This window comes from Myxocyprinus asiaticus, chromosome 17 (assembly GCF_019703515.2).
Source record: "Myxocyprinus asiaticus isolate MX2 ecotype Aquarium Trade chromosome 17, UBuf_Myxa_2, whole genome shotgun sequence".
Classification (NCBI taxonomy): domain Eukaryota; kingdom Metazoa; phylum Chordata; class Actinopteri; order Cypriniformes; family Catostomidae; genus Myxocyprinus; species Myxocyprinus asiaticus.
The window spans coordinates 45,783,385-45,927,563 of NC_059360.1; the positions used below are offsets into that span (position 1 = coordinate 45,783,385).

A 144,179-nucleotide genomic window follows, 5' to 3' on the forward strand; every position below is an offset into this window, starting at 1 on the left:
CTGTGGCAGCAGTGGAGTCATTCAGGTTCCTGGGCACTACCATCTCACATGACCTGAAGTGGGAGACCCACATTGACTCCATTGTGAAAAAGGCCCAGCAGAGGTTGTACTTCCTTCGCCAGCTGATGAAGTTCAACCTGCCACAGGTGCTGCTGATACAGTTCTACTCAGCAGTCATTGAGTCTGTCCTCTGCACTTCAGTTACTGTCTGGTTTGGTTCAGCGACGAAATCAGACATCAGAAAACTACAAACGACAGTTCGGACTCCCGAGAGGATTATTGGTTGCCCCCTGCCCCCCCCTTCAAGAACTATACACTTCCAAATTGAGGAAAATGGTTGGAAAAATCACTCTGATCCCCACTCACCCTGCCCATTTTGAACTGTTGCCTTCCTGCTGATGCTTCAGAGCACTGAGAACCAGAACAATCAGGCACAGGAACAGTTTTTCCCCCAGGCTATCCATTTCATGAACAGTTAAATTGCCCCATTGAGCAATAACTATGCGCAATACACAGCTTAGTCTTTTTTATGTTTATCCAACACTTCCAACCTCTTCTGCCATTTCATTCCTCTGGGGAAAAAAAAAACATTTGCAATGTACATAACAGATAACAGATTTGTATTAGGTTGCACTACGTATGTGTATGTGTGTATGTATGTATGTGTGTGTGTGTGTGTGTGTGTGTGTGTGTGTGTGTGTGTGTGTGTACGTATGTGTATAATTATTTTTTATTTTTTATTATTATCTATGTCTTGTTGCTGTTTTTGTATTGTTGTACATTGGAAGCTCCTGTCACCAAGACAAATTCCTTGTATGTGTAAGCATACTTGGCAATAAAGCTGATTCTGATTTCATAAAGCACTCACACAAGACAGCTTGAGGGTGTGTGTTCTCTCAACAGCAGCTCTGTTGAACTGACATGAAGTTTAAGGAAGTCAGAGGCACATGTGGGGTGTGTCCAAAACACACAATTGAGTAATGCACAGCTATCACTATCTTAGTTTGGAAGTGTTTGAATTAAACAATCACTGGACAAGAGAGAAAATGTTGGATTGAACAGCAGCTCTTGCTCAGGTCTGTAAATCATGCTAATTATCTTATTTAAATTAGAGGCTCTGACAGTATCAAACCTTAAAGTCACAGTGTACCGTTAAGAAGGAAGTTAAATGTGCTGATGTTACAAACATCATTAAACATTTCCATTCCCGGAAAGCGGGGCAACATTATTGCCACCAAGTGCATTAAACTTTTATTTTTGTGCTGGGGTAAAAAAACAACAACTTTGTTTTTGGCAGTAGTAGTAGTCAAAAAGTATTCTTTTAAAAAATATACTTTTTCCAAGCAGGTGATGTGTGTATCGTAGTGATGTTTTCGGATATTAGTTGTCATGAATGATAAATGAGTGATAAATATCTCTGGTAAAGCACAACATAGTCATACAAAATGTAAAAAACAACAAGTAAAACAAATGCCCAGGGACATTATAAATGTATTTTCTTTCTAAAAAGCTGTGCTGATCTACAACCACTGAACACTTAAGCATACTTATTTATGTCTACTTCAAATAATTGACAAGATGTTATATTTTAAAAGGCAAAATTCAGATTTCCATGTTCTGTCTTTGTGTTATAGTATATTCAGTACATATATACACATGAAAGTCACAGAGAAAGTGTGAATTTCCAACCCATATAAGATAAATTGAAGCCACGCAACAGGAAACCAGAGTTGTAGTAGATTATATTGATACATATTTATCATAATTTTGAGAATATAGCATAATAAGGGTTGTTAATTTAGTTTGAGAACTCCTCTGCGGACATGAAGACATTAAGAACAAAGTTTCTCAGGATTGGTACGCATCTTGTAGTACATATCTTCAAAAACCATAGTTTATATACCTCTCAGTAAAGCTTAACCATGCTAAATCTCACTTCCTAGTTTCCTCCTCCAAGATACTGAAAGAGGCCTGTCACTACTTTCCAGTACCTTCTTGACAACATTTACATTTATATTGTCATCATTTTGACCTGTTACTTTGTATTCTGACTCAGGGATCATAGTAATGCAGGAGTAAACTCGTTCACACATCAAAGACATGGAGCCCCTCAAGGTAGGAAATGTTGCTTTAGTAATGCATGTGCTGACACATTGAAATATAGTGTCAATGTTTTAATAATGAACTTAATGCTGTTTTTCTACTGTTGTACTGCTGGCGGTCTGCTGCAGTGGTTTTTAAGTATAAAATGCGTCAGGAATAAAATTTTGGGCAATAGCTGAACCAAACATTTCAAATAAAACAGCTATTAATATTAATGTATTATAAAAATGTCTGTTTACCAGCAGCTTTTTTTTAACACAGCTAAAGTTGCTTTCAGTCTTTGCTTTTCAGTTTTTAAGATTTATGTTAAATTTGTGTTATGTTTCATAAATTTTTAAGGGTGAATACGCTGTTTCATATAAATGTTTCTCCACTGGTGAAAATGCTTTTGCATGCAGTGTTGGGAAGTAGTTTACTAGAAGTAGTGATGCTACTAAATTAACTAAATATTCAGTAGCGTGACAGCAGCTCAGCTATTTTTACAATATTCACAATTTATACAGTTCACCTAAACTGTCCTCTCTCTTATATGTAGCGCTGGGGAATCCGAATCATTTATGTAAATCAGCTCTTTCGGACAGTTAATGTAATTGAACCAGTTAAAGATTCCTTACATTTAGCTTTCGAAAATTCGGCTTCATTTTTAGTGAGTCGGTTTTTTCGGACGGTCCAGGTTGATGAACTAGTTCACATAAATGATACACTGATTCACTTGAGCCCTGCGCAGCCATAAAGGGATGTTGCCTTCATTGTTAATGTGAAATATTTAGTTAATAGCTGCTGTTTATCTCTGTATTTTGATTCAGTTATATAAAACAGGGTGTTTTCTTGTTTTATTAGTGTATATTAAGTATAAATGTAATATTGCGTGCAGTGCAGCAAGCTCATCAGAAAAAGAACGGGTGAAAAGCAGCGCGAGACACACTGGTGCCCTAAAGATGTATTGGATAACTCACAAGATCATATCTGATGAAACCGCATATGAACGCACACAACCTGACTGTCGCCAATGGCAACTAGATTTTACTTTATTGTCGACTCACAATCAATCGTTTTAGTCACAGTCTGGAGCCCTACCTTTCTAGCTTTATGGAAAGCAACAATTCTTGATTGTAGGTCTTCAGAGATCTATTTTTGGCAAACAGATGCTTCTTGTGTATAGCAAAATCAAAATGTTTGGGTGCTTTTTATAAGTCAAAGTAGCTCTAACCCACACCTCCAATCTCGTGTCATTAATTGGATGCCAGGTTTGCCAACTCCTGACTCTAATTAGCTTTTGTTGACGTCATTAGCCGAGGGGTTCACACACATTCACATACATTCCAACTTACTCTGTGAATGTTTGAATGATGTATTGAATATGTACAAGAACAATAAAATCATTTGTGTGTTATTAGTTAAAACAGATTGTGTTTGTTCATTATTGTAACTTAGATGAAGATCAAACCAGATTTTAAGACAAATTTATACATAAATGCAGGTCATTCCAAAGGGTTCACTAACTTTTTTTTCCACTTGAACATATCAAGTAACATTGAATTTGGCAATTTCTTTAATTAAATAATATCATCTGATTGTTAAATATCTAAAAATATTTTCACCTTTAAATAGCTTTGATGTAGTTAGCTACTTTTTGTAAGTAGCTTGTAGCTTGTGAGGCTACAGTTTCAAAGTAGCTTCCATATCACTGTTGTCATGTTTTTAATTTAACATAAAATGTTTAATTTAAATTACATTAACAGCATAACAATTTAAAGGAAAGTGGAATTTTAAAAAATGTATATATTTAAGAACTATAAAGTATTTTGCCCTTTTGCTTTAATGACAGTATGCACTCGAGCTCAAGTTTTTGCAAAACCAGATGACAGGGATATATCTCTCGAATTTAACGTTTTTCCAGTTTGCTCATAGTTTATTATTGAGTCACACATTGAAGTCACATAGCTGTGTCATTCATTCCTGAACTTGATTGTATTATGTTGTCATCGCACCACAGAGCTGATATTCACTTAAGGATCTTGTTCATGACAGCCTATATAGAGATGTCGGGTGACACCAGTACGTTGTCATGGAAACCAACTCCAGCCGGCCTGCCACAGGAGTCAACTGTTGAGATGGAGAATAAATGCGGAGGGCGGGTGAAAATCCTCAAAGTGTGCTTCATAAGCAACAGCGCCAACCTGGGCAAGAACTTCAAACTGGTCAAATGTGAAAGTTCCTGGAATATCAGGGTGAGAACATGTGACCAAACATGTCACAGCCATGCTCTGTTACACATGAATGATAAACAGAAAAGCGTACATTAGTTCTCAATATCATTTCATTCTGCAGAAAATAATTCAGTCCATTCTGGACAGCGGGCGCCTTGGTCCCAACATCAAGTTTCCGGAATGCTACGGTCTGCTGCTCAAACATCTGAAATCAGACGAGGTTCACTGGCTTCACCCAAACCTGACCGTAGCAGACGTGGAGCAGAAATATGAACAACAACACGTCGAGGCAGAGTGGAGGTGTGTGTGGGTTTGCTTTGCTAAACTTTGTGAACAAAATTGTTCTGAGAGGTTAGGTAAATCTGACAAATCCTCCCCTTGAGGAAGCCTGGGGACTTCAGCAATCATTTGTCTTACAGAACTGAAAATTCAGTTTTTTTGTGCCAGTTTCAACATTCTTATTTACACTTTCATTACCAGATATGATTTAAGGATCCGATACATTTCTCCTGATTTCCTTGAGGAGTTAAAGGAAGACAAAACAACTATGCTCTACTTCTACCAGCAGGTTGGTAGGCTACATATCACACAGTTTAATAATACAAAAATCCTGAATTTGGGTAAGCTACTTTGAAATTATAAATAGCTTGCAGCATGGTTACAGTTACAGTCAAGCAAAAAGTAGTTTGCTATATTACAAGCTAAACCTCATTTTTTCAGGTGATCAGAGCTGTATGTTTATGGAATTAAAACACAAGGTTTTTAAATGGATAAATTATCTCTACTTGGGTGACATCAGACTAGATAAACAGAGATATTTACAGTAAATATAACAACACCAAAAAAAAACAACAAAATAAAACTAATATATGTAACTATGAGTCTACAACATAGTAATGAACAGCAGCATTTAAAGGAATAGTTCACCAAAAAATGTAAATTCCCAGATGTGTATGACTTACTTTCTTCTACAGAACACACACAGAAGATTTTTAAAAGAATATTTCAGCTTTGTAGGTCCATTCAATTCAAGTTAATGGGCACCAAACATTTTAAGCTCCAAAAAGCATATAAAGGCAACATAAAATAAATCCAACTCCAGTAGGTAAATCCATGTCTTCAGAAGTGATATGATATGTGTGGGTGAGAAACAGATCAATATTTAAGCCATTTTTAATATAAATTCTCCTCCAACTTGTATTGAATGTTCCTTTAAGTTAGTAGTTTTGTTACTTTTTAGTTAATTTCTCCTCACTAGACTTAAAACAGCATACGAGTGCAAATGTCAGTGAAATCAGTATTTTAGTAATCATGCCATTGTCACTGATGCATAATGAACGTGTCAAGTGGGTCTGAAGTGATGCCAGTTTCTGTAATGCTGGTTTGCAATTTTCAAAAAGCAATGAAGTTGAAATGTTGTCGTTCTGCAGGTTCGCAGTGACTACATGCAGCACAGCGCTAGCAGAGTCAGTGATGGGATGGCCTTACAGTTGGGCTGTCTTGAGATCAGGTACAGTATGATAAAAAAAAGCCGAGGTTAAAGGTGAAGTGTGTCAGTTTTTGTGAAATTAAAATACTTTTTCCTGTCTCAGTTTAATAAGCAAAAAGAACTACAAGGAAGTCATTCATAGGTTAATTTAGTTAAGACTGTTGCACTTTTGAAACAATGTTTGAAGCAACTAATGGCATGGGTTTTGGATGGGCTAACTGTTTATCTTACCAATGGCAGAAGGAAGCGTGTTGTGAAACCCGTTTAAAAATATTGATGATTTTGTCAATGATCAACACATTTTTATTTTTTTCCTGTCTAAACAGGAGATTTTATAAAGACATGAATGCCCACGGACTGGAGAAAAAATCAAATTTTGAGTTCCTTGAGTAAGTAGTTTGTCAAGTATCATAGTTAGCTCTACAACATGTAATTATCAAATCGTCTGATTGTATGTCTGTTCCTTTCAGGAAAGACGTTGGCCTGGAATTGTTTTTTCCTCAAGAATTAATTCACAGTATGAAGGTAAAATTATTTTTTGAATAAAGCACCAAGGACAGCTCAGTCTTTGTTCACGCATTAACAATGTTTGTGATGATTCATTATTAATGATGAGTTGCTGTTAAATGTCTGTATTCTCTTGTTTGGTGGGAAACAGCCGAAGCATCTGAGGAAACTGATCCAGCAAACGTTCCAACAGTTTGCTTTGCTAAAGGAGGAGCAGTGTATCATGAAGTTCTTTGAGACGTTATCTGTGTTTTCAAGTTTTGATGAGGAAGTATTTCCTTGTGAGCTGGTGGTAAATTGTCTGTTCTGTGTTTTTATAGATAGATAGATAGATAGATAGATAGATAGATAGATAGACAACAGACCGAGAGATAGATAGAAAGACAGACAGGCAGATAGATAGACAGACAGACTGAGATATAGATAGATATGTAGACAGACAGACAGACAGACAGATAGATAGACAGACAGACAGAAAGACAGATAGATAGACAGACAGGCAGATAGATAGATAGACAGACAGACTGAGATATAGATAAATATATAGATACAGTGTATAGATAGACAGACAGACAGACAACAGATCGAAAGATTGATAGAAAGACAGACAGACAGGCAGACAGATAGACAGACAGACTGAGATATAGATAGATATGTAGACAGACAGACAGACAGACAGATAGATAGACAGACAGACAGAAAGACAGATAGATAGACAGACAGGCAGATAGATAGATAGACAGACAGACTGAGATATAGATAAATATATAGATACAGTGTATAGATAGACAGACAGACAGACAACAGACCGAGAGATAGATAGAAAGACAGGCAGACAGATAGACAGACAGACTGAGATATAGATAGATATATAGACAGACAGACAGATAGATAGATAGATAGGCAGGCAGACAGACAGACAGACAGATAGGTAGACAGACAGGCAGATAGATAGACAGATAGATAGACAGACAGGCTGAGATATAGATAAATATATAGATACAGTTTATAGATAGATAGACAGACAGTCAGACAGACAACAGACCGAGAGATAGATAGAAATACAGACAGACAGACAGACAGACAGATAGATAGATAGATAGATAGATAGATAGATAGATAGATAGATAGATAGACAGACAGGCAGATAGACAGACAGACAGACTGAGATATAGATAGATATGTAGACATACAGACAGACAGACAGACAGACAGATAGATAGATAGATAGATAGATAGATAGATAGATAGATAGATAGATAGATAGATAGATAGATAGATAGACAGACAGGTAGATAGGTTGACAGACAGGCAGATAGATAGACAGAAAGATAGACAGACAGACTGAGATATAGATAGAAATACAGACAGGCAGACAGACAGACAGACAGATAGATAGATAGATAGATAGATAGATAGATAGATAGATAGATAGATAGATAGATAGATGATAGACAGACAGGCAGATAGATAGACAGACAGACTGGGATATAGATAGATAGATAGATAGATAGATAGATAGATAGATAGATAGATAGATAGACAGACAGACAGACAGGCAGGCAGGCAGGCAGACAGACAGACAGACAGACAGGCAGATAGATAGACAGAAAGATAGACAGACAGACTGAGATATAGATAGAAATACAGACAGGCAGACAGACAGACAGACAGATAGATAGATAGATAGATAGATAGATAGATAGATAGATAGATAGATAGATAGATAGATAGACAACAGACCGAGAGATAGATAGAAAGACCGACAGGCAGATAGACAGACAGACAGACTGAGATATAGATAGGTAGATAGATAGATAGACAGGCAGATAGGTAGACAGACAGGCAGATAGATAGACAGATAGATAGACAGACAGACAGACTGAGATATAGATAAATATATAGACACAGTTTATAGATAGATAGACAGACAGTCAGACAGACAACAGACCAAGAGATAGATAGAAATACAGACAGGCAGACAGATAGACAGACAGACTGAGATATAGATAGATATGTAGACAGACAGACAGACAGACAGACAGACAGATAAATAGATAGATAGATAGATAGATAGATAGATAGATAGATAGATAGATAGATAGATAGACAACAGACCGAGAGATAGATAGAAAGACCGACAGGCAGATAGACAGACAGACAGACTGAGATATAGATAGATAGATAGATAGATAGATAGATAGATAGATAGATAGATAGACAGACAGACAGACAGGCAGATAGGTAGACAGACAGGCAGTTAGATAGACAGATAGATAGACAGACAGGCTGAGATATAGATAAATATATAGATACAGTTTATAGATAGATAGACAGACAGTCAGACAGACAACAGACCAAGAGATAGATAGAAATACAGACAGGCAGACAGATAGACAGACAGACTGAGATATAGATAGATATGTAGACAGACAGACAGACAGACAGACAGATAGATAGATAGATAGATAGATAGATAGATAGATAGATAGATAGATAGATAGATAGATAGATAGATAGAAAACTGTATAACATAAATGTAACTTTCTCTTTAATTTGTAGCAAGGTTGGAGTGTGTCTGTGGATCTGGTTATCGGCCCTAAAGGTATTCGGCAACGCACAGACAAAAGCTGTGTGGTAAGAAGATATTCGCACACATATTTGTATTATACTACTGAAACATTTCTCTGAAATGCTTCACTTTCAACAAAGTGATAAGAACCACTTCTATTGACCACAATGGAAACATTTACTATGTTTCCTGCCAACATGCATATGTGGCAATATCCTATTTTGTAACAGATTGTTTAACATTCATTGGTTTCAAGTGCTTCAAAGCGAAATATCAAATAATATGTTTAAACCAATAATATGTTTTAATTTATTTAAGTGTAGTTAAAATACTCATGGGAAGTTCACAGGTCTTCCCTTTGTGACATGCTCCATCTAAAATGAAATTATTTTATAATTATTATGTATGCCGTAATCATTGTAATTATTATATTTGTGTTTCTAAAATGGTCCTGGTGGTGACAAATGAATTTTTTAAATATTAAAGGCAAAATGTTACAAATATAACATTTTTAGCCTAAAATCTTGATGTTGATGAAAGATAAAGCTCATGAACATGTTATGCATCTACTACCCATATGTTAAATATATATTCATATGTTTTTTCTTTGATATGTCCTCATTAGCCTGTCTGTCTAGCCACTTTTGCACAAATTCGAAGTATTAAATGCTCTCTTCAAAATGATGGCAAGGCGCTGTTAAATGTAGATATAGAAGGAGCTAAACAGGTAAAGACCCTTATCCACACATAATTGCTGACATAAATGCTTAATTTATATATATTTATATACTGAATATATTAACAATGATGCAAGACCTTCAAGTAAGTTTTGTATTGTTATATTTTCAGCCATTGTCCATCAGCACATCTTCTCTGGCTATTGCTGAGAACATGGCTGATTTAATCGACGGCTACTGTCGTTTAGAGCACGGCAAGGAGATGTCTTTAATAGTGCAGCCTAGTAAAGGTTTGTGGATTTATACTGAATTATCTCTTTGTGTGCTCACTGTAGAGTACACTTGTTTTGCTTAACCAAGTCATTATACCACCATGACAATGTGCACTAAATGAAACCAATGTTAAGGGTTCCGCAACTCAAAACACTTTTTAACCCTTTAAGTGCAGATGGGGGCCTGCTGAGAAAAACATATATGTTCCAAATATTAATAACTACAGCCTTGACCAACACAAAATAGGTATTGTGTTAAAGCTTAGAAGCTCTGCTTCACAATGCATGTAGGCATTATGACCAAAACAAGTGCCTTGAAATTTGCAGACAAATCAGAAGTGTTCCGTTTTGATAATTTATTAGTAATTTTGCACTGCACATATTTTTGTAATCGGTAAAAACATCAAATTGATCAAATAGCCATGTGTCATATGCCATGGGAAAGCTCTCAAAGAGTAGAGTACAACCAGCCAAAAATATAATAGCTAAGTATATGTCTTTGAAATACATGTTACATGTAAACAGGTTTGCTTATAAGCTGCGTTTTTGCATATAACTTAACATTTTTGTTCTAATATTTTATGCTATATGCTACCAGGATTGGGAGCAACCGTAGTATATATTTATACATTTTTATAAATTATTAGTTTATATTGCTTGATTTATATAGTTTTTAATGAAAAAAGTCTATCTAGGGACCTGAGATGGAAATGAGCATGTGCTATAATCTATGTACAATGCATCTTTTTTAGTTTTTGTAATGAAATCAGGTTTTTGTACTGTCCTTATACAAATAAACTAATAAATAAAAATAAATATGAACATAAAATAGCACACTATTACTTAGAGGAGGTAATTATCTTTAAAACGAACCCACACACAACATAATCAGATGCATAGATCATTAGATAATCCACACGAAGGACAATGTGCACACAGCACGTAATGTGCTATCTGGCTAAAAACACATTAGCTTTCCTGGACTTCATCGGAAATGATGTAGTACATTGTTCAGCATCATGGAATGCTAAACCAATCGTATTAGGATTCAAATCGCTGCAACCAGAGATGGAAGTCATCCAAATATGGGCAAAGAGGATCTTTCACTCTAATTACATATGGCCACCAGGAGATGGCACCAAGTACATGACACAGATTCAATGATGGCTCAAATGACACAGAATGAAACTCATTCTGTAAAATCTCATTACTATGTCTGCATGCTATGCAAACCTTTAGTCATTGTTGTGTTTGCTTGTATAATTAGTTCTTATGTACAGTTATTATTCTTTATTTGTTTGGAGAGTCGTTTAGTCACTTGAAGATGTTTCTGGACACTAGGATAAATTATGTTTGTAATGTTATAACTTTTGATTGCTTTGTCATATCAATACTAAATTTTACTCAGTTATAGCTTACATGATTGGGAACAAAACAAATCAGCTTTTGGAGCTACCTTATTTACATCCTGATATATATAATGTCAAATCAGAAAAATAAGAATTTGTGTGATTTTTCAGCAGTTTTTTAGGATGAGAGTCTCATTTATTTTATTATAATCTACTGCATATCATGACATTATTTTTTTAAGTTTTCTTTAAAATGATACAAACACTTGACCCTCCTTGTTTTTTGTTTGTTTGTTTGTTTTGTTTTTCAAGTTATAAGCCTTTAATTCTGGGTATGCCACTGAAACAGGAAATCTTTATCTTAACCTTTAAACAGCCTCAGTGTTTAAAGGGTTGAACTGCCTCGTTTGTGTTTTACTAGAATAGAAATTGAATAGAAGCACATATGTTGTGCTTGACATTGTTATTATGTCATTTCACCAATAAAAAGCTAACGCTTGTTTTGTTCAGACAGAGAAGCCAGAATCTTTCTACCTCCTTTACCCGGCGGGTGAGAAATGCCATTTTGATTTTCTTTATTTAGTTTTTGACACAAATATTTTATTTGAGGTGTTTTTTAATCTTATTTTATTTTATACTTTCATGATTCACAGATGTCTTATTTCTCTCCAGTGTCTTATTGCAGATTATTTTTATTTAAAAAAAAAGGCTTTTTATCATTTGCAGTGTCATATAATTTGAAATAAATGATTGAAATGTTATAATTAATGTAATGTAAAAAAATGTTGTATGAAGTTAAAAATGATAAAGCTACATTATTATTATAAATCATTGATTTGTCTCTTTGATTCTGTTTAATTGCTATACAGTAAGGAAAATAGCAGATCTGGCGGAGAAAGCACAAGTATGTAATGCAAAAGTATACGTAATGTCCATAGTTCACACAATATATATACAAGATAAATTGTGGGATCATTTTATTTTCTGTTCATTCAGATTCAGATATTTATGCAGAGATACCAGAAGATAAACCAGTTACAAGTAAGAACTGGAAAATATTTTACACTGTGTATTCCTTTGATAACAATTATGGATATTCAAACACCTAAGCAAACACCACTATGAATTATACTAAAAATAGTTTTCAGATATTGTTAAACAGTAGGACTCAAATCTAAATCATCTTCCATATTTCAGCAGGTAAATTCAGCCTCTCGCGGAATGATATTGTCCTCGGACGAATTCTGGGTGAAGGTTTCTTTGGTGAAGTTCATGATGGCATCTACAAAAGCAAGGTTAGTGCATCAATCATACTTACCTACAAGATCAAATGCAGTGCGCTGTGATCGGAATTACAAAGATACCTACAAAATAATTCAAGGTTAACATGTGGCTTTGAGGACAGAAACTGTTTGCAAAATGGCAGAAATCTTGTGTCTTTATTCAGTCAGGGGATAGAGTGAATGTGGCCGTAAAAACATGCAAAGACTGCACTGCTGACGTCAAGGAAAAATTCATGAGTGAAGCTTGTAAGACATTTCATTTTTGCCATCCATAGAACTGAATAGATGCCAGAATAGAACAATAATGGTCTTTTTTTATGCAGTGATCATGAAGAAATTGGACCATCCACACATCGTGAGACTCATAGGAATTATAGAAGAGGATCCAGTGTGGATTGTTATGGAGCTTTACCAGTATGGAGAGGTGAGATTCATTCATTTCGAAGTAGGAATTCAACGGTTTAAAATAGATGTTTTTCATAACATTGACATCTCTTTCAAGGTAGTGCTTGAATATGAAGTCTTTTTTTTCCTGAACTTTCATAAAACACAAATCACTTCAATTAAGACAGACTCGGCTACATTTACACAGCATTGTAAAAATTTGGTGTGATAAAATAAATCTCTAAATTGAGACTTCGTCCCTTTACAATTAACCATCACTCCATTTTAAAGGTGATACGTGTGTGTCGCGAGTGCAGCACACAAACTTGTCAGAGCTTGAACCAAAGTGTTTTATTTCTCCTACTAAAGCGGTTGAAATCCGCAGTGTGGGAATACTTTGGGTATGTTAAAGACCCACGATTCATCAGAGTTTCTCAGTGACCCAGTTTGTAAGCTTTGTCGTAAGAAAGGGTCACCTCAGACAGGACACGCTTAAAACCCTAAAGCACCATCTCCGCGAGCATCACCACGGAATTTGCGACGATGAATGTAATTGAAAATACAGTATATAGGATAATAAATTATAGACCCCCTTAAATTAAAAATTTAAAAACACCATATACAATACGGTTTTACATGATTTGTAATGACTCATTAAGTTTATAGGTAGACTATCGTTATGTTTGTGCTTTTTGTCACACTCACAAATGCAGCAAACGGATTTATGATGGGTCGACTGTTTGTTCATGCATTTATTTGCTTTAGTGAAGCACCTGCAGTAGGCCTACAATGTGTTTAATACAAAAAAAAAAAAATACTACATTAAGTATTATACAAAGAAAAAAAAAAAAAAGATTTAGGCATACAGGAAATGGACAGTGATACTGTAGCAGCAAATAGACAGTACTGGACAAAATACCAATAAACAAACTGCTAATGAACAACCATTTATTTTTCAGTAGGTATTGTTAAGAATCAAACAAAAATACAAAAGCAACCAATTATTGAATCAAATTTATATTTAAACTGTTAACCTGGGCAGTAATCGTTACACGTTTATTTTTTTAAATGACTATTCTTAAAATAATAATTATATTGGCTTGACAAATCCAACATACTGTTATTCTACAAACTTTTTTTTTTTTTAATCCCTAAATGAAGACCCAAATTCTGACCATGACTCCTCCCAGAGCTTTCAAACTACATCCACCAAACTTGGTACATACCTTCAAACTGTTCTGGAATAGTGTTCTTTGTCTTTTCTAACTGATCAGACTTACGGTTTTCGCACTGCGGACAATTAAAAATTGGAAAAATCCCATAGACTTGCATTGACGGAATGTTCAAATGGGCCAATGGAATGCTCGTTAATTCAAAATCCAAATGTCAAAAAATCAAATATAAACTGTAGCATCTGTAACGATGTTGCTGGCTGGCAATGACAAAGATGATGAAGTAAAGAACCCAAGTGCAAATTAATTCCATCTCGTGAAATCCAAAACCCTAACTACAAACATGAATGAAACATAAGCTTGACTTTGACATAAGCTTGATTCTGACAACCAAAGTTACATTCAACAATACCTGACAATGGACAATGGAAAACATGAGGGTTAAATACATGAATATGGGAGAACACATGTACAAAGATAACCAATAAACACAAAGAACTCTAAACAAGATAACAAGACAATAAACCAATGAAGACATGAACATGGAGGGAAACATGAAATCACGTGACAAGGGAACCACATGACATGAAACAGGAACTAGAATTTCAAAATAAAAGACATGAAAAACATGAACCAACAAAATACACGACACAAACCCACAAAAGGGCTTTAAAGGTGCTTTAAATCTCTCATCTGTATCTGACATTTAATCTGAATATCTATCTAGCTTGTTAGGTGTTTGTTTTGCTGTAATGTCTTTATAACTTTAAAACTTTTAAAACTTTTTTTAAACTATAAGACAAGGCTTTGTATAGCCAACATCAAAGTTTGTCTTGACAAACTTTACCTATCTAGTTAAAAAAATTATGTTTGACAGTTAAATTGCAGTAGGGAACATGTCTTTTTAAGGCTAAATGTAGCTATATATAAATATTAAACTTCTAAAATTAATAGCAATGCAACTTAATACGGTTTTTGTAATGTTAATCATACCGTGAACATCTCATACCGTTACTCACCCTATTTAAAAGGCTTGCTGATGTAATTGCTCTATCAGTGCATTATGCAATACTATTAAATGGACATTATTGTAATCTTGTTTCCTCTATGTTTTCTTCAGCTAGGAAATTACCTGATGGAGAATGAGCACAAACTGACTAATGTCACCCTGATGCTGTACAGTCTGCAGATCAGTAAAGCTCTGGCTTACCTAGAGGGCATCAATATGGTACACAGGTACGTCAATACACTTTTGTTATCTGTGTAAAGTTGTATCTAATACAGTACAGCTTTGTTTCATGACGATGTAACAGCAGTAAGTGATTTTATAACACTAAAATCATGTTAACATGTATAATATTTACATCTTGTGGCTATACTTTTGAATCGGTGGTTATTTGGATTTTACTGACTAGCCCCATTGACTTCTACTGTAAGTGCCTCACTGTAAACAAATTATTATTATTATTTTTTTAATAAAGCAGGGATGAGTTGAAACTTTATTACCATTAAGTTTAATGATATTAGTTGATATTTAATAGTTGTGTATTTGTGTATCCGTGACATTGTGCAGAGACATTGCTGTAAGAAACGTGCTAGTCGCTAAACCAGACTGCGTAAAGCTGGGAGACTTTGGCTTGTCCAGATATATAGAAGAAGAGGAGTATTATAAAGGCAAGAATTGAATCATAACTAACTGACTAATCTGCATTGCATTAATATGAGCTGTTTCTTTTTCAATCACATTTCTTACGGCTAGCATTTTTTTTAAATTGAGCGATCAAATTGTCAAATGACAATGTTTGTTGTCTCTCCAAAGCCTCTGTGACTCGATTACCCATCAAATGGATGGCTCCAGAGTCCATCAACTTCAGACGGTTTACCTCGGCGAGTGATGTCTGGATGTTCGGTTAGTCACTCTGATATGTAATGCAACACATTTCTGAGATTAGTTGGTTGATTTCACCTAAAAGTGGAACAACTCTTTGGTGCTTTCAAAACGTTCTTTTGTTCATTTGAGCGAACTGTCCAGCCCGACACAGCAACATTGACTCAACCAATGGCGTGATTTTGGGGCGGAACAGTCTGGGTAGATTCTGCAGTCATTGTTTTTTGGAATAGAGCACAACAGTGCCCTCCCACTTTTTTAGACATCTTGCTTCCGGAAGTATTTTTCCCATTCATTTTCTCCATAGGGATTTCACAAAATCCTTCATAAAAGAGTTTTAAACCATGAACCAAACCAACCAGCTCCGAGGTGAATAACAACATTACAAACTTTGATTTAAAACAAAAAATATTTTAAAATCGGACAAAAATACAAAGGACTTAACATCTTTAAAAAGGGAATGAACTACAATCCCATGAGGCATTGCGAATTACATAATCCAATTGAAAACATTGGAAAAATATAAAACTGTTAATTTAAAGTTGTTGATTATAAGTATATAAACAATATATTCCAAGATATTCAGTAGTTTGAGGACTAGTTGGTGTAGTTTTTCACCAGAAAGTTTGCTATGAAACATATATATATATATACACACACACCGATTAGCCACAACATTAAAACCACCTGCCGAATTTTGTGTAGGTCCCCCTTGTGCCACCAAAACAGCATCAACCCGCATCTCAGAATAGCATTCAGAGATGATATGCTTCTCACCACAATTGTACAGAGTGGTTATCTGAGTCACCATAGACTTTGTCAGTTCAAACCAGTCTGGCCATTCTCTCTTGACCTCTTACATCAACAAGGCGTTTTCGACCTACAAATTATTAAGCAGGTGGTTTTAATGTTGAGGCTGATCGGTGTATATATATATATATATATATATATATATATATATGTGTGTGTGTGTGTGTTTATTTTTTTTATATTATTATTTTATATATAAAGACGTTTTAAATCGCCTAATGAGAAAATGAATGGGACTGTTGCTCTCTGTTCTGTTCTGGAGACATTAGTGATGCAGAAATGACACAATTCAGCTTTAAAGATGTGATTTACTTGGCGACTTGTTGTGTCAAGTTTGCCGGGAGTTGTGCAAAGAGTCTCCCAAGTGCAACCTGGACTTTTCAAATCTGAATCACTTTGCTTTGATTACATGAGGCAATAAATCAATGTAACTTTGAGGATTGTTCAAACCTGTTGACATTCTATAAATTCCTGTTTCCTGTTGTCAAATAGCGTCAGTTTAGATTTGGTGACTCATTATGTGGTCATGAGTCTAATCAAAGGGATAGTTCATCCAAAAATGAAAATTTGGTCATTATCGTATGACTTCCTTTCTTGCGTGGAATAAAAATTTAGTTATATCACCAAATGTACAAACTTCTCCTTTCTATTTAATGTTAATGCCCATCCACTTTGTATGGAAAAAAAAGCAGTGTAAACATTCTCCAAAACATCTCCTTTTATGTTTCACAGACTGGGAAAAAAAGTAATTCGGGTTTGGTTTGTTTCATTTTTGGATAAACTATCCCTTCAAACAACCCAAAGTTTCTGTATATCTCTTGATTTTGAAATAAAATAATGTACATGTAGGTGTTAAAAACCACACATTGTAATTCCTAATTCACACTTCAGAGTGGTTTCCTGTGGTTCACCTTTCAGCAGTGTGTATGTGGGAGATCATGAGTCGAGGTCAGCAGCCGTTCTTCTGGCTGGAGAACAAGGACGTGATCAACCAGTTGGAGCAGGGGGTTCGTCTGCCCAAACCCGAGCAGTGCCCGCCCACCCTCTACTCTCTCATGACCCACTGCTGGGCCTACGTCCCTCGCGAGAGACCCAGTTTCACTGAACTTGTGTGCAAGCTGAGGTATGTGTTAAATTGAGTATTTAAATTAAGTAATTGCTATTGCAATCCAAACACGCCTCTTTTTTTAAGTAAATTAGGCTCATTGTACAGATTGCTCTTCATTCACAAAACTTTGTGCTATTTTCCCAGCACAATTAACATCACGCTATTACCGCCCGAGGAAAGCAGGCAGTAAACTGAATTTAAATTTCAGTGCATGCAAATAAATAGCACTTTGACTGGGCACAGATCATTTGTAGTGAAAAAATATTTTTAACATTTTTAATTGTTTAAATGTGGTCATCATTTACACACCCTCATTTCATTTCAAACTTGTATCACTTACGTTCTTCCGTGGAATATAAAAGGAGAAATGTACACAGAATTTTGTAACTTCTTTTTTTTACTGTGGACTGTCATGCACCAAAAAGTGAAAAACAACTTAAATTTCGGTCTGTTTCTCACACAAAGCTGTCAGATGACTAGTAGTGTAGACTTCTTTTACAATACTTTAACCTCCTGTGACCTGAGCGTGACTGCTGTGTGCATTTTCCATTTTTCATTTTGATTTGTAACTAGAAGCACCTAATACACATGCAAAAATGTGGACAGTGGGACAAAGTTGTGAAATTTTAAATAATACCAAGCTATATAAAGTCAGATTTCTTTTATCAAATTGTTTATGTTTCCAGGATTGTTGGTTATTCATGTTTTTGAGACATTACAGACATTATATCAGAAATTGTTTCAACATCAGAAATTATTCAAAGCATTGGCCAGCATCATCCATTCACTACCAACCATGTTAAAATAAAATTATACATTATAAATTGTGAATCTATGTACTGATTATCATTGTCTCATGTCTGCCAAACATGTTGAGTGATCCAAACATCATCTGCAGCCTGAAACTGAACTTTAAATAGGAAGTTTGATTTGAATGCACTTAGCTGAATAGAGATCTATAGGATGCTCCCTTGCTCCCTATTTAGGGAATGACCTAACCTCCAGTGTGCTGTCTATCTGCAAAGGTCTCAGAACAGTTGCACCTTATTTTCATCTTAACTCCATATAAAGCCTCTGAAAGCAACATTTTTCAGCTTTTGGATGATCCCATTGATTCTCAATGTGATAATGCACAGTAAATATAGGATTTCTGAGGAAAAATTTTTATAAAGTACACATTAGTGTATATTGTGTTTAGCAGCTCAAATTAAAAAAAATGGCATATTGAATGAAACTAGAGACTCTAATCTTTTGACTCAAAGTGGTTTCAATGTAAAAACTTAATTAGGTTTCTTACCAGATGCAGTTTTGTTGCCATTTCTCCCAAAGACAAATTCTGCTGTGGTTGGCGCCATGTTGTTTTGTCAGATGACGTCGAAAGTTTAACCCAGGGATGGGCAACTGGCGGCCCACGGGCTGTATACAGCTCGCAGTGTCGTTGAATACGGTCCATCGGACAAGACATTTTAGTTAATTGAAAAAGGGATCATGTAAAGATTGCATTCAGGCTATAATGTTTTTTCAACTATCCACCAGAAGAGGTCTTTTGTTCTTAGCAGACCTGCTGATCACTGTAGGATTCTAGCATGCAACATCTTACACTTGTTCATCATTTGTAAGGTAAATTGAGCCGAATTTTACCTCAGCTAGTCAGCGAGCTAATGCGCACTAATGCAGGGTAAACCCATGCCTATTGTTTGCCTGGATACAAAATCTGTCATTTAAGATTTCAGTTTGATTCACCATTACACTGATCAAAGAAACGTACAGTATGAAAGATACATACACCAGTGCTGCCAGAGCTGCTCTCTTCACAGATGTAAAGGTAAAATATATCGGCATCAAAACTTTTTACAAAATCTGTGAGAGTGCAAGGATCACCAAAGACATCTTATTCTTTTTCGCTCATGCTTGCGTAAACGAAGAAGTTGTTGTCAGACAGGGAGCCTAAAAAATTCGCTATTGAGATGCCTGTCTGATTGTTGAAAAGTCTTTCGGATAGTGAGAATGTTCTATGACGCATGGGACTGTTTGCTTCGTGCGTGTTGTGGGGCTGGTGTGGTGCTGAAATGTTTTGTATTAATGCACTGAAATGTTATGTTCTTGTATACAGAATTGTTATTGAAGATAAAATTTGGATTTTGGCAATAATATTACGATTTTAACTAAAACCCATAAGCTGTTTTATGAGGTGGGGTTGAAAATATTGAAAATACGATCCTTGTCTGTTTTCATTTGTGTGTTGCAAATGTACAGACAATGCAAATTAGATACATTTTCAAGAAATTTTCAAGTTTGAAATCTATTACTTGCCAATTGAACATAAATTGGTACATTTGAACGTTTGCAAGTTATAAAAAATATTATGTTTTTATAAATATTATTAAATAAAAAAACTTAATATAGTTAACAATATTTTTAAAAGCACATTGCATTAGTTTAGTGCATAGATTACCCAAAATTTGGAAATTGAGTAAGGGGGCTGAACATTGTGAGTGTGTATTTGTAATCCGGCCCCTTGGTAGAAAGGAGAAAAAATTTGGGCCTTCGCCACCTTAAATTATGCGTTGCGTATAGCGAAGCCGAAATACAATGTCCACTCATGTGTACGCGGGGTCGCACGAGGTTAAAGGAATATTTCAATAAAAGATACGCTAAATCGACAGCATTTGTAGCATAACGTTGCTTACAACAAAATTTATTTAGACTCGTCCCTCATTTTCTTTAAAAAAAAGCACAAATCGAAGCTGAAGTGAGGCACTTGAGGCCAATTTAATGAGGGTTTAAAGGCAGAAATGTGAAGCATATAATTTTATAAAAGCACTTCCATTTATTTTTCTGGTAAAGCTCATGTATGCATCTTGTGGCTATACTTTTGAAAGAGTAAGCATTTTAATGTTTATGGATTGGCCCCATTCACTTTCATTGTAAGTGTCTCACTGTTACCCAGATTTGTACTTGTTTTTTTTTTATATATATAGAAAAGGATTTACATTTTGTGATAATCAACATTATGCCAGACATCGTAGTCAACAAAGGGGTCTAAAATTATTCGTATTACAGTATATTAAAGCCAGCAGTATCAGTATCTCACAAGCCAGTTCAGAACAACCTGATTTTGGCCTAGGGTGTCACACACCTACCGAATGTTGTGCTTAAAGTCTCGCTCTCTTCAAATGGAGCTCTGTCTCACACACACACACACACACACACACACATACACACACACACACACACACATACATACACACACACACAAACACACACACACACACACACACACACACACACATACATACACACACACACACAAACACACACTGGTTTTCATGTTTTATGGGGACTTTCCATAGAAATAATTATTTTTATACTGTACGAACTATAGATTCTATCCCCTAACCCTAACCTACCCCTAAACCTAACCCTCACAAAAAACTTTCTGCATTTTTACATTTTCAAAAAAACATCGTTTAGTATGATTTATAAGCTGTTTTCCTCATGGGGACTGACAAAATATCCCGACAACATAAAAAAATGTCAGGTTTTACTATCCTTATGGGGACATTTGGTCCCCACAAAGTGATAAATACCCGCATACATACACACACACACACACACACACCGGTCCAGAATGGCAGTGCGGAGACATACCGGCTCATTCTGACTTTCTCTCCGCTTCCCTGTCACTACAGATCAGCAAAATAACAACAGGAGGACTGCTTGAACATAAACAATCATAACAGACTGAATAATGATGCGATTTATAAAGTGACTTTTCCCTGTGTATGTGTGTGATTTGTGTATTTATCCCCTCGGTTTTGCCGTAGAAAACGCTTATGTGAGCAAATGAGTTGCGTTCAATAAACATACTGTTCCGTCTGTGATTGCTCTGTTTTCTGCATTTTATTGTTAATTATCCTAATTTTAGTGTATTAATATCGCGGTGTCGCATCGCGCCTTGTGTGGACAGACAGATTGCTTGTCGCTGGAATCTTGTCGCGTCACATCTGGTTAGGACAAGGTGTTACGGAAAAGAGCAGCTTGTAAATTCTGCCCAAATATCTCATTTTGTGATCCACGGAAGAAATTCAAACAGGTTTGAAGAAACATGATTAAATTACGACATAATTTTAGTGTTTGGGTGAACTATTCTTTTACTTTGCTTCACAGTGATCTCCACAAAATAGAGACTCAAGAAGAGGTGGACCAGAAGCGATACAGAGCACGCTCCATGAATACACTCTCAAGTATACCTTTTACTGATGCTCCACCTAAGGTATCTGTCTTTTTTGTCTCACGGTTTCTCTCATACTGTTGTTCTTTTACTTTTTGTCATACTCACTGTTTTTCTGTTCTCCTCCAATTTTGTTTTGTGAAAGCCATCAAGAATAAAAGCATCAGGCTTTAACACTCTCGGTCCACGGCTACATTATCAGGTGATTTTTTTTTTTTTTCCTGCTATTATGTCTGTAGTTGCAACACAAGTACAAATTGAAGTCCTTTTGTTGTTATAAATAGTTTCCATTGAAATGTTTTGCAAGACAACATGTTGGGCCATAGAAAAGAAAAATCACAGTTGGGATGTCTCAAGAGAAACAAAATATGTCAGATTGCTCAATTGTTTATTCTAGACAACAGTGAGAATAAATGCAAAGCAAATGGAGAATTGGTCTCCTGCTTCTAACGTGTTTTTCTTTAGAAATTTGTCAAATTCAGGTGCTCATATTTACCAAGATACCAAATTTTGCTACCAAAAGTCTTAGGTCTCAATAGATCTCAAACATTTCTCATTCAATTCTTCCAAGACCAAGATCTGAGCTATGCTATCCACATTCATTTTATTGCACAATACTTTTACTGAATGTCGTCAATTGCTCATTTGTGTCTATTTTATTCCTCCTGAAGAGTTTTAGCAGAAACAGGGTGAAGTTGATAAATTAAATGAAACATTACATGAAAGAGTAATAGATTTAACTCTGCGGGTGATGTTCATACAATTATAGCAATGCATCACTTTGCTGTCTAATTTTAAAGTATAAACTTTCAAAAAGCTTTTTGTTGGTCATGGCCTATCTAGGTCAAGTCACACCATTTCCTGCATGTGTGGTTTTGGCCTGCCCTACCTCTACATTTTGTGCTCAGACCGCCATGTTACACATGTCATTGTGTGAATGTATTTTTGTGTGTGGTTTAGTTATTCTTGCTCGCACGACCAACCTTTTCAGCTCACGAGTCTCTTTGCGTTAGCTCGCCAGTTCTAACTTCCGCTCCGCGCTCATGTTCGGCAGCACGCTGACCCTTCAACTGTCGCCTCACTGTGGCAGTATGGGGGTAAGAGCGCCACTTGCCTTTATGTGAAATACATCTATTTATTACACATTCTGTCTACTTTATTTGACTGTACTCTCAGGAGACTGGGACTAGTTGTCACACTTGTTACTTCTGTAAATATTTCATTATATCTTTCATTAAATTACCCTGAATATTGCAGGGTAATTTCAGCATAGCCACATTCTTTAGTGTTGGCTACAAAAAAGCTAGTGAACATTTTCATAATTTTTGCCCAGGAAAGAAAACACTCAGTTCCCCTTCTGTCACTCACTTGACGTTGTGTCGATGTAGTGGCACTAGGGGTCGCCCTTGGGAGCCCCAAACACCTCAGATCTTTGAGAAAAGGCCAATGAGAATTGGCGAGTGGAATTTGCATGCCACTCCCCCGGACAAACGGGTATAAAAGGAGCTGGCTCGCAACCACTCATTCAGATTTTTATTTCTGAGCTGAGTGGTTGTACTATCAGCGAGCTGAATACTACTGCTGTTCCAGTCACCTCTTAAGAAGCGTATGCTATTGGATATATGGCGCATTTCCAGCGGCTTTCTCTCCTTCTGCACGATGAGTGCAGATTTCGCCCCTGGGCGCTTTGACAGCACTAAAAGTGTGTATATTCCTGCTAAAGGGAATATTTTCTCTATTAGAGCACACACATTGATGTTGGATGTCTTTTTAAAGTCACGTCTTTATAAAGATGCCTTTTCCTCTTTGTGTGATTCCTGGATGCGGTCGCTATCTCTGCTTCCGACGGCCACGGGCGCTGCCTCACGTGTCTGGGCAGCGATCACACTGAGTTTGTGGATGGTTCATGTTCTCATTGCGAGAATATGACCATGGCAACGTTGCGGTCGCAACTTTCCTTCTTCCGGGGGAAAGCCACTCTAGCCACCCCCCGTGCCTCACCTTTTACCTCCGGGTACGAGGCCAGCCCGGCTGGCGCTGGAGGCGATTTGGGGGCTTCAATGGCCATGGTAAATCCCCGTGGACCTCCCATTCCCCAGCATGCTCGTTTGCCCCCAGCGAGTTCCAAGAGGAGACCAGCTTGCACCAGGGCCAGCTTAGTGTCCCTTTCGGAGCTCCGGAGCGGGATGAGTGCTCGATCGCTGCATCGGAGTGCTTACTGGCAATGTCAGACATGAGGACTTGACTGGGCTGCCACCTTCGGGTCGGCCCACCCAGTCTGAGGTTGACGGCGAGATGACCGCCATGCTTACCCGGGCCGCCGCGTGTGTCAGGTTGGAGTGGAACCTTCCACCCTCCCCTGAGCCCTCGCAGCTAGATGATTGGTGCCTGGGTTCGGGTCGCCGCTCACAGACACGCACTCCCTTCCAAGGCCTGTAGGATGACGTCGTCTCTGACGGCCAAAGCCTACTGTGCCGCTGGTCAGGCCGCCTCTGCCCTGCAAGCGAGATGTCTGCTGCAAACCCGGAGCTGGTATCCAGGCCACTCCATCCCACGGTGGAGGGCCGGGAGGTAAATCCTTGGTTTCCTTTTCTTTTATGTTCACCACACACCGAATGGGCTGCGGTACCTACATTCTCAAAAGAGCAGTTTCCTCACTCCCTGGGTCACATAGCCAGTGTTTATGACCGCTGTTATCATGGGAACCGGGCACTGAGCACCTGCGATTTAGACGCCGCGGATGCGGCCCCCCACCTTCGCGTGTCCGGTCGCACCACACTCACACCCACGGCCAGGTGGTTGTGACGGACTACGAGGATAATCAAAAAGTCCCTTCTCCCCCATCGCAGACCCCCCTTTCCAACGCCGGGTACATGGAGCAAGGTAAGTGCTTCGAGGGTCCACTCAGCGCAGCCACAAGTTTGAGATGATGCGGATGAATTCAGCTCAATGAATAGAACCGCTCGGCTCCGTGGTTGCATACCAGCTCCTTTTATACCCGTACGTCCGGGGGAGTGGCATGCAAATTCCATTAGCCAATTCTCATTCGCCTTTTCTCAAAGATCTGAGGTGTTTGGGACTCCCAAGGGCGACCCCTAGTGTCACTACATTGACACAACGTCTCGTTCCCTCCATCAGGGAATGGAGGTTACGACAGTAACCAAGACGTTCGACTAACACATGTTGACCTTTTGTTTCAACCTGCCCCAATAGCAGGGTATGTTCTCACACTATATGGGGCAAGCTGCCATTAATACCAGTTGTGTAGGTTTTATGTGAACCTTTTCAGCAAAAGTTGAAATATAAAGCAATTATGAGGCACAAATTAATGAAATAACAAAAATGGAAGTTAATATACAAAATGATCAAAACATTGTTTTGGCCTACAAATATTGTAATTGATAAATTGTATACAAACACATATGAGGTTACCTAGCCCTAACCTAACCCTAACCCAAATAAAAAAATGTACAACATGCCCCATCCTGACTTTCATGATAAATACATTTGTCCTAAGAACACATTTAAACCTTTCATTAAAAATCTGCCTACATAATTTAGTTGAATCTTGCCTGAATGTACGACAGTGTGATTTAATTATGTTTCGTTTGTTTACCAAAGAGCTAAAACAAAAATATTATGATAGTGAAAATTAACTTTGGAAGATATAATTCACAAAAATTATTCCAATTTAAGAGGGTATTGAACTAGATGTTTGAAACCAACATGCAAAACCCACATTTGCGCATTTGGACTTTTGACTCCAAATCTTATTGTAACTGAAATATAGCCCCTGTGACAACTAGCCCTGGTCTCCCCTATTATGTTTTATTTATTTTTTTTCTCCCAATTTGGAATGCCCAATTCCCAATGTGCTTTTAAGTCCTCGTGGTCACGTAGTGATTCGCCTCAATCCGGGTGGCGGAGGACAAATCCCAGCTGCCTCCGTGTCTGAGACCGTAAACCTGCGCATCTTATCACGTGGCTTGTTGAGCGCGTTGTCATGGAGACATAGTGGAGGCTTCACACCATCCACCGCGGCATCCACGCTCAACTCACCACGCGCCCCACCGAGAATGAACCACATTATAGTGACCGCGAGGAGGTTACCCCATGTGACTCTACCCTCCCTAGCAACCGGGCCAATTTGGTTGCTTAGGAGACCTGGCTGGAGTCACCTATTATGTTTGTTTATTCATTATTCACGTTCATAAAATTCAGCCAGTGTACTCAAATCACCATGCTCTTCCCAAAATCCTCTCTTTAAAGGAATGTTCCAGGTTAATGAGCTGTCAGCTGCTAAAGAAAATTCTTTTATCTCATCAGCCAGTTTGTAAAAACAAGCAAAACATGTCTGTATAGTAATGCACAATAGAAGGCCATGGGGCAAGTGTACCGAAGGGTTTAAAAGCAGATGTGTAAAGCTCATATTTTTGTCAAAGCAATTGACTGAATTCTTCAGGTAAAACCTTTTTTTATATTTCATTTGAGGTGTAACTTCTTTTCTAGGCGGATGGACAAAAGTCAAGATAATCAGTGTAATAGAGCAGTCTGGTTCTAGAAGTAAAAATCCCATTTATTTTCTACATAGACTAATTGATTTTTAATGATGTCTTATAAACATTTAAAGACCAATCGTGAGCTCCAAGGTTGTTAATCGATGGTATATGCTTCTGTTAAAGCCATCAGTCTGCTCTATTTCATCTTTATTTTTTAAAAATCATGTTTAATTGTACATTTCTAAATGATGAACTGCACTACCCATGATCCTAAAAGGAAATGATCCACGAATTAGAGAACTGCGGCGAACAAATTGCACCAAAAGAGCTCTGCAGCAGCCGCCCGCTCTCATGACGCACTCTGAATGACACAATCGACTTGTGTATTTGAATACATCTTAATATTTTGCAATAAACTTTAAATATAAGTTTCTATACTATATTTTTTTCCATCATTTGTAATTCAGTTACACCTCTCGAAACGCTTCATGGGATTGTTGTTCATTCTGTCATTAAAAACATTAAGTGTATAAAAATATTTTTTTGCTTCAAATCAGAATTTTTAATGTTGTGATTCACCTTGGAGCTGGTTGGTTTGGTTCATGGCTTACAACACTTTTATGAAGGACTTTATGAAATCCCTATGGGAAAAATACTTCTGGAAACAAAATGGCTGAAAAAAGTGGGCAAGCACTTTATTTGAATGGAGTTGGCTTCATGTAAACACTGTATCCTTGTTTGGCTATCATGCAAAAGTTACTAGGTTTAACAGGTTTACAGAACGATTGGATGAAATATTTGCACAGACATGCTTGATAAGTGTTGTTTTTACAAACTGTGGTGCTAGTTGAAATACTTCTGTGGTAATCGATTACATGCTAGAAATACTGTCCATAGAGTTTAAGTTGTATGTAACTTGGAATATGGATTTAATGTCTCAGGTTGCTCACTTATCTTTCACTATACCCCAGGATTGCAGTCAATGAGTGTTTATATGTGTTTGTGTAGGAACGGGGGTTTTTGGAACCCAGCAGTAAGGAAGATGCCCAGCAACTGTGGGAATTGGAGCGACAGCATGTGCAGGAGACTTTAAAGAGACAGAAACAGGAAATGCTGGAGGACAACCAGTGGCTGGAGAAAGAAGAGAAGCTTCTGGTTAGTCTATAGTAGTGTATTTTCATAGTGCAGCATTAGCTCATGTGCTCTTGACACATGGAGCCTTGATGCTCTCAAGGGGATACAGGATCGAAAAAATATATTCCAGCAAAATGTAATCTTCTTTGGTGCAATTATGCAAGGTAAAACTTAAAACCACATGTAAAATGACAGGGCTATTTAAAGTCAAGGTTAAAATTAAATAGGACACTATTTAGTTTCTATATACACATTCTTGGGACCTCATGTATAAAACTTGGCATAGATTTCATGCTTAAAGTGTGCATATGCACGAAAGGCAGATTTTGCATATGCTTAAGATTTTTCAGTATTATAAAACCATGCTTATGCCAGAACCTGTGCAAAATTCACTTTATAAATCCCAGTTAGCGGAAGTCTTTATTCCCCACTTCAGGTCTCCTCCCTGAAATAAGTATATATGGAGATTACAACACCTGTTTTTACCATGCATAACCTCATCTACATATATTTTCCACATGCAAACTGTCACCAGGAGACATATAGATGCTGCTGCTAAAAATAATTTCTAAATCTTTGTCTTGTTTTAGAGTAGAAATATAATAATTATAATATAAATATAATATATTTTTCATTATTCTTACTTCATTACACAAAAAAAGAAAAAAAAGAAATAATATTTACACATTTCAGTTTCATAATAAAATTCCATCAGATTGAATTGAGTAATATTTAACAGAATAACATTTACAACATTTATATTTTAAGTTTTATTTTATGTAAAAAACTAAATTAAAAAATTTAAAAAAAAAATACACAATTCAATTTGATGAAATTATGTTTTGAAAATCTTTAAAAATAGGCTAAAATAGAAGGAAGGTTATTTCTTTTCTTAAGCGTAAGAAATATGATATAGTGTTTCTTCAAGAAACACATCTTTCCCCACAGGAAGCTGAAACATTTGGGAAGATATGGGGTGGACATGCAGGGGAGTCATTATATTGATAAGTAAACATCTCGGTGGGGCGTGTGGTGAGTTGAACGTGGATGCCACGGTGGATGGTGTGAAGCCTCCACATGCACTATGTCTCCGTGGCAACGTGCTCAACAAGCCACGTGATAAGATATGCGGGTTGGCGGTCTCAGACATGGAGGCAGCTGGGATTCGTCCTCCGCCACCCAGATTGAGGCGAATCATTACGCGAACACAAGGACTTAAAAGCGCATAGGGAATTGGGCATTCCAAATTGGGTAAAAAAGAAAAGCAAAAAAAAAAAAAGAAAGATAAATTAGGAAGAGTCATTGTTGTTCAACCTAAATTCAGGGGCAAAGGTTGATTTTTGGCTAATATTTATGCACCTAATATTAATGATCAGGGCTTTTTTTTATAGATCTTGAAGGGATGTTGCAAGCCGCTGGCACCATTAAAGACTGAAATCAATGTCTATATGGAGACCAACTGGTCCTCAGTATTCTCTGTGGGTGTGGCTTGGGAGGCACTTAAGGCGGTTCTTAGGGGCAGGACCATACATTATGCCTCATTCACCAACAAATCCAAAGCACGAGAACTAGTGGAGTTGGAACGGAATATTAAAAGTGCAGAGGCAGAGCTGAAGCACCGAATGTCGTCTAATGGCATCAGAGAATTGACCCGTTTGAAATACAGTTTGAAAGTGGAGTTTTGGTTATTCAGGGCAAGACAGTCATATTTTCAGTCAGGGGACAAAGCAGAGAAGCTTTTGGCTAGATATATATAGCAGAGAGAGTCTTTTTCTACCATTCCCTCAGTGAAATCTGGTGGTGGTGAAATTTTTACCTCGGCCACTGATATTAATAATGCTTTTACAGAATTCTATCTTGATCTTTATAGTTTCACATCTTCTTCTACTGATGAAGATATTAGAAATTTTGTGGAACCATTAGAACTCCCTAAATTGACGACTGAGCAAAAAAACTCTCTTGATTCTGAGATAACCTTGGAAGAGCTTGGTGAGGTAATTAAGGCCTTGCCTACAGGCAAGATGGTTTTGCTACTGAATTTTTGAGATCTTATGCTACGGAACTGGCTCCACTTTTGTTAGAAGTTTATTCAGAATCATTAAAGAATGGGAAGCTTCCGCCAACCATAACACAAGCCCAGATCAGTCTGATTCTTAAAAAAGACAAAGATCCAATCAAGTGTAAAAGTTACCGTCCAATTTCCCTGATCCAGCTAGATGTAAAAATTGTGGCTAAAATTTTGGCTAACCAATTAAGTAAAGTTATGACATCTCTTATACATATAGATCAGGTGGGGTTTATTCGGGGTCGTAGCTCCTCTGATAATATTAGGCGTTTCATCAATATCATGTGGTCAGTGGCGAATGATCAGACTCCGGTCGCAGCCATCTCACTTGATGCCGAAAAGGCGTTTGATATGGTAGAATGGGATTATCTTTTTAAGATTTTGGAAATGTATGGGTTCGGGAGTACATTTATTGGTTGGATCAAGTTACTTTATAGACACCCTGTAGCAGCGGTACAATCAAATGGATTAATTTCAGATTATTTTACTCTGGATAGGGGCACCCATCAGGGTTGCCCTCTTTCCCCATTATTGTTCTGTCTTGCCCTGGAACCATTAGCAGCTGCGATAAGAAGGGAAGATGATTTTCCAGGGGTGGTGGCGAGAGGCATGGCGCATAAGCTTCTGCTTTATGCAGATGATATTTTATTATTCATCTCTGACCCTACTAAATCTTTGCTTTGCCTCCACAGAATTATTAATTAATTTGCCAAATTCTCTGGATACAAAGTCAATTGGTCTAAATCCGAAGCTTTGGCTCTGACAGCCTACTGTCAAGTAACGGCCTTCCAGCCAGGCGCCTTCCAGTGGCCCAAACAGGGCATTATGTGTCCCAACAAATTTGTCTAATTTAGTTAGAGTTAATTTTGACCCTTTAATAAAAAGGTTTTCGAGCAATGTAGACAGGTGGGCTTCATTACATTTATCGATGATTGGGAAGGTTAATGTTATTAAAATGAACTGTATTCCAGAATTTATCTACCTGCTACAGTCTCTCCCGGTAGATGTCCCCCTCTCTTATTTCAAGCAATTTGAGAGCATAGCGAAGTCTTTCATTTGGAGCGGTAAGCGCCCCAGATTACATTTCAATAAGTTACATAGGCCGATTGACAAAGGTGGGCTAGGCCTACCCAAGATTTTGTTTTATTATTATGCATTCGGTCTCAGACATTTGGCTCATTGGTCGCTTCCACCTGAAAGAGCCCCTCCCTGGTTCTGCATTGAACAAGAAGTTCTTACCCCATTTTGCCATTGCAAAGCCTTTCTATCAATCTAACCAGAGAAGTGAAATCACACCCCGTTATTTCACATTTGCACTCAGTATGGACAAAAGTATCCGGAGTGTTTAATTCAGATATTTATCTAAATGTTGCCTCGAGCCTATGGCTAAACCCCAAACTATGCATTAATAAGTCCCCTTTTTGTTGGTCAGGGTGGATTGCGAGGGGGGTTAATACACTCGGTGATCTTTATGAGAGTGGTGTGATGAGATCCTTTGAAAATGTGGTTCAATATTTTGGGATCCCCAGATCTCAGTTTTTTAGGTATCTTCAGCTATGCCACTTGCTCTGTACTATTTTTGGGAGTAGCATACACCCCCTTAAAGCAGCAGATACTCTTGGAGAGGTGAGTTCTGCTTCTGTAAAAGGCCATGAGGCATCAGTGTATTACTCCTTATTAATTCAGAGTCTGGGGGACGGAGTCTCAACCACTCTCAAGAGATTATGGGAGAAAGATTTAAACTTGGAATTGGAGGAGGGAGAATGGGCTAGGATTTTAAAAAACATAAAAACTGCATCTAGAGATGCAAGGGTGCGCCTTATACAATTCAAGATTTTACATTGGTTCTACTGGACCACCTCTAAATTATATAGGCTTGATCTTAAAGACACACCCACCTGCTGGCGATGCCAATCAGAGGACGAAGATATAACCCATGTCTTTTGGGGGTGCGTTGAGATACAGAAGTTTTGGTTAAAGGTGCAGAGTCTGGTGTGCGATGTGTTAGGCATTCAGGTATCATTCTGCCCCAGACGCTGTATCTTGGGTGATGGGGCGGTCATTGACATTGAAAGTAGACACATAAAAAGTTGGGTCTTAACCAGTGTCATGATCACCAGGCAGATCATTTTGAGGGGCTGGAGGTTGGCTGGAGCGCCCTCTTTTCAGGAGTGGTGCTCGGAGATAGGAAGGGTGGTATAAAGTGTTTGTGGAGAAATGGGGCGGGTATTTGTCATTTGTGGATGTGTGATTATTGTTGTTGTGTTTTTTTATTTGTTTATTTATTTGTTTTTGTTTTTTGTGCATGTGTGTGTCTGTCATTTGGGACCACTGTTATGTTGTTGGGGTTAGGGTGGGATTGGGAATGGGGAGGGGTAATTCTATGTATCTATGTTTTGTTTTATGAGGTACATATATGTGAATCAATAAAAATTGTTAATCGGTAAAAAAATAGGCTAAAATATTTTTTGAGTGTGGTCAATTATTTTTTAATTGTTTTTAGCAACGTTTACTTCTCAGATAATTTAAAAAATTTGTTTTTAAGAAAGTTTAGATATGTTTACTTGAAACTAAACAAAAAGACACTGATTAAGAAATTATTTTTGCGGATCACAAAAATAATTTTTACAAAAGAAAGAAAAGTGCAATGTGTAAGCTTAACTTTAGTTTTATGTTCGACCAAAAACACTACTGCAAAGGCAATGGTATTCCTTATAAAGTTTTTCATTGGTTACTGATGTAACCTCTGTTCCCTGATGGAGGGAACGAGACGTTGTGTCGATGTAGTGACACTAGGAGTTCGATCTTGAGAGCCCCAATCATCTTTTCTTAAAATAGAAAAGGCAATTGAAAATTGGCGAGTGGAATTTGCATGCCACTGTCCGCCCAGGACATACTGGAATAAAAGGAGATGGCATGCATCACTCATTCAGATTTATGCTGAGGAGCCAATAGAGAGTCCCGGCCATGTCAGCGGCCGGTTCAGCGCCGCGGCAGGAGGGACACAACGTCTCGTTCCCTCCATCAGGGAACAGAGGTTACATCAGTAACCAAGATGTTCCCTGTCTGTCACTCACTCAACGTTGTGTCGATGTAGTGACACTAAGGGTTCCTATAGGAAATGCCACAGGTGCTGAACCATGTCATGAGGTATGGAAGAGTGGACATGGGCAAGCTGCTGCATGCCTCGCAGCAAGCACTCAACTACATCGTGACCTTACAGCGAGTTAGTTAAGGCGTCTCCCTAGTCCCGTTAAGGGGGAAGGAGGCACTTACCCAAGTAGGCTACTGGCGGTGCCTTTCTTAATTTGCTGTTAAGCAATCTCCCGCCGAGCACTTTCTAGAATAGTACTGGGAAGTGCTCTTCCCTCTCCAGGAAGGAGAGCACTACGGAGACCACATCCTGCCGGAGGGAGGTTAACATGTGGAGCATACCTCACATGGACTTACCAACGGGGAAGTTCACATATGGAATGATACCACAGGAGGGCCCTATCTACAGAGAGGGTATGCAGCATAGTGGCCGAGGCAGAGAAAGCTCTGACAAGGGGAAACACAGGGTTCACCAAAGGGGAAACCGAACAGTGGAAACTCATCATTCAGGATTACCAAGGGGGAAATCACCACACATGGAGCACTGAGCCCAGGCACACAGGTTCACCTGAAAAAGGGGAATACCACGTGTACTGGGCCTGGTGGCATTACTCCTCTGCCGAGTTCGTCACCGAACAGTGCTTAAGAATTAAAGAGGCGTCCAGAGTTCACCGGGTACGGGGAACTGTTGTGGACAAAAAGGCGCACATTATCATCTTTGAAAAAGGGGAAAGGCGCAATGCAAGCGCTACACCCAACCGGCTGCCCGGTCTACCTGCTGTTACCGCGTAACACTCGGGTCGAAACCGGGTCTATGCGTAGGTTATAAAACCTCGCAAAGGTATTGGATGTAGCCCAGCTTGCAGCTCTGCATATGTCTGCTAGAGAGGCCCCCCTTGCCAGTGCTCAGGAGGATGCAACACCTCTAGTGGAGTGCGCCCAGACTACCAAGGGGCACGGCAAGTCCTGAGACTGGTATGAGAGGAAAATGGCATCCACAACCCAATGGGCTAATCTCTGCTTGAAGACAGCTTTCCCCTTCTGCTGTCCTCCAAAACAGACAAAGAGCTGCTCCGAGAGTCTAAAGCTCTGCATATGGTCCAGATAGATGTGCAGGATGTGAACTGGACACAGCAACGACAAGGCCGGGTCTCCCTCTTCTGAAGTTAGCACTTGCAGATTCACCACCTGGTCCTGAAAAGGAATGGTGGGAACTTTGGGCACGTAACCGGGCCGGGGTCTCAAGATCACGTGAGTGTGTGCCGGCCCAAACTCCAGGCATTCACTGGTAACAGAGAGCGCCTGCAGGTCCCCCACCCTCTTGATGGAAGTGAGTGCCACCAGGAGGGCCATCTTCAGGGACAGAGTGCTGAGGTCGGCCTGCTCCAGGGGCTCAAAGAGGGCTCTCTGTAGGGCAGGTAGGACCACAGAGAGATCCCAAGAGGGGATCAGGCACGGTCTAGGAGGATTCAAGCCTTTGAGGAACCTGTTGATCAGGTCGTGCTGTCGTGAGGGTCTCCCATCCAGTGTATCATGGTGAGCTGCTATGGCAGCCACATACACTTTCAGAGTAGAGGGAGACAGCCATCTCTCCAGCCCTTCCTGAAGGAAAGTCAGCACAGACCTGACGGCACATCTCTGTGGGTCTTCCCCACGGGAAGAACACCAGTTAGCGAAAAGACACCACTTCAAGGCATACAGCCACCGCATAGAGGGAGCCCTGGCCTGAGTGATTGTGTCTACCACCTGCTAGGTCTTCCACATACCGTCCAGGAGCCAGACGTGGAGATTCCAGAGGTCCGGCCGCAGGTTCTGTCCCTGAGTGAGAAGGTCCTGCCTCAGGGGAATGTGCCAGGGAGGTGCTACTGTCAGGAGCATCAGATCCGAGAACCAAGTCCAGTTGGGCCAGTACGGCACAACTCATCCTCCCTGACTTTGACTCAGAGTCTGTGCAATGAGGCTCACAGGTGGAAACGCATACTTGCATAGCCCCCGAGGCCAACTGTGCGCCAAGGCATCCATGCCAGGAGGGCCTCGGACAGGGAGTACCACAGGGGGCTGTGAGAGGAGTCTTGGGAGGCGAACGGGTCTACCTGTGCCTCCCCGAATCTTTCTCAAATCAGCTGGACTATGTGGGGGTGGAGTCTCCACTCCCCACGGAGCGTTACCTGCCGTGAGACCGCGTCCGCTGCATGGTTGAGGACTCACCACGCGCTGGCCCAGGGGCGATGGTGGGGCTGGAGAGATGCCCCGGGCCAGACTGGTCAGGAGTAGTTGCCTCATCCCTGGGTGGCCAATGTCAGGACAGCCCTGAAGCCCATCTTGGGTTCTTGGGGGCTGGCTGACGGGCAGGTGGAGCTGACTTCCTGCGGGAGGATCTTTTTTTCTGAGGCCGGCATCCGATGGTACTGGAGCCGGGGCTGGCACCGCAGGGGAACGGCCCTAGTGAGAAGCAGATGGGGTGCGGGACCATGGTGGCCTGAAGGCAGCCGGGTTGTGCTGTGGCAGGATGTGTTTAATTGCCTCGGTTTGCTTCCTCACCGTCGAGAACCGATGGGCGAAATCCTTAACGGTATCGCCAAAAAGCCCAGAAAGAGCATGCTGGGGGATGGGAGGTCCGCGGGGGCTGAGCTGGTGGAAACGCTCCCATGTCCACATCCAGATCGCCTGCGGTGCTTGCCGACCCGTCCGGCTGAGCATCAGCCCAGGATGGACCGGGTTGGGGAGCAGACGCGGTGGCTCCTTGCTTCATGAAGAAGGAAGCGAGCCACGACCGCAATGTTCTCATGGACATGTTCTCGCAATGAGAACACAACACTTCCATGAAAGCTGCCTCAGCGTGCTGGCGCCCCAGACACTCGAGGCAGATTTCATGGGTATCCGGAGGGGAGAGATAACGGCCACATCCAATAGCGCAAACACGGAAGGACATCTTTAAAAAGACGGCAAGCGTTTGCGTGAGCTCTTTTAGAGAAAATATACTCTTTTGAATATACTCTTTTAGCACCCGCAGACTCAGACTGCCGAAGTGCCCAGGGCAAGCACCACACTCGACTGTGCGAGGATGACCACTGAAATGCGGCGTAAAAAATCCAGCAGCGTAGCAATAGGTGAGAGGACGAACATACAAGCATTCGGCTCCACAGAAAAAATCTGAATGAGTGATGCACGCCATCTCCTTTTATACCCGTATGTCCGGGGCAGAGAGTGGCATGCAAATTCCACTCGCCAATTTTCATTGGCCTTTTCTATTTTAAGCAAAGGTGATTGGGGCTCTCAAGATCGAACCCCTAGTGTCACTACATCGACACAACTTCGAGTGAGTGACAGACAGGGAACCAATGTTTTGGTTTGTTTTCACATTTCTTCTGCTTGTTTGTTTACGGAAGTAAAATGTGTTGCAAATGCCATTTCATGTTGAAATGAAATGAAAACATGAATTTCAGCGCCTTCATAACATTTCTCCATATCTTTTTCAGGATCCATTTGCCAATGATGACACAATGGCCAAAGTGGTAATATACAGAATACTGAAAGTCACTTTTAAAATGTAATTGTCTTTTTCCTATCATGACACTTGTTTGTTCTACATGGTCTCTCTCTTTTTTTTTTTTACATTTTAGATGTCAGAAAACGAGACAGACCAAGGTCAGTTTGTTTTTTAACACACAATTGCACATCATATTAAATAAAATAAAAAATATCAGCTCAAATGTATTCTTAAAGAAACATTTTACACCAAAAATAATTTACTCACCCTAATATAGTTCCAAACCAATATGCTGTTGTTTTTTTCTGTGGAACACAAAAGTAGAAATTTTGAGAAAACTCTGTTCTGTACGAGGACAGGTTTAAATCTGAATATTTGAGTGAACTGTTCCTTAAACTACGTTAAATGTTCATCAACATATTTAAGTTATTTCTAATGTCCTTCTTACATATTTATTCAAATATTTTCACCCTGCATTTCTCTCTCAGCTGATTTCCAAGGTCCCCCAGAGAAGCCCCCACGGGTGTTCGCTCAGGTAATTGCTCTGTAATACAGTTAGGGACGGGGTGAAAGGCTGCAGAGTCTTCTGATCTCTTTGAAACCGCTGTGTACAAGGTGTTAGTCACTCTTTGGAAGTTTCCAGACGAAGCAGATGGCAGCAATCAAAGTGGCAGGTTTTACTGAGAGCTCTGTGACTCAACCCTGATGAGCTTTGGGCCTTGTGAGCTTAGACTGATAATGGCTCGGTAGAGAGAGGATAAACGAAGGGCTTTTTCCTATATTCCTGTACAACCTTCACACAACCTACACAGCCTTGATTAAGTTGGGAAAAAAAACAGTATTTTGTCTCAAAGTTATGCAGTGGCAGCGGTAGTTTTGAACCAAAAATTAACACTTGAAAAGCAAATGCAAATAAAATGCAAATGCAAATAAAAACAGAATTACTTTAACCCTTGTGCAACCTTCAGGACATTTTTGTCTTTTCCAATTTTGCTTTTTCAATCATTTTGGCTGTAAATGCAAATGGCATAAATTTTGCCAAAGGTGTGTATTTTTTGGGGGAATTTTGATATTTCAACCTCAGTTCCTGTAATACATCTATAATACACTGTGTACACAAAATAGTTACACTCAGGACCTTCAGGACAAAAATGTCCCCACTGAAACCCATTAAAACAATATTTGCAATCCCAGTGCCATTAAAGCATAAAATCATGAATTCTATGATATTATGCTTTCATTCTGGAGCCCTGGCTTCAAAATTTACATTTTTAATATTTTCCACCAGATGGCGGCATTTTTTCTCATGTTTAGCCTATAGAGCAAATACAAGCTTTTCCCCTATTTTCTGTTTGCTGTATTATAGAGCACTGCAGGCCAATTTAATAAATGATGCAGCTAAAATTGTGTGGGTGTGTTGGCATGGATGTCAGTGTGTGTGTGTGTGTGTGTGTGTGTGTGTAAAAAAACAACAGTGGCATTATGTATACATTATGTAAGTTTTTTTTTATTTTTTATCTGAAACTGCACAAAAATTAATAATGCATCAAAATCAATGATGTTGCTAATCATTGACATATCCCAGACTCTGATAATCCAAAAACAAAATGTCCCTTAGCATTTAGTATATGGAAAATAATTATATATAATAGTAAAAAACAACAGTGGCATTATATAAACAAACTGGCATTTAAAGGGTTAAAATCCTGAAAATGAATGAATATTTGGTAGTTATGATCAGGACTGATGTTGGTTAAAAAATTTACTAATTGAAAGTGGAAAAAAAATATTAATATATAATATTATTATGGCAGTTTTTTGAAGTGGACATTTTTGTCCTCTAAGGACCTCTGAGTAAAATTGACGCACAAGGGTTAATAATATTGCAACATACAGTGAGAGTGTTTTATCTGACTTATTCAAGCAATTTGAGCAATTCAAATAAAATATAAACAGTCTAGAAAAGCTTAGATAGTTGTTTGTTGCACAATTTACAATTAAAAGTTTTACTAGAAAGCTAAATCATTTTACACACAAGGGGGCTAAAGAGGAAATAATTATATAAATCCAAATATACAACTATACATAAGAAAAATACGGGTGTTTCTTTTTGTTATTCTTCCAAATTTGTTTTGTAATATGAAGGTCTCTATGATTTAGAAACATTTATCAGTTCCTTTAAAGGCCTTTTTTATGTACAGATGTTATGGTTTAAGCTTTGTCCCAGACTTTCAATATGAAAATATATTATTAAAAAAAATTACGTGTTTAAAACCATAATAATCTAAACAGAATGTGAAACAGACAAACCATTTCAATATTTATTGTGTGAAAATGATTTCTTACAGTTGTGGCATCATTTCCACCACACAATTTTTCCCTAATAAAGTTTTATTTTCAAAAGTATATGTGCTTGTTGGACAAAAGTGTCAATGAAGAGCATGCTTGAGATGAAATATTGAGACAAAACAAAGAAAAATCAAGGTCAGTTTCATCTGTGAGCAGGATATTTTTCCAGTCAAGCTAAAATTTTGCCAGATTATGCAAAAAGTGTGAAAATATTATTTAATTGTGTTTATTTAAGGATACATAAAATGTAAGCGATAAAATTAGCCTTAGCAAGACAAAGGAGTCGGTCATTTTATTTGAAAAATATTACAAATGTCATTTCCATCAGCGTCATATCCAGAATTCTATTAAACACAATACAGAATTTAAAATGTGCTGGAAATGAAACTGTGGTGACAATTTTCATGACGTATGAAGCATGAAAAGATTTAACAACAGTTTACTTTCTAGAAATCCACTGTGCTAAAAGTGCCTGAAGTTGAAGAAACACACTAATATATGAAATATTTTCGGGAGTAACTTTCTTAAATTCACCAGTCATTGCCAGTTGTGGCAGAAAGTTATTTTTAGACTCTTGTTTTAAATGAATGTTAATTGATATTAACACAGAGTTATTCTGACCATCATAGCCGGCTCCCACAGCAGAACTGGACCGTACAGATGATCTGGTCTACCATAATGTCATGGAGATGGTGAAGGTGGTGGTACAGCTAAAGAATGATGTCAACACATTACCGGCCTCCGAGTACGTCAACGTTGTGAAGGTACGTGAAATTAATGTCTCACTGAGTTCAGCTATGCAACTGAAAATCTAGTGCTACCTAAAAGATTATGAAATATACAAGTTATTAAGTTCGGTCAGGTAGTGTGTATATAAATGACTGATTGTTATTCTCTCATTTGCCAGTCGGTAGGGATGACACTGCGCAGTCTAATCCACAGTGTGGAAGAGATTCTACCAACTCTTCATGAGTCCATCAGATCTGAGGTAAAACACCCTTAACCTTTGATAGATTCAAAGGCCACCAAGCGTAAAATGTGAGATGTAAACCAGCTCAGCAAACATTCAATTAAACCACTAAGCCACCTCTTCACAACTATTTCAGACAGAACACAATTGTAAATGTTTAGTTTAGAACTTTATTCAAGTTCTTCTTGCTCTTCTACATCTCTCAGATTGAAGGAACTCAGAAGCTGTTGAATAAAGATCTAGCCGAGTTGATCAGTAAGATGCGTCTGGCTCAGCAGAACTCCATCACTTCTCTGAAAGATGAGTGTAAGAAACAGATGCTGGCCGCTGCTCACACACTCGCCATGGACTCCAAGAACCTCCTGGACGCTGTGGACCAGGCCAGAGTACGAGCCAATGTAGCCAAACCCCTCACACCGTAGATCTGATCTCTGGATGCTGGACGGGTGTGTTAATCCAATGGGTAGAATGGAGGATGAATTCAATTATAAATTACCTGGCACAACTTGCTTTATTTATGCTTATTAATGATTCTGAAAGCAGTGCTTTCAGCATTGTTGTGAAATTGAGAATTATGCTTGTGGTCATTTTTATTTCAAAAGTCAGTTTGATGTCTGCAATGTTTGTGGAAATAAATGACAAACTTGTGCAGTTTTGTCATTTCCAAGCATTTTTACTCTAAACATCAACAAATATATATTTCTAGAAAATAAATGTATAATCATTTTAATATGCATCTCTATATAGTATAGCTAATTTTTAATCACAAAAATGCCCAATTAATTAATATTTTAGTATTATCTCTGCCTCTTACTAGTCTTGCATATTTACAATAAGTTACAGGGTTCCTGCACTTCATGTACAATGAAATTTCATATTGTTTCTAGTTGTTTGTGATGACTGGATAAGGATTTAAAAAATATACCGTATATATATATATATATACTGTATATACACACATATACTGTATACACTGAACTTTCCTCATTGAATAAGTTAGTTTAAACATGAACTTGGAAATATTATGTCAATTCTACATAAATACTCAATTTAAACGTAAAAAATAATGCATTAGTTTATAAGTAAATATTATTTATGATTGTTATGTTTAAAACGTGTCATTTATAATAATCTAAAGAATTATGCCTTGTAATATTTATTCACTAATTTGAGTAAATTTCACAGGAAATAAAATAATTAAATTGTACTTTTCGAAGCTGGTGTTCCCAGCATGTGGGCTTGAATAATTAATGAGCTTGCATGGTTTCAGTATTTGCAAGTTTATTTACACCATTTTTATTGTTGAATTTGTTGTTACGTATGGTAACTTCTTATTTTCTGAAGTTTATTTTGTACTTTGTAATTATCTGTTCATGATTTAAAAGAAAAAGAAATCTGTTTGTTACGGTCATCGTGTTTTGTGAACCAAGTGTTGAGGTCTGCGTGATCAGCTCTGTTTCATTATTTTATTGCCTATTAAGCAAGGTGATGTTGTCTTATAGACTACATAGCATGCATTAAGTTTCCCTGTGGAAGGCAAGGAAAGTAAAAATGTGAAAAGTAATTAAATGTTTATCTTGAAATTTTACTAAGTATATTTAAGTACCACGTACATCAGATTTATAAGTAAAAGTTACTGTTTTAACTGAAATGTTTAAGTTAAATGTACTCACTTTAATAAATATTATGTCATGAAGTTAAGTAGAGTGTATTAGTTTTATACCATTCAAATGTACTAAAATCTTGTATTCAAATGAAATAAAACTGTGCAAAAACTTGCGGGAAAAAAAATTACTTAAATCTTACTGTCATTTTTTTCCAGTGTGTATATATCCAGTGCATTCAGAAAGTATTCTGATCCCTTCGTTTTTTTCACATTTTGTTATGTTGATGCCTTATGCTAAAATGCTTTCAATTATTTTTTTTTCTTCACATCAATCTACACTCCGTACCCCATAATGACATAGCAGATACCTTTGAAAATTTATTAAAAAGAAAAAACTGAAATATCACATTGACAAAAGTATTCAGACCCTTAACTCAGTACTTAGTTGAAGCACCTTAGGCAGCGATTACAGCCTCAAGTCTTTTTGGGTATGATGCCACAAGCTTTGCACACCTGGATTTGGGGATTTTCTGCCATTCTTCTCTGCAGATCCTCTCAAGCTCTGTCAGGTTGGATGGGGACTGTCGGTGAACAGCCATTTTCAGATCTCTCCAGAGATGTTTGATTGGGTTCAAGTTCGGGCTCTGGCTGGGCCACTCAAGGACATTCACAGAGTTGTCCCTAAGCCACTCTTGCATTTTGGCTGTGTGTTTAGAGTCACTGTCCTTTTGGAAGGTGAACCTTCGGCCCAGTCTGTGGTCCTGAGAGCTCTGGACCAGGTTTTCATTTATGATATCTCTGTATTTTGCTGCAATCAGCTTTCCTTCAACCCTGACCAGTCCCCCAGTCCCTGCCGCTGAAAAACACACCCACAGCATGATGCTACTACCACCATGCCTCATTGTTGGGATGGTATTACACAGGTGATGAGCGGTGCCTGGTTTCCTACAGACATGACACTTGGAATTGAGGCCAAACAGTTCAATCTTCATTTCATCAGACCAGAGAATCTTGTTTCTCACAGTCTGAGAGTCCTTTATGTGCTTTCTTTATGTGTCTTGCGCTGAGGAGAGGCTTCCGTTTGGCCCCTGTAGAGCCGAGGAGGGCGGGGCCGGGCTGGAATGAGACACACCCGGTCCCCAATCAGCCTGATCGGGCGCGCGAGGGATAAAGGCGGCCGGGGACGACAGTTCGAGAGAGAGAGAATTACAGACAGCTGTACTGTGTGTTTATAGTTATGTGTTTTGTTTAAATTGTTTATTAAATTATTATTTATATTATTAAGCCGGTTCTCGCCGCCTCCTTTCCACTGAACCCCCTTACAGCCCCTCTTCCATAAAGCCTAGATTGGTGGAGTGTTGCAGTGATGGTTGTCCTACAGCAAGTTTCTCCCATCTCCACAAATGATCTCTGGAGTTCAACCTGAGTGACCATCGGGTTCTTGGTCACATCGCTTACCAAGGCCCTTCTCCCCTGATTGCTCAGTTTGGCCGGGCGGCCAACTCTAGGAAGGTCCTGGTTGTTCCAAACTTCTTCCATTTAGGAATTATGGAGGCCACTGTGCTCATGGGAACCTTCAATGCAGCCGAAATTGTTTTGTAGCCTTCCCCTGATCTGTGCCTTGACACAATCCTGTCTCTGAGCTCTCCAAATCATGTCCAATCAATTGAATTTGCCACAGGTGGACTCCAATCAAAGTGTAGAAACATCTCAAAGATGATCCAGAGAAATGGGATAAACCTGATCTAAATTTCAAGTGTCATAGCAAAGGATCTGAATACTTATGTCAATGTGATATTTTAGTTTTTTATTTTTAATAAAAAATAAATAGTTATCAAAAATCTGGGTTCTGCTTTATCATTATAGATAGACTGATAGACCGAATGCTTTTTTTAAAGCATTATGCAGCAACATAACAAAATGTGAAAAAGATGAAGGGGTCTGAATGCACTGTATATATACAGGTGCTGGTCATATAATTAGAATATCATCAAAAAGTTGATTTATTTCACTAATTCCATTCAAAAAGTGAAACTTGTATATTATATTCATTCATTATACACAGACTGATATATTTCAAATGTTTATTTCTTTTAATTTTGATGATTATAACTGACAACTAAGGAAAATCCCAAATTCAGTATCTCAGAAAATTAGAATATTGTGAAAAGTTTCAATATTGAAGACACCTGGTGCCACACTCTAATCAGCTAATTAACTCAAAACACCTGCAAAGGCCTTTAAATGGTCTCTCAGTCTAGTTCTGTACGCTACACAATCATGGGGAAGACTGCTGACTTGACAGTTGTCCAAAAGACGACCATTGACACGTTGCACAAGGAGGGTAAGACACAAAAGGTCATTGCAAAAGAGGCTGGCTGTTCACAGAGCTCTGTGTCCAAGCACATTAATAGAGAGGCGAAGGGAAGGAAAAGATGTGGTAGAAAAAAGTGTACAAGCAATAGGGATAACCGCACCCTGGAGAGGATTGTGAAACAAAACCCATTCAAAAATGTGGGGGAGAACCACTACGCACAGACGTATGCAAGACATGGGTTTCAGCTGTCGCATTCCTTGTGTCAAGCCACTCTTGAACAACAGACAGCGTCTGAAGTGTCTCGCCTGGGCTAAAGACAAAAAGAACTGGACTGCTGCTGAGTGGTCCAAAGTTATGTTCTCTGATGAAAGTAAATTTTGCATTTCCTTTGGAAATCAGGGTCCCAGAGTCTGGAGGAAGAGAGGAGAGGCACACAATCCATGTTGCTTGAGGTCCAGTGTAAAGTTTCCACAGTCAGTGATGGTTTGGGGTGCCATGTCATCTGCTGGTGTTGGTCCACTTTGTTTTCTGAGGTCCAAGGTCAACGCAGCCGTATACCAGGAGGTTTTAGAGCACTTCATGCTTCCTGCTGCTGACCAACTTTATGGAGATGCAGATTTCATTTTCCAACAGGACTTGGCACCTGCACACAGTGCCAAAGCAACCAGTATCTGGTTTAAGGACCATGGTATCCCTGTTCTTAATTGGCCAGCAAACTCGCCTGACCTTAACCCCATAGAAAATCTATGGGGTAATGTGAAGAGGAAGATGCGATATGTCAGACCCAACAATGCAGAAGAGCTGAAGGCCACTATCAGAGCAACCTGGGCTCTCATAACACCTGAGCAGTGCCACAGACTGATCGACTCCATGCCACGCCGCATTGCTGCAGTAATTCAGGCAAAAGGAGCCCCAACTAAGTATTGAGTGCTGTACATGCTCATACTTTTCATGTTCATACTTTTCAGTTGGCCAAGATTTCTAAAAATCCTTTCTTTGTATTGGTCTTAAGTAATATTCTAATTTTCTGAGATACTGAATTTGGGATTTTCCTTAGTTGTCAGTTATAATCATCAAAATTAAAAGAAATAAACATTTGAAATATATCAGTCTGTGTGTAATGAATGAATATAATATACAAGTTTCACTTTTTGAATGGAATTAGTGAAATAAATCAACTTTTTGATGATATTCTAATTATATGACCAGCATCTGTATATATATATATATATATATATATACTGTATATGTATGGAAACATTTCCAGGCCTGGAAATATGGAGTTAATTCACTTGTTTTATACACAACTATCAGCAGGGAGAGACATTATAATGATTATATCATCTCATTTGTCTTTAGAATGTTAAACAGAAAGAAAAATATATTGCTCCGAGGTTGCTCTTTTATACCTCGGGAGGATTAATTTAAGTGTCATGATTTAATTTTGGTAGAGTTAAAAATAGACACAAATGAGTTGTTGACAACTGTAAGATAATAAAGGTATAAAATTAATGTGGATAAGCATAGCTAATTAAGAATTGGGGTTCATTTTGAAATATCTGACTTTTAATTGATGACTTTGTTCTCTTGGTAAATCTGAGCACAGATTGAGACTTCTGAAACTCTAAGGGAGACTCGTGTAGGGTCTTTTTCAGGAGAAATATCTGAGCAGTCTCCATTTGCTCTCCATTTAATTGCTACTTGGAGAAATAAATGAGACGTCAGTGAGGTCTCATATGTGATTTTTCTTTCCTTTGAGAAAGGTAGTTTTGCATTTTTATTTCCACATTTTTATTCCCTTCACTCCCTACTTATTCACAATAGCGCCATTTTTAATTTCTGACTGTAATAACAACGGGGCTGGGAGGGAAAGACTCGATAGTCTTTATACTGTCTCTTCAATGGGTTGTACTATTATCTGAAGTGTTTTAGATCGTTTCGCTGAAGAAACATTGAAAAAAATATATATTTCCAAAACAAAACAAAAAAACTGTAGACTAAAAACTCCAGAAAACATTATGAAAAATATATGTGATCTTGGAGCTTTCTGCAGTGCACGCCACTGAAGAGACTAAATCTATCCCTCACAGCCAAGGTTTCACTCCCGTCAAAAATCAAATATGGCATCAGGATATCCCGTATTTTGGTCAAAACGAAGACGGCGAAATGGTCAAAGGAAACTCCACCGAACCCGGCGGGCGGTGAAATGTGCTGAAATGTCCTGTATTGAGGGCATCGTGTCCCCTATACTTCATAATCAAATTTAAACTCTAAATGATATGAACATTGTACAGTAGTATAATGTGGCTATAAGGGACATAACTGGAACATAAGGTCATTTGTATTAATAAAGTCAATTAAAGACATTTTCGTGCCACGATTTATTCTTTAATATAGAAGACAAATGGTTCTCCTATCAAAGATTTTGGCTTTAGTGGGCTTCATTCGCTTTAGAAATTTTGCACAATACTTTTTAGTTCAATGGACACCCTTGCAAAAATCGTGAGTTCATTGCAAAAATGACACAAACATGCCACAAATTCGCCACTGATCATTTTCAAATGCAAATGAGCTTTTTGGCAAACTTGCTGCAAATTGTCCATTTTTACCAAAGGTTTGCTTCAGGTTCACCCCTACCGGTGAAGAGCTGCAAACTTCTGGCAAACATTTGCAGTGAATTACAAGCTTATTTGCATGTGAAAATAATGAGTGGCAAATTTGCAGCTAATTTGCCGAACTCTACGTTTTTTTTTTTTTTTTTTGTAAGGGCAAGCAAAATTTCACAGTGTAAATGTAGTTTACGCAACTTTCAGTTACCATTTTATCCGTGACCTACATAGTTCATACACCCAACATGCATAATTACACAACCCTCATAATATCAAAAGCATTGCGATTCAAAGACGAGGAAAGTTAGCAATAAATAAGAGTTGCCTTCTGACCTTGCAGATAATTGCTGTTGAAAGCGGTGCAAAAAGTAATCTACGGTTCATTTAACATTTGGATAAAGGGTAGAGACTGAACTGATTTGAACTACCACCAGTCAGGGTCACATAAGCTTTTTCTAAAGGTTAATTTTGCATATTGCTCTTGTGAAGGCCTTTGCCTTTATGCATGGAAATGACTGGGATTGGGTGCAGTTAGATAGTGTTAAATGTCAGGGTATTCAATGAGAAGTGAGCCAAGTTTCTTGTGTTGTGAAAATGATCTGTGGCAAGTAAACCCACAACAAACAGATATCTACTGTTGTTACATAAAAGAATCTCTCATCAGAGAAGGAGATGAAATAAAATCACCTCTTTTCATATATCAAATGTCCAATGTACTTGGCTTCCATCAAGGAAATCTTTATCATGGCTCTTGATTCTGGTCTGTATCTTGGCTCCTAAAGCAGTCAGATCATTCCTGATATCCAGGGAGGCAAGAAGAGACCAACTGTCCCCAGTAGGCACACAATGATGAACATCCACAGGAAGATACGGTCAATCACCATAGCCACATATTTCCAGTCCTCCTTGACCTGTCGAAAGGAAAACATAGTGCAGAATAGGAAGTGGTCAGATAGCACAATCTGAAACCATTACAGAGAATGGAGACAAACAATGCAATCTGATTTATTATGAGGACTGTGACAATAGCAGTTGAGGAATATCTGGTCACACCACTGGGTTTTGCGCTTTTTAAATTATCAATGCAAAGACATAATTAAACATGTCACATCAAGTCATTTAGCTGATTTTAAACTTGTTGGTGAATTGGAGTTTTGTAGCTTTTATGCTGCGTTCCATTTATCTCTGAGAGTCGGCCTTTCCAAAAGACTTGGATAAGTCTAATGGAACACTTGAAGTCACACTTGCAATTTGGAAACTCGTGCGAAAATTTAGAGCGATTTTGACGAGATGCAGGTGCATAATGTCACGCAAATATGTCGGCACCCTGGAAGATTTATGCCATGCCATCTGAATGCCATTTAAATTCCATTCAAAGTCAGATGTGGACTTGATATCTCCAATCTCTGACCATAAAGACATTTTATTACTCAATGTTTGGAAACAAAACTGTAAATGGTCCCTTAAGCAGGTATTTGATTGCCACAAGAGACGTCTGCTAGCAACTGAATTGCAGAGGATAAACAATGCTATGCAATTCTAGCATTTGATCTACAGGTGTACGATTATCAAAAGAGAATGTAATTTAACGTATTTTACACAGCTGTCTCTAAAAACATTTGATTCTATGCTAACAATGCATATAATTATCCTCTAGAATTTGGTTGCCATGAGTCGTCTCCATACACTTAAAAGCTTTGCAGTTTTGTTTCCTTACATTTTCATCCGAGCATCAGGCAATGAAATGCCTTTTATGGTCAGAGATCAGAGATATCAAGTAGGAATATCCTACATCCAACTTTGAGTGTAAAGGAGCACAATTACCTAAAATCTGCTCATTCAAAAAATCTGACAACGCAAGAAAAATGCAGTTCCATAAGATCTGAAATCTTCATATTATCCTATGCTTTTGACATCAAACATAAACAGGTAGGTGCATAACATTTGCGCTTAATGGAAAAGCCGGTAAGATCGCGGGTAAATTTCTATACATGCAATGTTAATTCGGGGGACTATGTGTTCCAATAATTTTTTACATAACCCGTTTTTTTTTTTTTTTTTTTTTTTTCTAAACCGTTCCCCGATAAAGGAAAGGCCTTTAAAGCGCCTTTACTGATCACACGCGTTGTCGGCATGTTAAACATAATCAATTTAAAATTGTGCTTACATCATGCTTTACCAGGGTTGGGAGGGTTACTTTTGAAATGTATTCCACTACAGAAGTAATTTGTAATGTATTACACTAGATTACTCAAGGTCAGTAACGTATTCTAAATACTTTGGATTACTTCTTCAGCACTGGTAGATTTTTTCACTTGTTTTGACTATAAAAACTCTGCCAGTACAGTAAGACAAAATACACATGTTAAAAATACATTCTCTGAAAAACCGAAATATCTTATGCAGTGTTGTTTCTAAAACAAGATCAATCAAACTGATCTTGTTTTAAGGATTTTTAGATATTTTTACAGGAAAACAATACAAAAATGATTATCAGGAATACGATTTTTGCCCTAATATCAAAGGTCTTACTAGAAAAAAGAAATTATGATCCAACGTGAATTTTCCTGATAAAAATATGATCGTGCCTGGTAACATGTGCATGTAATGGCTAGAAATAGCATTTTAGCTTAGCCTAAGGTTTATTTCTATTTCTTCTGCTCCAAACTTACTTCAAACTTACTTCTCTGTCTGCTCGTATGAATGTAACACATCATAAGAAAGTGTTTCACCGCTGTTTAAATGCAATTTGGATCGCATCATTTATATGTATAAATGTTTTCCATCTGAAAGGTCTAAATATTAAATGAAACAAATGACAATAAAATGCAAAGTAATCTCTTCAGTAATCAAAATACTTTTTGAATGTAACTGTATTGTAAATACCAATGATTTAAATTGTAACTGTAGTGGAATACAGTTACTTATATTTTGTATTTTAAATACGTAATCCCGTTACATGTATTCCGTTACTCCCCAACCCTGTGCTTTACACACTATATGACAGCATAATACCTGCCTTTCTGTCACATTAATTTACTCTCGCAGTTACCATTTTTGTAATTACTTTCAAGCAATTTGTGGGTGCAATTTAATCAATTTTAATTAACAAAGCCCTTTGTTTTGTTGGAGGCACATCTCAAATTGTATATTGATAAAGGCAAACACGCTAAAACTGACAAGATGCACTATTTTGTGCATCCAAAAGACGCAATCCTCAGTAGACTATAGTAGATCAGCTCAGACAGTTTTTGCATGTGCTATGAAGTTTTCAGGTGTGCTCATATGTGCAAATCTTTAGTAAATCTTATCGACTCGCTTATTGCAATTGCAAATGTCCCATTCAGCAATAGCTTGCAATGCAAAATGTACAGCCTAAACAACATCTAAGACAAAAATGCATGATATAATCAAACAGATGTGGTCCACTCACTGAAAAGTCTTCATCCTCAGCACGCAGGTGATCAGCGATGTACCGCACCCCGTCCAGAGCTCGTAGGACACAAGGTGAAAAGGTTATGCTTGGGTCTGACACAAGGTTCGTCAGCTTTGCTGGATGCTGGCAGAGGTTCACTAAGTGTCCCAACTGCTGAAGCTCCAACTTCTGGAGTAAAGGCTCAGACTCAGACAAATGCAGAGACGTGGCAGACGGGCAAGAGACGGAGGTTGGTATACCCATCTTTACTCCAAACTCCATGTCCTGATAGCCTCTTCCATCTACATCTGTTTCCTGCTGCAACCAGCTTTTGAATGTGCTGAGATTGGGAGTCTTGTTCTTCTCCTGCAAAACGAGCAACCGTTGGCGCTTCTGATCAGGTTCTGGGCGTCGAATGAAAAGCCAGCGAGGGATGAGATCCAGAAATACCGACTTGACCCAATGGGGCATTTTATGGGTGCTTGGAGAACGATGGTGGACGTTCAGCACAAATACAGTGATGACTATAGAGAGTGTGACGAAGATCATGGTGAAGAGAAGGTACTCGCCAATCAATGGAATGACCAAAGATGTTGAAGGAATGATTTCTGTGATGAGGAGAAGGAAGACGGTGAGGGAAAGGAGGACGGAAATACACAACGTGATCTTCTCTCCGCAGTCTGATGGCAGGTAGAATACCAGCACTGTCAAGCAGGAGATGAGAAGGCATGGAATGATGAGATTAATGGTGTAGAACAGAGGCAAACGACGTATGATGAAGAAGAAGGTGATGTCTGGGTAGATCTCGTGGCAACAGTCATATTTTTTTGTGTTATAGGTTCCCACAGCGTTGACGATGGCCCATTCTCCGCTCTCCCAGTAGTCCTTCAAGTCTACGGTGTTCTCGATTTGCTCGAGGTCAATCTTGGCCTTGTCGTATGTCCAGGAACCAAACTTCATCTTGCAGTTTTGTTGGTCGAACGGGAAGAAGGTAACGTCAATACTGCAGGAGCTCTTGTAGATGGCAGGTGGAACCCAGCTTACCTTGCCCGTATAGAAGAGGTGGGCTTTGGTCATGTGAGTCACAGCAAACTCGCCATCGGCACTATCGAAAAAGCAGATTCTAAAACTGCAGTCTATCTTGTAGTATCTTGGCCATTTAACACCATGCAGTAAAACCTTTAATAATCCAAAATGTATAACTAAGCAAACCAAATGAATGCAAAAACTTTCAATCGGGGTCATATCATGAGGTTATTGAGGCTGTTATTAAAGGATGATGCAGCAAAAACTATATTAATCACATCAGCAAACATGTAGATAGCAAATAAATGTAGCAAAACACTATTACCCATTTCACATGCGAAGAGAAGCCATTTGACAGCATTTAAAAAATAAAAATTAAAAAAAAAATAAAGGAGCAAAAATCGCAGTTACTGTGAGGCACTTATAGTTGTAGTGAATGGGGCCAGTTGATAAATGCTAAAATACACATGGTTTTAAAAGTATAGCCACAATATGTAACCATTATATGTGTTAACATGATTTTAGTGTGATTAAATCACTAACCTTTTCTGTGTAAAGTTATATCCAATTTTACAATGTTGTTGCCATGCGATGTAATGGTATAAGCCTTGTAAGCGAATTTTTTCACACTAAAATGATATGGAGCAGAGATTATATCACATTAAATTCATGTTAACATGCAAAATGTTTATGTTTTTTGGCCATACTTCCAAAAGAGTCTGCATTTTAGCATTTATAGACTGGCCCCATTCACTTCCATTGTAAGTGCCTTACTGTAACCCTGTGGTAATCAACATTATGCCACAAATGCTGATGGTTGAGGGTCAGCGAGAGGGTGTAAAATGGTCATATAAAACGTATTTATGACTCTTTGAGTAAACCTCAGGGAATAGAAAATAGAATGCTAAAAAAGTTATATGATATGATAAAAAATGATACGAACCCTTTAAAAAGTGCTTTGTGTAAAATATGGATGAATTATTGAAAGTGTCTTTGATCTATTTGAGTTAAAAACTTTCCTTATTACTGTAGGAAGATGTTCCATGGTAATTGCAATAATTATTTCAAATATCTACTGCAATCTCATTTTTTGCTTCAGGAATCCGTTGATGCAAGGAGACCTCAATTTCACTTTATTTGATATCAAACATGCCTCCTAGATATAGACAGACCTGGTGTTTCTAAAAATAGATAAGCCATTTGACATTTTATAAGGAGATTAAAATTTGCAACTTTTTTTCAAACAACTACAGCAGTGCTTAACATCTTATTTCACGCCATGTCTTTTTGATTTCACATATTAATGTTACAGAAATACCAATCAAATCAGATACGAGCATTAGATCTACGAGCTGCAGATACAGTATTAACAACCATAAAGACTTGGACTGCTCTTCTGATCTCATAATTTTAACAAGACTATGTTAGTTTAACCATAACCTTTAATGTCAAAATATCTAGGACCACCTTGACAACAAAATATCACGCATATGTCAAGTGTTTTACATCATATCTTCAAATCTCTTTAGGAATGAGGATCAGCACTTACTTATTGTATAGGACAATGTCAGGTACCCATATCATCTCTGATGGGACCCTAATGGACGTTACATTATCATAATCAGAGGGGTTCCAGCGCAGTTTATAATCGTTCCATTCCTATAGATGTCAAAGGCAGAGAGTGCATACAGTTGATCACATATTACCAAATATGTAAGTAAATATTGTTACCTATATGTGCAAAAAAAGCTATTTTATCTTTTATTCTTCAAAGGTTGTGCTTTCATAGTTCAGACTATTTAACTTAATGGAGACTTAATGGAGTTCTTCAAGTATCTTAGATGTTTCTCCTAAAATTTCTCCTAAAATAAAAAGGAGAAATTAAAAATGTGTTTTGAATCTCTAGAGGAGACTCATTTGAAATTATGATCTTTTTCTCAGGAGAAACACTTAAGAAGCAGAAGACCAGTAAAAGTCTCCCTTTAATCATATTGCTGCCTCGGAGAAAGAAACGAGATATAATGTGCTCCCATTGGTGATTTGTCTCTCCTATGGGAAGACCTTAAAAACATCTTACAGTACATTTTTATTTTAACATATTTTGTAAAGCAAGGTCATGCTGTTAGACTGGATTTAAGTGATGTGCCCTCTTATTAACATAAAATAATTTACAAATCAAGTGTTTGATCACCATTAGGTAAAACGTGGGAACATAAGTGCATTAAATTGATTTAATGAATACTGATCTTATATGAAAATTAGAGTGAATGCATTATCCATGTGGTTGTACATGATTCCAACTAGTAATTAGTTAAGGTTAACTTTCAGGTTTAATGGCTTTATTATATGTTACAGAATGTAATTATACCATTTGGTTCCACTCTAAAGGTTTTTTGAAGGTTAAATGATTATTTCATCTGTCATTTGTCTCTAGTACAGCACTATATGATGTACTGATCACTAAAATTAAATGTGAAAGTGTCACCTGTTTCAGCCAAACGTTTGTTGTCATCATTTGATTCTTCTCATCCTGTGAGAATATCAGAAATCAAATAATAAATCACATAAAAACACAGTCAGGTTCAAACAGAGGTCAGTGGAACATGAGAGAGCATTTATTAGTGGTGTTTGGCATCACTATTACTATTGCTCAGCACATGCTTAACCCTAAGTGTTAAACTTTGGAGCATAACATGTCCCATAACGTTTGCACTATGGAGATTAATCATACCTCAAATTGTGTGCTTTTCTTATTTTCTGGCATAAAAGAATGCAGCTGCTAGAGTGCTGACTAAAACCAAGAAATATGATCATATCAGCCCTATTTTATCATCATTACACTGGCTACCTGTTCAGTCTAGCTCCACAGTACTTCTGCAAACTTCTATCACACTATATTAATTCATGTTCACTACAATCATGAAATTCTGGCCTGTTAATAATACCTAGAATATCAAAATCCACAAAAGGAGGTAGATCCTTTTCCTATTTGGCTCCTAAACTATGGAATAGTCTTCGGGACTCAGACACACTCACAGTTTAAGTCTAGACTAAAGACTCATCTATTAAGCCAGGCATACACCTAATCTATCCATCAATTCATATTTATGCTGCATTAGGAAACACTTCTCATCATCTATAATTCTGTTTTAAAGTGAATGGCATCTACACTAATATTATTCTATTTGTTTCCCTGTTTTAACCTCAGGATACATATCCCAAGGTCACCAGAACCTGCCACATCCAGCTCCGGTTCTGCCTGATGTTTGATACCACTGCTACGTGTTGACTACTAACTGCAGCCTGTGCCAGCCAGATATCACTTCAGTTTACTACGATGGACTTCCAGAAGGATGAACTGATGCCAACTCCAACTGCAAGACATGGGATATTACACTGGCCACTGCCTGAACCTTGGACTTAGGATGGACTTTACCTAATGAACTGCCACAAGCTGCCTTTTACTTTTTTATTTATTTTTTAAGGCATAATTTACATTCACGTTTTTATCAAACCGCACAATGATAACTCTAAGACATTACAGATATTACAGTACGATTAGGCTTGACATTTTCATGTGTTCAAAATGTATATAGCATGATATTATTTTCTATGCATTCAATTCGCTTTGGTTTGCCACTCAAGAATAACCAGGTTTCTTTGTATTGCAATGCATTTTAACAAAACATGCAAAATAGCAACTTACCACATCAATAAGCTGGGCGATGGAGAGGCCAAACTTGACTATCACAACATCACTGATGTTTTGCACGGGTCTCGACCACTTATTATAACCAATGAAGAGTTTTTTAAAGAGTTTGTCCTCTGCATGCGCATGGATCCAACCATCTGATAATACTGTAAGAGATTGATATTGATGTTATTCACATGTATTATACTCTTAAAAAGGCAAAAGAGGGTTTCTTTTAGTTCTAATGCCTCTGGGTCATCATAGCAATTTGAAGTAATTGAATACTTTAATGGATCTGGCAAATGTCTACCAGAGTAAGGTAAGGGATGAATAATATTGAATGGGTGGCATTTGGGGTCACTTCACGCTAACTGAGTTATGGCTGAGTAAGATGGTCATGCGGATCCGCCCCCTCACTGCAATTACTATTCATTCTTTAATCACTGCAGTCAGCTTTAATTAATCCAGCCTTCCTGTGATTTGTTGTGTTTTTTCTTGATACAGAGGATGGAAACTTCATTTTAGAATCCAAATAGGAAGCTAAGACGAGTCACATTGGGACAAGAAACAATACAAATGTATTGTGCATGTTAAATAGTATACAGTGGAGTCCTAAAGTCAGAGACCACAAGTGAAAATTGTTGCATTTTTTCCCTTTTTAATTATTTTTATACACATACACACACATATATATATATATATATATATATATTAGAAATGATGTCACTGTTTTGCTTTACTATCAGCATGCACCTGATTTAATACATATATATATATATATATATATATATATATATATATATATATATATATATATATATATATATAAACAAAAACAAAAAAATCTTTCTTCAATATCCTAAACTTTTTTTTTTCTTTTTTTTTTTTTTTAAGAAATAATCCCAGATTTTCAATGTGGTTTCATGCTTTTGGATCTCATATTGCATTATACAGTAAGTACACTTTATATTGTTCATAAATATAGGTAAGTGGAATTCTGTACAGTACGAATGTTTGCTATATAGCAAGTATGATTTTATATATTAATTTAATCATTATGCATCAAATACTGATATGATTTTATATATTAATTTAATGATTATGCATCTACCTCTAAAACTTTTGATTAGATTTTTTCACCACAGTATATAAAAATACTGTCATGTATCTCATACATCATATTAGCTCATCTGTGTACATGAGATTATTATTTTTTGTTCCATAACATGAAATGCATTATAAATAAAATGTAATGTAACTAATAATAATAATAATTAATAAAAAGCACGCTTACCAGGTTTAATGTTTCCCACAATAAGAAAGAACGCCAATAGAGTCTTGAAAAACAATATTAATGGATGATTTTGCCCCATATCGTTATGCAGAGGTCGAAGAGCGCTAGAAATGTGTATGATATTTAGTCATGGTTGTTGTCATGCTATGGTCATGCTGTGGCTCTGATGGTCTTCTGGCACTGGAATCAGACTGTGAGCTTCACTGATGGATTGATGGAGACACATTCAACCAATGATGTTCCCATGCGTCTCCATAGAGCTTTAGTGGGTGGAGTGACAATTGTACAACAGTTCGATTGCACCTTCAGAATCTTCAGTTTAGTACTAGATGACCGAACGTATTACTCAAAATAAAATAATAAAATAAATCACTAAATTGTAAGATGTCCAGAAATAGCCAATCAGACCCAAGCACCGCCTACTGCCTGATGATTGACGTTTGTGGAAAGTCTTGGTAAAACCTTTGTGAAAAAGGCTCTTAAGGGACATATTTTGATGGGGAAAAAAACAAAAATATTTACAAATATTATTTTTATTATGCAAAGAAAAAATTTAATACCAGCACTGAGCTTTAGCCTATTAGTTTTATGAAATATGAACTGTTAATGGAGCGCTATTACGGAATATAACAAATTAAATGGTACGTTTAATCATTAATGTCATTTTATTGTTTTATTTACAACAATAGTAAAAACTGAACATTTAACTGAACGGTATGGCCGATGGCAATTTTAGTTTTTTATTAAAACAATCTAGTTGTCTTGTCATCATGCGATTGACTAAAGTTCACGATTCTCGCTCGCTTTGTTTGAGTCCTACTATGGCGAAGAAATTAATATTCATGTCCTAAGCCATCACCAGAGCAGGATTCGTTATTTCGCCAACTGACAATGACGCCTACTTTCCATGAATCAGCCAATCAGGTGTTCCTACAGGGGAAACGTCACGGTGCTTTTTTTAATATTTATTAGCCGTGTCTTCGCCATAGTATGTTTAGTAGTTTTTTTTTTTTTATTACTTTTTTTTTTTAACGAACTTTCGTCCAGTGAGAGGCTGTTCCTGGGTTTATAAACAGATAGTGAGATACTGTTCCTGGGTTTATAAACGGGCAGACTCCGTCTTGTATTACAACATTAGTTATAGAAGTTGACAACTGTAGTGAGTGCTGTTCATCGATCTTCCAGATCCAAAGCGTCAGACCCAAAGCGTAGAGAAGGTAAACATATTAGTTTAGTACTAATTAGTTTAAACATATTAGTACTGAGCTGCATTTTTGAATGTATAGCATTACGCAATTAACTTTGTCTTAAAACTTAGTATGATTGTGCAAATGCATACTGCTTTGTCTTTCTTCTTTGACAGTCTGACTTGAACATAAGAGTTTTCCAATGAAGAAGGCAGTTTTGTTTAGTTTATGGGGTGGTGTTGTGACCCCTCACCTTTCCAAGACTTTTCAGAAATTTGAGGAAACCCATAATATTCCAAGGTATGTGACTTTTATTTTATTTTACATTTATATTAAATATATTTACATTTAAACATACACTTTATTTAATCAGAGTAACTGTTAAAATTCATGTTGACTGAATTACTGGTTTAATATGTGTTTTGTTCTAGGGGTTTATTAGAAAATGTAATTGCAACACCTGGCAGTAAGAATGCTCTGTATCGTGCAGAAAAAGGCAAGATTACTCTGACTCAGGTGATTTTTGTTCATTCATTTATTCATGCATTTACATTTTTACATTTGATGCATTTGGCAGACACTTTTATCCAAAGCGACTTGCCATGCATTCAAGGTATACATTTTATCACTTTCTGTGTTCCCTGGGAATTGAACCTGTTGAACCCAGCATTGGTAGCACCATACTCTACCAATTCAGCTGCATATTGTATATGGGTAATGATTAGGTCAATGTGCATTTAGCTATTACAGCACTTTTGTGACTTGAAAACATGCATTCAGTATTACAAAAGTAATATTTACTCATGTGACTCAGTATGTGTTTGCCTGTTGCAGATGATTCCAGAGTTTGAAGCTGAAAGTCAGGAGGTGGCAGCCGATCAGTGTTTGTCTTTACCTGCCCAGTTCTCAGCTGAGAAACTTTTCGATGAAATTAGGCAGGTGGAATTCAACAAGCCATTTCTTGATGCTGCAGCTGTGCTTCGTCGCCACGGTATGATGCTTTTGCATCATTCAACTCATTGCAACTTGTGACTGCATTTCTAAAGACAAATACGTATTTCATAGTCTCATTAACAAGTCTTTGATTCTCTCTCTTAAGGCATTGCCACCTGTGTCTTGGCCAATATCTGGGTGGATGACACTGCTCAAAGAGCCCGTATCGCTAGGATTGTCTCTGTTCTGGAGAGCCGTTTTGACCTGGTTGTTCTATCTTGCCATGCTGGTGTCAGAATCCCTGAACCTGAAATCTTCAACAATGCTCTCGAGAAACTAGATGTTAAACCTCAAGAAGTACGTGCAGATCAGACCTTTAATTCTTTAAATAAACTGTACACAACAGAGATCCTAAATCAGTGGTTCACAACTGGTTTTCATGTAGCGACCAGAGACAGAATTTAATAGGGGCTCGAGGCAAAAATGCAACAAAAATGGACAAAAATGCCTCCAAAATTCAAAATGTGCAATGAACTCTGCTGTTTTGTTGGTATCATCTGATTCTAGGCTTAGTTAAATATATTATCATACAAATTATCAGTTAATGTTAATTTAATTTTATATGTAACAACCTATTTACTCACATTTAAACTTTACTTTAACCCTTTAAGCTTAAAGGTGTTTTTTTCCCCTTTTTCTCCCAATTTGGAATGCTCAATTCCCAATGTGCTTTTTTTTTAAGTCCTCGTGGTTGCATAGTGATTCGTCTCAGTCTGGGTGGTGGAGGATGAATCCCAGTTGCCTCCACATCTGAGACTGTCAACCACACTCAACTCACCACACACACCACTGAGAACAAACCACATTATATCGACCACAAGGAGGTTACCCCACGTGACTCTACCCTCCCTAGCAACCAGGCCAATTTGGTTGCATAGGAGACCTGGCTGGAGTCACTCAGCACGCCCTGGGATTTGAACTAGCGAACTCCAGGGGTGGTAGCCAGCGTATTTTACCACTGAGCTACCCAGGCCCCTCTCAAAGGTGTTTTTAAAGATTTCCTGTTTTAGTGGCATGCCCAAAATTAAAGGCATATAACTCTACGAAAAAAAAAACAATGAGGGTTAAATGTTTGGTATCGTTTTAAAGAAAACTTTTTAAACATTTTTAATGATATAGATTATGATAAATTATGAGACTTTCAGCCTAAATTAATGATTAATTAGCCAAAAATTTACTTTTTTTGGAATTATTTTTCTGATTTTACATTATATATCTCAGGGTGTAAATAAGGTAGCTCCATAGCTTTTGTTCCCAATCATGTCACCTGTAACGGAGTAAGATTTTGTGTTGATACGACAAAGCAATAAAAAGTTATAGCATTACCAAAATAATTTATCCTAGTGGCCATATGTAATTAGAGTTAAAGATCCTCTCTGCCCATATTTGGATGACTTCCACCTCTGGTTGCAGCAATATGAATCATAATACGATTGGTTTAGCATTCCAACACTTCTGATTTGTCTTCAAATTTCAAAGCACTTGTTCAGTTTTGGTCATAATGCCTATATGCATTATAAAGTACAGCTTCTAAGCTTTAAAACAATAGTTATTTTGTGTTTGTCAAGACTGTAGTTATTAATATTTTGATAATTATTTTTTTCTCGGCGGCCCGATCCAAGCTCATAAAGGTAAAAAAATGCCCCTGAAAATCAATTCCTTGAGGCAAATATTGCGCTTTATTGAAAAAGAAATTATATAAATACATTTCTGAAACAGGTGGTGACTCAACATAGTAGCAAATATGTTTATAATACAAAAGTAAACAAAAATGTATTTAAAATCAAACATTTTAATGTATTATTAATATTTATTTATAATAAGGCAGTAATTTAATGCACAAGACTCACTGATGGTGGCAAAAACCATGTTTATGCTCGCTGCAAGTGAACCTGTATTTAATCTAGTCTGGGTCGTAATTACTTTTAGCTTGTGTAGTTTTGGTCATGCGGATGAGAGCATGTTGCATAACCTGTCCATGTTGGCTTCTGCCTAATTTGGGTAGATTCTACCATGGGATGGATGTTGTTTTCTCCTTCCTTTTTTAAAACACCTAAACCTGTTTATTTTGCTATTTTACCCATGCACGATTTAATTGTTATTTGCATTTTATTATTAGCATTTAGGATTGTTTCTTTTTTCAAAACAGAACTGAGACCAGTTAAGAGCCACTGAGCTAGATGAATATCATTCTATCTTAAATAATAATTTATGTTTAAAGGCGATCTGGCTGGATGTTGGAGAAGAAAGTATCAAGGCAGCTGAAGGTTTGGGATTGACGGCTGTTCAGATCGACGACATCACTGAGGCTCTTAAAGAAATCAAGAAGCTTACAGGAATAGAGGTGCTGAATTCTTATTCTAAACAACTGAATTTGCATAAGGACCATGCCATTTTAGAGAAGTTTGCTGTGTAGTAGCCTCTTGGTAACTTATGTACCAACAAAAATGATGACAATGACAAGTTCTCTGTCTAAAGTTATTGGGTTGGCGTATATGCTCAAATGGAAAACTGCTCTGCTTAACAGGTCATCAATGATGTTCAGCCAATGGTTTGTGATCCTGAAAAGGTCACCCATGGATATGTAAATATTAAGGTAATTTACAGTACTTATCAGTCTTAATGGAGTCACAGTTCAGAGGTAGGTAGCTCTTGAAAGAAAGGGTCGTGAGAAATAGGGAGTATTCTTATCTTTTTCAGCCTGGGGTGAAGATCCACTATGTGGACATGGGAGATGGGCCATCTGTTCTCCTTTGCCATGGGTTCCCTGAAAGCTGGTTCTCCTGGAGGTATCAGGTGAGCAAACTCAAGTGAAAATCTACTGTCTCAAAAAATCTGTTTTCTCAACTGATGCAAAAACAGTTTAAATGAAAAACATAAATATCTGATGCTCTGCATCCAAAGATGGAAACTCAAGTCTAAAACTTTGACTCAAGAAGAAGCACTTATCGTAAGTTGAAAATAAATTAACTTGAGACCCAACTTGCCCTCATAAACAGTTGACTTGAGACTCCAAATTAGAGACTTGGAACAACAAAATTGTTCTTCAGTAAGTTTAATAAAAACAAACCTGTTGCGTTTACACTTTTAAAAATGTCACAAAATGTACTTAATGTGATAACATCTAAATTGTGTGAGGGATAATGTACAGTACAGCTGGTTGTTATCGCAAAATAAACCCTGACATGGTGAAAAAGGTAGAGAATGCACTAAAATAGCACCAATTCATGTAACATTCAAAATTTCCCAAAGTCTAAGTGAGAGGTTGACAAACTGAAATATCTAGTCCACATAAAGGTTTCATATTCATTGCAATAGGCATTAAATCTCTGAAACTCTCATCCTCCACAATATTAATCTGCTGGTAGACTGTGGCTATCCACTTTGTTACAGCAATCGTGAAGCCGCATTCATGATTCGCCTCAGGGCGTCAATGCCAGTGTCAAGCGCCACTTTGAACTCCACATGAAAAGCGCTTGCAGACAAAAACGTCTCATTCTGCGTTTTTGTGATAGTTAAGACTTGACGTGCTTCTGTGGTAATTAAATTGTGTATTACAGAGTCCCATCTGGGCTTGTTTTGTACAACAAATAGTGTTAAGAGCTCCTTTCCACATCATTTGATCATTGACACGGAAGCGCTGTTGTGTGTTTGTTGTGAAGTGTGCGTCAGTGTAATGACTTCAAGCAGACACATTGCAAAGGTTCCACCATTCCAAGAAATGTTTATGCTGGTTTATGCTTTATTAATGGTAAATGCGTTAATCGTGATCAAGAAATGTGTTTAATTATATTTATAATTATATAAAATAAAAAAATGGGTGTTTAGAGCCATTAGTGAGTAGTATGTTTACATTTGGTACATTTACCCCACACAAAAACCTTCTTATCTAAGGTGTGTCCAACATATTTGTACATGCGGTTATTGACGCAGTTATTCTCATTGAATTGCCTGCAATACACCCACAAAAACAATATGCAATTTGATAGATTGCACAAGCAACTTAGTACCCTTTATTGTGATCATTGCACATCAGTGCCTTAGTGGTTAAATATCAGAGCTGGTAATCCAAAGGTTGTGGGTTCAAACCCCAGAAAAGTGTATTTCATGTGCTTGCATCACCATTGTGTCCTTTTGTCACCCCTGGAAAAAAATCGAAGTAGCTTTGGGTTAAAGCATTTTTGTTAAATGAAGAATAAAGTATGTGATTGATGGGATTCTAATAAGTTGTTTTCATTGACTGTAGATTCCAGCTCTGGCTGACGCTGGTTTCAGGGTTCTGGCTCTTGACATGAAAGGTTACGGTGACTCCACTGCACCACCAGGTCAGTTATAATCATACAATGTGTCTTATGTTTTCGCTTTGTTTTTTATTTCCTTCCTTCAATCTCCCTCACTGTTAATGCAATGTGCACTTAAAGTCTAGGGCAGTGGTTCTTAACCCTGTTCCTGGAGCCCCCCAAACACTACACATTTTGGATATCTCCCTAATCAAACACACCTGATTCAACTCATCAGCTTATTAGTGGAGACTCTAAGACAGGGGTGTCAAATATACGGCCTGCGGGCCGTATACATTCATGTTGATTTAGCCTGTAACTTGGGTAAGATGTATTCAGACTATAATCGAATCAAGAGCTTGCTAATCTGAATAAAAAAAAATTTGAAATCTGTATCAACACCCAGCCCTATGATTGTTACATTTTTGCACCACAATTTGGTGTTCATAAAAACAGAGCTAAACCCCTTTAAAAATTACAAGTGAAGACGTTTTTTAACATCAAGTAACCAAGTAGCATAAAGCATGGACAAACATTGCATGAAAAGCCCTTTGTTGTGTTTCGTAAGATTCCTGAACTGAGTTTTACAGCGGTTTGAACTACAATCATTTACATGCAAACATCAACATGCTTGAAATTGGCTCATAGTAAATAAAAAATGCATGGCCTTTACCAGGAAGTCAAGGTAATATGCATGTCATAAGGTGGTGGCGTAATCAGAAGGTTGCTGGTTCAGTTCCCACAGCCATCACCATTGTGTCCTTGAGCAAGAAACTTAACTCCAGGTTGCTCCAGGGGGATTGTCCCGGTAATAAGTGCACTGTAAGTTTCTTTGGATAAAAGCATCTGCCAAATGCATAAATGTAAATAAACTGTACATATTCTTGGCATCCTGTGATCAAGGATATACAGGAAAAATAGCAGTTCTGACAGGAAATTGCATTGCCATGTAAACATGAGCAGTTATCTATAATAGGTTATTTCAACCAAAGATGTTTTTCCATCTTGGTGCATTTTTACTCTGTAAGAATAACTTGTTTTTTTTACATCTTTTGACATCCACTGTGTGTTTAGATGACCAAGAATAACTTTAAGGAACTTTGTTGCTATCAGATTACAACCCTGACATTTTTCTTATTCTCAATTTACAATCTGTGAAGAGCTCTATTCCAGGAAACACACAAGTGTGAGACTCTAAAAACTATCGAGAGTTTGAGCAATGTGTGCCTGCACAACTCACTCAAATGTCATGCAATCGGATGAAAAGCAGAATGCCCAAATGAATTCTAGCTCCCTTTTTCCCTTGTGATCTCTCAGGCTTCATGCTGAGAATGAAAATGAAAATCAATGCTTGTGAGTGCACTTCTGTGATATGATTTGCAGTTACCATAAGGAATTGTGTGTGGAATAACAGTGCATGTTTTGTTTAATGCGATAGTTCACCAACATTGTTTTTATTCTGTCACCATTTTCTCGCCCTCATGTTGTTCCAAACACAAATGACTCTCCATTTCACAATTATTGTAACAATATTAAACAGTACAGGGCGTAGAATAACTCTTTATTCTGTTTTATTTATCTGTCTGTGAAGACATTGAGGAATACTCTCAAGAACAGATTATGCTGGTAAGAAAACTCACCCACGTAAATAATCAATATTGGCTCACCGTTCTGTAATGTTACACATAAACTGATGATTTTGTCTCCCTTTTGGCCTTTCAGGATCTGTTGACATTTCTGGATAAGATGGTATGTCTTTTTTTGCTTTGACATGTTCATAAAATCTTTTTAATGAATCTGTGTAAAAGACTCATAAGTTATTGCTTTGAATTGTTTTAACGACTCACTTGAATGTAAAACCCCATTAATTTTCTCCATAAGGGGATAGATTTTTAACGATAACTTATAAACCTTTAAAGACGGACCTACTGTTAGCTTCGAGGTTGTTAATCGATGTTAAATGCTTCTGCTGAAGCCATCCGTCTGCATTCAACTTAATTTTGTAAAAATCGTGTTAAATAGCTACACTATCCATGATCCTGAAGAGAAACAATCCACCTATCAGAGAATCATGATGAACAAAGTGCGGCAAAAGAGCTCTGCAGCTCTCCGTACACTCTCAAACGACTTATTTTTTCATCGTTTTTTATTCAATTAAATTCGAAATGATTCATGGGATTGTAGTTCATTCCCTCATTAAAGACGTTAAGTTCATAGTCTTGTAGCTTTGTCTTTTTGTCCATTTTAAAATACTTTTTTGCTTCAAATCAAAGTTGTAATTCACATCTGGTTGGTTTAGTTCATGGCTTACAACTCTTTTAAGGAGGATTTTATGAAATACCTATGGTAAAAATGAATGGGGAAAAACACTTCTATCAGATAGACTCGAGATTATTGGAATTAATACAAACGAAAAGACACTTATATCATTTGGCGTAAGTCCCGTCCTACGGTTCAGCGTTCAGATGCTGTTTGAACCATCAGATCCTGCCGGAGGCGATGACGGCAGGGGAGCGGAGCTTACCCCCTCCCAGGACGGGACCTAAACTGGTGGAGATGGGGTGGGATGGGGGATAAAAAAACAAAAGTATGTAAACAATGAGAGACAGCTGTCTGGCTTTTAAAGCGGAGCTGTATTGTGATTGGATGAGATGCCTGATAGATGAATCCCAAAGTCTTCTTTCTAGAACTACGCTTGAGCTTACATTTCCGGAACCAAGACAACTGTAAAAGTTGGCGGCCACTGTTGCAAAATCGTTAATGAACCAAAACCCTTAATTGAAATCAAAATCACAACTAGAATGAATTTCTTATGATTTCCATCCCTGCATGTAATATATTCTTGCCATTCTTTTGTGACTGCCATTTTCTGCAAATTATTTGATTAGTGTCCAGGGCTTAACATTTACTTTTTGCTGAACCGACCACTGTGGCTAGTGGTATTTCTAAATCACTAGCCATTCAGTATTTACATTGGCCAAAATCCCCCGTCCCACAAACAGTGATGAAACCAACTGGAGACTGTAACTGCATGCATTTGTTTTGGACATTTTGTTTGAACAAGAATGATATGAGTTCAGCAGGACACAAGCCTAATGATTTAAGTCATCTCTTAGAATATCTAAAGGCAAACTGGAGTAGGACAGAACAGGAGGAAAATTCAAATTAAAAATAATTTGTCTTTTGGTCTATGGAAGTCCAGATTTGAACCCCTTTAACCACTCTAAATGTACTTGCCTTTATTAAAGTTTACCATTGTTCTTACATTTTTTAACAGTGGCTTTTGTAAGGATAAAGCCATTGCCACAGGTAAGACCATGGATGGCTCCACATTACTGTGGTTAGGTGAATACAGATAGTCTTCTTAAAAATCAGCAATAATATTTGTTATGAAAAAGAACCTAAACATGTTTAGAAACCTTTAACTACAACTTTCACAGTTAATATAGAGATATGAGATACATATTTACTGCTTATAAAACACTGGACGCAAGATGAATAGCCTACAATTAACTTTGCTTCGGCAGCGGCCATCTGCTAAAGTGGCTAATAATGGTGACGGAGTTACCCGCCACTACCGATTTCTACCCTCATTTGGCAGGTGGGTGGATGTTAATGCCAAGCCCTGTTAGTATCCCTACTTTCTGAATGCAAAAGGAGCAATTTGATTGGATGCTCAAGTTCAGTCTTACTCTATTGAAATAGCTCATGTTTTGTAAGTGTTTTAAATAACACCATCATCAAGATTGGTCAGGTTCTCAGGACACAATATGTTTTATCCATTAGAAAATAGTTATCAACACTGGTGGTAGTATCGTAAACAGAAGCTTTATCTATAGTGGCTGTTTTGCACTTCTTAAAATAGTATGCTGGGTTTAAATGTCATTTACAGAATTTATGTTAAATGCCACAGAAGAGCAGTTCCCCTTTTTATAGTAACTTAATATACTGTACATACAGTGTTCTTCCTGAGTCAAGTCATGTAGTTTGTCTTATAACATTGTGATGAGGAGGAGGGTGGGGCTGGTCCCACCCTCCTCCTCATCACAAACATGACTTGACAAATTTTCATATGTTAATTATTCGATGGTTCACTTGAAAGTGTTTATTGAAAGACAGCACAGGTCTGTTCTGTTTGAATAGCAATATAATTGTTTTAATGGTTTGACAAGTTCACATTTGGACTTCTGTTTGAGGAAATGTGAGAAACCTCTCACTCATAAATGTGAAGTGTGTGTACACCAGATAAACACAAAACCACATGTGACAGCAGAACTGAGAAACCGTCAGGCTTAGCTGCTTTAGTAGTTTGCTATTTTTCTATTGTAGTGACAAGACTGATATATCAGCTAGGTAAAATAATGTACCAATATTTGGTGATTTTGAGACTATTAGCATCGGTTTGGCTGATTAAAAGGAGAGGTAGTTAAAAAATTGTTTTCTGTTTCCAAAGAACCAAAGTTGTTGGTCTGCTCTTAACTAGACTTGACAAACATCATTTAACTCAGAACATATGATATATGTCTCTTTCAACACGTTCCTTGTAAATGACATACAATGACACATTGTCCTCTGTAGGTTTCATGAAATTCATGGAACAACGCGTTTTTTTGGTCCCATTAGTCTCTGTGTGACAGTCAAGGACTTTTCAAATATGATGGTTTATGATTTCTGAAAATATATGAAAATTCTTAAACATGGATGTGGTTAGTTCAGGTATTGAAGTGCATAGTTAGTTTCAGGGGGTTTAATAATGCTTGACGTTTAATTGTTTTTTTTTTGTTTTTTTTTATGCCGATACCGATATCTAGGGAGTGATTTAATTATGATGGCTAATAAAATGTACACGAAATTGCTGAATTTGAATGAACATTTATTTAACGCAATATTTACTTAAAATTCTGTAAAAAAAAAATAAAATAAAAAATAGACTCAAAATAGCCAAATATCAATTAACTTGTTTAGCCGATTGTGGTGATATGGGCGTGGCCGTGCACATCTGTGGAGTGCGAGGCCGGGAGGAAGAGTGGTAAGGATTGACACCTGGGTGGAATTATCTCTAACAGTTGTTTTGTGTTACAGTGAGAGCTGTCAATGCAGTCCTACAACGGCACGAACTGCGGTGACAGAGAGTGCTTCTTTTCGTTTGTGTTTGAGCTGCTGAAAAGCGGGCAGAAATAAATAACCTGAAAGTGTGTAAGCTGGTTCCCGCTTCTTCAGTTCCCCTGAATTATCCTGAGAGTGTCACACCGATATATCAGTCTCCTTTTTTTTTTTTTTTTGCCAAAATTTTAAATGCCATTGAAATATAGATACACTAATGCTACTTTGTCTTTTCCAAAAATTTGGAAAGTGCATAAGTAAGGAATAAATGTTGATGGATCATTAATATTTTTAATTTTATAAGTAAAAATGAATGCACAGCTGACATTAATTACACAACTACATTAATTCATTGCATACTGATATGAATTTACATTTATATCTACATTTCTTATGTTAAGAAGTAGAGAGAAATGCAAATCATTGTGGCAGAGGAAGTGATCACTGTTTTAAGAGAGCACAAATGGAAACTGACTTTGGTAAACAGTTTCAACATAATGTAGGCCTCTATCCAGAGTTTACACAATCTGGTTGTTTTAGATCTAGTTGGTAAATCTTATGAAAAAAATAATGTCTGGTTTATATTGGCTTATATGCAAAATCAAAAGAAAAAATCAGAAATATTTGTTTTTGTGTAAAGAAAATGAAGAGCCTGATCTCATTAAAATTTTGTGATTGTATAGGGACATTTTTGCGAAATGATATTTTGTGACACGTATCGCGGCATGCAAGTTAAATGTTCACCCAAACAGATGAGTTTTTTAAGGTTAATGCTCTATCATGTTTTAAATCAACAAAACTTTCCTCCCTAACCTAAACCTTAAACCTAAACCTAACCGATAGTGTCAGAAAAAGCAAATTGACAAAGATGCAAATGCTGACGCAACCACATCATTTTGTAGTGCTTCTATGACACATTCATCTCACGTTTCGACTCACAAACACTTCAGGACTCATAACCTGGTTCTTTGCATCGCAAGTGCAACACTCTTATCAGTTGAGCTACTGCACAATTTAATCACACTCAAACATGCAATGTAGTTGATTAAGTAATTCAAACATTAACATTTTACAAGTAATGCACTATAGTAAAAGTGTTTAGGGGTCATACGATATCATTGTGTGAGGAACAGGATGAAAAGTAGTGAACTGATAATCTGCCGTTTTACCCATGATTTGTGTGAATGTGAATAAATGTCGTTGTTGTAGCGCCTCTAGTGTTCATTTCACCAGGAAACTGACGCGATATGTAGTAGGGTTTTGCGGTGTATACCGGTACTAACGAAATATCGTGATACCAAAAAACTTAAAACGGTACAAAATCATCTTGTTGCTAATTTTGGTACCATACTACAGTGTGGTTCTATTAGCAAATTTTTACGGGAGTGACATTTTTTAGAAGAAACCAATGACAGTTTAACAATTAATCAAATTCTAATCTTGATATGACCAAGTGTGATCATTAAACAGCAGATGTCATTTAATTAAATAATATGCAGTCTGCATGCACTGCATGCTTCAGAATGAACGAGAGGTGCTGCTGTGCTCTGTCATACTTCACACACACACACACAAACAGATTGCACGTGATTTATAAAGCGGACCTTATGAAAAACTACCAAACATGAGAAACTCAAAGGTCTGTCAAAATAAAAGTCCCACCAAAATAAAAGCTCTGTTTAATCGGATGTGTGAAATTGAAGACATTACGACAGAAAAATATTACTATTGTATAAAAAAATATAATATTCAAAGTAATAGCAATAAACCTGCTTATAACAATAATTTAATAATAAATGGTTTTATAATTATTATTATTATTATTTATAATTATTATTACAATTATGATTACGTATAAGCAATATCACAAAAAACAAGTATACTGAATATCAGCACACTGTGATTCAGTTGTAACAGTATTGTGTATGAGGAAATCAGATTTTTTTCATTAATGTTTTCATTTATACCAAGAAGCTATGTTGTGCAGCATTTTATTTGACCCCCAAAAAATTCTTTTTTTTTTTAAATTAATTATTATATTTTATTTGATTAAAGCTTTATGTATTCATTTGAGAGAAAAATGAATACGTACAAACCTAAATGGAAAATTTAGAATTTGCAACTACAAGACTTTATGCATAAGTCCTTTTCTGTGTGATTTCATCTATTTATTTGTTGCCAAAGTATCGATTTAGTATTGATACCGAGGTACCAGGGCTGGTATTGTACCAAAGCCAAAATTTTGCAACCCTAATATGTAGCCACTTAAAACACTGTAAAAATCATTTAGCAAAAATGTAGGAATAGTAACATGATTCTATGATTCCAAGCGTATTATTAGGAAAATTTAAGATCTTTTGCGATAAGGTTTTTTTCCATTGTGACATTAGTTTCATTAAAACCAAGAAAATGTTCCCCTAAATTCTTATTAATGTATTTCAAAAAATACAAAAATAAAATACATGATAGGTCTATATTATTTACATTTTGAAACACACTTTTAAAGTGCAATTGTAAATATACATTGTGATACTTTAATTACTGTATTGAGAATTAATGTGTTACATTAATGAGAATGAGAATTTATGCAAATTTTCACAATGCAAAACATCAAAAATAGTCGTGATTTTCTTGATGCAAAATATGATTCAATTTTTTGTAATTTGATTTTAGAATGATATATGACCCAGTTGTGGTTTGATATTCAGTACTGTATAAATTAATTTATTATTATTATGTTTTTCTTTTCCTCAGGGCATTCCACAGGTCACTCTGGTGGGTCATGACTGGGGTGGTTCTCTTGTGTGGAACATGGCTCAGTACCATCCTGAGAGAGTGAGGTACAAAATGTCCTCACGCAATTACAAACAAACCAGTTTTAAAAGAGACTCATGTATATCTATTTTGTGCAGAAAAACAATGGTGTTTTTTCCCACTCGTTTGTTTTGACATGCAGGGCTGTGGCATCTCTCAACACGCCCCTTTTTCCTGTGGATCCAAAAACCAACCCAATGGAGAAACTCAAGGCCATGCCAATCTTTGACTACCAGATCTATTTCCAGAAGCCTGTGAGTGAACATATCATATGGTGATATCATTTTAAACTGTAACAAAACTAATACTGATACCAATGTTTCTGTCTGATCTGTTTGTAAGGGTGTTGCAGAGGCAGAAATGGAGAAAAACCTTGAGCGAACCTTTAAACTGATGTTTTATGCAAGTCACGAGACTGTAAGTTACATCTTACATCCACATTGATTCATTTATCTGAATTAGACACAAATCTGACATGCATTAGATTGGTAATAGTAGTTACAGATACGTATATTATTAGATCTTCATTTTAAGGTGCTTTGTAAACAATCCCTCCTGAGAAGACCAGCTTAGATCAGGATACATTTCTGTTTTTCTAACTGGCACAAACCAGTCCATGCTGTTCAACCACCATGGTTTTTCTTCTAAAGCTGGTTGACCAAAGAAGTCTACCATGCTACTATCATAGGCTACATTAGTTTGCAGAAACAGACTTCCCTTTTATCACAAATTAATGTTTATAATTGCATCAAAACACTACACTGATGGAGATCAAAGAGTCGAGTCGTGCGTTTGGTGCTGAATGACCCGGCATCATAATGAGGGCCACTTAAAGGTCTGGCATCTGGGATTGTGATCCTGGAGTCATGAATCACAAACGGCACACTGGCCATTACTCAAGCCCAGGTAGCCACACGATGCATCCTTATGACTGCGTGGGCAGCTGGGGTTGTCAAGTCAGGGCAGGCGGGCATCTCTAGACACGTAAACCCCTAGAGCTGAGAATAAACAAAGGGAAATCACCATGGAGGAGGGGGGATGCACATCGTCGGAGAAACTAATTTGAGTGTCTTTTCACACGTACCAATGCCATTTATCATTTTAGGGTCACTTTGTTTTGCCTTCAGTAATTTGAAGGTTTTATTTGAAGGAAAAAGGTGTAAATACCTCAGTTTTTATTTTGAATGACAGCATCAAGTATTAGAAATGTCTTAACACTACATAGAATAAATTATCCTAAATTCAGTCATGAAACTCTACATTGCCCAAACTAATGGGTCCTTTTACATGTAATCTGTTAAGCCAATCAACTTGTGGACTCTCTCTTTGTGTAACATTTAAATTGTATAAATTTTTTGTAGGTAAGCAGGTTTCACTGCATTCACAAGAGTTTTTCTCTGAAACCCTCCTCCTCCGTGTGTCTAATCACATGTCCTACATGCTCAACACTGCATTTCTGTCATGCATATTTTAGCTGTAGCAAGAGCGAGTCTGAACAAAGACCAAACCTACTAACCTGTGTCTATCATAACACCTTAAATTTATTCTGAGAGTTGTCACAATGAAACTAAATATATAAAAAAGCTAAAAATGTATTATTAAGCACAAAACAGGTATCGTTTAAAGGTTATTAGTTCTACTTTACAATGCATGTAGGCATTATGACCAAAACTGAACAAGTGCTTAAACATTTGCAGATAAATCAGGAGTGATCCGTTTTGATCATTTATTAAAAATGTTGCACTGTACATATTATTGTAATTGATAAAAACATCAAACTCATCAAATAACCATGTGTCATATGTTGTCGGAAAGCTCTTAAAGAGTAGAATACGACCTATTTGTTTTACTCACAGACAAAAATATAGCGAGTAATAGCTAAGTATATGTCTTTGACATACATGTTTCACCTGAACAGGTGTTGCTCATATGGCACGTTTTCACTTGTAACTTTACAAAAAATAAACGGAACATAAAATATCACATACCATTACTTGGAGGAGGCGATTATCTTTAAAACAAGCCCACACACACAACATAATCGGATGCATAGATCATTAGATAACCCACACGAAGCACAATGAGCACACAGCACATAATGTGCTATCTGGCTAAAAACACGTTAGCTTTCATGAATCCGATGACGTCATCGGAAATGCTATAGCGTCGTGGAACATTTAAACAACTGGATTGGGTTCAGATTGCTCCAGCCAGTGGTGATAGGCCCCCTATTTGGGCAGAGAGTCATGTGATCAGTCACTCTAATTACATATAGCCACCAGAGATGGCGCCAAGTACGTGACACAGACTCAGTAATGACTCAGATGGCACAGAATGAAACTCATTCTGTGAAATCCCATTACAAAAACCATGTCTGCATGCTATGCAAGCCTTTAGTCAATGTTGTGTTTGCATGTGTAATTAGTTGTACAATTATTATGTTTTATTTGTTTGGAGAGGCTTTTGGACCATTTTTGGACATTGAAATAAATTATATTTGTAATTAACTTTTGATTGCTTTGTTGTATCAACACAAATGTTTACTCAGTTACAGGTGACATGATTGAGAATAAAACAAAAGCCATTTTTCGGAGCTACCTTATTTACACCCTGAGATATATAATGTCAAATCAGAAACATAAGAAAAAAAGTATTAGTATTATCACTGGATTAGTCAACTGTTGTTTTTTAGCATGACCTTATAGATCTGAGAAGCACCTATTTTTATAAAACGCATAGTTACGACGCTAATATCTGATTGGATGATCAGCATTGTAAGTTGTTGTAAAATGCCAAAAAATGCACACATATGACCACAACATAACCTACAGTTAGGCTAATTAACTATATTGCTTGGTGTAAGCATTATTTATTCTGATTATTAATACATTTAACTATATATGTTTTATAAATATATTTGCCACTGTTTTATAAAAGCAAAAAGCCACTGAAGACCATGTGGTAATAGCCCTTCCTCTCGCCATTACGGTAACTGTTCAGAGACCCCAACTTCTGCGTTTTAATAAAGCATCTGTTCACGCATATTCCTTTTAGTCAAGTTTTTTAATTAGAAAGCCTTTGAAGAATGTTTGTTCTTTAATTATCTCCTTTTATCACAGGATACACATCCTAAGTTTAGTAGTGCTGGGGTCTGCCAGAGAGGTAAGAGAGCACTATGAATAACAATTAATATACAATTTTGAATTTCTTTCTCTTTTTTTTTTTTTAACAATAGAGCTGTTCAGGTTGTAGTCCAAAAACACGGAAGAGAATTCGCCATAGGTTCCATCTGGATTTTCCTATGGGTTTTTATAATGGGGTTTTTAACTTAAGAGTAAAATAAGGTCTGTAGTAAATATTACTTGACGATATGTGGACCTTTTGTTCTACAACATAAATGACACCTCAAACGTGTATATTGAAGCCGCATTGAATTACATACTTTAAAAAAAAAAAAAACACATGCCGGCTTCAAAATTCACGTTTGAGGTATGTGTAATTTGTGTTGTAGAACAAAACATCCACATATCGTCAAGTGACATTTACCACAGACCTTATTTTACACTTAAGTTCAAAAACCCCATTATAAAAACCCATAAGAAAATCCAGGGAGAACCCATGGCGAATTAGACTTCCGGGATTGCCTACAAATTGACATCATGGCTGAGCAGCTCTATTGGCAGCATTATTAGTTTAGGCAATTCAAATAATCCCCGTTGAAAAATTCGATGCATTTTTATTTTATTTGGCATTGGCCTTACCTTGGTGATGTTTGTTTCGTTTTTTTGCATGCTCCATTTTTTATCAGGTGGATTGTTTGTGGGCTCACCCGATGATCCGCCCCGCAGTGCTATTCTGAGCGAGTCTGCTCTGCAGTACTATGTTCAACAGTACACCAAGAGTGGCTTCAGGTATACTGAAAAAGTGGAGTATTTGTTTTTTATTGCCATCTTCATTGACATGCATAAATGGGTTATACCCAAGCAGGACGTGTTCCTTGATTGACATCCTTATTGGTCCTGGAACAATGTTCCTGTCAACCAGATTTTAGGGTTAGGGTCTTTAACTATCATTTACATATTTGACTTTTTTTACTTCTCTTATATCCTAACCAGACGTGATGTGACACGTGATAAAAACAAGTGAAGCATTGACAAACTTTTAGTGATAAAAGCTGTCTCTTCCATGTAAATCTAAAACTTTTCTGGGGACATGCAAAATGTTTCGATTGGCTGTTATTATGCTGCATTGTACAGCATTTTCGCTTTCAGTGTGGACGCTGAAAACTTGGAACCTGGTAACCTGGAACCATCCAGGAACATGTCCTATTCAAAGGATTCCCCACCCGTGACTCTTCCATGACCTTTCCAGGCATCTGTGATTAGGCTACTAGATACAGATTTTTTTTTAAATCATTTTAATTCAGACCAGTTTGCAAATGACTCACACATCTGATTTATGAGTAGATCTGACCCATCATTGACCAAAATTTCTCTGAAAAATCGGACATTTGTGGCATGCGATCACGTTGAGGCCATGTACACCGAACGTGTTTTTCGAATAATTTTTATTTTATTTTTCATTTTTTATGTAAACATGCACTTGACGAATGTCTTTGACCATTGCCCAGAGTCTTGCTGTTTTTTCTTCAGTGTCTCATGTTGGAACACTGCGTTTTTAGATGCTGTGTCATGTTAAACAGAACAGCAACAGTCTCGATAAACCTGCATTCTGTGCACTGCCTCTAGATATTTTAGCGCAACAATGCATTCTGTCTGAACGGCCCCTTACTCTACACAAGAGCAGTATCTCGCTGATGAGATATTTTTAGAGCAGAGGAAAACTAGAAAAATGTACATTCACTATAGAAATTTCCATGACTCTTAAGAGCGCTTACACACTAGAGTTTACGCTGCGTCAGAGAATGCTGCGAATGCATTGACTTCAATGTGGATGGTGCGTCGGAAGGACGGAGAGGGAAAACGCAAGGATTTGCAATAGTGGCACTCCGTCATGCGACCAAACGTTGAGAGCACTTCTGAAATAGGCATGCGTTGACCAGTAAGAATCTCGGAAAGGTGGGACTAGTTGCGCTGTGAAATCGAAAAAACATGGCAGATAAAATCAAACGTGGTGTATTCATTCCCTGATCTTTATTATTTTTTTCTGCCAGGCTAAAAATATAGTAACTGTAGAGAGAGAGCCTGGAGAAGTGTTTCAATGTTTACTGGAACATTGTCGAAAATATATATTGTAGAAAGACATCTCTATCCTTGATCGCCACTGGATTGCTGCTTGTCTGTAAAATTAACCGCCTCTTCCCACACCTTCCAAACAGACCTTTTGCATTCTCTAGTGTGTAAGTGCCCTAAGACTGGAAATCACAATTTAAAAATTTCCTGGTTTGACCGTGAGAATCCTGTATTTGATGGCTATTCCCCTAGCCAATTTTTCTGCTGATCTAAATAGAGTTGTTTCAATTGGCTGTGGTTGTTGGCATTGCTGTGGCTTCATATTTCTTTTCCTTTGAAAAAATTAGAAAATTGCTGGTGCCATTTTCCTTCTGGCTTGCTCAAATACTTGGCATTGACTACATGTTTTCACTGAGGGTATTGTTTTGTCCCAGGGGGCCTCTGAACTGGTACCGTAATGGGGAGAGGAACTGGCGTTGGATGTGTTCCAGGCCAAGGGGCAAGGCAAGTATCCTCACCATGCTCCAGATCTGCCAGTAAACCAGATCTCTGACACCATCACTGTCAAAAAATACCTCAGTGCCCCTCATTCCAGCAAATAAGCACTGTATCTAGAGCACTCATGCAGTCTGTGCAGAGCAGATGGCCTGTCGCCTTTGCCCCAACCTTTGCTCCTCTGTGGCTTGAGCTGAAGCTTTTCACTGATAAACTTATATTTTTATACAGACGACCACAAGCAGTCATGCATACATTTTGCACTCTTTGCTTTTGGGAGATATTTCATTGACCGAATAGCGATAAGAAACAGACTCTTTGTCTTTGTTTTAAAACTGTAGTTTTTTAAGCTACTCATAATTAAAAGTAGTTCAACTACAGTACAGTCAAGCAAAACTTTTGAACAAGTACAGTAGTTAGCTACACTAATAAAAACATGCAAACTACACTGAAGCAGTTGGGGGTGGGGGGCATATCATTTTTAATAAATAACGTTTTGTAACTATTATTATTATTATTATTTGTAATCAAAGCAGTGTTTAGCTGGCTTAAAAAAACGAGGATCTCAATTAGAGTGACAGCATTACACATCACTGGACCATAAAACACCATCATTTATATAACTGAGAAGAAAACTGTGTTGAAAAGCAGCGATTAGAGGAACATTCCGGGTTCAATACAAGTTAAGCTCAATCAACAGTATGTGCCAATGTTGATTACCACAAACATTTATTTAGACTTGTCCCTTGTTTTCTTAAAAAAAAAAAAAGCTAAATCTGGGTTACAGTGAGGCACTTACAATGGTAGTGAATGTGGCCAATCAAATGTTTCAAAAGTTTAGCAACAAGACATGAACAAAATGTGTGTCAGCATGATTTTAGTGTGATAAAATCGCTTAATAACATTTTCTGTGTAAAGTTATAGCTAATTTTACAACTCTTTTGCCATGATGATGCAATGTCAACAAACCATTAAACCCTACAATGTCTGTAAAAATTACAAATTACAAAATCAACCAACTTTACTGCTTAAATAATGGAAAAAATTGATATAAGTGCTTTTTTAAAATTATAAGCATCACTTTTCTGACATTAAACCCTCAAACAATTGGCCCCATTCACTCCCATTGTAAGCGTCTCACTGAAATCTTGATTTTTACTTTTTTTTTTTTTGTTTTTTTTTTTAAGTAAAGGAGGGACGAGTCAAAATTAATTTTTGTGGTTATCAATATTATGCCACAAATGCTGTTGATTTGAGCTTAACTTGTATTGAACCCGGAATATTCCTTTAAGGTAGTCAAATTAGATTTGATAACACTGTTGGTGAATGAGTTTATACAGAATGTTATAAATGACAACGATTCTGCCATCACAGATTATGATGCCAGCTTTAATGGTGACGGCAGAAAAGGACCCTGTACTTCTGCCCGTCTTTGCTACTGGCATGGAGAATCTGGTGAGCTAGCTTCATTGTTATTCTCTTAGTTATAACATTTATTTTACTACTGTGTTTATGTCAGTTCGAAATTACTTGGAGAGTCTACTTTTAACTGTTCACATTCTCAAATGCACAAATGATCTTTTGTGAAATCTTGGAGAAAAAAGGAAGCACGCCAGGTAACATTGGCTATAATAAAATGACAGAAATACATACGGTTAGCTCAACTGGTTTAGCTTGACGCTTGCAATGCCAAGGTCATGGTTTCCCAGGAAACACATACACTGATAAGAAATGTATTTCTTTAATGTAATTAAGTCACTTTGGTTGAAAGCATCTGCCAAATACATAAATTAAAATGTAACAGTTTTCAACTGTTGATGCTGCTGCTGTTATGTAAGTCTTAAATTACTACACAACAATCGAGTGTCAGAAATCAAAGCTTTCACAAAATTAAAATGTACTAGTTTGATAAAGACGTGAATTGTTTTGACTAGTTGGAAAATTCGTAATTATGTTCATTCTGACATGATGTGAAAATGAGACTGCATGTGAAATATCATAAAGTACCGCTGGACGTGTACAGGTAAGCTCAACTGATATCTTGTATGTTTGTGTTCTGAAGGTTCCCAACCTCACGAGAGGCCACATTGAGGAGTGTGGACACTGGACTCAGATGGAGAGGTAAAGTTGACTATTAGGCTAATGAACTTGCATTACAGATATTAACCTCCTGAGACCCGAGTGTGACTGCTGAGTGCATTTTCCATTTGCCTTTTTGATTTGTAACTAGTAACACCTAATAAACATGCACAAAAAAAAAAAAAAAATAATAATAATAATAATAATAATAATTCTAGAGCAAATAGTTTTCCTAAAAATGTATGTCCATGGGACTAAGTATTTTTTTATCACACTTTTTAATGTTTCCAGAAGTGTTGGTTATTTATGTTTTTGAGATGCTACAGACATTACATCAGAAAGTATCATAATTCATTCTGATTCAAAGTAATGGCCAGCATCCTCCAATCATTGCCAGCCATGTTAAAATAATAATAATTATACATTATAAATTCTGACTTTACTGAAACTGAACTTTTGGTCGGATTGTAGGAGTGAATGCACGTATACTCCCTATTTAGTGAATGACTTAACCTCCAGTGTGCTGTCTGTCTGCACTGGTCTCAGAACAGTTCAAAATTCACCTTATTTTTATCTAACTCCATATAAAGCCTCTGAAAGCAAAATGTTTCAGCTTTTGGATGAACATATTGATTCTGAATGTGATAATGCACAGTGAATATAGGAACGCATTCACTAATGTTAATGAATTTAACCTTATTGTACAGTGATAACAAAATAAAATAAAAACTTTTATATTCAAACGCATACTGTATGTGTTAATGTTGAAAGTTATTAAACTAACATGTTTTTAGCTTTTGTGGGAATAATGTCCCAATCCACATATGTGGACATCATGTTTATCAGCGCGCTGACGTGCGAAAAATTTATTCTTTTTTTAAAGCGGCATATCAAACGAAACTAGAGACGCTACTCTTTACACCCAAACAGGTTTCATTGAAAAAAACATATAGGTTTTTTACCTGAGGCTCTTTTGTTGGCTCTGCGCTCATAGAAGCGCTTCATGGAAATCGACGTCATGTTGTGTCACGCGACTCGGTGCGGCAGAATCTTTAAACGACAGACTAGAGTCTTGTGAACAGTATTCAGTAGGTTTAAATTAATTTACTTAATGCCTTCTGTATAGCGAAGCCAAAATACAACGTCCACACATGTGGACGCGGGGTTGCACAAGGTTAAACATAATCAAACATCCATATAGCGACAAGTCTGGATGTTTCTAAAATTACTGCTGCTTGTGGTGCAGCTTAAATGTCAGAAAGGTATCAGCAAAACTAATTGACGGACTCACTGACCTTTTAGCATTTTAGCTCACAGTTGTTATATAAGGGACATAATATTTGATAGAATAAAATAGGTCAAAACCATGTCAGGTTATTTTAGATTAGATGCTCATTGATACCACCACTGTGGTCAAACAGCCAATCACATAAATAACAGGAAAATGACACAGAGAGGTCAGCTTTGAGGTTAAAGCACCCAATGTTACATTCATTTCACCCTACAGAGAAAAACATTCCACAAATACTGACTTCCATTAAATACAAACCCAAAATTCACAACAGCCCTTTTTCTCAAAAACTCAAGATATTTTTTCCTTTTTGAGGAACTCTGATAAAACAGGATAAGAGTGAATCTCACGAAACCCGTCAAGAACATTTCTTGAGTTATATTTCCCCCAAAAATAAAAACATATTTTGCGTATAGAAGATGGCAAATAAAACAGAAATAACTGTATTACAGTAATGTGTGTACTGTAATTGTCATTGTCAAAATATAAATGATTTTTTTATTTAGATTTTTGTGGTAAATTATGTTTGGTCATAAGGGAATTCTGTAGAGGAAACACACATTTGAGCAATGCTATGTAACTGAATATTTGAGACGTTGCCAACATTTTTCCAGTAGATAACGAAACCACTAGAAATGTACTAGCAATTACCCACATTAGCAGTTGAGGGTTAAAAATGCACCTTTCACACCTTTCAAAGTATGAACGATGTTCTGGAACTATTTGCAGATGTTGTGAGATATGAGTAAAAAATAGAAACCTCATCATATTTTCTAGGACCAAAGTGACACATCCACCAGATCACCAACTGCTTCTTATATTTAGTTCACATTCAATTTAGCTCCAAGTGTTAGCAGTGTTTTCTTTTAGCCAGAATCTCTTTTCAGATATCAGCAGCCGTGTTTTGGTAATATCCTTACTGTGGTGGTTAATTATTGCTTCTACTCTGAGAGCAGGTCTGACCAGACAGATATTTAACGTCCTCACTGCACTGACCCGAGGGTTTGATTGCTCGACCTGTGCAGCTGTAAATTATTTTAATGTCTCTTGACCCCTCCACTTTCATCAACCCCTCCACCCTTCAGTAATCAATACATGAACACTAACATTCTGAGGAATAGCCTTATTTCAGGGCAAGTGAAGTGACCCTGTGACCCTAGAAGACAATGACACCCTGTTAAGTGTTTAAGAAGCTTTTTTATGTGTCTGAACTTACAGAGGGGTCAGCTAGTTTTTGGTTACTAGTTACACTTCAGAAATGTCAAATTTTTTTGCATTGGTTTTCTAGACGTGCGGACAGTCCACGTTTGAGTGTGTTGTCGACGAATATGCCTGAAGTTAACTGTGAAAAAGAGTGTTACAATGCAATAGTAGCGCACATGCGGTGAACATGTCTGTACAGGCTCACTGTCATGAGTATACTGTACTTTGAGAGTCTGAGTGTAGAGTACACCCTAGCCTTCAAGGATTATTTCAGGTTCAATACAAGTTAAGCTCTATCAACAGTATTTGTAGCATAATGTTGCTTACCAAAAAAAAATTATTTTGACTCGCCTCTCCTTTTCTTAAAAAAAAAAGAAGCAAAAATCGAGGTAACAATGAGGCACTTTCTTGAGGCTATGAAGGCAGAAATGTGAAGTTTATAATTTTATAAAAGCACTTATTAATTCTTCTGTTAAAACTGTTTAATTTGTAGTTTTTATGGGCATATTGTTTACATCTTGTGGCTATACTTCTGAAACAGAGTATTTTAACATTTAAGGATTGGCCCCATTCACTTCCACTGTAAGTGCTTCATTGTAACCCAGATGTTTGCTTTTTTAAAGAAAAGGAGGGACGAGTCCAAATACATTTTTGGTGGTAGTCAACATTATGCCACAAATGCTGTCATTTCAGCTTAACTTGTATTGAACCCAGAATATTCCTTTTAAGTCTTCAGACTTACTGTCAGAGAATCTGAGGGAGGACCCAAGTGCAGAGGCAATTTTCGAGAAGGGCTTTATTAAAATAAAACAAAGTACAAACAAATGCTGTCACGAGGGAGAGAAACAAATTAGGCCAGTAAACAAACTAAAAGATAAACCAACAGAAGACAGACTGAGATACAAGAACAGACAGGAGCTACGAGCAACAACAGACAACTTGCAAAACAATCTGGCAGAGACATGAGGGATGAGGTCACAAAATATAGGAAGAAAAGCACACGAGGAGCAGGTGAAACTAATGAACACAACAAGGACTAAACCAGGGAGAGTGAAGAGGGAAACGAGGAGGCAGAGTCAGGGAAGCACATGGCAGACAAACCATGTGCAAATATACAAGACCAAAACGGACACCAGTGCGCATGGCGATGAAGAACTAAACACAGCCACGTGCACTCACACAACACACAAGACTGACAGGAGAAGTGTACGGCAATAGAACCGAACCGGAAGCCATGCGCTCCAAAAAGACGAGACATGGAGCATGAGTGTCTGGATCCCGACCCAGACCCCAAACTGAACTAGACTGAAGAGTAAGGATCCAGACACCATGCTCCAAACATAAAAACACAGAACATGGGTGTCAGAATCCTGTCACAACACAACAAACATGACTGACCAAAGTGACAGGATCCTGACAATTACGATTTTCACTAGTACAGTTTCATAATGATCTGTGTACCAGTCCTGTTCAAAATGCTATTACGCATATATATAATTAATTTCTTACTATTGCAATTTCACATATCAGTAATGTACTAACTAGTACAAACGCTAATTACATTGTTACTAGTACCACTGTCAACTAGTGAAAATGCAAATTTGTGTTATCTGGAATTTGTTTTTCACTAGAATGATATTTTCAGATATCATTCTTAGTTATCAGGCATGCTTACTAGTTATAATCACCTTAGAGATAACTGAAGAAAAATATCAATAAAATATCAAGAATTAGCCTTTTAACTAGTAAAACTAGAATTGCAGATATCTATATTCATATTCACATCCTGCACGTGATTAAATGTCAAATGGGCTTCTGATACAACAAAACGGGCAAAAACATCCCATAGACTAGATCTAGATTGATGAAGGGTACTGAGCCATATCTAGAATCTAGAAAATCATAAAAGGATGCTTAGATAATTTTACTGGGAAGACAAGGTTTTGCACTGTGATCTCTCCTCAACAAGCAGTATAACCTGTTAAAATGTGTCCCTTATGAGCAACATTAATAGTGATGCTTGTCTTTGCAAGCACTACTAATTACTTAAATCTATTGGCAGACCTAGTCATTTCATGTTATATCACATGGTATTTAGTCCATGCTATCTCCATTTCCTCTTTAGGCCTGCAGAGCTGAATAAAATCCTCATCTCCTGGCTGAAGGAAACGCATCAGAAAGCCTCAATCCCAGTTCATCCGAAGTTATGAGCCAACATCATCTTAATTTAACTATATGATTGTTGGGCCAGCCCAGCTAACTGCGTACTAATGTCATGGCTTGCTAATTACCTAATAATAGACCATTGTCATTTCGAGTTGCTTTAGTGAATTTTAATGGTCCTTTGCTTCCAATTAAGTCTTTTACTCTGCAATAACAAAGAGCATAGCTCTCAATTATGCCAGTTTTTGTAATGTAATAACAGCTCATTTTTGTAAAAGAAAACCAATAAAGTTTGATCCTCTGCATTGTAATAAACCAAATCATACTGATTTATAAAAGAGTGTTCATAACACTATTGATAACAACTCATACTCGAACAATAGTGTTTCATTGCCATCTTTACTTAGTATCATTTTTTCAGGGTCATCATGAAGAAACCTGAAGTCTCAACGCTTCCACTCTTAACTAGAATGGTTATAGGGATCTCGCTGTCATTTCCTGAGGCATAGCTTTGATTACAGTCACTGTCCTTAAGGACAGAGCTGATCTCTTTGTTAAAGCAGTATGATTGCCTTGACCTGAGATTACTGTTTTATAATGGAGTGTGGAGAGGAAGTAGAACCACTGTGGCTGCTTCATTACAAAGTAAGAAATTATTTCAGATACAAAGGGGTAATTTTTTGCAGTAACAAGCAAGTCAATGTTTCATAAAGTGATATTCATGCTGCTTTCATTTAGCCTTGAAATATGTTTTAAGTATCCATTTTTTTACTGTAACTACCCTAGAAAGGATTTTTAGGCAATGTTGATTCAGGTCATCAGTAATGACAGTATTTTATTTCTGAAATTGAGTCTCATTTGGGTTGAAACAAATTCTCCTTAATTGCCAATGATAGATAATGATATCAATGTGTATAATGATTTCTTTTAGCTGTTTTAGGACAAACACTGTAAAAGATGTACTTTTATGCAACCAGAACACCCTAGCAACTTAGTAACGCACTAAAAACCACACAGAACACCTAACAACATGCTGAAAAACACAAAGTACACCTGTGCTGAAAACCACAAACAACACCTAGCAACATATTAAAAACTACAAAAAACAACTAGCAACATGCTAAAAACCACAAAGAACACCTAACAAAAAACTAAAAACCACAAAGAGCACCTAGCAACATGCTAAAAACCACACAGAACAAATAGCAACACACTAAAAACCACACAGAACCCCTAGCAACATGTTAAAAACCACACAGAACAAATAGCAACACGTTAAAACCACATTGAACACATAGCAACATGCTAAAACCACACAGAACAAATAGCAACATGTTAAACACCACAAAGAACACATAGCAACATGCTAAAAACCACACAGAACAAATAGCAACATGTTAAACACCACAAAGAACACATAGCAACATGCTAAAAACCACACAGAACACCTAGCAACACAATAAAACCACGCAGGTCCCATAGCAACATGCTAAAACACACAGAACAAATAACAACATGCTAAAAATCACAAAGAACACATATGCTAAAACCACACAGAAAACCTAGCAACATGCTAAAAACGCACAAAAAAACACCTAGCAACATGCTAAAAACCACACAGAACAAATGACAACATGCTAAAAACCACACAGAACCCCTAGCAACATGCTAAAACCACACAGAACAAATAGCAACATGCTAAAAACCACAAAGAGCACCTAGCAACACACTAAAACCACGCAGGACCCGTAGCAATATGCTAAAACACACAGAACAAATAGTAACATGCTAAAAACCACAACGACACCTAGCTATGCTAAAACCACACAGAAAACCTAGCAACATGCTAAAAACCCACAAAGAACACCTAGCAACACGCCAAAAACCACACAGAACAAATAGCAACACGCTAAAAACCACACTCAACACCTAGCAACATGGCAAAAACCACACAGAACAAATAGCAACATGCTAAAAACCACACTCAACACCTAGCAACACGCCAAAAACCACACAGAACACCTAGAAACACACTAATAGGGCTATTCCACTGCACAGTACAGCTCGACTCAACTCTGCTTGCTTTTTGGGGGTTTTCCACTGTGGATAGTACCTGGTACTTGATACTTTTTTTAGTACCACCTCGGTCGAGGTTCCAAGTGAGCCGAGCCGATACTAAATGTGACGTCAAAACCCTGCAGATCACTGATTGGTCAGAGAGAATCGTCACTACCAGCATCACTGGATTTGTGACACGGGACATCAACCTGCTAGTTTTAAAGTTAGCAACAGCGACAGCAATATAATCTGTTCACGCGACTTTCGAATTGTAAAAAGAAATTTGCGCAAAACCACGCCGTGGTCAGTAAACGAGGTGCAGATGTTCCTCTCGTTAGCGACAAATGAAACAACGCGAAACGAAAAAGTATTTCAGGAAGTGTCTCAGCTGTTGGCCACACCAAACGTAGCAACAGTGTAGGGAAAAGTTAAAAAAAACTTAAGTGACTACAGAACCATCAAGAACCACAACAGCTGGAGTGGTTCAAACTGAAGGAAGTGAAAGTGGTTCGACCAAATGGACACTATCTATGGCAATAGACCAGTGAGCAATGGGAGGGAGAGTGCCCTGGACTCGGCATTGTTGGAGTCCACGATGAGGATGGTACAATTTGTTACGTTAACTCTATATTCTGCTTGAAAGCTTCACTTTATTTAGTTGACCAGCTACTGGAAAGCTTGCTTCTAAAACAACCAGGCCAATTTAACTGTTACACTTGTGTAAAATCACCATGCAACAACTGCTTTATGCAGCACAATGAGCTAGTAGCTAACAGCTAGCAGTCATGTTATTGTTTATGGTCAGTAATGTTTGTGTCGTGTTTAAGATGATGTCACGGCAGTAGAGATGGCGCAACTATAATGATCAGCCTATAATCCCACCCACATTGAGGCGGCACTAAACTGCAGTGGAAAGGCATGCTCAGAAAAGTAAAGCGAGTAGAGTCGAGTCAAACTGTAACGTGCAGTGGAAAAGTGCCATAAAACCATGCAGAACCCGTAGCAACATGCTAAAAATACACAGAACACATAGCAACATGCTAAAAACCACAAAGAACACCTAGCAACATGTTAAAAACCACAAAGAACACCTAGCAACATGCTAAAAAAACCACAAAGAACACCTAACCACAAAGAACACCTAGCAACATACTAAAAAACCCCCACAAAGAACACCTAGCAACATGCTAAAAAAAACACAAAGAACACTTAGCAACATGCTAAAAACCACAAAAAACACCTAGCAACATGCTAAAAAAACACAAAGAACACCTAGCAACATGCTAAAAAAACACACAGAACACATAGCAACATGTTAAAAAAAACATAAAGAACGCTTAGCAACATGCTAAAAAACCACACAGAACACATAGCAACATGTTAAAAAAACCACACAGAACACATAGCAACATGTTAAAAAACCACACAGAACACATAGCAACATATTAAAAAACCACACAAAACACATAGCAACATGCTAAAAAACCACACAGAACACATAGCAACATGTTAAAAAAAAAACATAAAGAACGCTTAGCAACATGCTAAAAAAACCACACAGAACACATAGCAACATGTTAAAAAACCACACAGAACACATAGCAACATGTTAAAAAAAAACACAAAGAACGCTTAGCAACATGCTAAAAAACCACACAGAACACATAGCAACTAATAGTCACTTTCAGAAAGGTTTGACAGTATCATTCTATACTCATAAGATGAAGGGCACTCATGAGGGACAGACACTTTATCAGTAATACAGCTGATCCTCAAGGACATTCTTATAGCAAGGTTTAGTGTCCGCAAGGGATAATCCACAAGGTCAAAATGTTCAATCCCAACAGTGATACACTGAGATCATTGGTAAGCTACAGATTTGAAGGACAAGAAAACAGACTGTTAAAGGCATTTCCAAAAACCACACATCTTGATTATTAGTGAAAACTGTTTGTACAAGGTGCGATTGTCTATTATCTAAATGTGAGGTGGATTGCACATATTTCTTAGAAACAGAAATGCAAGCCAATTTGGAAATGTTTGATGGATGCTTCATCTAAAGTAGCCCTTGAGGTCTTATACATTTGTCTGTTGAACATGTTATAGATGAATTCTATGGGCTGCATATGTAAGGTAAGAGGTTTGTTCAAATCTAACCCTAAGAACGAGTAGCCTAATAGTAAATGCTCATCTGACAGTCAATTGATCCATTTTGTTTGGCAGGTTATAATACAGGCTGTTTTTATACCCTGCTCTATTCTGTTGGGTCATTCGTGAATGTTGTTCTCAGATATGTTGTTCTATCTCATATTAGCACTCAGCAAACACTTTTGGCTATCAGAAGTGTGATGAGGCAAAGCAGCATCCTCATTTCTGTGTTGTCCATTTTTCTTTAAACACTCAACACAGTTTAACCCTTATGTTCTGTTTGGGGTCTATATGACCCCAGACCCTCTTCAAATAGTAAAAAAAACATATGCATCACTATTTTTTATCCTGATATTTCACGAATTTTCCTAATTACATAAGATTTTTACAGAAATATGTTTTCTACTTAATGATAATATTTCTGATGTCTGCTATGACATGACTACACACATGTGATATTTGGGGTCATATTGACCCCAGTGATGAATGTTATTGAGAGCAAAGGATTTTCACATGCTTTGAATCTGTTTGGTACCTAAGGTGCAATTTCTAAGTACAAAACACTCTCACTCTTTCTCTCTTTCTCTCTCTCTCTCTCTCACACACACACATACACTATCTCTCTCTCACACACATACAATCTCTCTCTCACACACACACATACAATATCTCTCTCTCACACACACATACACTTTCTATGTCTCTCACATACACACACTCTCTTTCTCTTTCGTTCTCTATCATACACACACACACACACACATACACACACAAAATTACATGTAGATGTGATCCTCCTTCAAAGCTATATTGGGCTACTGCTCCTTGCTGGAGTATACAGATCAAAAGGTGAGGCTACAAGTAGACTTTGGAATGCAAAGACTGGTAGAGCTATGTTCCCAGTAACCATGTCTCTTGAAACTTTTCATGTCCTGTCACGAGTCATATGCTTTGACAACAGGGAGACAAGAGTTCACTGGAGGGAACATGACAAACTGGCAGCCTTAAGGGATGTTTGGGATAGATGGGTTCAGCAACTGCCCCTCTTCTATAACCCATGTCCTTATTTGACTGTCGATGAATGTCTTGTTCCATTCAGAGAAAAATGTCCCTTTCGGCAGTACATGCCAAGCAAGCCTGCGAGATATGGTATAAAGTTATGGGCAGCTTGTGATGCCAAAAACAGCTATGCTTTGAAATTACAAGTCTACACAGGATAACCTCCTGGAGGAAATCTTATAGAAATCTTTCTAAATACCATTTTTTTATTATTATTTTGTGTAATCAAAAGTTATATGGTTATTTTTAGATTTCATTTTTTTTCTGAAGTGTGCCCTTGAAATTTGCATGAAATTTACATTTGGCTGTCCTGTTGCCCGGACGATGTGTATGTACTGTAAGTTTGCACATAGTTAGTTTGCCTGGTTAGTAAGTGTGTAGTAAAAAAAGCACTTTTGCATTTACTTAATTTTTATTTTTTTAAAAACAATGATATCTGACCGGGGTCAGATTGACCCCAAACATAAGTAATGTTACTATTTTGGAAAATAATGTATGTGATTTTATTTTTATTTTTTTTTCTTCAAACAAAATGATATTTACATTTGTTCAGTAACATATATAGAACATATACAGCTATATTTTTTTCATTATTTTGTGTAAAATAAGTAATGGTATGGTTATTTCTGTATTTAGTTGCTTTTCTGAAATGTACATTCCTACTTCAGTAAATGTAAGAGTTAATGATACACTAATTTCTATTATTTTATCAGTTCAATAAGCTCAGGATAAATGGAAAGGAACATTTAAGCAGGAAAAAAAGGTTTATTTCATAATTATAATGATCATTTTCACACTTTAATCATTGGGGTAACAGTAACCCCAAACAACGAGGAAGTGAAGCAAATCTCAACAAAACATAAGGGCTAAATTATCATACTTTATCAGTGCTCAACAACATTGATGGGCCGGAGCCAGCATGAGGGAGTTTCAGGCCAGTTGACGGGACTGTCACTCCTATAATCGTTCTAGTGCTGCGTTGTCACTAAAAATTATATTTGTTGATGGTGTGTTTTCGTTGTGATGTATTGAACAGTGTTATTGCCAGTTCTGCTGATTTAAGCTTCAGAGGTACACCGTAGCTTAAAGCAATTAAATAATATAGAATATTAATTAAATATGTGCAAAAACTACACATAACTATAGCTGACATTTTGGACTGTAGTTAAAACAGCAGTTTTATCATGGGCGAAAAATGCAGATTAACTGTCAGAGCTTGTTGACACAATTGCTAATACTTAATTGGCAAACCTAAATTTGCAGCAGTGCACGTTTGCAATGTTTTTCCAAACTTCACCTTAAAACAAAATATGCACAAAAATACAAAATTATCAGTGGATTCTTAAAAAATTCAGCAATATCAATGCGCTGTTCTCTGAGGGTTCAATATTTCACCTAGGTTATGTTATCTAGCAGGCAAACATAGGTGAGGTATTGCCGAAATTGCAAGAATGACAGAGAAGTTACTTATGGGTTGAAAATGATTTAGCAATGTTTTGCATGGTATGCCATTGTTTTCCAGTACTTATTATTTTTAAAATTTTATTTTCTCCCCAATTTGGAATGCCCAATTCCCAGTGCGCTCTAAGTCCTCGTGGTGGCGTAGTGGAGGCAACTGAGATTCGGTGGCGGAGGACGAATCTCAGTTGCATCCACGTCTGAGACCATCAATCCACACATCTTTTCACGTGGCTTGTTGAGCGTGTTACCACAGAGACGTAGCGCGTGTGGAGGCTTCACGCTATTCTCCGCAACATCCATGCACAACTCACCACGTGCCCTACTGAGAATGAGAACCACATTATAGCGACCACGAGGAGGTTAACCCAATGTGACTCTACCCTCCCTAGCAACTGGGCCAATTTGCTTGCTTAGGAGACCTGGCTGGAGTCACTCAGCACACCCTGGATTCGAACTCGCGACTCCAGGGGTGGTAGCAGAAAATGTGTTTTTATGAATCTATGATTTGTGTGTGTATGTGTGTGTGTGTGTGGTGGGGCCAATGAAAATGTTAGCAGGGCAAATAAAACTCTTTACTAGTGGCCCAACAGGAAAAAAAAAATACAAAATACTCAATTACTGTTGAGTTCTATATTAATCTCTAAACTTATAAACATATTACCTACACTACATATAGTTTATATATTAGAAATGCAAGTGATTATTTCTCTTTATGCTCATCTGTAAAGTAGGGAGAAAACAGCAATATGCCATTCACTTTCTTTTGATGTGTGCCAAGTGTAATTATTCTCACTGACGTGAGAGATTACTTTGAGCGCTCAGCTCTGCTTTTATGTTTAATGCCGCCTCAATGAATTTAGAATGGGATTCAATATAGTATTCATATTGCAAACAATGGAGACAGAACCTTAACAGATGAAACTGGAGTTCCGGTTCGGTGATTTCCTTTTGAGTGTGCTATTCCTTTTTATTCCCAGGTGGATTTCTATTACCAGCAAAATACAAAATAGATAAATACACCAGATATGCATTTGCCAATGGTTTAGTCTTTGCTTTTAACTTTCATACATAATTATTGATTAAGACTTTCAGCCAAATTCTATTAAATTTAAAAAGGGAAGGTGTTAAAAGCATGAATCTGGATAATATATTTTCCTTAACAAAAGGATAGTGAGCTTTTTGTGCGATAAACTGGTTTACTCCACAAAAAATGATGCATTCTTTGTTTGCTCAAATGCACGAACTGGGAAGCTTGTTATTAAAGTCTAGTCTTAAGACTACAACTTTATAATAGAATATCATGCTTAATACAAAAAGACAGCCAAATTACACAAGACTCATTATGAAAGAGAATATGTACAGTATTTATTTTTTTTACTAAAGTAATTGGCTTTTTTTTTTTTTTTTTTTTTTTACAGCGAGACATGGCAATAAGATTTAGAATAATGAATTATGCAAATTATTTTGAAGTGCCTATTTAGTTTGACTCTTTCACTTAAACGGACGTCTTATCAAAGTAAATTATAAATCTGCATAACACTGCAGAGGCTATATGCAAATTGGGTCATAGCCAATTAACATCAAAAGGGACAAAACTGATATACTGGGGAAGAAAGAGTGGTCTGCTATAGATTATGCATTAAGATTTGACATTTGTGTAACTAATTTTGAGGTGCATGGTTCTTAATTTCATTAGCAGTTATTTTTATTTCTTCTTTGTAATTTTATAGAAATAGGCAAGAATGCTCACACTGCTCTTTTACATAAAATGAAAGTAAGCAGATGAAAGTATACAGTGACCAAGGACTGCAAGCTCCGAAAATGAACCATAATAAACCCCCACTATAAATATTGTCCATATGACATATGCTATATTCCATGTTTCCTAAAGCCATACAGTAGATTTGTGTGAGGAACAGACTTATTCACTTAAAGTATTCCCCACCAACGTTGCTCTTAAATCTCATTTGCACTTCTGCATAATCAAACTTGATGTGTCGCGATTTGTGAAGAGTGGAAATTAATGGTGGAATTGTAATTGACGCCAAAGGCTGGCATATAGACGCACCAAGAGGGGATGATTTTCAGTAAATGACTATATTATGGCTTCTACTGTGTGAGTCGTTTGGACTACTTTTATGGTCCTTTTTTGGTCCTTTTTGACAATTACTGTAAACAATGAAAATGCACATTGCACGCCCTTAAGAGGAGACTTAAATGTCATCAATCAGATATTGTCAGATCATTTGTGAATATCACAAAGCTTAAACTGACTTTTCCCACGTGAATTTTGAAAATGTGGATTTTGGATTAATCATTATTCTGTATGCTTATGAATATGGATTTTGCTGTAATAGAATTCACTGCCTGTCAAAGATTATATCAAAAGATTATATCAAATGAAACAGTATTCTAGAGGCATTTTTGCAGCTCTCATTTTCTCCATACTGTCCTTCTTGTTGAGATAACAGTGTTTGCTTGGGTTTGTAACCTCTTCTTATCTTGAGATAGATTCGCAGAACTCTCCTTCTCTTTCTAAGAACTAAAGGCCTGTTCACACCAAATCCGTGATGATTTTGCAAAACAAACATGAGACGGAACGTCTATTCACACAGAGTCCGTAAACAAAATTAAAATAAAAACTATTTAACTCCTGTACAATAGGTGGCGCTGTTGCTGTGCTGTTGTTATACCAGTCTCCTGTCCACACCCTTCAGCTGTTTGAGATTAATATAATAAACACTGTTAAAGCATTTATTTTCTTAATTTAGCATAACTGTTTCATTATGTTCTTTCCATGATGTTGATGCATTTTGAGGAGTATATATTACAGTGTTTTTATACAAGTGAGATGAGTAAAGAACGCTGTTTCATATTTATTTGCACATGTATTTTGCTACAAGTAGGTCTATATTCCAGACTCCCGAACTCAACTTCCTTTTTTATAATGCCTGGATTAATGCTTGGATAATATAACACAAGTTAAAGTGATTTAAATACAGATGGAATAATCATGGGCGGGCCAGAAGTGTGGCACGGGGTGGCAGCTGCCACCCTAAAAATGAGCTTTGCCACCCCACTTGCCACCCCAACTTGGACCACACTCGCATCCTGGAGACTGTGTGCAGCGGCTTAACTCGTCTGTGTCGCTCATGGTCCATAACAACATTCTGTCGGTTGGAGGACACAGTGTTCCGCCTCAGTAGACTTTTGAATTGTCGGCAGATGATTTGTCGGACTCTGTATGAATAGCGGCATCGGAATCCATTGTTACCATACAAAAGCTCGTTCAGAACGAACATTCATACCAAAAAAACGGGTTTGGTGTGAACAGGCTTTAATCCATCTCTTCAGTACTCTTGCTGACTTCCTAATGGCATCCTTCTTTCATTATCGTCGGAGAGCTCGGATACTTATTGATCCTGTTATGAAAGTCGTTGCAACACGAACCTGTAGTCAGTGGTTTGGCATTATATGTAGCCAATGTGTGAATTATACAGTGATTTTCAACGGGTCTTAACATTTTAATGTCGGCATGAAATGAAAATTCACCCTATCTATTTTCTGAATACATGTTATTGATCTTATTGTGAACGATTCATCCATGCATATGTTTTATTTATTTTTATTTTTATAGCTTGAATTTACATTTTGAATGATGAGGAATAACGGCCAATTCACGGTTGTGTTCGAGACATTTCACGCCTGAATTGCTGAGGTGATCACTAATGAATATGCTTCGGATGCCTCTGTAGTTTATTTATATTTTTTAATGCAGTTATCTTGGGATGCACAGCACGAGAAAGTGCTTTTTACTTTATATTTAGTGTACTGTGATTCAAAACTTTAAAATATGGTTATCTTTTACTCACTCGCTTTTCAATGGCTGCAGCCTCTTCGTAAGCAATGTGCTCTTGCATTTATGTTGTCAATTTGATAATAAATGTGTTGAGATTGCTGCTCAATTTCACGATAACCGGCTCTGACTCAAGCACCACGGTGGTAGAGGTGTGTGTGTCCACTGCACAATCGCATTCAGATCCCATATTTCACAGTCCAATCAACAACCAATGGATAAACTCAAATCCCACCCTACAATATTTTTCTCGTTCGATAAGCTGTTTCACTCGGAAATACGTCACAATATGGAAGTCGTTCACAACTTCCGTTTCATGCCGACTTTAAAATGAATTTCTAATGACTAGCGGTATTTTTCACGCTCGGCTCTGCTTACGACTCATCTAGCGCAATTCAAATGTTATTTTGTTGCCTCTACCTCTACCTAGTTCAATGAGGAGTGAAGTGCTGTGAAAAATGAAATCGCATAGCCAAAGCAACAACAATAAAATATAAAACAGACGCTATAAAAGTATTGATTAGAAGTCATCGTCTAAAAGTATAACATATTACATATTACAAGTCTATTGCAAAATATTAAAATAATTGACTGAGAGTGTAGTGATTCGATTATGTTCATTTATCTAGCTATTTTTACTACACTACACCGGGGTTGCCAACTTTGGATACTAGGCTGGAGTGATATTTTGATGTCATGGCCAGGGCCATATTAATGAACAAGCAAATCGTCATTCAAGCCCAGGTGCTCCGTGCCTATGGCACCTTATTGTGTCCCTGGACATATAGTGTGCGTATTTGATACTAGTAGGCCTTCTATCTTTAATTTCTAACACCAAAACAAGACCTCATCCAACCCTACAAGGCAAATACATTTTTATAATTTTTTTGGCTCACTTATACCAATTTACAATTTCAAAACACCCATACACTGTGGCACACGCTGTTTTTTTTCTTGAGTTCAAAAATGGTCTTCAGTGGTGGCTGAGGTACCAAGCTTACCCACAAGCTTAATGTTGATTGGTTACATAATTGCAATTAATTATTAATTTATTTATTTTTATTTATTTTATTTTTCCCCTTTTTCTCCCAATTTGGAATGCCCTCCACCATGGCAACCATGCTCAACTCACCACACGCCCCACTGAGAATGAACCACATTATAGCGACCACGAGGAGTTTACCCCATGTGACTCTACCCTCCCTAGCAACCGGGCCAATTTGGTTGCTTAGGAGACCTGGCTGGAGTCACTCAGCATGCCCTGGATTTGAACTAGCGAGCTAGCGAACTCCAGGGGTGGTAGCCAGCGTATTTTACCACTGAGCTACCCAGGCCCCCTGCAATTAATGACTAATTAAGAGAATTACTAAACTGCATTTCATGTTTACAGTGTCCTGGCTAAATTCTCCCTATTGGCCCTTCTCAATCATGGCCTCCTAATAATCCCCATCCACTAACTGGCTCTATAACTCCATTCTCTCCTCTCCACCAATATGGTGAGTGTACTGGCACACTATGGCTGCCGTCGCATCATCCAGGTGGATGCTGCACACTGGTGATGGTTGAGGAGATTCCCCTGTTCACTGTATAAAGCACTTTGAGTGTAGTGTCAGAAAAGGACTATATAAATGTAACATTCATTTATTCATTGGAAATCTGGAACTTTTCAAATTTTACAGTTGTTTAAAATGCTATGGGAAATCAGATTAAATTAACTTAATTTAAATAAGACATTATTTTTATAGGGCTTGTTATAATATTCTGACATGATACTTACAGTATGAGTGGCCTACTTTACTGAGCTGGGACTGTTTCCAGTAAAAAATGACGTGTCCTTTCGAAATCATGTTTTCCTTTCAAATCATATCTTGAAATATCTGAAGGTAAACAGGGCCAGTTTGTTAGAACTGGAGGACAACTTTGTCTATAATTTGTCCAAAATTCATGGAGGTCTGGATTTGTACTTGCCCTTATGAATGTTTAGCCTGTCCACTGTTTAAATGTCATTGGTAGCCTAATAATAGGGCCATAACCACAATGGATGGCTCCTCATCATGACTTAGTTAGGTCAATGTAGCTAGTCTTTCTAAAAAAAATAAACTAGCATTTTTTTATGGAAAAATCGAATAGTCTAAACACATATGCACAAGGGCTTCGGCGGCCCGAAAGTTCAAGTCTCTTGCTGATGGAAAAAATAAAATTGAAGATTTGTTGCTATGTTTTGTTTATTTTATATTGAATTACGTTTTCTTGTTATTTGGCGTGAGATTTACTTGGGTAGAGTGAGAGCGTGAGACAGAGCCTGAAAACGTGTGTCTCACGCCAAATGCATGAGAGTTGGCAAACATGCTACACAAACACTTCCAATAAGCAATATCAAGCCTTTGTAATGTTTTAAAAGCAGATCAAATCCTGAAAATAATACTGATTATAAAACTTTCCACGATTTGTAAAGGCTATGTTTGTTTTTGTTTTTGTTGTTTTACTTATTTCCATGACTATTCCAGGACTGGGAATCACATTTTTTAATATACAGATATTTCCATGTTTTCCATGATTGTGCAAGTAAATGTAAAGTAGTTGTGAAGTCACTTCCAGTGCTATGGACTATGGTCAGACATGAATTGAGTCTCTGTGATAGTAATCATCCACCACCTGCTGGTGAGGTATAGTTTCTTGCTGTCGGTCCAGCCCTGAAGTTTTTTTACCTAAAGTTCCATTACATTTTTACAGAAATATGTTTTATTTTATTTTTTAATCCCCTTTTTTCCTAATTTGGAATGCCCAATTCCCACTACTTACTAGGTCCTCGTGATGGCGCGGTTACTCACCGCAGTCCGGGTGGTGGAGGTCAAGTCTCAGTTGCATCTACTTCTGAGACCGTCAATCCACACATCTTATCACGTGGCTCATTGTGCATGACACTGGGGAGACTCCCAGCATGTGGAGGCTCATGCTACTCTCCGCGATCCATACACAACTTACCACGCGCCCCATTGAGAGCGAGAACCACTAATCCTCCGCAAGACAACTTACTGGATGCCACCCCTTACTCGACTCTTGCCACACCTTGCAAAAAATGCTGGACATGCCCCTGACCCCAAAGTTAAACTGGGTACATACATCAAATGGTATAAAAAATAAAGGAAATACATTCAGTCCACATGACATACAGTAAAATAAAATTAGCATGCACAGAACATGGTAAATACCAGTAAAATTAATCTTAAAATAAAATATATAGTAAACCTATAGCCTATTATAATAATATTAATAGAATATGAATGTTAATACTTATAATGAAGTTCAGTGCAAACAAATAACATAACGGTCGACCTATTAAACATTAATGTAGGCGAGAGAGGTCTAATATTAAAGGTATATGTAATATATTTACTGTACTAAAGCATAAAATTATCATAATATGTTATCAGAGATTTAGGAAACATGCTAAGTTGAAATACGGGCTTCTCTGAAAACAATGCTACAGCCAGTATATTCTACTTTGAAATGTCCATTCCGGGCCGGAATTTCTGTTTGTGTTTTGGCCTGTGTGATCCCGCCCACTCCCCATTTCCCAATAGTATTTCAAAACCTCGGGTTGCCAGATTTGAAACAAGTTAGTGGGCAAACACAGCGCGCTTCAGCCATGGAAGCCAGCAATACATCTAGCTAACATTGACAGAGTTATAAAAATCCACCTGAGCTGGTTTATAATTTGCAAACAATAAAAACTTTGCAAACATATACATTAGCTGATCAACTTACAGTGTAAGGCTCATCGCTTGCCATTGTCAGTTTGCTCGTTCCTGTTGCGTGTCCTCAACCTGGCTACCAGCGTGAGCTTTGAGTCGGGGGAGACAACTCTCTCCAATATTTTACATTTGGACTGCATTATCCATTTTAAACGCTTGATGTCAATGTTACATATTGCTCCTTTAATGTTGAATTAAGCTTTTACATGTATGGTAAAACTTTATAGTTTTATTAATTTAAAAATTAACGCAATGATTCAGTATACTTCCTGTCAGGCAATCTCTCAGTCCTAAACCGATGCAGCTCCTATCGCTATTACGAGTGAAGATGAAGTAATGCTCGTTTGCAGTCATTAAAACTTCATGTTCTGCGTCACTGAAATATGGTGTGCCTTTCTTCTTAGTGTCTGTTTCCATAATGCTTTTTTGAGTTCACCGTGAACGCACACAAACTCTTGAGTTTCAAACTCATGATTGAGTGAACTAACCCCGCGCAGGTGTTCTGGAACCCACATAAGTTTTGGGTTAATCACGGTAAGTTAACCTTGCTTTCTGGAATACGCCTCTGATCTGTTGAAACAATACAGACATCAGTTGTTTCTTTTCAAGAACAAGTAATTCAGATAATAACTCATAGTTTCCTTTAAAGCCATTTTAATTAGCATTTTCTAATTTTACAAAATGACTTTGCATATGATACAAAAAAAAAAAAGAGTATAAACCACATATATCTTGATCTTAAAGGCCAGAGACAAATTTCAGTTTCCTAATTTGATACATTACATATGAGTAAGACATGAGATATTACTTTCAGTGTATAAAACAGCTTGCAATATGTGAAGAGACATTGAACTGGTAAATGTTCCTGGTCGTTTACACACAAATAAACTCAAACTTTATGCTGTACTGCCTTCTTGTGGAGATTTGTGAGACTGGCAAGAGCACCCAACACTTAGATACCAAAATACATTCATAAAAATAAAGGTTTTGTATAAATATTATTGTGGGGAATACATAGCATATATTTATACAGAGTCTTTATAATAAAATTTTTGACTCTTACTATGTCATATTTGCCGAAAGAATACATATATATCTTTTACAGTTCCAATTTTATTAGATTTTGTATAATCTTGAACTCTTGTGTCTCCTGAAACCATGCGGCATGCAGCTGTCTCTCAAACCTTTTTCTTCTCAAATATGTCTTTCCAGGTGGGAACTATCTTGGAATAGACTTTTTCAATCTGGAATCAATTTGCAAAAAGTTACTTCAAAGGTCTAGACTATTTATTTATAAATAGCATGTTCATCCAAGTTAGACTAGGGTTAGTGTGGATTCTGCCCAACAAAAAGACATAATAATAAATGTAATTTTAATTATAAAGGGCTAGGAAATCATAACCAATTTGAATGCATAATCATATTTAGTGTAAAACATAAATCTTACCTGCTCTGACTTTTTGACCCCGTAGCGTAACATTGTGGCCTGATGTTCACTGTTGTTGAACAGGATGTCAAAGGTGATGGGTTTTGTCATGGCGTCGTCGATCTCAGGTTTAATGTGAGAGTAGAAGTCTCGTGGTGGGTGCTTGTCATCCAAATAGTTTCTTACCTTGTATTTTTTCCCAACTACATCGACTGGATCTAGCTTTATTGCCGAGTTTAAAGCTCGGCCGAAAAGTAGGAGTTTTGTGTCAGAATCTTGAAAACAAAAAATAATCATGGGAATTCTGAACTGAAGTAAAAGGTCATTTATTCTTAACCGATCAGACAATAGGGCTGTCAAATGGTCAGAGAAACTAAATTTTCTAAATTCGAATTAAATTTTAATTTTAAAGTCAGCTGATTTTTTTTTATATTGACGTTCTTTCCTTAGTCCACAATAGGCAGGGTTGGGGAGTAACGGAATACATGTAACGGGATTACGTATTTAAAATACAAAATATAAGTAACTGTATTCCACTACAGTTACAATTTAAATCATTAGTAATTAGAATACAGTTACATTCAAAAAGTATTTTGATTACTGAAGAGATTACTTTGCATTTTATTGTCATTTGTTTCATTTAATATTTAGTCCTTTCAGATGGAAAACATTTATACATATAAATGATGCGATCCAAAGTGCATTTGAACAGCGGTGAAACACTTTCTTATGATGTGTTACATTCATACGAGCAGACAGAGGAGTAAGTTTGAAGTAAGTTTGGAGCAGAAGAAATAGAAATAAAACTTGTGTAAATTGTCAGCTTTACGCTAAGCTAAAATTCTATTTCTAGCCATTTTACATGCACGTTACCAGGCACGATCATATTTTTTTTTATCAAGAAAATTCACGTTGGATCATCATCATTTTTTTTTTCTAGTAAGACCTTTGATATTAGTGCAAAAATCTTATTCTTGATAATAATGTTTTTATTGTTTTCCTGTAAAAATATCTAAAAATCCTTAAAACAAGATCAGTTTGATTTATCTTGTTTTAGAAACAACACTGCATAAGATATTTCGGTTTTTCATAGAATGTATTTTTAACGTGTATTTTGTCTTACTGTACTGACAGAGTTTTTATAGTCAATACAAGTGAAAAAATCTACCAGTGCTGAAGAAGTAATCCAAAGTATTTAGAATACGTTACTGACCTTGAGTAAACAAATGACATTTTACAGCATGTACTCTGTACTCTGTAGTGGAATACATTTCAAAAGTAACCCTCCCAACCCTGACAATAGGGTGCATTGAATACATATAACCATACAGCACTGTGTTATGTTATTGCAAAGGACATTCCTGGCGGTTAAAAAAACCCATTCCATTTTAAACTAAAGTGCAAGAAATAAAAAAACTTTTAGTCGTTTCATATTCTCAAATTTTAAGTCAAAAGTAAAATGAGGTGGGAAATGCTTCAATAGGCAGTTCTGTGTTAACATGGTGTTCCACTTGCACTGGTGCCACAGTATATACTACCACAGACTCAAACTTCATAATAACAGAGATATACCACAGTGTTTTTTATTCATTACAGCTGTATGTAGGGTAGAATTATTCCCAGATAGCAGTGGTATTTGGCTGAATTCGGTGGTGAAGCAGCCCATGATCTCTGGTCAAATGCTGAAAAGAGAGCAAGATGCAATGGCCAAAGACCTCCACCTACTGTAAGGGGCTGTTTACACCGAATGCTTTTGCAACCTTCCAGTATACCATTTATTTTTCCTATGTAAACACGCTAGATGAACATCTTTGTTTCGGTTTATTCAGTGTCTCATGCAGGAGCACTGTTTTTCAGATGCCGTGTCAAGTTAAAAAGAACTTTAAAACGTGTCTCGAGACACCTGGTTTCTGTTAAACTGTATTTTGTTGCGCTTCATCTAGCCTTTTTTAGTGCAAGAATGCGATCGGTGTGAAGTCATCGCCAGTGCTTGGCCAGTTTTAGCATTCGAATGTGCGTATTTTTCTTAAATTCAACGAATATTCGAATTTCGAATTTTTATTTGACAGCCCTATCAGACAGACTGATATTACCTTTGATTGTCAAATGGGCCACATAAGGAACCCCGTCCCTTTCCCCATAGTAAACTCCAAAATGAGAAAAATACTTGTTGCCAGGAAACTCAATGATATCTCCAGGGTAAAGCTTCGGATGAGAGTTGTGCTGATGTACAGAGAGATGAAGAGAGATATACGTTAAAGTGATAGTTCACCCAAAAATGAAATTTCACTCATTTACTCACCCTCATGCCATCCCAGATGTTCATGACTTTCTTTTTTCAGCTGAAGACAAACAAATATCTCAGCTCTGTAGGTCCATACAATGCAAGTGAATGGTGACCAGAATTTGAAGCTCTAAAAAGCACATAAAGGCAGCTTAAAAGTAACCCATTTGACTACAGTGGTTAAATCCATGTTTTCTGAAGCGATCTAATTGGTTTTGGGTGAGAACAGACCAAAATATAACTCCTGTAACTTGCAGTCTCTAGGCACGATCATGATTTCAAGCTTGATTAAACTTCCTAGTGCTTGACGCATGTGCAGAGCGCTAGATGGCGTTAGAAAGTGTAATTGATCTGGAAATCATGATCGGCAAGGAGACTGCAATGGCAAGATGTACAGTGAAAAAAGAGTTACATTTTGGTCTATTCTTACCCAAAAATGATTGGATTGCTTCAGAAGACATAGATTTAACCACTGGAGTTGTATGGATTACTTTTATGCTGCCTTTATGTGCTTTTTGGAGCTTCAAAGTTTCAGACCCCATTCACATGCACTGTATGGCCCTACAGAGCTGAGATATTCTTCTAAAAATCTTCATTTGTGTTCTGCAGAAGAAAGAAAGTCATACACATCTGGGATGGCATGAGGGTGAGTAAATGATGAGAGAATTTTCATTTTTGGACGAACTGTCCCTTTAAGTCAAAGGCTAAAGTGATTTCTTCCATCTTCAGTTATAAAAAACTTCACTTAAAGTGGCATCAAAAAGTATTTTGAAAATGTCTGAATGTCATTGAATTAGATAAAAAAAAAAAAAAAAATCAAACCAAGTGACATTTGCAAGCAAATGATGCTAGAGTTTTTTTAGATGTTTTTTATTTTTTATTTTTTTTTACTTGAAAGCATGCATGAGCTATCTTTAAAACAAATTCCACTTAGTTAGATTTTGTTATCTAATTTAATGACATTTTAAATTGTGGCTTAAAGGTCCAAATTCTTCTTGGGGCCACTGAATTAAACCGACTTCTCAGTTGAATGAGTTATATAGAGATGCGTTATTTCACTCATATATCATATTTTACCATCTCATCATCCTTGCCACAGTCACCTTTGGCTTGTTCACTGGGGGTCTAAATACAAATATTATGTACTTATTTTTTAAGGTGTAATCTACAATCATGTTTTCATCAAATCGCACAATGATGACTCTAAGGCATTACAGCTTCATTTTCTGTTATATCATAATTTTCTGTAAAGCTGCTTTGAAATGATATGTTGTGAAAAGCGTTATACAAATAAAACTGACTTGATTTGACATTTTCATCATCTACAAATTGGATTTTCAAATACTTATAATTTATTATTACATAAGAACAAAAAATGATGCTTACCAGGCCCATTGGAGTTTGCTGTGCTTTTGATATCTTTAATGTCGAGAACACTACAGACTGAGAGCGAGTCCTACATTAAAGAGCAGTGAAGCATTAATTGCATCTGATATCTCAAATGTCAAAGGGCAGCTTGAGGGTGGAACTCCATTAAATTGTAAATGGTTAGAACAATGAAAGTACCAGTTACTCGTGCGAATCCTATCATTTAAAGTAATACAGTATGCTCTTTTCTTAAAACACACACCCAGGAACTATTCCTCAGTGCTTCGTGAAAATACATTCAAATGAAGGTCTTCATTATTGTTTTCTTCACATTCAATCCGTAAATTAGTTGATTTATGAACGTGTATGTGTAATAAAGTGAAGGCCACTTTCTGAATTATGAAGAAATTGAAATTGCAGCACATTTTTGTATTATATTCACTGACATCGAAGTTAGAAAGTTTCTAAAAAAGACAACTCTGGTTAAAACTTTCACAACTGAAGCAAATGATTCTCAAGGGAGTGTTAAATAAGAACTTCTCTTTTTATCAGGAAACATCTGTTCATCAGCTTTTTATGAGTAAAATCCCAAGATGCAAATGGCTTAAAAATGCAACACGCCCGTTGTATCGCTTCATCATTGATCAAACATGTGGTATAACCTGGTGGCTACAAATTTAGTCTGATAACCGCAAGGCTTTAACTTCAAATTCCACAAGAAACTATCATCATTGTGACCTTGATCAATACACTAAACCTTACTTAAATGACAAATAGGTGAAACTAGATATAGAAATTTTCTAAAGGAAATGTTAATGGTGCTTGCCCATGCCTTTCTTCAATATAAGTCTAGGAGATTCTTATTTATTTATTGTCACTCAGACAAAAAGTCTAAGTTTGGTCAATAAAAAAAGTATAAGCACACCTCTCCACAACCAGTCGCAAAATTTGAGGTATCATTAATATCTGAAGTACAAAAAGGCACCAAAGTTACGCTTTAATGTTTATGCAATAGGATGAACAATAGTGATTGTGAAGCTTGTATAATCAAGTCTATAGAGACTACATCGGCTTTGATGCAGTAATACTCAGAACTTATACAGGAAGCAAAGACAGTGAACGAGTGCAGAGAAAAGGGAGAAACCGCATGGAACACTCAGCTGAAGACTCTGACAACTGACACCATTAAAACACACCAGGATCTCTTTACAGTTACATAGCTGAGATCAGATGTGTTGAGAGAAAGTGCTGTCTATATGACTTATCAACACTGCTGTCCTCATAAACATGGGATGCTCTGAAAGCACATGTTCTGTTTGTTTGAGCAGCCCGACATGTCCACTTCTGATTCAGCTAATGCTGTGAGTTTGGGGGCTGCACAATGGCAGATGGGTATGGGGTGGAAGGGATGGTAGGAGTGTTTGGGAAACCTGTTCGGAAACAAAGGCTACCTTTGGAATACTCTTTCTATTTCAACAGTATACTACAACAATAGTATGCAAATTTTCTCTATGCATCGACTACTAAGGTGACATTTCCCAGTTGTAGACAGTTTACTGCATGCAATAAAACACACTACAATGCAACAATGCAATGTGCTTGACTTGACCTTCCATTTCCAGTGTGGTGAATTAATTTGAAGTAATATCATCCGCAATGTTTAACTAACCTAAAATTGAAAATGCTAAATAACTGTGCTTACTTCCAAAATGTTAACTGGATGCAACTCACTGCATTAAACATGCACAAAATTAGGTAATGTGATTACAATGTAGCATACTACTGTTTTTATAAGTTCATTGTTGCATAAAATGGTCTGTTCAATCAGGACCACTTCATTCAAAGAACACTTGAATACTTTATTCACTTATAGACAAGTGAAGCATCTGTTGGTGTTGGGGGGTATGGTTCTTGTCTGAGCAATTTCTCTGCCCATCCATGCAGTCATGCATGGACAGAACCGAGAGCAGCAAATACCCCCCAGCAGAATTATTACAACATTATTCAAAATTTTTTTTTTTTTTACATTCTGGCAGTGCTACATGATACAATTGATCACTTGCATAACACTTACTAGAATTTCAGATACTGTATATCAAGTTGGCAATCAAGAAATGCAGAATAACACATTGAATTCCAAACTGGCACTCAGCTGTAGACTTAGAGCACAAAACAATAAGACAGATGTATAGAAACTAAAGGCAAGGTTCCATACAGAGGTGAAGCTGGGGATGGAGGAGGGTGTCAAGTGCAGCTTGCATCCATGCAATGGCAAGACAGCTAAGCAATGAATGAACGAATGGAGGACTTAAATAGGACTGCTCTGATAAGCGTCTGAATTGTATTGGTAGACATCATGATCAGCTGAGCGTCAGATGTTTGTGAGCTTGACTCACATGACCTGACAGAACTATGTTAACCATGACTTAACTTCCGGCATGCTGCACGAGTGTTTGTAGTTTGCTAGCCTGCTTAGCATTGTTATTCTTATTCTTATACGTTCATCGTTTTATCCTTTGCCATTTTACCACATACTTCGTTTTTTCCCCGCTTTTCTATTGTTTCAACTGCGTGTATTTTACAGAGCGCACCCGTTTTCTCTCTTTTTTTCTTTTTCTGCTTGTCTACACCTCACATCTCGACCGCGTGCATTCGTTTTCTCCACTGTGTTTTACACGGATTATTGCATCAATCTCAAATATCTGCTGATTAGGAACCACATCGAACCACATCGATCTCAAACTCTCGCCGCTCAAGAATAACCATAACAAAAACAACAAACAATTGCGGTAAGTCATGGCATCCACTCATGTTATTTCTTCCTGCATTGCATGCCACATGTTTACTATAGCTTCTTCTGTCAGCAGTGAGGGATTCACATGTGATAAATGTAAGGAATTAGTCAGGCTGACGGAGAAGGTTAATGAGTTAGAGACACGCATCCGAATGCTAGTGGAGGTCAGTAAGAAAGAGAAGCCGGTAGATACTGTTTCAGATGTGGGTAGAACATCGAGCAACACACACACTTTGGCTCTGGCTATAGAGCTCCCGCAGCAGTGTATTTGGGTGACATCTTGGTGGCATACTTGCTCAACAAAGCAACACCACTCTCCCATTCCTGTTAGGGCTTCCAGTCGATTCTCCCCACTCAGTGGTGCACCCTCTCTGAATCAGGTTGAAAGAGCCTTAATAATTGGTGTTTCTATTGTAAGGAACGTGGAAATAGAGACTCCAGCCACCATTGTTAAATGCATTTCCGGGGCTCGATCATCTGACATCAGATCAAATTTACAAGTGCTGGCTAATGCTAAACATAGATTTTCTAAAATTGTTATTCATGTCGGCACTAACAATGTCTGGCTTCGCCAGTCAGAGATCACTATAGATAATGTTAAAGAGGTGTGTGAACTTGCAAAACTGACATCAGACACTGTAATATGCTCTGGCTCCCTCCCTGCTCAACATGGTGATGAGGTTTATAGTAGATTAGTGTCACTGAATGGCTGGATGTCTGAGTGGTGTCCGGAGAATAGCATAGGATTTATAGACAATTGGAAGAGTTTTTGGGGTAGACCTGACCTGCTAAAGAGAGATGGACTCCATTCCTCCAGGGAAGATGCCACTCTCCTCTCTAGTAATTTTGCTCATAGTCTTAATAGTGATAGTATTTGACTAACTGGGTCCCAGGTCAGGAAGCAGACAAACTGGTTAAACTGAACATCTGCTAGCTGCCTTAAAACGTCACACAGGTCATATAAACTACAACACATAGAGACTGTATCACCTAGATATCATATAGAGACTGTGTCTGTTCCCTGAACTACCAAACACAAACCCCTCCCTAAATCATTTAGAAAAAATGTGATTAAGGGCAAACTTAAAACTTAAAAAAATAATTTGGATGTGCTCTGTTTGACTGAAACCTGGCTTAAACCAGATTAATATATTAGTTTAAATGAATTTACTCCCCCAGGTTATTGTTATAAACATGAGCCTCTCCTGAAGGGTCGAGGAGGTGTTGATGCAATTTACAGTGAAGTCTTTGGTGTTACTCAGAGGACAGGATATAAGTTTAAGTCTTTTGAACTAATAATGCTTAATGTGACACCGTCAGATACATATAAAAACAAAAATCTGTCGTCTTTTGCCCTTGCTAAAGTATATAGATCACCTGGGCCGTACTCAGGCTTCCTTGGTGAATTTGCAAATTTTCTATCAGATCTAGTAGTTAATGTAGATAGATTCACATACTCAGTAAGCCAAAAAGTCTAGAAGAACTTGATGTAATAAAAGAAAATATAAATACAGTCTTCTCCAGCACTCTTGATAGTGTCGCCCCCCTTCGATTAAAGAAAATTTGGGAAAAAAGCCCCGCATCATGGTACAATGATTACACTCATGCTCTCAAGACAGCAGCAGAAAATGGAGTGCAAGTGGAAGAATACAAAATTAGAGGTATTTCGCGGTGCATGGAAGGATAGTGTCTGTAGCTACAGACAGACACTAAAAGCTGCCAGATCAGCATATTTTAGCAAACTCATAGAAAATAACCACAACAATCCTAGGTGTTTATTCAGTACTGTGGCTAAATTAGTTAGGAATAAAGCCTCGACTGAACCAGATATTCCGTCACAGCACAATAGTAATGACTTCATGAATTTCTTTACTGATAAAATTGAAATAATCACAGATAAAATTGGAACTATGCAATCAACTGTCACAGCATCTCAGAAAACAGTGTCTCATAATGTTGCTCACTAGCAACTTCAATCTTTTGCTGTCATAGGTCATGAAGAGCTATCAAAACTTATCATAAAATCAAAAGCCACAACATGTTTGTTAGATTCAATACAACTAAGCTCTGAAAAGAGGTATTCCCAGTAATCTCAGAACCCCTTCTTAATATTATTAACTCCTCGCTATCCTTAGGACATGTCCCAAGAAACTTTAAAATGGCAGTTATCAAACCGCTTATTAAGAAGCCACAACTTGTTCCTGGAGAACTGGCTAATTATAGACCGATTTCAAATCTCCCGTTTATGTCGAAAATACTAGAAAAGGTAGTGTCCTCCCATCCATGTTTATTTCTATAGAGAAATGGTATATATGAACAATTTCAGTCAGGATTTAGGCCCCGTCGCAGTACAGAGACTGCACTTATCAGAGTTACTAATTACTTGCTCTTATAATCTGATCGCGGCTGCATTTCACTTCTAGTGCTTTTAGATCTTAGTGCTGCATTCAACACGATAGATCACAATATTCTCTTGAATAGGCTGAAGAATTATGTTGGCATTAGTGAACTTGCATTAACATGGTTTAGGTCCTATTTATCAGACCGCTAACACTTTGTATGTGTAAACGAGGAATTGTCAGATCAAACAAAAGTTAAGTATGGAGTCCCACAGTAATCACTTTTAAGGCCTCTGTTTTTCTCCTTATACATGCTTCCCCTGGGAGATATTATCAGGAATCATGGAATAATTTCCACTGTTATGCCGACGATACCCAACATTATATTTCTTCTAAACCCAACAAAAATTCACAATTCTCCAAGTTAGCAGAGTGTATCAATGAAATCAAAGATTGGATAGCCAGAAATTTCCTTCTCTTCAATTCCGTCAAAACAGAGGTACTAATTATTTGATCAAAAACCTCGAAAAATAAGCCGCTAAAATATAATTTGACTCTCGACGGATGTACTGTTGTGCCATCTTTTACTTTTGAACTTCAGATTGATACCAATCTGTCCTTTGAAAATCAAATTTCCAATGTTTGTAAAACAGCATTCTTCCACCATATTGCTAAGTTTTGACACATGCTCTCTGTTGCTGATGCTGAAAAACTAATGAATGCGTTCATGACCTCAAGACTAGATTATGTAATGCATTACTGGGAGGATGTCCAGCAAGTTCAATAAATAAACTTCAATTAGTTCAAAATGCAGCTGCCAGAGTGCTGACAAGAACGAAGAAATATGATCATATTAGCCCCATTTTATCATCGTTACATTGGCTATATTAATTGTAAAATTCTATTAACTACATTCAAAGTTTTGAATGGTCTAGCTCCACAGTACTTAAGTGACCTTCTGACACGCTATATTCCATCACGTTCATTACAATCACAAAATTCTGGCTTGTTAATAGTTCCTAGAATATCAGAATCCACAAAAGGAGGTAGATCCTTTTCCTATTTGGCTCCTAAACCATGGAATAGTCTCCCTAACACTGTTTTGGACGCAGACACACTCACTCAGTTTAAGTCTAGACTAAAGACACATCTATTTAGCCAGGCATACACCTAATTTATCCATCAACTCACAGTTAGGCTGCTTTAGTTCGGTCTGCTGGAACCAGAAATATCTATCATGATCTATAACTCTGCATAAAATTGAATGACATCTATGCTAATATTATTCTATTTGTTTCCATGTCCTGCCAGATCCAGCTCTGTTCCTGCTTGGTGTTGGACTCCACTGCTATGTGTCTCTGAGTGATGACGACTAAATGCAGTCGGTGCTAGCCAGGCATCACTTCAGTCTTTTACGACAGACTTCAGAGGATGAACTGATGCCAACTCCAACTGTAAGACATCGGATACTTCATATGCCACTGCCTGAACCTTGGATTTAGGATGGAACCCACAGAACCTCACCGAAATGACCTGCCGGTTGAACTGCAGTGCACCTCATTGATCTCTGCCTGCATCACCTTTGACCATTGATTGACTACACTCTTGAAATGGAATACATAGACTATCATTTAACTGCCAACAAAACCCTTCATCAGCCAACTAACAACTACAATTGCATCTGTGTAAACTTCTGCAGTTAATCCTGGATGAACTTCGAAGACATTAGTCATTAATCTTACAGTTCATAAAAAATATATTTTTTAAACACTGTACCTTAACACTTAGTTAGTTTACCAATTTTAAACCATGACCTTCACTGCACATAAATAACTAATATTGGCATTATATTCATGATGTTAGCCAGAGGGGAACTGGCCCCCACAGTGAGTCTGGTCTCTCCCAAGGTTATTTTTCTCCATTAATCAACATCTTATGGAGTTTTGTGTTCCTTGCCACAGTCGACTTCAGCTTGCTCACTGGAGTTCTAAATACAATTATTATTTAATTTTTATACAAAATGTAAAATCATATTTTATCAAACTATGCAATGATCACTCTTAAGACTTTATAGATATTACAGTTTCATTTTTTGTTAATGCACGATTCTCTGTAAAGCAGCTTTGAAACGATGTGTGTTGTGAAAAGTGCTATACAAATAAAAATGACTTGACACTACGCTTGATTTTAACATATTACTTTAAAAAATAGTAGGCAGTATTCAGTATGTACAGCGCAGCATGCTAGGATTCCATTTGAAACATAGCAATTTAGTAGTTTTGCAATTTCATTTGGTGCCATTAGTGGCGCAAAAATTACCAGCCTGATCTCATGACAATAATGTGACCACCGCCACATTTTTGTAAACTAAAATTACGTCCTTCATTACATGTTTGGCTGCATTTTTTCCAGTGAATAGTCCAGCTCGGGGCGTCAAAAGTGTGTAAAATGATGTCGTAATCAAACGAGTGAACCATAACCCTAGCCCCCTAACACAACGGTGTTTTAGATGGAGATTTTAATGAGTAAAATATACTTCCTTAGCGGTACGTGATTCGTATGTGGGAGGAATAGTCGGTGGAGTTACTAGGTAAGATGGTGCTCCCATAGGGTAATATGCATTTCTTCGATTATTTATCTTCTTTATCTTATTTATGTATACATCTGTATTGGTTTATATGTATTTTTAAGTTTTTTTATTATTATTTACAAACAAATTGTTTATTTTTTCCTTCACCTGTATTTCTTGTCTTCATGACTCAGTGATTGTAATCATACATTGTTGGATCTGTGTAATTTTGTACATCTTATTGAACATTTATATTGAACCTTCTGTTTTTCAATAAAATAATCCACAGATTTAGCACAATATGGGAACTTTTCAGACGGTCCCTTACCACACCCTCCACAGTATTAGCATGTTTGAGCACAATGTGTGGACTTTTCAGATGACCCCTTACCAGCAGTAAGGAAAATGTCCAACTTATATCAATTTTATGATCTGGAACAATTTCGCCATGACGCCATCTGACCAGTTTATGGGACAAAACGTGTCCTGTATTGATTCGATACGGGAGGCATCATTTCATTTTTTAATGAGTGGTAACCCTACCTGGAAGTCTAATACATTCTGATGAGCAAAGTGTGGATATGGGATATCATGAGTTTACTGGGAGAAATTGGGAGTACAGCGGGAGAAGGAGTGGAAAAATGGGAGAACCCTGGTAAAATCGGGAGTGTTGGCAGGTATGAGTTAGTCTAACATTTTTCAATATTATAGCATAGCAGTGTGTCAGATAAAGAGCGAAAAATAAGTGTTTGTAAAGTCATAATCAGCCGTTGTACTCGTGATTTTTGTTAAAAGGAATAAAACGCACTGTTGTAGTGCCCCTAGTGTTAATTTCATTAGGCAAAACGTAGAATGAGGCACGTAAATCTCAGTTTGCAAAAATTTCAGTCTATGAGACAGGTTGAAAATTACACACTGGGGCTCATTCATGAGACATGGGCAAATTAAATTCTGTTAAAATTGTTCATGATACCATTCTTTTTTTTCTCTAAGTCCTAGTGGTGGCGTAGTGGCGGAGGACGAATCTTAGTTGCCTCTGCATCTGAGACCGTCAATCCGCACATCTTATTAAGTGGCTTGTTGAGCGCATTACTGCGTAGACCATGCTCCACACCGAGAGCAAGAACCACACATTATAGAGACCATGAGGAGATTATCCCATGTGACTCTACCCTCCCTAGCAACCAGGCCAATTTGGTTGCTTACTAGACCTGGCTGGAGTCACTCAGCATGCCTTGGATTAGAACTCGTGACTCCAGGGGTGGTAGTCAGTGTCTTTACTCACTGAGCTACCCAGGCTTTGCCATTAAACTGGATGTTAATATTCAGGTAAGTTGTTATAAATATATTAACTTTATCTCACTAGCTCAGCAATACTCTCTTCAAGCTGTTGCTCCGTGGACAGTTCACACTAATCTCACTTTAGTGCCCCTTGTGGCAATGTTGAGAATGCAACGCATACTTGAGTGGAGCTTTGAACTGCAGTCTGATACATTTTGAAATGCAATGATGCACAAATTGAGCTTCTGCGTTCATGAAATGCTTCGGGCTTCACACAGGAATTCACTCTGCTTGTGTCTGATGAATGAAGAGGCCCAGTGTATGATTTAAACGACCCTTCATTGGATGCTGTTTCCACATATACAGTTGTGCTCAAAAGTTTGCATACCCTTGGAGAATTGGTAATATATATGTTCCATTTTTAAGAAAACATGAGTGAGCAAGCAAAACACATTTCTTTTATTTCTTATGGGATTCATATTCAACTGTAGGTTATAAGAGAATGGCACAATCATAAAACAAAACATGGCAACAAAGAAAAAAATGAAATGACCCCTGTTCAAAAGTCTTCATACCCTTAGTTCTTAATACTGTGTATTGCCCCCTTTAGCATCAATGACAGCGTGCAGTCTTTTGTAATAGTTGTCTATGAGGCCCCAAATTCTTGCAGGTGGTATAGCTGCCCATTCGTCTTGGCAAAATGCCTTCAGGTCATGCAAAGTCTTTGGTTGTTTTGCATGAACCGCACGTTTGAGATCTCCCCAGAGTGGCTCGATGATATTAAGGTCAGGAGACTGTGATGGCCACTCCAGAACCTTCACCTTTTTCTGCTGTAACCACTGGAGGGCCAACTTGGCCTTGTGCTTAGTGTCATTGTCGTGCTGGAAAGTCCAAGAGCGTCCCATGCGCAGCTTTCATGCAGAAGAATGCAAATTGTCTGCCAGTATTTTCTGATAACGTGCTGCATTCATCTTGCCATCAATTTTCACAAGATTCCCCGTGCCTTTAGAGCTCAAACACCCCCAAAACATCAGTGAGCCACCACCATACTTCACAGTGGGGATGGTATTCTTTTCACTATAGGCCTTGTTGACCCCTCTCCAAACATAGCGCCTATGGTTGTGATCATAAAAGCTCTATTTTGGTCTCGTCACTCCAAATTACAGTGTGCCAGAAGCTGTGAGGCGTGTCAAGGTGTTGTCGGGCATATTGTAAACGGGCTTTTTTGTGGCATTGGTGCAGTAAAGGCTTCTTTCTGGCAACTCGACCATGCAGCTCATTTTTGTTCAAGTATCGTCGTATTGTGCTCCTTGAAACAACCACACCATCTTTTTCCAGAGCAGCCTGTATTTCTCCTGAGGTTACCTGTGGGTTTTTCTTTGTATCCTGAACAATTCTTCTGGCAGTTGTGGCTGAAATCTTTCTTGGTCTACCTGACCTTGGCTTGGTATCAAGAGATCCCTGAATTTTCCACTTCTTAATAAATGATTGAACAGTACTGACTGGCATTTTCAAGGCCTTTTCCATCTTTATAAAGTTCCATTACCTTGTTACGCAGGTCTTTTGACAGTTCTTTTCTGCTCCCCATGGCTCAGTATCTAGCCTGCTCAGTGCATCCATGTGAGAGCTAACAAACTCATTGACTATTTATACACAGACACTAATTGCAATTTAAAAAGCCACAGGTGTGGGAAATTAACCTTTAATTGCCATTTAAACCTGTGTGTGTCACCTTGTGTGTCTGTAACAAGGCCAAACATTCAAGGGTATGTAAACTTTTGATCAGGGCCATTTGGGTGATTTCTGTTATCATTATGATTTAAAAAGGAGCCAAACAACTATGTAATAATAAATGGCTTCATATGATCACTATCCTTAAATAAAAGACAGTTTTTTTGCATGATCAATCATATTTTCAAAATCAATGCCAAAATCTCACAATTTCTGCCAGGGTATGTAAACTTTTGAGCACAACTGGAAGTCAAAAAGCAACTTTTATAAATGGCAAAACTTCTGAACAGTATTGTCCCTCGTGGGGATTCCTAAACATTAAATGCACAACAGAATGAATTGCTCTGAACAAATGAGTGCACAATTGTCATGAAGGAGTCCAGGAAGGAACAACGGTTGTGACTCACAGTCAGACAGCAGGCTCACGTGGCATGTCTGCCATTTGGATAATGTGCTAGAAGCACATGCCTTTCCCTCTCATTCTCGCAGGAACTTAAAGGATGAGAAACAGGGACTAATCATATCCCAGCTGAATAGGCCGGCCTTGGAGAGAGGTGACATTTCTGGAGGAGGAAAGTTCTCTGGTCAAGCGCCACCTGCCATGTGCACCATGTGCTGCCAACACAATGCAGTATGAGGCTGGGCTATTTACCAGCTGCTGCTTTAACTGCACCACTAAAGACCGCCTGGAATGTCATTGGTAGGTTAAGTCGGGAGGTCTAGATCAGTGATTCTAAACTGGTTTTGCTCCATGACCCAGGGTTTTACAATGGATATCATGCGCAAAGTTGTTTATCTTACAAAATGTCAACCACTGAATTTGATTAATATTACCATGAACTTTATAAACCCAATGATATGCAAAATATTTAAATGTAAAAGTAAAACAGAAGTGTGATTTACCACATGGAACAAACACTAGGACAAATATTATATTAGCTATATTACCAAATGACACATGAATGTGCGCCAAAATACAGTAGAATTTGTTTGTCAACAGCAAAAGATATGGAAAAGCATTTTCTTCTACCCTATAAAACTTGGTACGCCTTTTTATTTTGCTGATCTCATCTTGAATTTGGCAAACTTTTACGTTTTTGCTAATATTTTCACAACCATCTGGGCTATAATCAAAACACAAAATCAAGTATATGAAATGTTTCCCCCATTTAGAATTTTCTGAAAAACCTACTTTTTCTTACTTCTCCAAGGCTGTTTGTCCGATTCGCACAAAATTTGGTAAACATCATCTACAGACCCTCCTTACAAAATTCTGTTCAAACAATTTTGACATGTCAAATGGTTTTGAAGATATAAGCAAATATTTTATTTTATTTTTTTTGTTGGTATGCAATTTAATAAATTGTCCAAAAAAATCCTAAACCTAATGTTGAGGATGCATACGAAATTTTGTACAAGTCTGCCCATAGGGGGCGATACAACTAAAAAACTGTCATAAATATGCAGCTGTTTGATCAACAAAGTTTCAATTAGATACGCATCTTCTTTGGTTCAACTGCTAATGTATCCATAAAAAACTGATTCAACAAATGAACAAAAATGGTAGCCAGCAGCCAATCAGTTCGAAAGTTCTTCAGCTGAAATCGGTCTGTGCTTACCGAAATCCAGAGCACTGCCTCCAGTGGCCAAAGCTGGAAGTGTTGTTGAACGTATGTGCATGTGTGACTTCTGTTTCCGCATTAAACGTCCTAAAAAGTGTGCCAAAAGTGAACTGTTTTTATTTTTATTTGTTAATTATGTAAATTATGTAGTCAACAGAAATGCATATTTTATTAACTTTACCCCTAACCCAAACCCCAACCCTAAACCTAACCGTCACTAGAGTAAAAATTTCCTTTTAGAGCAAAAATGCAACCTTGTGCTCACCACTGTTTATGTCAACGTGTCTCCTTCCTGGTTCCCACTGGACCAGATTCCAAAATCATAGTGTTTGGAACAACATGAGGGTGAATAAATGATGATATAATTTCAGGTGAACTAACCCTTTAAGGGTCAAAGCTGAGAATGACTCATGACAGTCAACTCAAGCCATATTAGCACTTGAAATAATTTTATATCAGCTAGATTAACCAAACGAATATCCAACCTAACATTTCCCAAAATGACACTATCAACCTTGAGCTAATCCTACAAGCCTAAAAAGAGACGATTGTCATAAAACATGTCTCGCTGAGGCAACAGCAGCACATGCTATCTTCTGTCAGAACTGCCACCTGTTTTTTAACCGTTGATTACGATACCTTTGACCTCAGTGATAGAAACATACACAATGGCAGGTCTTTCAGGCGTCTGCTCGTGTGGCCCTTATGGAACAGCTGTATCAACCACAGGAACAACAACTGGCCTTCAAACACAGGCCTCTTACTTTCATTATGGTTCAGACACTAATGATTCAACACGACCATGTGAGCAAGCCATTAGCTATGCCTTTTAAAGCCTTAATGTAGAATTTAAATCAATGCATTTTTTTTTTTGTAGTTGAAGATGTCAGAGAATCTATAAATAGCCAATCTGACTATATATAAATTCCACTGCTTTTTATTTATTTTTTAATACGTAGAAGACACAAATGGTTTCCCATGCAATGTGACATTCAATTTCTAAGCCTAATATTCAAGGGTTTAAAATCTTAAAGGGCATCTGTGGCCATCATTCAGAAAAGAACAAGTACTGTTAAAGGAGTAGTCATTATTTACCCACCCTCATGAGGTTCCAAACCCATTTGCTGTCATATGTATATTTTAAAGTAGAGAAAGCATAGAAATAAAGAATGGATTTTATCATTACCATGTGTGCTCAAAGAAATATGGTAAAACTTTACAATAAGGTTTCATTTGTTAACATGAATTAACAATGAACAATACTTTTACAGCATTTATTAATACTGGTTAATGTTAATTTCAACATATGCTAATACATTTTTAAAATCAAAAGTTGTATAAGTTAACATTAGTTAATGCATTATGAACTAACATGAACCAACAATGAACAATTGTATTTATATTTACTAACATTAACAAAGATTAATAAATGCTGTAATATTATATTGTTCATGGTTAGTTAATTATGCATAATGCTTTAACTAATGTTTACGAATGGAACCTTATTGTAAAGTGTTACCATAATTCTTTACATACTTTTGAGCAGACATGGTAATTATGACATTCAGTGCATATCAGTGCTGAAGAAATTGTTGTGCTTGAAAGAAATTAAAATTGTCTTTATGCACTGAAACGTCTATAAACTCAAATATATGTTTACAAAATGAAAAGAGGGGAACTGTTCGTGAAAATAAACCGAAATGTTTAGCTTGGTTCTTTGTTATATATATATTTAAATGTTAGGTCGGGGCAAGTCGTCATGAGTTTTATATGTTGTAATTTCATACAATTAATAAAATTTTTAGCTATCTAATGGCCAAAACTAAGATTTTATTTATTTATTATTATTATTATTTTTTTTTTACAGTTTTACTGTTTAAATAATTGTTTTTGCATTTAATAATAATTATTTTGGTTTGATTTAAACAATTTTGCTAATAAAAAAGTAATACAGATATATTTTGGAAAATGACTTTGTATTTTAGATATTTCAAACTGTATTTCAATAAACGGGCAACTTTTTTTTACTTTTTTTTTTTTAAATAAAAAGGGTAAAAATCAACCCATAAACTGTAAACAAAGCATATTTAATGTCACTGTTTATTAAAGTCACATAAAATTAATGTAAAACAAAAGTGTGCTTAAAAATCTCAACTTTCCCATTGACTGTGATTGTTTGAAAAGTCACACAAAATAACTTGGTTAATGTTCATTTTAAACATTATAAACTTTTATAAATTAACATTAGTTAATGCATTATGAACTAACATGAACTAACAATGAACAATTGTATTTTTATTAACTAACATTAACAAAGATTAATAAATGCAGTAAAATATATATTGTTAATTGTTTGTTCATGATACTTATACATTAACTAATATTAACAAATGCAACCTTTTTGTACAGTGTTACCAGAAATATCAGTGCTGAAGTAATTGTGCTTGAAAGACATTCAAATTGTCTTTATGCATTGAAACTTCTACTGACACAAATATACAGTATGTTTACAAAATGAAAAGAGGGGAACTGAAAACAAAATTAAACCAAAAGGTTTAGCTTGGTTCTTTAGTTTTTATATATCTAAATGTCAGGTCAGAGCAAGTCATCACTGTTTTATATGTTGTAATTTCATATAATTAATGCATTTTGATATATCTGTTGGCCAAAAATAAGATTTGATATTTTGGTATTTTGGTTACCTTTTCACGTTTTGTTGTTTAATTAATTGTTTTTGCATTTAATAATTGTTATTTTGGTTTAGTTTAAACTATTTTGCTAAGAAAAAATGCCACAAAATAGTCTATATTACATTTTAAATACAGATATATTTTGGAAAATTACATGTACTTTAGATATTTCATACTGTAGTTCAATAAAAGGTCAATTTGTGCACAGCAAAGCAAAATTGAAACTTTTTTACTTTGAAGCAATTAAATATATATATATTTTTTAATGTATTTTTATTTTTATTTTTATAAAAAACAGTAAAAAAAAAAAAAAAAAAAAAAAATGACGCATAACAGTAGCCGACACTCTAAACTGTATCACAAAAACAGTTTTGGTGGGGGAAAAGCTGCATATTGAATGTCACATCTTGCTAGTCACATAAAATTAGTGTAAAAAAGTGTACTTAAAAAAACAAAAGTTTCCCATTTACTGTGATTGTTTGCTAAAGTCACACAAAATGCACACCAAAACAAAATATGCTTAAAAATCAAGGTTTTTATAAATAGGGACTTCCAAGGAAGAAAAAAAGAAATACATCATCAATGTCAGTGCTTGGGTCTTCGTGATTCTATGAGACCAGTTTGGCCAATAAATTGACTTTTTATTTATGTTCACTGGAGTCAAAAGTGTGACAACTAGCCCCCGTCTCCCCTGCAAGTACATGAGAAGTACTGGATGTGGCACTAAACTAATCCACATCTTAGATTTTAAAAAAACTCCTCTTTCACAAAAGCTAATTGTAGTGTATAGTTTGAGCAGTAATGAATCGGGAATAATAATCTGAGAGTCATGAGCAGACTTGCTTACACTAACATTTCATGGTGCTTCAATAGAGATGCAATCAGGCCGATGGCATGCATGAAAAGAGCCAAGACTATTTACAGCTTCTGTGTAGCACTGAAATAGACTGAGAGTTGAATTTCAGTATGAGCTGGTTTCTTGCTCTCTCTCAGTCTCTCTAAATCTATCTATCTCTCTGCACTCCAGCTGATTTTAGAACACAGGTGTTGACCTTAGCCATTATGAGGAGCATGCTTCCATACTTACATTCCCCTGAAGCTCTCCTGTTTCTAGACATGGAGCTGTGGATTCCTGCATGTGGTCGAAGAGCCAGTGAAACCGAACTGCAGAAACAGAAAAATGTCATAAGTGTTCGCTAAGGCAAACTTCACTATTTCTACTGCCATACTTCAAAAACGATTCATCTTTGTATTATACTTTGATGAGTAACTCGTACAGCACTGACTGTGCTATAGACATGAATGATATCTTAAAGATTTTTTGGGGGCCTTAAAGATTGATTCAGGAACACATACTATGCAATAAGAACTGTACAAACGTGATGATTTTTCATTTCAATACATACATTACAATTGAATTTGTATTTACTGTAGAACAACTCTATCACACTATGACAGCGACTTTTCGCTATAGGTCTATAGGTCAACCTTGGTCTGTAATGTCACTCAACTCATTTTGGAGGATTTCAATACTGTGCTCAAGGCTTCATTTTAAAAATGAAATGAATTGCTTTATCATTCAAATTTATTTTGATTGCTGTGCAACACAAAGTGAGTTTTCAGAATGTCCGGCAAACACAGAACGTTTCCCGAACATTGGCGTATGGTTCCCGTTTGGTTTTATAACCATAAACTAACGTTCCAAGAATGTTGCTGAGAGGCTGTGTCAACCTAAAAATATAAATAAATAAATAAATAAATAAATAAATAAATAAATAAACGTAGCAAACACAGAACATTCCTCTAATGTTAGTGTTTGGTTCCCATTTGATTCTTTTTTTGGAGTCAATTTCTAACGTTCTAGGGATGTTCTCTTTAGGTTTTATTCCTTATAACCATAAACTAATGTTCCCAGAATGCTGCAGGGAGGTTTTTGTGTGACAACCTAACAAAAACTTATAAACAGCAAGCACAAAAGTTTCCCCTAACATTAGCGTATGGTTCCTATTTGAATATTTTTTGGGGAATCTATTCCTAACATTCTAGGAACGTTCTATTTAGGTTCTATTTTTAATAACTATAATCTAACGTTCCTAGAATGTTGCAGAGAGGTTTTTGTGTGACAACCGAATAAGAACCCAGCAAACACAGAACGTCCCCATAACGTTGGCGTATGATTCCCAATTGGTTATTTTTTAGGAACCAATTCCTAACTTTCTAGGAATGTTCTCTTTAGGTTCTATTTTTCATAATTAACTCACGTTCCCAGAATGTTGCAGGAAGGTTTTTGTGTGACAAAAAGAACCCAGCAAACACAGAACGTTCTCCTAACATTAGCATATGGTTCCCATTTGATTATTTTTGGGGAATCAATTCCAAACATTCTAGAAACTTTCTCTTTAGGTTCTATTTTTATAATCATAAACTAACGTTCCTAGAATGTTGCAGGGAGGTTTTTGTGTGACAACCTAAAAAAAACGTATACCCAGCAAACACAGAACGTGTTTCTAATGTTAGCGTATGGTTCCCATTTGGCCATTTTTTGGAATCAATTCCTAACGTTCTTAGAACATTCCCGTTATAACCATAAAATAATGTTTTGCAGGGAGGTTTTTGTGTGACAACCTAAAAAGAACTTATACAGAATGTTCTCTGATAGTTATTTTTATTTATTTTTATAACCATAAACTAATGTTCCCAGAAGGTTACAGTTAGGTTTTTGAGTGACAACCTAAAAAAAACTCCTCTAATGTTAGCGTAAGTTCCTTTTGATTATTTTTTTTGGGAATCAATTCCTAACTTTCTAGGAATGTTCTCTTTAGGTTCTATTTTTCATAATTAACTCACGTTCCCAGAATGTTGCAGGGAGGTTTTTGTGTGACAAAAAGAACCCAGCAAACACAGAACGTTCTCCTAACATTAGCGTATGGTTCCTATTTGATTATTTTTTTGGGAATCAATTCGTAACATTCTAGTAACGTTCTATTTAGGTTCTATTTTTAATAACTATAAACTAACGTTCCTAGAATGTTGCAGAGAGGTTTTTGTGTGACAACTGAATAAGAACCCAGCAAACACAGAATGTTCCCATAAGGTTGGCATATGATTCCCAATTGGTTATTTTTTTAGGAACCAATTCCTAACTTTCTAGGAATGTTCTCTTTAGGTTCTATTTTTCATAATTAACTCACGTTCTCCTAATGTTAGCATATGGTTCCCATTTGATTATTTTTGGGGAATCAATTCCAAACATTCTAGAAACTTTCTCTTTAGGTTCTATTTTTATAATCATAAACTAACGTTCCTAGAATGCTGCAGGGAGGTTTTTGTGTGACAACCTAAAACAAACTTATAAAGAATGCTCTCTAATGGTTATTTTTAGCTTTAACTTTTATAACAATCAACTAACCTTCCCAAATGTTGCACTGAGGTTTTTGTGTGACAACCGAATAAGAACCCAGCAAACACAGAACGTTCCCCTAACGTTGGCGTATGATTCCCAATTGGTTATTTTTTTAGGAAGCAATTCCTAACGTTCTAGGAATGTTCTCTTTAGGTTCTAGTTTTAATAACCATAAACTAACATTTCCAGAATGTTGCAGGAAGGTTTTCGTGAGTGAACCTAAAAAGAACTTATCCGGCATGTCCTGAATAATGCAGGGCAATTAGCAACCTTATAATGAACATTTTTGCAGAATTATATAGCACAAAAGTTCAGTTGATGAGCAAACAAATACATGCTAAGCGATATATAGGCTACACTCTTAGGGGCCGTTCAGATTGAATGCATTCTTGTGCTAAAAAAAAGCTAATAGAACAGAATGCAGTTGTCTCGAGATGCATTGTTAAAAGCTGAAGTTCTTTTAAACTTGGCACAACCAAAAAACATGGAGCTCATGATGTGCTAGACGCAGTGCAACGGTCAAAGACTTCAGTCTAGTGCATGTTAACATAGAAAAACATTAAAAGAAAAGCGCAGACAGGTGCATAAATATTTGGCTTATACAACCCCTTACAAATTTGTAGCATGACCAAATAACATATACATTGAGATATAGTTCTACCCCTTTTTCATACACACTAAAAACATAAACTTCTTTGCCAGCTGTGTTGCAGAAAATATTGCTGCCCCAATAAAAGCACCTCACAGTTGTCTTTTTGCCCCCCCCCCCCAAAGCCCTCCTTGGTTTCAGAAACCATTGACATTCTATGGGCCGAGTGCGTTGTGGGTATAGGATGTCTGATGTGTAGCATGAACAGCTGAGAGGTGTGATTTCACAGGCTGCTCGCCCTGTCAGAGCATTGAGGGCTGGGAACAGGAGGTGTAGGAGAGCCCCAGGCCTCTAAACGACACCAACAGGTGGAAGGCCGCCAACAGGGGGGAGGGCGACCCATAGAAAAGGCCGGGAAGCCAAGCTTGGTCTGGACACAATCCAGAAGCTGGCAACAGAGGAGGATACGCACCAAAAGCAATTGATTCTGAAGCTCCAGGCTTGTCCCTCGGTATCAGTCTGACTGTATGCAACCTTCATGGGGGACTAAACTTCAAGGGATGGGCAAGTAACGTGGACAGCCTTGTGCTTGTCTAATTTTTTTTTTTTTTTTTTTGAGTCAGTCATTTCAATGCTGATATGGACCAATTTGATATGGAACCGGCGCCTGGATGAGTAATTTCTTTCCTGTTTTGCTTTAATTTGAGGGGTTTGAGTGGCAAGAAATTTTCTTTATTCCCTTAATTGTATTTCATAAAGAATGTGTAATTGTTTTTATTTCTATCAATGTGTATAGACAATGGCCAGCTATTCACTTAATGTCTGGTAGGCCAAAACTCCAAGGCACACCAAGGGATTTGAGTGGTTGACATGAAATATTTTTGGAAAGTTGACGTCCTACGGTGTGACCTGCAAAAGTCCATTTAAAACTATTTTTTGTGCTTAATTATATTATGCATGCAGCTTTTACAAGCTCGTATTAATTGAGAGACTACATGTTGTATTTGTACATTTAAAAATGTATTTGTTTTTGCAAATGACCATATAAAATGAACTTGTAAAGGCCAAATGGTGATTAAAAATGGTGAAAAGGACATAAAATATACACTTTCCCAACATTCATTTAAATTTGAACCCAAAATCTTGATGTTGATTTAAAACGAAATGTCCATGAACATGTAATGCTTCTATAACTACCCATTCTCCTTGATACATCATTCGTTTGATTTGTACAAATTACAATTTTGTTTACAATTTTGTTTGGAATTGTACATTAACTGGGGCGTATATTGAATCAACAAAGAACTGTGGAGTTTTGCCTGTGTTCACAAAAGACGAAAAAGAGGAAGAAATACGTCTATGCATTTAAACTCCAATTCTATTCCTGTTGATTCCCAAAGGATCCTGTTGCTCGTTGAGGCCACATACTTCCTTATATCCCCATATTCGGAATCAATCTATGGAATGTAAGGAAGTGTGTGGTCTCGGGGAGACATCAACATCATCATGTACTATATATATGGCAGACTTGAACTAAATTAAAGTGGATCATTATCGTCCTAAAGCATCACATTGTGAAATGTTTTTAGGAGAATCAACTGTCACAGCTTATTAGATAAGAAAAAATAACCACAAATGTTGTTTACGTCCTTTCTCAAGGTTATATCAAAGTCAAACACATTGTGCTCTATCTAGCTGAGGTTGTTCCATGACAAACCAGACCGGCAGAAACTGAGTGACAGCCCACAGATGCTGCCCACGAGCAATATTTACTATTATAAATAGTCGGACAGGTGCGGCCAAGCTAATTCTGGAGGGCCATTTTTGTGAGGACATACCAGCACATCTATTAACACTCTTTATGTCATTGTCCAGAGGAAGAAGAACATACTCTGGATGGACATCATCTGCTTCCAGAGCCAAAGATGAGATGATCCTAGATAACTTACAGAAACTTACTATATTAAGTCTTAATTTGAGATATGACAAGTTAAAGGGACCGTTCACCCCCCCAAAAAATAAATAAATATCTGTAAACATTTAGTCGCCCTTATGCCGTTTCAAACCTATATGACTTAGTGTCTTCTGTGGAACACAAAAGGAGATGTTAGGCAGAATGAAAGCCTCAGTCACCATTCACTTTCACTGTATGAAAAAATTGCAAAATTTCAATTGCAATGAAATTAAATGGTGACTGAGACAAACATACTGCCTATCATCTCCCGTTGTGTTCCACAGAAGAAAGTAAGTCAAGGTTTGAAATGACATGAGGGCTAGTAAACCCAGATAGCACTCGTAAGCCCAAAGTATACTTCAGTCAGACGCAAATGCTAGGCGACTGCGTACTGGATGTGTGATGCAAATTTCGTCATAAACAGAGGGCTTGAGTACTAAACATGTGCAGCCCCATTTTCTAACCATGCATACTCTGAACGGGCAGTATGTGCATGCACCTGGAATTATTTGCTTTAATTAGAGGGTCCACAAGGTGGCGACACTTTTCACTAAGAAGTGCTAGATGTAATCACCGCTAAACATCAAGAGACGAAGGAGGACACAACAACAGTGGATGTGTAGGTCAAGAGTGCATGTGTGAGGAGGCCAGGTGATACCAGCAACTTGAGTCATATGGAATATAAAGACATCTTTACGGGTCTAAACCCTTGAAGATAAATAATCCAGTATCTCATAGCAGTCATAGCGTGTTATGTGCCAACCGCCTTTGTATGAGCGCACATTAAATGATGTATACACTGCCTGGCCAAATAAAATGGTCGCATACTCGAATATTTGATTGGACCGCCTTTAGCTTTGATTACGGCATGCATCCGTCATGGCATTGTTTAGACAACCTCATGCAACGTCACAACATTTATTTCCATCCAGAGTTGCATTAATTTTTGGCAGAGATCTTGTACTGATGACAGGAAAGACGAACCACTCCGTAAAGTCTTCTCCAGCACATCCAAAGACTTTCAATGGGGTTAAGGTCAGAATTCATGTGTGAAAATGATTTCTCATGCTCCCTGAACCACTCTTTCACAATTTGAGCCAGATGAATCTTGGCATTGTCGTCCTGGAATATGCCTGTGCCGTCAGAGAAGAAAAAATCCATTGATGGGATAACCTGGCCATTCAGTACATTCAGGTAGTCAGCTGACTTCATTTTATTGCCACATAACGTTGCTGAGCCTAGACCTGACCAACTGAAGCAACCCCAGATCATAACACTGCCTCCAGAGGCTTGTACAGTGGAAACTATGCATGACGGGTGCATCGCTTCATGCGTATTCCTTCTTACCCTGATGTGCCCATCGCTTTGGAATAGGGTAAATCTGGACTCATCAGGCCACATGACCTTTTTCCATTGATCCACAGTCCAATCTTTATGCTGCCTAACAAAATGAAGTCGTTTTTTTCCGATTAGCCGCACTAACAAGTGTCTTTCTTGTGGCCACACAGCAGTTTAGTCCCAGTTCTGTAAGTTCTCGCCGCATTGTGCGTGTGGAAATGCTCTTACTTTCACTATTAAACATAGACGTGAGTTCTACTGTTGATTTTTTACGATGTGACTTCACCAAGTGTTTTAGTGATCTCCGATCACAATCATTCAAGATTTTTTTCCGACCACATTTTTTCCACGAAGCTGATGGTTCACCACTATCCTTCTAGGTTTTAATAATGCGTTGGATATTTCTTAACCCAATTCCAGTGATTTCAGCAATCTCCTTAGTTGTTTTCTTTACTTGATGCAGGCCAATAATTTGCCCCTTCTGAAACACAGTAACATCTTGTCCACGACCACGGGATACGTCTTCTGACATGGTTGTTTAAGGGTGTTTTCACACCTAGTTCATTTGAGCACTCCAAGCGTTCTCAGAGCAGTATAACGTGTATATGTGAACAACCCCAAGTGGTCTCAGACCCCCCTAAAAGGACCCAAAATCGAACTGTACTCGAATTTAGTACAGTTCATTTGTGGGTCCTTTTGTGGTTCGATTGATTTGTGCGATGTGAAAGCGAAGAGGTACCAGTCTGTTTTGCATTTTATGACATAAGTACCTCGTGGCTTGTTATACATAGCTGCATTACATACTTCATATTCCAGTCACAATTTACTGTCCACATATGGGAATTTTAATCGCATATAGATATACCATGACAACGTGTTTTTTGTCTCATATTCCGTTCTTGTATTTTTTGAGCACATAAAATGAACAGACCGGCCATATTCAGAGCAGAGCAGCATGTTAAGATGAACCGTTTTAAAGTGCTCTGGTGGGTGTACCATCTACGGAGGTTCACGCCAAACTCCCACGAAAACGCAAGGATTTTTATGGTTTCAGTTTAATTTTATTTGCGTAATGGCAAATGTTCTTGGCTCATACACACAATGTAAATGACATGCAGGAGACACGTGCATGCTCCATTACTCTCGAGAGGATAGATAAAGAAACATATTTTCAAATGCACATAGAATTTCAAATGTTTTCCTTCATGTGAAATAAGGGCTTGTAGGTTTTATCAGAGAGCCTTAACATGACGTGAGAGAGTGAAGAATTTATGACAGAAATACAGTATACATTATTACTATTGCAGAATGTTATATAATTGGCAGTGTTGTCTGGGTTTCATGAATGATAGAACATATAAAATATTACTTTTTATGTAATTCCATCCCTGTGCAATAATGTTTCATTAAGAGCGTTTCATCTGGAAAGCATCGCATTCTAATCAACATCTGATCAACATCTTGAAAAGAGCTGATTTACATAAGCTACATTCTACATTGGACATCTGCTGAATGTCTTTTTGACATTCGCGATGAAACGTACTGCAGATGAGCAAACAATCTAAAAAATACGAGTCTTCCAGATGAAAGCACACACATAAAATAGACGATTTTATGAACTATTCCTTACAAATAAACCCAAACTGAAATAATCATGGTTAATAACAGATAGAAAAGGATTCTAGAGTTAAAATATTTCTAGACACTATTGAGAGAGGCGCTGTATTTGATTTTTGATGGGAATGAAAACGAGGCTGTGAGGCAGGCAACCGCTGTATAAAGCTTCTAGATCACATCTAATTTTCACAACTCTACTGATGTTATGTCTTTCAATGATTTGTCAGCTAACCGTTCAACACCAGTGTAAACAGAGACTGTAGTCTATCCCTCACAGCCTCGTCATTCCCGCCAAAAATCAAATATGGCGCTACTCTGAATGAGGCCTGAGATTAACATGATGTAAAGACAGATAACTCCATGTACATTTTTGATGTGCTAATAACAGTGACATTGAGAGAGAAATCTCCTTCTTGCCCTTCAAAGACATGAAGAACCAATCAGGACACTCGTCTCTCCTCGAAAACACGTCTTAGTTGCTGGTAAAACGGAACCAAGTCAGGTGTTTCAGAGAGGTTTGGTCCCTTTCAACCAGCTACTGCGACGTGAATTCAGCCAGCAAGACGAAACATCACTTAGAATACACATTACAAGTGCAACAAACAGGTGGGTTGCTTCTAAAATGACAATATTATCTGAAATGTGCTCACTGCATGACTGATCCATATTTTACCTATATCACAAAGACATTCTTCATCCACTGGTGTACATATTGTCAATCATATTTCACATCACTATTAAAAGATTTCCTTTTGAAGTCTCTCTTTAAAAGCTCTATTCTGCTCCCTACAGGACATAACTGGTACATGCTTTTGTAAGGTGAAGAAAAAGTCAACAAATCAGCTGGTCTTATTGTACCATCTGTTATTACAAATGTCTTGAGACTCTTTTTAATAAAAAGGCTAAAAACATCTTTATTATGAAAACCAAAGGCCACTTGACAGTTCAACAATTTGTGTACAAATATCAGAAAGCTAATGAAACCCACAAAACAATACAGTACATAAATAGTCATATTACATCATATGGCCAACCAAATATCATGCAATTCAGTGCTATGCATGTAACTGATTTATTCCCTGATTGCACTGAACTCTATGTTCTTGAAGTTTATATTTCAGAAGGACTGTGCCAGTTGTGTAACAGAATTAAATCTGACCAATCAGTATCGAAACGACAATGTGTACAATGATATAAATGTTTTTTTTTTAATGTGATCTATTAACAAAAATGCTCTTGAAACACACTGCTCACGTCTGTTTTAATAAAGAGTCTAATTTCAAAGTGTGGTCCCTGTCTACCTTTTTCTCATGAACTGGTTTTGCACATCTGAAAGAAAAAAAACCCAAATAGGATTCTTCACACAACCAAATGTGTTGTGTGAGGTTACATTTTCAAGGAGAAAATTTCACAGTAGATATCACACTTTAATCTGAATTAAACTGTAGGACATTTCAATTAAAAGTCAAACAGAAGACACTCGCACACACACGCACCACATAAGGGTGAATCTCGTGACATAAGCAGGTCATATTTCACCCCAAACACGAGACAGAATTACGAAATTATATTTTGCATAATGAAAATGAAGCTGTTTTTTTGGGCCATTATTTACTTTACATTTTGACACTATTTTCATGACAAATAAGCAGGTTAACCCCACATTCTCTTTATCATAATGTTAAGAGAGAAAAAAAAATCTTATTACTGTAATAACATAAAAAATAACAAAAATCATACTGTCTGGACACTATTCTTTTTTAAATCAAAATCAGCATAAATACATTCTGTATAACAAAATCTGCCATGATAAGAATGTGGTTTTTTTCATTGCATTGAGAATTTTGACATACAATGTCTTAATAAAAAATCATAAAGGTCCTATAGACAGGCTTCATTATCTCAATGCAAAATTATTTGGGGCTGAAATATAACCTGGACATGTACTTGACCGTTTTAAAGTTATAATAATATTAAGATTCACCTATAATTATCCCTCAATAATGCCCTTGAAAAACAGTAAGTGTGCTGGGAGCAAACGAGACCCCTGTATCAGTGCAGCATTTTACAGTGGCACCCGGAAATTCCTATTTAGTTATTGAGGGAATGAGGCACATCACCTCCCCAATAAAAGGCAACATCATTGAGATATTGTGCATAAGTTAACATAGCAGCCAGCAGACATGTTCAGTGTAATCAAATCTCTAAGCATACAGAACAAAAAACAAACTACAGCTGCTGTATCAGCCTGGACAAGGGCGGTTCATTGAATTTATTGCAGTTTTCTCTTTCATTCAGAAAATCAATGAGAACCCATGACAGCAGAGGAGTGAATTTCACCTTTCAAGAACATTTCCAAGTAATATTTCACCCCAAAGTCAAAAAAAGAAAGACATTTAGCATATGTTTGGCATTATTTCCATGAAAATTAAGCACATTTCCCTCCTACAACTCTCATTGCCACAAATAATCTTGTTCTCATTACTGTTATGCCAAAAAATTATCTATCATTTAAACTGAAAATGATTTGTAGACCATACTAGTATTTGTTATAAAGCCTAAAATTCATACCGCTTTAAATAAAAAACATTGTATTGCAGTGCTTTTTAAAAAAAAAATGTAATATGAATCATATAAAAAAATAAAATAAAATGTCCCGAATCATTTCGATAATGAGAATATGTGGGGAACATGTGCTTAATAGTCATAAAGGGCCGACTGTACTGTAAAATATAAAAAATTATATATATATATATATATATATATATATTACATTGTTAAATATTTCCTGGTGGTATTTGTTGTAATATCTTTAATTTATGCTGATTTTTGTGATAATTGTATTACAGTAACTTTTTATAATTAAAAATAACTGCTTCAAAACGTCCGGACACATTATGGTTCTATGAATTTAAGGGGAAAATCTGATTAACTGTCATAAAGCAAGCACATTTCCTGTGAATTATTATTATTATTATAATAATGTAAAAAAACAAATCAATTCTCATTACTGTAATCTAAAAATAAATGAATAAATTGTGAAGTATTTCATGACAGTATTTCTTTTAGTGACTTTTTTATTGTTTTTGCAATTGAATATAATAGGAATTACAAAAAACTGACTCAAAACTTACAGGCACATCACGATTATGAGAATTTTTTATGGAAAAGTGCTTAATTGTCAAAGTAAGCATATTCCCCCCCCCCAAATTCATATTACTATAATGTAAAAAATCTAATTCTAATTACTGTAATCAGAAAAAAAAAAAAAAAAATGTAAAAAAGACTTAAATTGTGAAGTATATTATGATCCCATTTATTGTACTACCTTTAATTTATTCTGTTTATAAAATAATAAAAATATTGTATTCCAGTACAGGAATTAAAAAAAATGTCCGATTATGAGAATTTCTGGAGAAAATGTGCTTAACTGTCATGTAAAAAAAATAAATAAATCCTTGTATTACAGTAATACAGTAAAAAAAATATTATATTGGAGTATTAAAAGTCTAGTGAGAATAACACAAAATCAGACCTCAAAGGTAAAATGTTTGGGGGAAAATGTGGTTAATTGTCATGAAATTAGTCACAATGCAAAAAACTCTTAATGGCTCTAGCTTCATTTTATTCATGCAAAATGTAATTTAATATAAACTTTTGATTTGGGGGTGAAATGTAACCTGAACATGCTTTGTGAGATTCGCCCAAAGGTGCATAATTTGTCTCTATGAAATTTATTTGAGATGACCGTTTCTGAGAGACTTTTATATTGAAAACAGCTGCTGTAAACAGTGGTATACACTAAAACATAAAATAACCCAATGTGGTTTGCCATATGGATTTCTCAGATAATAAGGCAACTGGAGTTAGACATCAAACTACATCTCTCCTTCCTCCTCTTCTTCCTCTTTCTCTGCCAGCTGCATTTTGATCCACCCTTCCGCCGAGTGGCCGTGCTTTTTTTGGTGCCGTTTGTAATTGTCCCAGTGGCCTGTTGTGTAACCGCAATCCTGGCACTTGAAGGGCTTCTCGCCAGTGTGTCGCAGCATGTGCCGTTTCAAGTTCATACTCTGGTTGCAGCTGTAACTGCACACGGTGCATTGGAACGGTTTCGCACCCGAGTGGATGCGCTCGTGCCGTTTCAGATTCGCCAAATTGCCGCAAGCGTAGTCGCACACCCGGCATTTGTAAGGCTTTTCTCCCGTGTGCACGCGGTGGTGCCGTTTGAGGTTGTCGAAGTGGGCGGACGCGTAGTTGCATTGCGGGCACTTGTAGGGTTTTTCGCCACTGTGTGTCTTCATGTGCCGGGCGAGATGGTTGGGGTACTGCGTGACGAACGGGCATGTGGTACAGGAGTAAAGCTTGTCGTCTTTTTCCGGGCTGTTGGGGGAGGTTTTTGACAGCATGTCGACTGTGCATTTGTTGCAGATTTGCACCGCAGCCCCCTCCTCGTCCTCTAGCACAAGGCCACAAATGCGACACGTGAAGGGGAACAGCAGCTCGGGTAAAGGGTCTGACTCTTGGGCCATGCCCTTAGTGTCCAGCAGGGTGGTGGGGTGACGATCCGTTCGCAGGGTGTTGTAGCTTTGGAGGAGGTCAGGATCAGTGTTGATGTGCAGAGTAAGGCCAGGAACTACAGACTCTAAAAGACAAAGGGGAAAAAAATGTGAAGCACATGCTCTCTTCCTCTTTAAAGGGAATTCAGTTTTAGGAACCCAACAGTTTCTACTTCCCTTTATGCTACACTCCACTTCCTCTTTTGGTTTGCAACATGAAGGACTCAAAGTACCAAGAGGAAATGACAGCAAGCCATCCAAAGTTCTGATAGGAACAAGTGTTTCTTTGTTAACTTTGAAATATCTAAACCACATCAGACTACCAGAGATATTTCCAGCCCGATCTAATGAAAATAATGAGACTGTGTTTTATGACAATTATCACGGCAGTTCCGAAGTGAAATGTCCACTATGTGGCTCTAAAAGCGAGTTAAATGTTCTCCCAAACAGATGAGGTTTTTAAATGCTCTATCAAGTTTTAAATAAACAAAACCGACCTCCCTACCCTAAACCTAAACCTAACCGATAGTGTCATAAAAAGCAAATGTGAGATAAAAAACACAACCACATAATTTTTTGGTGCTTCTATGACACTTTCAGCTCACATATCGACTTGCGTGCTCTTCAGGACTCATACCCCAGTCCTTTACATCAAGTTGAGCTACCGCACAATTTAATCACACTTGAACAAGCTTGTAAATGTAGTTGGTTATGTAATACAAATGTTAAAATAAGTCATGCACTATAGTAAGTGTTTCCATGTCAAGATAGCATTGTGGGAGGAACAGGGCAAGAAGTAAGTGTTTATGAACTGATAATCTACCATTTTACTCATGATTTATGTGAACATGAAAAAAAGTCATTGTTGTTGTAGCACTTCTAGTGTTCATTCACCAGGAAACTGTGGCAAAACCTACAATGAGCCACATAAAAATTATTTAGCAAAAATGTAGGTTTAATAAAGTGATTCTATGAGACCAGGTTGGATATTTCCAGTATTCTCTGGAAATCTGTATTTCTTTTTAGTACTAATGATTAAATTAATATAATAAAGAAAAGTGAAAAAAAAAAAAGGAAACTGCGGTTAAACAGTGGCCATTCACAAACCATTTTAATTCTGTAATGTAATGGATTTCCAAGCAAAACAGGGAATTCAATAAGAAAAAAATGTTGGGTGGGACTTTTATTCACCAGGAATTGATTGGATTGTGAAAAAGTGGCTGTTTCATACCAGAATGAAGCCAGACCTGAATGAGAGTTTGCAGTGGATTATGAAGGGTTTTTGACAGTAGGGCCCTATGAAATCAGTTTTTTTCCAAATTCCCTTTTATTTCTTCTGAATTCTGGGTTTTAAAGCTTAATAATATTTTATCATAAAAAACTGTCTAATCAAATTTATTCATAGAATTTTAATCAAATGAAAACAGAACAATTACTTTTCAACATACCATTGCATTATTTTTTATTAAATGAAAAGCATCTATACTGATCCTCACATCACAATCCAAAACCCCATAATTTGAGTTTTTTTGTTTTTATTTTATTTTTATTATTTTTTTATTTTTTGGTCAAATACAGTGCTGCACAGTAGAGCATCACAGTAATAATAAAAGCAGTGATGAAACTCTTGCTTGAGATATTGCTTTAATAAAATGTCATTATTATTTATATTCTATAGGGATGGGACAATATGGTTATCTCACGATGCAATATAATCTCAATTCGATATAATAACACTTAAAATTATAAAATAGACATTTTTTTATTTTCTGAAAAAAATGTTTGAGCAAAATACACAATATAATTTCTCATCAAAATAAAGTTATTTAATACATATTAGAAACGCTCAAAGTTTAAATAATAAGAGTTTCCCTATAAGAAAAATCACAAACAAATACGCTTTCAAAAATAGTGGGCTACATTCAGGCTGATCAGGTGCAGAACATGCAACAGAACTGAACAGAATATTTGAATATTTAATTTTTTTATAATTTGTTTGTCATCATTATTATAATCACATTTTAAATTCACCATTATAATAATTAATATTATATCATGAAATTGTATATATAATAATGATATGAGCCATCACGGTTTAAAACAGGGTTGCAGCAGAGTTTTTAAAATCAAATTTAAGACTTTTTAAGACCTTTTTCAGACCTGAACAAATTAAATTGATACGGTCTCCCCATACCAAAACAAACCAACACAATCTCAAAATAATTTATCACATACTCTTACTTAAACAGGCAGGAGCACACATTCAGCATGGTCTTAAAACTGCTTATCAGTAAAACAGGCTAGGATATATGTTTAAAATACTCAAGACACATATATATCACATTAAAACTGGTTTATGTACCGTTATATAAATAGATACAAATTAGAGGTCGACCGATAATGGATTGTGCTGATTCGATAATGTGTTGGATAATTTGATTCATAGCGTGGAACTTTTAACTTTAAAGGCACTTTAACTTTAAAATACACCGGGGACTCTTATTTTGAAATGTTTGTGCTTCACTGCTTCCAGCTGCTCATTCAAATAAATAAGGGATATAAAATGTGCACTCCTACAATAATCTACAACATATTACAATATAAACAATTAAAAGTAAACATTGTCATATTTCATCAACACTACATCATCATCATCAACTAGGGCTGTCACGACTATGAAATTTGGCTGACGATTGTCAAACAAATAATTGCGATTATGACGATCAATTGTCTGTTTTAGGGCTTTCACAATTATTGTCATAAGTTGTGCTTTTTTTCTGCATGTGTGCATCATACACCTTAAGAAGTCATTTTTACATATTTAACTTGAAATATATAAATCAAATATGATAAACTATGATTTCCTTTTAAGGCTTTAAAAACTTATGAATGACATGACATTTTTTTTTTTAAATATACAAATATTTCTCAATACTTAAAATATGTCTCTTGTTTTGGTCAATCTTACATTTACACTTGTTTTTTAACTCATATTTTATAATTTACTTTTGAGCACAACTGTATATATAATTTTATATATATTTTATATTATATTTTCATAATATTATGTAATAGTAAAATATTTGTTGTACTTTTACACGTTATTTTAATGCTCTGGTTAAACCCACGAGCCCTTATTTCTCATGAAGCAAAACCTTTGAGATTTTGTTTCATAATTTTATCAGTCCACAGAAATAGAGTAAGCATGCATCTCCTCCCGTTTGTCACTACGTGTATGAACTAGGAACATTTACCATTACAAGATTGTTTAAAGTCAGAGCGCTTTGCGTTCACTATCAAAGTGAGTTTGGCACGAGCCTCTGCTGACAGCGCACACATCAGAGACAGAGTGCTTCACGTGCTCTTCAGGACAGGAGCTGGTTGACCTCCGCAGTGCAGTTCAGTGACGTTCAGACTCAACTGAATGACACACAAACGTGCCATTCATGGCATTTACGTATACAGTATATTCACTTAAAATTCCCTTTTTTGGGCATTAAAATATGATTGGAATTTAAATGCCCAATAATCGCGGTTTTCTCAAATAACCGCGGTTAGATCAAATAACCACTATCAGACAGTTAATTCATAATCGCAACAGGCCTATCATCAACAGTTGATCATTAGCTATTGCTTGTCATAAATTTCCGATATGGCTTAATGTTAACAAACTGCTCTGCAACAGCTGAAAACACTCACAAGTCCCCGCGAGCTTGGAGAAAATACAACAGTGCCACGTTTTCACTTTGAAGGACGCAGCGCATGCATTTATTTAAATCATATTCTTTTGAAGTTTGATAATCACATTAGGTCATATCACAATTCCTGTCTTTCTGCCCCAAATTTAAGACCTTTTTAAATAAAAAATTAAGACTTTTGTTGTATCATTTAAGATATTTAAGACTTTTTACAACCTTAATTTTTGGAAAACTGAATTTAAGACATTTTAAGAATTTAACCCTTTGAAATAATGTGTACGATTTACAAGTAAAAACATTGAGTTTACATTCATTTCCATAAGAAATGCTACAAAAGTTACTGTCGCTTTAAGAGTTCAAGAGCGCCTCACAGTGTTCCGGTTTAGCGAACATCACAGGGCTCCAGACTGTGAGTAAAATGGTCAAAAATGCGACCAAAAATAATTGATTGCGACAATAACTTAAAACCTAGTCGCCACTGGCAACAGTCGGGTTGTGTGCGTTCATATGCAGTTTCGTCATATATGATCTTGTGAGTTATTAAATACATCTGTAGAGCACCAGTGTGTCTCGCGCCACTTTTCACCCATTCTGTTTCTGAGGAGCTCGCTGCACCGCACGCAACAACAAACCCAGAGTGAGAGAGTTGTGAACAAATGACTCTTTTGAACTGGATCTTTTTCATGAATCACCCAAAAAGAACTGAGGTCTTGAACTCAGGAGCTCAGATTAGCAGTTTGAATCAGATTCACTTTCTCAGCAAGTCAGCCGTCAGTGAGCTCACAACTGGGAGTGCAGACATTTCAAAATAAGAGTCCCATGTGTATTTCGGGCTTCTTTATAATTAAAAGTCCCGTATTGTGTACCAGTTTTTTTCTTCTTCTGGTAATTATTAATTGGGATTGGAGTGGCACAATAAACTGCCTCTGGGATTTCATTCAATTTGCACTCTTGTAGTCGCTGTGTCATCTGATAACAGTAAACAAAGACTAAGGCAATACTGTAAAACAATTACAATTTTATATACAGTGGTGTGAAAAAGTGTTTGCCCCCTTCCTGATTTCTTATTTTTTTGCATGTTTGTCACACTTAAGTGTTTCAGATCATCAAACAAGTTTAAATATTATTCAAAGATAACACAAGTAAACACAAAATGCAGTTTTTAAATGAAGGTTGTTACTATTAAGGGAAAACAAAATCCAAACCTACATGGCCCTGTAGGTTTTTTCACATCACTGTGTGTGTGTGTGTGTGTGTGTGTGTATATATATATATATATATATATATATATATATATATATATATATATATATATATATATATATGAGATCAAGCTTTTGACAACTGAGGGACTATTACACAAGGTGCAAACTTTCATTGATGCTCAAGAATAACAACAAACTACTATATGCATACTATACTTTCTGTAAATATCTGTAATGTAGATTCTGAAGAGCAGTACTAAATAAAATAAAAATCTTTTATCTCTTATATTTGTATAAATTATGAAATGGGTGTGAACATTTATGAGACAAAAGGGGATGCAAACTTATCTTCTCAACTATATATTCTGTTTATTAAACCTTCGATTAATGGGTTATCAGCGGACTTTTCTTTGGCTTTCTATCTTGTTTCTGAACAGCTAAATCTAAATTGAGCAATTCTGTGATTTGGCGACTAAAAACAGCCATTTGTCTCCTTAATGTTTCAGTTTAAGATCGCATCATCTTTGATGGACCCACATTACACGGAGGAAACGATCCGCTTTAATCTCAAGCACTTTTCATCAAAACAAGGTGATTTTCCAGGTATTCCAGTACTTACATTTCTAAAAGCTAAATTCAAGCACTTTAGGGACCTTGTGTGAACCCTGTAAACAATGTAGAAAAAAGTGCAGTAGGGGTAAAATCAAGCGATAGAGAGATTATGATGTCTGATGTGTCATTTCATTTATGATCACATGGACAGAAAACAATGTTGCAAATTTTGAAATATCGAGTTGGTTCGATATAGATTCGTCATTTTTTTTGGTTCGCAATATATAGAAATTCGATATATTGTCCCATCCCTAATATTTTATTATCATTATTTTTATTACTACTACTGCTACATTGAATATTACATTTTACTATACAGAAGTAGCATTTTTTTTGTTACATTTTCTTTTTCAATTTCGCACATTAATTTAAATGGAGCTTTTCTTTTGCCGTTTTGGTGGAAAACCGGATGTTTCCTTTATTGCCATTTGCCATTATAGCTGTAACTTTTAATACATTACCAAACACGCATTTAGCATGCAGTATGCAATAGTTAAATGTGCTGTAAGCGATTTTTTTTTTTTTTTCATGGAAAGGTATGCAAGAAATGTTTATACTCTCTGAAAGATATAACTGAAATAAGTGTCATGAGATATCTCACCGGTCTCTACGACAGCACTAGGCTCTGTAAACAGCAAACAAATATGTGTTCACGGACCGCTATCTCTGACGATTTCTGCCTGTCAATCATTTTGCACGTTCTCATAGTGTTGCAGCAAATTATTGAGGCTTAATGCCATATTCTGATTCATAATTTTTCAGTTGAGGGTGCTATTTTTCTACTGTTGTGCTCGTTTCCGTGGTGGAGGAAGTCATAATATTTTGATGAAATTTCTTCTAAAAAAAATGTGCACAATAAGACCTGAAACGTATTAAAAATGGTGACTTTAAAATGTATTAATCAAATACCTTCTGTTAAGTCTGTAGATTTCTTCAGCTTGTGGCTCACTGTGTGTTTCTTTAGCGAGTTGCTGCTGTTCGCACGGAAGTCGCACTGACTGCAGTTGAGTGATTTTTCCTGAGTATGCATGCGCTGGTGCCTCTTCAGGTTACCCAGGGAATTGCACGCAAACGTGCAGAACTCGCATTTGAACGGCTTCTCGCCCGTGTGTGTGCGCACATGCCGCTGCAGGTTGACCAGCTGAGCGGAGGCATACGCACAGTGCTGGCACTGGTACGGTTTCTCGCCGTTGTGCGTTTTCATGTGCCGTTTCAAGTGATTGGAGTAGCGCGAGGTGAAACTGCACAGTTTGCACGAGTAGGTCTTACAAGCGTTTCCATTCGACGTTGATCTGCCTCGATTGGCTTTTCCTTGCGTGGTATCAGTGGGGTGGGCCTCTTCTAACGGTCTATCTTGGCGGTCTGCGTCTCCTCCCTCGGCCCCACACTGGAGACAGTACAGGCCGGTGAGATCCAGTGCCCCGCTCAAGGGGTCGCCCAGGAGCTGGCCGCACTGCCTACAGGAGAGGTAGTGGGCGAAGGCAGCATCTGGGCTTATCTCTTCACGCTCACTCTCCGTGTCTCGAGGGTCCTCGAAATCGCTCTCCATGCCGAGGCGGTTGTAGCCGGAACAGTCCTCGTCGCTGAAGCTGTACGCCGGCATCCCCATATCAGCAGCGACTGAGTCTATTTAGGAATAACACATTAGAATGCCAAATAATGCCTTCAGTATAGGTAATTAAAAAGCGGACAGTCTAAGCAGCAACAAGTTCATCAGAACTTAAATAATCAGTTCACCCCAAAAATGAAAATTATCTCATCATTTACTCACCTTCATGCCATCCCAGATGTGTATGGCTTTTTTTCTTCAGCTGAACACAAAAGCTCTGTAGGTGCATACAATGCAAGTCAACAGGGTCTAAAAGTAATCCATACAACTCCAGTTGTTAAATCCATGTCTTTGGAAGCAATATAGGTGTGGGTGAGAAACAGATCAATATTTAGGTCCTTTTTTTTTTTTACTATAAATCTACTTTCACACAGCCCTCCTATGCGTGTTTACGAGAGTTCTTCTCCTGTTTTTTTGACGATTCTAATTCTTCCCTCCTTTTTTTTTTTTCTCTCCTCCCTGCCCAGTAGATGGTGATATGCACAATAGTATTGAACGGAATACCAGTACTAATGAAATATTGCGACACCCAAAAATTAAAAATGGTACGATATCATCTTGTTTCTAATTTCGGTACTTTACTACACTATGTTGCTGCTATTAGCAAAATTTTATGGTATGTGTCATTTTTTTGGGATGAAATCAATGACAATTTGACAATTAATCAAATTCAAATCTTGAAATGGCCAAGTGTGATTATTCAACAGCAAAAGTACATCATTTAATTATAAATATACAGTCTGCATGCACTGCACGCTTCAGAATGGACGAAAGGTGCCGTTCTGCCCTCTGTCATCTACTATCAACATTCAAAAACAGGAAAAACTCAAACGTCCATAAAAATAAAAAATTTGCCAAACTAAAAGCTCTGTTCAACTGGATGTGTGAGATTTTACTATAGTAAAACAAATTTAATATTCAAAGTAGTAGCAATAATACTACTAATACCTACAATTTAATATTAAATGTTTGTATTATTATTATTTTAATTATTATTATATGTAAGCGATATCACAAAAGGAAGTGTACTGAATATCAGCATGCTGTGATTCAGCAGTATTAGCCTTGTGCCACAAGTAATCAGATTTTTTTTTTTAATGAATGTTTTCATGTTTTCAATGTTTAATACTGGGAAGCTCGTTTGTGCAGCATTTTATTTGACCAAAAATAAAATAGCTATTTTTGTTGGCAATTAATTGTATTTTAATTTCATTAACCCTTTATGTATTCATTTGATTAAACATTGTTTTGATAATTAAATTTAATTAAAACTTAACATGGAATCCAGAAAATGATATACGGAAAACGCAGAATTTGTAACTGCAAAACTTTATGCAGTTCTTTTAAACAAGTAATTTTCTGTGTAATTACATCAGAAATATGAGGCTTTTTATTTGATGGATATTTACAGTAAAAAAAAAAAAGGACTTAAATACTGATCTGTTTCCCACCCACACCTATCATATCGGTTCTGAAGATATAGATTTAACCACTAGAGTCGTATGGATTACTTTTATGCTGACTTAATGTGCTCTTTTGATCTTCAAAGTTTTGAACCCTATTGACTTGCATTGTATGGACCTACAGAGCTGAAATATTCTAAAACTCTTTGTGTTCAGCAGAAGAAAGAAAGTCATACAGATATGAGATAGCATGAGGGTGAGTACATGATTAGAGAATTAACATTTTTGGGTGAACTAGTCCTTTAAATCAGTGTTTCTGGAGACTCCATAGCCTCCAGTCAGTATCGCAAAATAAACTCTTTCAGGGTGATACTAGAGTCACAACAACCACCAGCCGGCTTTACGCTATGCCTTATATACTAACCATAAAGTTATGGTAAGTTTTCACAAGATATTTATACAGGAAACATGGTTGCCCATGTTAACATGGGACATTGGTTTGAATGGGAACTGGCGATTACACTCAGAGTTGTAAATCACATGATGAATTCTTTCATTTGCAACACTAAAGCATCATATGCTGATATGTGTCAATAATATACTTTCAATTGCTTTTATTTCTTTATATGAATAATGGCTTGATGAACTAATAGTTTGAGTAACTTTCTCTAACAAAGTGTGTGAATAATTATAGTTGGGATACTGGTCCAGTGGCAAGTCATGTTGGCTGTAAACATAGCCAGTAATTAGAGTATACTCTATTGAATTTTCTGAGAATGGTTGAATTACTGAGAAAAACATTTTCTAAATTTTACAGGCTTTTTAAAATTGTACTTGCTCTCCACCAAAAACATTGCACTGTTCTGAAAGATCATCTTTTGGCAGTGTCATGGGTAGTCAAACATATGACATTGTCATGCACAGAACATTTGAAAAATAAAAGATGCTATTATAACATTTTAAATAAAAATGCAGGTACTAACAGGGAATTGAACCCAGGTCCGTATGCATGGTTAGCAAACACACTATCCCTAGACCAACAGACCATCTATGTGAACAGTAACAATTGCTTTATCAGCTTTATCAAGCTATTGTTTTTTTATGAGAAGTAATTTAAGAGTATATGCCTATTATTGACACATATATGCCTATGATGCTTTAGTGTTGCAAATAAGACTTCCACATGCGATTTACTACTCGCCAGTTCCCATTCAAACCAATGTCCCACGTTAACATGGGCAACCATGTTACCCTGTGAAACCATGGTAAAATCGCTCTTAAACTGTGTCAAATTCACTGGAACAGACATCGATCATACAAAGCGGGTTCATAACGATACCAGCATTTTTTTTATGATGTGCAAAACACCTTTTCTTAAATGCAAGTAAAATTATTCACGTGCACATCCCCAGTTAACGTGATCCCCAGTTGATCTATAACACTGAGAAAGAGCCTTAACTTAGCAGCAGATCTACTTATATTTACTAGGGATGTTCCGATACTGGTATCGGGTCCTAAAAAGCACTCATGTACTTGTTCTCGTGCTCGTAAAAATGCTCAGATACCAAACACTGATACCATGTGACATAAGAATGGCATTAACATGACGTAACAAAGGCGTAAACATTCAGCGCACTAATTTAAATCACGTTATGTCCCAGTGAGATTATTTAACCACAAAAGCTGTGATTTAATGAGATAAATATATGGTGTGCTACGTGCTTCAAATGTGAGTGCTTATGTGTGTGTGGAGCCAGTGTTGTGCTGACATAAAGACACAAAGTGTTCATACACGGAAAACACCATCATGAGCATCGTACGCTCTGTTTGTAGCAGATGAACAGAGCACAAACACTTCGTAGTGCAAGGCACATACAGACTACATATTTGTATAACTAAATAGCCTTTTGCGGTTTAATAATCACTTTGAATAATGTAGCAACCGGCTTTTCCAGTTTGAGAAGCTACCGTCATAACTACACAGAAACACTTCAAAATAAAATCTCAATTTAATGGGAAAAATGTATGACAGAAATAGATCACTACTGTATAGTTATGTAATATTCACTGTAATATTACTACTAATAAATCCATAGTAATTGTATTATATTTAAGCAATATTTCACATCTATGATGCTCTGTTATGTAGCACTTTATTTGACAAATATATCTCCAATGTTGTATTTTGGATTGTGCTGTGAGGTTCTGTATAAAAGCACTTTATTTGATAAAAATACTATAATAATAATTTTATTTATTTATCACACATTATACATTTGCATATATATACAGTGAAATTCTTTTTTTTTCACATATCCCAGCTAGGCTGGGGTCAGAGTGCAGGGTCAGCCATGATGCGGCGCCCCTGGAGCAGATAGGGTCAAGGGCCTTGCTCAAGGGCCCAACAGTGGCATCTTGGCGGTGCTGGGGCTTGAACCCCTGACCTTCTGATCAGTAACCCAGAGCCTTAACTGCTGAGCCACCACTGCCCTCTACTACAGTAATATGTTGAGAATTAATTGTTATACTGTATTTCATTTGATGAAAGTTTTAATGAATGTTTTTATTTAAGCACCATTTTGAAAAAAAAAAAAACAGGTATCGGACTCGGTATCGGCGAATACCAAAAATAAAAAAGTATCTGTACTCGTACTCAAAAAATGGTATCGGGACATCCCTAATATTTACATTCATGCAACATATGCTTTAATTCAAATTCACTAACCTGAATCCCTTTCAAAACCGACGATCCTATAGTCATTTTCTCCGAAGCCCAGGTCTTGTCCAAGGAGGAAATCGCTCTCCAAGACCAGGTTTTCCTGATCGCCAGCCGTAACACCATCTTCAGCGCCAACTGTGAACCCAATAGAACAATATTACAGTCATACAATCTAACAGATTCTACGATATATCCTTAATATGCTTATCTAAACATCTGATGACCATTAGAGGTTTGTTTAAATCATCCTAATTATGAGAAATGTTAATAGTAATGACTGCCATAAACACCTCAAAAGTAGTTCATCTGAATAATTATGCTCGTCATTTGAACAGGGATCAGCCAGTGATGAGCAGAGTTATACAGAGTTAACACTACAGATCTGTGAGCTCTCAGAGAAGGAAAGGAACAAAACAGGAGTGAATGAATGAGGAAGGAACAGTGGAGAGAATCCAGATAAATGCAAAGTCAGGTCAGAGATGAGTCGACCCAAGCCCCGTGGCAGGAACGAGGGTCTGTCCAGAGGAAACAGAGTTAGGAAAGAATGACAACAGAAGAGGAGGAAGTCTATCTTGCTTTAGTAGTGAGATTAGAGGCATGTAACCAAGGGCGTAGCCAGAAAATTACTTTTGGGTGAGCCTCAATAAAAATGGATGGGCCAAGATTTCGGCCAATTTTTTATTTTTATTTACCAAATTTCCCTTAACAACAGAGAAGTGGCAGATTTAAACAGTCCTTGCACACTTTCAGAAATCAGAATTTATGCATTTTTTAAAAATGTTTTATATATACTGCTCTGGAAAAAATTAAGAGACCACTGCAAAATCATCAATTTCAACAGGTGTGTTTTTGAGTAAAATGACCATTTTTGTTTTATTCTATAAAGTACTGACAACATTTCTCCCAAAATTCCAAATAAAAATATTGTCATTTAGAGCATTTATTTGCAGAAAATGACAACTGGTCAAAATAACAAAAAAAGTGCAGTGTTTATCCAGATCATCACTGATGCTCCACCTGGTCGTCTAATGGTTAGACGGAGACCTGGAGAGGCCTACAAGCCACAATGTCTCGCACCCACTGTGAAATTTGGTGAAGGATCGGTGATGATCTGGGGGTGCTTCAGCAAGGCTGGAATCGGGCAGATTCGTCTTTGTGAAGGATGCATGAATCAAGCTACGTACAAGGTTATCTTGAAAGAAAACTTGTGTTTATTTCATTGTTTTACTTTGTTGAAGAGTGGTATTCATTGCTAGACTTGAGCTGTTTGTTTACTGTCTTGAACTCGCATTGTTTAAAGGTGTGTTGGTGTGTGCTATATTGTTTTGACTTGTCCCAGGTTATTCACTGCTAGATTTAGAGTTGGTTGTCCAGTGTTTGTAAAACTATCGTGGTTTTTAGTGTCTATAAACAGTGAATCTCTTGTTTTAGAGTATTATTTATTGCTAAAGTGCAGCATAATTTATTTGCTGTGTACGGAAGTCGCATTTGTACACGCACTTGTCACCTCGCGCGACCCTTCGTTTCAGTTGACCACGTGACTAGCTTTGTTGTGCTAAGTAGCATTAAGGCATGTCCTGCTTTTTTCACTGATCGGCTTGTTAACATCGTGTATATTTTACTTGAATGCTGATGCGGAAGTGGTAGCTCTCGTGTAAAGCCCTCCTCATGTGAAGACCTACTTGTATAAAAGACCAGCGGGTCTACCTGTGCGAGTCCACCGAGCAAGGACACGACAAGGTGCCACTCACCATAGCACTTAAATATCTTTTAATTGTATCTATTTTCTTATTTTCCTTCTATATTCTAACATGTCTACTTCACGAATAACACATGCCTTCAAGCACTTCCTTGTTATCTGTTACAGACCGTTTACACGATATCGATGCAAGACCAAACACAGCCCACACAATCTACGGCCAGTTTGCACTTTAGCACCTGCTCCGCTCTCTTTCTCAGTGGGACTCTGGAACTGCCAGTCAGCTGTGAACAAAGCTGACTTCATTCCAGCCTTTGCCACACAGTCCACCCGCAGCATCCTGGCACTGACAAAAACATAAATACGTCCAGAGGATACAGCAACACCTGCTGCTCTCTCCAACAACTTCTTCTCTCATACCCCGAGACACCGGTAGGGGTGGGGGAAAAGGTTTGCTTATTCATAACAACTGGAATTTTTCAACACACTATTCACTACGTAACAATACTAGTTTTGAATTCCATGCTATTACTACAATGCAACCCACAAAAATACATGTTGTTGTCATCTATCGCCCTCCAGGTCATCTGACAAACTTTCTTGAGGAGTTGGATGTCCTGCTGTCCTCCTTGCTGGAGGATGGTAGGCCACTTGTGGTTCTTGGTGATTTCAACATACACCAAGACAAGCCCCAGGTCACTGAACTGAATACTCTCCTGGCCTCATTTGACTTGGAAAGACTACAAACCACAGCAACTCACAGATCGGGCAACCAGCTGGACCTCATTTTTACACGTAACTGTACCAACTCAAATATTCTTGTTACTCCTCTACATGTCTCTGATCACTACTTTGCTCAATTCAACATGACTCTCCCATCTACATTAAAACAGACTCCACCTTTGGTTTCCTTTCGCCGT

At 37.1% G+C, this 144,179-nt stretch overlaps 5 protein-coding genes across 8 annotated transcripts in view; 2 read left to right on the plus strand and 3 right to left on the minus strand.

Annotated features, from left to right (window-relative positions):
• The first annotated feature begins 932 nt into the window (after positions 1–932).
• On the plus strand, positions 933–41,452 carry ptk2ba (protein tyrosine kinase 2 beta, a). 2 transcript variants are annotated; one of them, XM_051723116.1, is made up of 31 exons: positions 933–1,076; positions 2,057–2,115; positions 4,100–4,334; positions 4,435–4,613; positions 4,794–4,881; positions 5,744–5,823; positions 6,129–6,191; positions 6,273–6,327; positions 6,461–6,601; positions 8,872–8,946; positions 9,507–9,608; positions 9,731–9,848; positions 11,690–11,729; positions 12,049–12,083; positions 12,176–12,220; positions 12,377–12,474; positions 12,627–12,708; positions 12,786–12,886; positions 15,139–15,254; positions 15,592–15,692; positions 15,838–15,927; positions 17,635–17,839; positions 21,995–22,100; positions 22,204–22,260; positions 27,566–27,712; positions 36,329–36,364; positions 36,473–36,497; positions 36,828–36,874; positions 39,318–39,452; positions 39,596–39,676; positions 39,865–41,452. In XM_051723116.1, exons 3-31 carry the CDS (start codon positions 4,128–4,130, stop codon positions 40,078–40,080), a joined length of 2,871 nt encoding a protein of 956 aa, XP_051579076.1. In that variant the 5' UTR covers positions 933–1,076; positions 2,057–2,115; positions 4,100–4,127; the 3' UTR covers positions 40,081–41,452. The 2 variants fall into 2 exon arrangements, with proteins under 2 accessions (XP_051579076.1, XP_051579077.1); XM_051723117.1 differs by having other exon boundaries at positions 4,135–4,334.
• Positions 41,453–46,023: 4,571 nt separating this feature from the next.
• Positions 46,024–55,709, minus strand: LOC127455328 (neuronal acetylcholine receptor subunit alpha-2-like). The gene is made up of 6 exons (XM_051723125.1): positions 55,617–55,709; positions 54,338–54,489; positions 53,117–53,161; positions 52,181–52,290; positions 49,624–50,710; positions 46,024–47,101 (listed from the first exon to the last, which is right to left on the minus strand). Exons 1-6 carry the CDS (start codon positions 55,693–55,695, stop codon positions 46,976–46,978), a joined length of 1,599 nt encoding a protein of 532 aa, XP_051579085.1. The 5' UTR covers positions 55,696–55,709; the 3' UTR covers positions 46,024–46,975.
• A 934-nt stretch (positions 55,710–56,643) lies between these two features.
• On the plus strand, positions 56,644–84,104 carry ephx2 (epoxide hydrolase 2, cytoplasmic). Its single transcript, XM_051723121.1, has 20 exons — positions 56,644–56,833; positions 56,980–57,103; positions 57,235–57,319; positions 57,638–57,794; positions 57,903–58,093; positions 60,018–60,140; positions 60,324–60,392; positions 60,497–60,592; positions 62,043–62,121; positions 63,668–63,702; positions 63,799–63,825; positions 69,934–70,019; positions 70,136–70,247; positions 70,336–70,410; positions 73,113–73,155; positions 73,802–73,904; positions 75,620–75,689; positions 77,055–77,135; positions 77,743–77,801; positions 82,379–84,104. The coding sequence occupies exons 2-20, from the start codon at positions 57,006–57,008 to the stop codon at positions 82,461–82,463; spliced, it is 1,674 nt and encodes a 557-aa protein (XP_051579081.1). The 5' UTR covers positions 56,644–56,833; positions 56,980–57,005; the 3' UTR covers positions 82,464–84,104.
• A 13,286-nt stretch (positions 84,105–97,390) lies between these two features.
• plaat1l (phospholipase A and acyltransferase 1-like) lies at positions 97,391–102,014 on the minus strand. The gene is made up of 4 exons (XM_051723140.1): positions 101,850–102,014; positions 100,273–100,402; positions 98,201–98,454; positions 97,391–97,997 (listed from the first exon to the last, which is right to left on the minus strand). Exons 1-4 carry the CDS (start codon positions 101,856–101,858, stop codon positions 97,932–97,934), a joined length of 459 nt encoding a protein of 152 aa, XP_051579100.1. The 5' UTR covers positions 101,859–102,014; the 3' UTR covers positions 97,391–97,931.
• Positions 102,015–125,211: 23,197 nt separating this feature from the next.
• The window catches only part of LOC127455324 (zinc finger protein 513-like), a 22,046-nt gene continuing 3,078 nt past the window's right edge, over positions 125,212–144,179 (minus strand). For 2 of the 3 annotated variants that reach the window (XM_051723119.1, XM_051723118.1), the window contains 4 exons: positions 141,567–141,695; positions 137,601–137,687; positions 136,739–137,455; positions 125,212–130,400 (listed from right to left, as the gene is read on the minus strand). In XM_051723119.1, coding sequence (XP_051579079.1) covers positions 129,637–130,400; positions 136,739–137,455; positions 137,601–137,687; positions 141,567–141,695 — 1,697 coding nt within the window. In that variant the 3' untranslated portion in view covers positions 125,212–129,636. The remainder of the gene's footprint in view (positions 130,401–136,738; positions 137,456–137,600; positions 137,688–141,566; positions 141,696–144,179) is intronic. The other variant, XM_051723120.1, reaches the window with a different exon arrangement.

Excerpts from the sequence above, each read along its gene's own strand:
- ptk2ba (XM_051723116.1), top strand. The coding sequence starts at position 4,128 with ATGACAGCCTATATAGAGATGTCGGGTGACACCAGTACGTTGTCATGG. Across the intron at positions 22,101-22,203 it reads TTACTGATGCTCCACCTAAG|CCATCAAGAATAAAAGCATC; the intron begins GTATCTGTCTTT and ends GTTTTGTGAAAG. Across the intron at positions 27,713-36,328 it reads AGAAAGAAGAGAAGCTTCTG|GATCCATTTGCCAATGATGA; the intron begins GTTAGTCTATAG and ends TATCTTTTTCAG.
- LOC127455328 (XM_051723125.1), bottom strand. The coding sequence starts at position 55,695 with ATGGGGCAAAATCATCCATTAATATTGTTTTTCAAGACTCTATTGGCG. Across the intron at positions 50,711-52,180 it reads GACATTGTCCTATACAATAA|TGCCGATGGCGAGTTTGCTG; the intron begins GTAAGTGCTGAT and ends CTTTTTCGATAG. Across the intron at positions 47,102-49,623 it reads CTGAGGATGAAGACTTTTCA|GTCAAGGAGGACTGGAAATA; the intron begins GTGAGTGGACCA and ends TCCTTTCGACAG.
- ephx2 (XM_051723121.1), top strand. The coding sequence starts at position 57,006 with ATGAAGAAGGCAGTTTTGTTTAGTTTATGGGGTGGTGTTGTGACCCCT. Across the intron at positions 60,593-62,042 it reads GGTTCTCCTGGAGGTATCAG|ATTCCAGCTCTGGCTGACGC; the intron begins GTGAGCAAACTC and ends CATTGACTGTAG. Across the intron at positions 75,690-77,054 it reads GTTCCAGGCCAAGGGGCAAG|ATTATGATGCCAGCTTTAAT; the intron begins GCAAGTATCCTC and ends CTGCCATCACAG.
- plaat1l (XM_051723140.1), bottom strand. Across the intron at positions 98,455-100,272 it reads GGCCCATTTGACAATCAAAG|ATTCTGACACAAAACTCCTA; the intron begins GTAATATCAGTC and ends TTTGTTTTCAAG. Across the intron at positions 97,998-98,200 it reads GGGTCAAAAAGTCAGAGCAG|ATTGAAAAAGTCTATTCCAA; the intron begins GTAAGATTTATG and ends AATTGATTCCAG.